The sequence below is a fragment of the Balaenoptera musculus genome, chromosome 19 (assembly GCF_009873245.2).
Source record: "Balaenoptera musculus isolate JJ_BM4_2016_0621 chromosome 19, mBalMus1.pri.v3, whole genome shotgun sequence".
In the NCBI taxonomy this organism is placed as follows: Eukaryota; Metazoa; Chordata; class Mammalia; order Artiodactyla; family Balaenopteridae; genus Balaenoptera; species Balaenoptera musculus.
Genome location: NC_045803.1, coordinates 17399073 through 17539357, shown reverse-complemented (window position 1 = coordinate 17539357; position 140285 = coordinate 17399073). Strand labels below are relative to the sequence as shown.

General features: G+C 49.9%; 5 protein-coding genes and 1 non-coding gene across 26 annotated transcripts; 4 read left to right on the top strand and 2 right to left on the bottom strand.

Annotated features, from left to right (window-relative positions):
• The first annotated feature begins 4233 nt into the window (after positions 1–4233).
• On the top strand, positions 4234–40205 carry LOC118884884 (zinc finger protein 780A-like). Of its 8 annotated transcripts, none has more exons than XR_005017396.1 (7): positions 4234–4359; positions 6373–6460; positions 8054–8186; positions 9181–9276; positions 33387–33469; positions 33564–33598; positions 39805–40205. XR_005017396.1 is itself a non-coding variant. In XM_036833020.1 (6 exons), exons 2-6 carry the CDS (start codon positions 6452–6454, stop codon positions 38585–38587), a joined length of 570 nt encoding a protein of 189 aa, XP_036688915.1. In that variant the 5' UTR covers positions 4234–4359; positions 6373–6451; the 3' UTR covers positions 38588–38674. The 8 variants fall into 8 exon arrangements, 2 of the variants coding, with proteins under 2 accessions (XP_036688915.1, XP_036688916.1); XR_005017394.1 differs by lacking the exon at positions 39805–40205 and adding an exon at positions 38294–38674; XM_036833020.1 differs by lacking the exons at positions 33387–33469; positions 39805–40205 and adding an exon at positions 38294–38674 and having other exon boundaries at positions 9178–9276.
• Positions 24226–36894, bottom strand: ZNF792 (zinc finger protein 792). 6 transcript variants are annotated; one of them, XM_036832845.1, is made up of 5 exons: positions 36476–36894; positions 31839–31904; positions 29093–29219; positions 28072–28194; positions 24226–27434 (listed from the first exon to the last, which is right to left on the bottom strand). In XM_036832845.1, exons 3-5 carry the CDS (start codon positions 29124–29126, stop codon positions 25810–25812), a joined length of 1782 nt encoding a protein of 593 aa, XP_036688740.1. In that variant the 5' UTR covers positions 29127–29219; positions 31839–31904; positions 36476–36894; the 3' UTR covers positions 24226–25809. The 6 variants fall into 6 exon arrangements, with proteins under 6 accessions (XP_036688740.1, XP_036688737.1, XP_036688739.1 ...); XM_036832842.1 differs by lacking the exon at positions 31839–31904; XM_036832844.1 differs by lacking the exon at positions 36476–36894 and having other exon boundaries at positions 31839–33380.
• A 19168-nt stretch (positions 40206–59373) lies between the features above and the next one.
• Positions 59374–83101, top strand: GRAMD1A (GRAM domain containing 1A). 6 transcript variants are annotated; one of them, XM_036832758.1, is made up of 21 exons: positions 59374–59392; positions 60204–60514; positions 68644–68854; positions 68948–68968; positions 69447–69531; positions 69661–69764; positions 69846–69941; positions 70701–70781; positions 74083–74195; positions 74368–74518; positions 75055–75253; positions 76274–76417; positions 77989–78107; positions 78200–78342; positions 78919–79022; positions 79108–79281; positions 79371–79458; positions 80330–80341; positions 80670–80777; positions 80861–80981; positions 82659–83099. In XM_036832758.1, the coding sequence occupies exons 2-21, from the start codon at positions 60243–60245 to the stop codon at positions 82749–82751; spliced, it is 2439 nt and encodes an 812-aa protein (XP_036688653.1). In that variant the 5' UTR covers positions 59374–59392; positions 60204–60242; the 3' UTR covers positions 82752–83099. The 6 variants fall into 6 exon arrangements, with proteins under 6 accessions (XP_036688653.1, XP_036688656.1, XP_036688654.1 ...); XM_036832762.1 differs by lacking the exons at positions 59374–59392; positions 60204–60514 and adding an exon at positions 64301–64466; XM_036832757.1 differs by lacking the exons at positions 59374–59392; positions 80330–80341 and having other exon boundaries at positions 60217–60514; positions 82659–83101.
• A 2326-nt stretch (positions 83102–85427) lies between these two features.
• SCN1B (sodium voltage-gated channel beta subunit 1) lies at positions 85428–96482 on the top strand. 4 transcript variants are annotated; one of them, XM_036833009.1, is made up of 6 exons: positions 85428–85448; positions 88182–88348; positions 89015–89255; positions 94964–95105; positions 95687–95758; positions 95846–96482. In XM_036833009.1, exons 2-5 carry the CDS (start codon positions 88241–88243, stop codon positions 95751–95753), a joined length of 558 nt encoding a protein of 185 aa, XP_036688904.1. In that variant the 5' UTR covers positions 85428–85448; positions 88182–88240; the 3' UTR covers positions 95754–95758; positions 95846–96482. The 4 variants fall into 4 exon arrangements, with proteins under 4 accessions (XP_036688904.1, XP_036688901.1, XP_036688902.1 ...); XM_036833006.1 differs by lacking the exon at positions 85428–85448 and adding an exon at positions 86327–86510; XM_036833007.1 differs by lacking the exon at positions 85428–85448 and adding an exon at positions 86874–86969.
• On the bottom strand, positions 91819–91925 carry LOC118885995. The gene has a single exon (XR_005017627.1). It is a non-coding gene; the product is annotated as a U6 spliceosomal RNA (small nuclear RNA).
• A 1489-nt stretch (positions 96483–97971) lies between the features above and the next one.
• Positions 97972–115577, top strand: HPN (hepsin). The gene is made up of 13 exons (XM_036832945.1): positions 97972–98141; positions 98706–98775; positions 104775–104876; positions 104965–105006; positions 110125–110254; positions 110324–110446; positions 110585–110625; positions 111045–111210; positions 111325–111515; positions 114245–114340; positions 114534–114676; positions 114859–115023; positions 115241–115577. The coding sequence occupies exons 2-13, from the start codon at positions 98760–98762 to the stop codon at positions 115277–115279; spliced, it is 1254 nt and encodes a 417-aa protein (XP_036688840.1). The 5' UTR covers positions 97972–98141; positions 98706–98759; the 3' UTR covers positions 115280–115577.
• Positions 115578–140285: the final 24708 nt, after the last annotated feature.

Genomic DNA, 140285 nt, shown 5'->3' with positions numbered 1-140285 from the left:
CACTTTGGCCTGAGGCCACTAATTCCAGATGTTCTCAAGGGTTGAGTCACGTGGCCTACAAGAATACATCCTTGCATAATTGGTCTATCTTTAATTTATGAAACTTCCTGCATGTGCTGTTTTAAAAAATTAATGTGTGTCAAATGGTACAAAAGTGTGCATTTTGTAAAAATTTTAAACATTACCTATGAAGCTGCTTGCTGAGGCAGGAGTCGTATTTTATGTCTTGACAAATATCACCAGCGACACTGCAAACACTTATTTCTGCCCCACCCTATGACAGGAGGATATTCAACACCCTTGTGGTTATAGTACTGATAATAACAGTTAAATAACAGCACTAAGTGTGGGCCAGACCCTGGGCTTTTCATGTCACCTCCCATGAAATAAGTTTCCCATTTTAGCCACTGGAATCTTAGAGTCAGTTCTAAAACTTGAGTGAACATCAGAAAGCCCTTAAGGGCATAAAGCAGAGTGCTGGGCTCCCCCAGAATTTTGACTCAGTTGGTGTGGGGTGGAGCCCAAGAACTTGCATTTCTTACAAGTTGCCAGGTGATGTTGATTCTGCTCTTTCAGGTACTACATTTAAGAACTCCTGAACTGGAGGAAAATTTGCTGTCATTATACTAATGCCCTGGAGTGAGGTATTATCTTTACAAGTCAGTCCCCAGAGTCTCAGAGAAGTTCATTTTCTTGTCCAGGACCACACAGACTGGAAGGACAGAGGCTTGATGCAGAGACCGTGACCACCCAAAACCCATCAGGACTCGTGTGTCCAAGGTGCAGGTCACTGGTGGAGATTTGGAGGCCAGGTGTGGCCCGCAGTGGCCCTGAAAATCTGGGTATGACCCTTTAAGAGGAAGCAAAGCCTCACTCCGTAGGTGGAATCTAGAGACATTTTCCCCAGGGACCCTCCTGGTGCCTGCTGGCCTTTTCCAGAAACTACAAGTTCTCCCCTAGTGAAACTGTACAGGACCCCAGGGGGGTGGGGTGCCACCGGGGTACAAAAGCCTTTCCACATCCCCATTTCTTGTTTGTAGAAAAGGGCTTTAGTCTCCTAGACCTTCCCTGAATTCCAAAGAACAAAGTCAAACTGTTACTAACCAGGGAAGTGAGAGAAGGCAGAAACAAAGGAAAAGCAAGCCCAACATAGTCTTTCCATGATTGTTAGCTGAAACAAATGCCTTGATTTATGACCCCAAACTGCTAAGATAACATCCTGTGGCTTTAACCAGCTGCCCCCAAGTGGACTTAAAATTGATGACATCAGGAGGGTCAATCAAGAACTGAAAACTCCTGAACCATCAGGAAGGCTCTAAGTGAATAATAAAATGCCTCAACCATTGCTTTTGCTCTCTCCTAGAAAGAAGTTAAGGGATCACAAGACCATGATTTACTAGTTTGCTTTGCAGGAGCGCATAGATCAATCATATTCACCAGTAACACATGGAGTCACAAGACAGTCCTGGGAAGTTTGCAAATGAGGTCTTATCAGGAAGCTGAACTCACAAAGACTCCCTGCCCTTTACCTTTTTGCCTTTAAAAACCTTGCGCCCTGGCCAGCCAGCAAGATGGATTTGAGACGAGTCTCGGTCTCCCATCTTCGGAGTTGGCACCTCCTCCACTAATGAACCATTCTCTGCCCCAAATTCCAGCCTTTTGTTTGGCCTCACTGCGTCTGGCACACGTAGCTTGGTAGGATGCCCCACAAAAACGGTATTACTAAGAATCCTGGGCATCGACCCGGGTGTGGACCAATCACAGCCCAGATGGGGAGTGTTTTTGTAGCCTGTAGGAGTGGGGATGGGACTTCTGGCATTTAGGTCACTTAGCTGGGGACCGGTGGCTCTACACCTGCTGTGGGGACAGGAGAGCTGGGCTGGGTCACCCTCCAGGTGGCTTTTGAAATCAAGCAAGGAAGGACAGTAACGAAGATGAGACCCATCACCACGCCCCTGTACAAGCAACATCTCCCAGTGACGTCTTCAGTTTCATGAGACTCTTGATCCCTGACTGGGTTGAGCTCCCTTCTTCCTCCTCCCCCTCACCCCCGTCCCCCACCCCTGCCCCTGGGTGGCGCCCTGAGCCTTGTGTGAATCTTTTTTTTTTTTTTTAATAAATTTATTTATTTATTTTTGGCTGCATTGGGTCTTCGTTGCTGCGCGCGTGCTTTCTCTAGTTGTGGCGAGCGGGGGCTACTCTTCATTGCGGTGCGCGGGCTTCTCATTGCGGTGGCTTCTCTTGTTGCAGAGCACAGGCTCTAGGCACGTGGGCTTCAGTAGTTGTGGCACACAGGCTCAGTAGTTGTGGCTCGCGGGCTCAGTAGTTGTGGCTCGCGGGCTCTAGAGCGCAGGTTCAGTAGTTGTGGCGCACGGGCTTAGTTGCTCTGCGGCACGTGGGATCTTACCAGACCAGGGCTTGAACCCGTGTCCGCTGCATTGGCAGGTGGATTCTTAACCACTGCGCCACCAGGGAAGCCCCTCTTGTGTGAATCTTAATCTTAGTGGAGCAGGGGCACTGAGACTCCCATCCAGAGCAGGGGTGAAGGGGTCTGTTGAGTTGAAGGACCTGCTCCATTCACCTGCCTCTCACTACCTCATTCTGCCCACAGGGTCCCTCTTGAGCTCCCACTTTCTTGGTCCTGGTGCACAGTATAGGGGTTTATGCTGTCTGAGACTTCCCCTCTCCCTGTTCTTGTTGAATAGAAACAAATCCAGACTTCAATAAGGAGAGACTATTCAAAAAGACTGCCCAGCGATAGAGAGAACTTGATCTCAGAAATCTGCAAGCAGGGACTTCCCTGGTGGTGCAGTGGTTAGGACTCTGTGCTCCCAATGCAGGGGGCCTGGGTTCAATCCCTGGTCAGGGAACTAGATCCCACGTGCATGCCGCAACTAAGGAGCCTGCCTGCCGCAACTAAGACCTGGCACAACCAAATAAAAATAAATAAATATACATATAGAAGTCTGCAAGCATCTCAACAGAAAAACAGCTTTTCTTTTATAGGGAGGGGTAAGCAAAAGCAGAAAGTTTAAAGGGACATTGGGCAAGCAAGGGGGAGCATGGTCAGCAGCAGTTTGATAGGAAAGTTGTCTTGCTCTTCTCAGTTGATTCTCAGGATAAGCTGATGGGGGTGGGGGCAAGTGCAGGGGTACGTATTCTGCCTTCTAGTGCTTGCTAATGGCTGGGGGTTGAACCAGAGTTTAAAGGCCAGTGGGTGGAGAAAAGCCTGATAAAGCTTGGTCCAGACAAAGCAGAAGATAAGAAATGGTCACTCAGAAACATTTGATGAGTCTGGAGACCTGGGAAGGGCATCACTCCCGCCCAGGGTCCTGAATCCAGGGGGTGTATGGAGAGGTCCCTATTGCTGGTTCTAATCTTAAGTCCTCTTGCTGCCTTTAGACTCCATTTTCTTCGGTCTAACAGGGAAAGAGTGACAATTCCTTCTCCTGGGTTGAGGGGACCTGATAAAATTACACGTGTGATTTATGTTCCCAGTGCCCAGTGAATCCCAGGGAGCATCGGTCTTCATGCTTTTCCAAGGGAACAGCTTCTCTGAAGACTTCGATGAACTTTAGGGCTCATTTGGGGAAGAATCCTGTCCTGGGGCCTTCTTGGGCTGGGAGAATTGGCAAAACCCTCAAGGGCAAAGGCACAGCAGGAGGAGCAGCGTCTTTAGAATTGTTGCATCTCTGCTGGAGCAGGAGGGCCCCTGGGCAGTCTGGAAGTCAAGAAATTCACTGGATTTATCTTTGTAGTTGCCATCTGTTTATGGCAAATGGATTGGCTTCCCACTGATGGAGAATCCACATTTATTTTATTATAAGACATTTATTTACATTTGAAAAGTGAGCCTTTTAAAATACTCCATAATGATAGTATGTCGAAGTATTCTGTCCTGTAGGGTATAAACACATAACAGGACCTGGGTTACTCTCTAGCACAAAGCCCTGTTGATATTCGTCGTAGCCATGATCATCATCAAGACCTTTTCTTTTTGTTCATTTATCTTCCATTTGGCTCCCTCCCTCTAAGGTGGGCAGAGTCAGGGCCTGGTGTCAACCTGTGCCTGCGAACTCCCACTACCGATGGTGCGCGGGGTGAGCGGTTGTCATATGCAGCGGGCCGCGCAGGTACTCAGGTTTTACCACTCCGGACTACATTTCCCACAGGCCACTGCGATCAGGCCCGCTTAGCCTGGGACTACATTTCCCAAAGGCCGCCGGGGCAACCTATACCTCAGCCTTTCTCCCTACCGTTTGTGATTGTTGGCGCGGCAGTGAGGTGTGGACTTTTGTAAGGAAAAAGTCAGCGCCCGGCCTCGGGGAGAGCTCTGCAGACTCGGACCAGCACCACCGGGTAACTGGGTTCCGGGAAGGGAAGCAGTGAGTGCGGGGCGTGCGGGCCGGTGCGGACCCCGGACCCTGCCACGCGGGCAGTGGGAGGGTGGACGAGGCGCTCCTGGCTTGGAGGCAGGGCTGCTCCAGTCAGGGGAGAGAGGGTAATTTGTGAGAGAGAGTGCGGGTGTGAGTCCGCGAAGACTGGAGCCAGGACCTCCGTGTGAACTTGGATTCTCAGCTGAGAGGTGTGCCACTGGGACCCGTGTTGCCGGTGCCTGCTGCCGCCTGCCCCATTCCCCTCCCAGCCACGAGGGTCTGCCCCAGACAGCTGGTCCCCAGAAGGAGGTCGGTTATTGAGCCCCTGTATGAGGTTTCCCGGCAGGAAGGCACATAATTGATCTGGAGATTGGAATTTTAGAGCAGGAAAAATGACTTCCAAGGATCTGTTGTTCAAATTACTTTTCCAGTGATAATTTTATATAAAAAAAGAGAATGATATTGGCTGTAAACATTTACATCAGTCTCCGTATTGCTCAGAAAGAACGGGATTCAACCTTTGTGAATTATTGTAGTTTTGCATCTTATTGCAGAATGGTGCCTCTCTCTGTAATTTCTACGGAGAAATTAAAGGGGAAATTTAAATGTCAGAGAATCTTTTCTGCTATTTTTTAAAAGAAGAGTTGCATTCTTAAGGCCAGGTTCTAAATGTTTTAGAATACAAGAAAGCTTGTCATTCTGATTGCTGATTCATGGATTTGTTGGAATGCGCATGCGGATTGCATCCCTGTGAACAGTTATTTTAAATACGTCAGAATTGTCCCTAGAAGATTTCCTAAAGAAAAGCTGATTCCAATCAATTTAAAAAAAAAAAAAAGCATGCCAGAGATAAGCAAAAATTGGAAAGAAAGTTTTACTTTTATAAAAATGAGGGCGGGGCTTCCCTGGTGGCGCAGTGGTTGAGAATCTGCCTGCCAATGCAGGGGACACGGGTTCGAGCCCTGGTCTGGGAAGATCCCACATGCCGCAGAGCAGCTGGGCCCGTGAGCCACAACTACTGAGCCTGCGCGTCTGGAGCATGTGCTCCGCAACAAGAGAGGCTGCGATAGTGAGGGGCCCGCACACTGCAATGAAGAGTGGACCCCGCTTGCCACAACTAGAGAAAGCCCTCGCACAAAAACGAAGACCCAACACAGCCAAAAATAAATAAATAAATTAATTTAAAAAAAAAAAATGAGGGCGTTCCCTGGCACTCCAGTGGTTAGGACTCAGCCCTTTCGCTGGCAAGGCCTAAGTTCAATCCTTGGTCGGGGAACTAGGATCCCGTAGGCTGTGCTGTGCGGCCAAAACAAACAAACAAAAGCAATACTTCCAAGTTAGTTGTCCGATTGAGCAAATAAAAATACAGAATGTTCATTAAAAATAAAAATGAAATAAGAGGCATGTAATGTTCTTAAATAGCTAACCCGTGTTAAGCAATTATTCTATTCTAGTACGTGTTTTAACTGAATTTTCTTATTCTTCTGCAAGATAACCATATGTAGTAGCTGATATTCTTATCCCTATTTTAATGATGAGAAAACTGAGCCACTGAGATGTTTGTAAATGTCAGATCAATATCATCTATATTTTCTTCTCCCATGGTTTGATCTTATCCTGAAGCCACAAAGGAAGTTCTGGTTTGGGTGATATGGTCTCTTTTTCGGTTAGAATGTAGGAATGGAGGGAGGAGAATCTGTTCACAACAGAACTGTGCAGCCCAATCTTAACATCCACATGAGCCTTCCCAAAATGAAGGCTTAGCCAGAAAACCTACTGAAGTTTCTGATTCTGGCTTCACTGAAGAAGTGCTGTTGTTCTGCAACCAGCTGTTTACAGCTTGGTTCACTGGGTTTGGATTTATCCAGAATCCCTCTGTTCTTCCACAAAATGTTATGTGAGGGTGGTTGTGTCATAGTTTGGAAGCTGAAATGGGGGGACAAGTTTTATTGGCTGAAGTTATGGGGAACACTAAAGCCTCCTTTTCGTCTCTCAGCTCTGAATTTTCTAGAGTTTGAACCCTTCAGATAGAAGAAGGCCAAGGAAGACTGATCGGTTCTTACATTTCTGATAACATGGCCCAAGTAAGTTGTTGTTTCTCCTTGAAATATTGGGATTTTTAGATCACATAGATAATTGTCATTCATTAACCTACAGTGTTCTTCCTGAGAGAGCACCATCTAATTACCCGCTTCCTGATTCCTCCTATGTAAAACAGTGCCAAATAACTGCTTCCTCCTTATGAGGTGTCCTTTTCTAATTGGTGTTCATGAATTCACTGAGCAAATTACTGAACAGGTCCTATGTGATATGTCTTTGCTGAAGGGCTGTGATGGAGCAGTGAAAATATGAAGTCCCATGAGAAAATTATTTGAGCTTCTTATGTCAGTCTCTGGTTTGGTGAGTTGGAGATACTGGCGTCATTTTTACCATACATCAGAAAACTAAACATTTTTCACAGACCTGATAAGATGGGATTTTGTATTGATTGGTCTCAGTCTTAATATGATGAGCTCACATGCTCTGTGAGGCTTTCAGGGACACATTAGAGATGTGATTGTGACATGGAAACATTGATAGCATGGTTCTTGCCAGGTGATGCCTGAGAGAGTGGTACTAGGTCAGTTTTGTTGTGGAATGGGACGTGCTGGACTTGGGTGACTTACTTTTGATTCTGAATCATCTGCATCATTATTCACTAACTGAAGAACAGACAAAGTGTTGAGTGAGGAATGCTGCATGACAATATACTAATAAGCATATTATCATAAGTAGTAGGTTAACATAGATTACCAGAACTGGGGAAACCTGGGGCATTTGGTTCAATCTCATATAAATATAACATAATTACAAACTCTGATATTTGTATCCCTGAGATGTACTTTTATGCCATCATGAAAAATGTATTTATCAATACAAGGAAAAATGCTTATGATGTGATCTGGCATAATGATCTTGAAGCTTGAGGAATTAACAAAGTTGTATAATATCTATTTTCTAAAATAGAGATTTTTATGCTTGAAAAAAAACCCAAACCTTTTCTCTTAAAGGGAAAATAATGTAGAGACTAATAGTTCTTGAGAACGTATTGGGGTACCTAGCAGGCAGTGTCTTTGTGTATACTCTTTTATTTAACAAAGAAACTTGGATTATTTTATCCATTTCCCAATAGCTCTGGAGTATTGTGGTATGCCACAGCGTAACAGGAAATTTTGTCCATAACACAGGATTCTTCTAGAACATGAAGATATTCTGCTTCATTTACTTTTTTAAAAAATTTTATTGAAGTATAGTTGATTTACAATGTTGTGTTCATTTCTGCTATACAGCAAAGTGACTCAGTTATACATATATATATATTCTTTTTCATATTCTTTTCCATTATGATTTATCACAGGATATTTATAGTTCCCTGTGCTATACGGTAGGACCTTGTTGTTTATCCATCCTATATATAATAGTTTGCATCTGCTTAGTTTACTTCTTATGTCATGAGCCTCCAGCCTACTTGATTGCTATATTATTGCTTCTTTGTTACATTGGAACTCTTTATTTCCTCTCCTTTCATCTTGAAAACATTTTCTTCCTTTTTTTTTATTTTTTTTATTTTTGCCTGCCTCGGGTCTTAGCTATGGCTACATTTTCTTTAATTTCACCAGAAATATGTGGGTTTGCAGTTTCAGGAATCAGTGACATTCAGGGATGTGGCCATAGCCTTCGCTCAGCAGGAGTGGGAGAGTCTGGATTCTGTTCAGAGGGTCTTGGACAGAGATGTGATGTTGGAGAACTATAGGAACTTGGTCTCCCTGGGTAAGTTTACATCTCTCAAGTAAATTAGAATCTCCTCCCTGAAATACTTTCTTCGTTGTACATTTTAGGGCTGTCTTAAGAAGTGAATGTAATTTCTTCTCCCTGTTCTCAAAGAAGTAGTTTGAGCTTTGTTAGGTTGGAACTGATGAAATGGCAGGATTAGAATTCTGGGGTGTTCTATAAATATTGACAAAGGTCAGATTTCCTGTTGTGTTTATGCCCACAATGGTGAGCCCACCTGCAGGCAAAACAGCTAGACAAAGGTTCTGATTTGTTCCATCTGAAGAGCCTGTGCAATTTATTTAGTGGTGGATTAGAAAAACATAAATTATTTAAAGCTGAAATTACATCATTTTATTTCTTCCAAAACAATTTACCTGATTTTGTAGTTAAAATTTATAATCCATGAGCTTTGCATTTAGGATTAAATGAATTATAAATATAGATGTCTCAGGAAACTTTCTTTTTTCTCTTAGAAAAATAACAATAATAATGTTGATAACTCACATTGTTCTAACTATGTACCAGTCACTATTTTAAGCTCTTTATGAACATAGTACTTCATAAGGTGATTGTGGGGGGAAAAAATCAGTTGATACAAATCAAATACAAATATATGTAATCATTTTAGATGAGAATGCTGAAGCACAGTGAGCTTGAGTTATCCAAGGTCACACAGCTAGTACATGGCAGAACCAGGAATTTGAACCCAGGTGCTCTGGGTCCACAGTCTTTGTTCTCAGTTACAATGTCATGCTTTCTGTCAAGACACAGAAGGTAGGTAGGTAGGTAAGTAGATAGATAGATAGATTTCACTTAAAATAAGACCTTTCCCCTCCTATCTGGATTCTTGAATCCTCTTGCCATTCTCTTCTCTGTAGTACTTAGCAATCATTTTGACCTTTAGTTTATTACAAATTTAACACAAGTTTAAAAAGTATTTTTGAATTCATCTTTTATTTCTCATTATATGGCATTCTTATCTTGTAAGCAGGTCATTCCTGTTCTAAACCACATGTGATTACCTTATTGGAACAATGGAAGGAGCCCTGGATGATAGTGAAGAAAGATCAAGGAAGACAATACACAGGTGAGTAAGAGTATGTTGGGTAGAGAAGCCGTCACTGCTGGAAACAGCCCATGTGGTCAGGGAGTAGGCACATGTCTGAGAGGTTGTTTGGAAGACCCTTCAAAGGCCTGAGACTTGGGGGAAAGATGAATATCTCACCAAATTTTCCAACTCTTTACCAATTTTAACATTCACTCTCATCATATTTCCCAGTCACTTTAATAGGCTTATACTCTTTCCCAGTACAATACTTCAGCTGTGTTTTTTTTAATTTTTGAGTTTTATTTTATGTATTTTTTTTATACAGCAGGTTCTTGTTAGTTATCCATTTTATACATATTAGTGTATATATGTCAATCCCAGCCTCCCAATTCATCCCACCACCACCACCATTTGGCTTATAATGTTAGTGGTAGAAAGTGGTGAGAAGGTACAGTATTCATAATATATTCTGAATGTAGAACTAAACAGCATGCCAGTGAACTGTGAATAAGTGTGGAGGCCAAGAGAGAAACTAAGAAGAATCAACAGGTTTTGACTTGATCAGGTGAATGGTGATACAGCTGCCTGAGATGGGACAAGACAGGTTGGAGGGCAAATCTAAAATACGTCTGTTTTGGGGAATTCCCTGGTGGTCCAGTGGTTAGGGCTCCTGGCTTTCACTGCCGAGGGCCTGGGTTCAATCCCTGGTCGGGGAACTAAGATCCTGCAAGCCACAGGTAGCAAGGCCAAAAAAAGAAAAAAAAATGTTAAGTTTGAGATGACTATTCATCATCCCATTGGAGATGCTGAGTAGGCTGTTGAATGTGCAAGCCCGGAGGTCAGGGACAAGTGTGTATTTCTTAAGAACAAGTTTGTTCTCTTTATAACTATAGCATAATTATCAAAATCAAGCTTTGGTGTAGTACTTTTACCTAATCTAGAGACCTTAAATCAAGTTTCAGCAATTGTCTCAATGGTATCCTTTATAGAAAAAAAAAATTTTTTTTTCCAACCCAGAATCCAAAACAAAATCATGGATTTCATTTAGTTGTCTTCTTACTTTAGTCTCCTTTAATTTGAAGCAACTCCTTGATCTTCCTTTGCCTTTTATGACCTTGGCATTTTTGATGAGTACATCTCTTTTTAGATGGTCCCTCAAATTGGATTTGTCTAATGGTTCCTCATAATTTGACTCAGTTTTGTATTTTTGGCAGAAATATCACTGAAGTGATGCTGTCCTTCATGCATCGTATATCAGGAGGCTTGTGATGTCAGTTTATCCCATTACTGGTGATGTTAACTTCGACCACATAATTATGGTAGAATCTGTCAGGTTTCCCCACTGCATCTTTTTCCGTATGCAATTAAGAAGTGGTTTGTCGTCAGATACTTTGGAACGATAAATGTCATGTTCCTTATCAAACTTTTACCACTAACTTTAGCATCCATTGCTGATTCTTAAGTAAAGCAGCTTTTTCCGGGGTCAGCAAACCTTTCGTGTAAAGGGCCAGATAGTAAATGTTTTAGATTTTACGGGCCATGTGGTTTCTGTTGCAACTACTCAGTCCTGCTGTTGCAGCATGAAAGCAGCACTGACAGTCCTTGAACAACTCAGTATGACTGTTTTCCATTAAAACTTTATGTCAAAAACTTATGGCAGGCCAGGTTTGGTCCATGGATTATAGTTTGCTGATGCATAAACTAGAGGGTAATTTTGGTGATTTTGTAACTTTGTCATTTCTTCAACATTTGTTAGTTTGAATTTTTTAAATTAATTTATTTGTTTTTGGCTGCGTTGGGTCTTCGGGGCTGTACGCGGGCTTTCTCTAGTTGCGGCGAGCAGGGGCTACTCTTCGTTGCTGTGCGCATGCTTCTCATTGCTGCGGCTTCTCTTGTTGCAGAGCATGGGCTGTAGTGTGCGGGCTTCAGTAGTTGCAGCACGCGGGCTCAGTAGTTGTGGCTCGCAGGCTCTAGAGCGCAGGCTCACTAGTTGTGGCTCATGGGCTTAGTTGCTCTGCAGCATGTGGGGTCTTCCCAGACTGGGGCTCGAACCCATGTCCCTTGCATTGGCAGGTGGATTCTTAACTGCTGTGCCACCAGGGAAGTCCCTAGCACTGAATTTTGAGGGAACACAATTCAAATCTGTAACAGTCTACATAGAAAGTCCCAAGGAATTTGCAATACTTCTACACCTAGTAAGTGAGTTCAGCAAAGTCGCAGGACATTGGATCAACACACAAAAATTAATAACATCTCCATATACTAACAACAAACATGAGGACATTGAAATTAAAAACTCAGTCCCATTGGCAGTCACTCCAGAGACTTAAAATATTTGGGTAGAAATCTAACAAAACAAATGCAGGATATGTATGCTGAAATTTACAAAACCTAAGGAAACATATCAAAGAGATCTGAATAAATGGACAAACATACTGCATTTATGGATTGGAAGAATGAACATAGTAAAAATGTCAGTTGTTTCTTAAGTGACCTAGAGCATTAACACAATTCCTATCAAAATCTCACTGAGATTTTTTGTTGATATAAACACACTTATTCTAAACTGGACATGGAAAGTAAAGGACCTAGAAAAGCTCAAAGAGTTTTTGTTTTTTTTTTCTGGCTGCACTGTGTGGCTTGCGGGATCTTAGTTCCCTGACCAGGGATAGAACCCGGGCCCTTGGCAGTGAAAGCGCCAAGTCCTAACCACTGGACCGCCAGGGAATTCCTGTTAAAACAGTTTTTAGAAAGAATAAAGTGGAATTGTTTTAAGATGCAGGTTTTATTATTATTCAGCAATGGTAATATTTCTCTTTTGGCATGGGAATGTAGGTGTGTACAAGTTGACAGGGAGAAAGGAGTATACCAGGAACATAGGCTAAGCAGACGGTGAGCTTTAGAAAACATAGTAGAATCCCTAATATCAAGGGAAGAAAAGCAATAGATCTCCTGTGTCAAATTTCTTCCTTAGGAGAGGCAATCCATGGGTGCTGCTGGAGTGGCAGGTTTAGTGTACAGTGTGAAGTTGTCTTTAGTGCAGGTGACAAAGTCATCTCCACCAGTGAACTGGGCTGGGGCGACATCATCTGGTAGGGGACACTCGGTATCCTCTTTAAGTGGATACCCACTCAAGTTGGTGTGGGTCTTGATTTTATGGCTCTAAGGTGTTACCAGGCTAAGAGGTTGGAGCTCCAGTATAGCCTGTAGACAGGCCCTCTAATTTGGCCAGTTATTATAAGCCCTTTGCCTCAGTTGTTGGTTTGGTTGGTGACAGGCAAGCTGGCAAGGTCTTTGGGTCACAGGGCTTGTATTAGCCAAGGTTGATGGCAAGTAGACCTCACCATTTATCAATGGTGAAACAATGGTTGAAACAATGGCTTATTTAAAGGGTCTCTGTGTTGTAGACCAATGAAAGCACCCAGACCAGTGAGAAGTGAGACCAACAGTCAAAAGTGTATGCAGCTGCAATTGATGTGCTGTTTTTATTTTCTTTTCTGGTGGAAGTTTAGGTTCAAATGGGTCCCCAGAGAATATGCACCCTCAATCTGGCCTCTAGCCCTTATAGAATGGGGACAATACTGACAATTTGTAAAGATAGATTAAGGCCTGGGACAAAAGAGAAACCCATTTAGGGTCAATTTTCTGGACTAGAATTTGAATTGTCTCAAGCAGACCATATGTCTCTCAGTTAAACTGGCTATGTGAGACTTATCAGAAACATGAAAGTCCTATTGAAAAGCTTTACCAGGAACCCAGTATTGTGTATTCTGGGAACTCAAATGTGTACCTTGATTTTTATCAGTAATGTCTATAACTCCAAAGGGAATAAAGGGAATAAGGTGTGTCCTGGCAAGGTTGCACGTGGTCTTATTATATGTAGAGACGTGATTTTGATCTATATTTTGGGTATCTGTGAGGCAAGAGATTCCCCGAGGTTTTTTTACCCTGAAGGGGGCAATGGCCCAACAGTTTGTAATAAATGAAATGATTGGGCCATTTGTTGGCTGGGACATTTAGTGCTAAAATGACTGCCTGAAGTTCAGTCAGTTGTATTGATCCATGGGTCCTAACCTTTATCAAGGTCATCCTGACTAAGGAATGAAAGTAGCAACATTCCACTGATTAAAAAAAACAATTAAAACCATCCATTTTTATGATGGTTCATAGTGTCATTTGTACAGTTTATGAAATCACATTGCTGTTCATTCAGTTAGTCCCATGGGACTCTCCAGGTAGCCAAAGGGTCTGGAGCAAGAGTGACCTCTTCCAGCACTGTGGCATCTGGCAAGGGACTGAGGAAAGGTGAGGCCACCCACTCCTGGAGGTAAAATATACCAGAGAGTCCAGGTTTGGCTCCATCTTGTCTTAAGGAGGTCTCAGTAGCCATGCCAACCTTGTGGGGTACTGTTCCCATGACCTAATGCCTAATTGGCAGCTGGGTATGAAGGGTCACAGGCTCAAGGTCTGTGAGAACCTCTGTTTCCAGGAGAGCTCAGTATGTAGTCAGTCATTTTGTGTCAGTGCTGTATAGCAGAGGCCAAGAGGGGCTTCTTCTTGCTTCAGAAGCTCTTGACCAACTTATGGCCATTATACGTGGTCCAGAAACTCCAGGACACACGAGAAGAGGTTGCCATGGCATCGACAGTGAAATAATCTCTGAGGGCACTAACAGATATGCCTGTTGATTTAAATTTGACATATTTTAGAGCCTTTGTTGGAGGGGGCCCCATTTGAGGGGAATCACCCTACCCAGTGTTAAGGGTTACATGATGATAAGGGTTATATAGCTACAGTAAACAGGATAACATGATATTGATGCAGGGATTAAAAACATAGGTCAACGACTTCCCTGGTGGCACAGTGGTTAAGAATCCGCCTGCCAATGCAAGGGACACAGGTTCGAGCCCTGGTCTGGGAAGATCCCACATGCCGTGGAGCAGCTAAGCCCATTTGTCACACTACTGAGCCTGCACTCTAGAGCCTGTGAGCCACAACTGCTGAGCGTGTGTGCCACAACTACTGAAGCCCACGCACCTAGAGCCCGTGCTCCGCAACAAGAGAAGCCACCACAATGAGAAGCCCACGCACTGCAACGCAGAGTAGCCCCCGCTCGCCACAACTAGAGAAAGCCTGTGCAGAGCAATGAAGACCCAACACAGCCATAAATAAATAAATAAATAAATTAATTAATTAATTTAAAAAAATAAGTCAATAGAACTATTCTGTTCTGAACCATTCTGAGAATCCAGAAATAGACCCAAACTTACCAAGTGATTTTGACAGACCAACTAAATCAAGTAAATGAAGGCAGGGAAGTCTTTTCAACAAATAATGCTGGAGCAATTGAACATCCATAGGCAAAAGAAATTAACATCAATCTAACCTCATGCCTTAAACAAAAATGAACTCAAGGTGGATCACGACTGAAATATAAAATATAAATGTATGAATAATTTAGTAGGAAACATAGAAGAAAATTGTCAGGACTGATGGCTAGGTGAAGGTGGTTTATGTTTTTTTTCAACACATTAAACAAAAGAAAAGGTATCAGAAAAAGGATCTCGGTTTCCATATTTAAAAACTAGGAAAAGAGAAAAGCAAAGAAAGGAGAAGAAATAATATAATAAAGATCTAAATGGAAATCAATGAAGTAAACAGAATAAACTGCAGAGAAAGTCAGTGAAACCCAAAGCCTTAAAGAATAATAAAATAGGGACTTCCCTGGTGGTTCAGTGGGTAAGACTCCATGCTCCCATTGCAGGGGGCCTGGGTTCGATCCCTGGTCAGGGAACTAGATCCTGCATGCATGTTGCAACTAAGAGTTTGCATGCGGCAACTAAAGATCACATATGCTGCAACGAAGATCCCACGTGCTGCAACAAAGACCTGGTGCAGCCAAAAGAAATAAATATATATATTTTAAAGCTATCAACAACAAATCTTTAAGTAATGATAATAATAAAATAAACAAACCTCTAGCCAAGAATTATCAAATTAAAAAGAGTAAATACACAAATTACCAATATCAGGAATGAGAGAAGAGACACCAATACAGATGTTATCACATAAGATAAGATAACCCATATAGCCCTACACCTATTTATGAAATTAAATTTGGAATTAGAAACCTTCACACAAAGCAAACCTCAGGCATAAATGCTTCAGTGGTGAATTCTGCTAAACATTTAGACAAAAAAAACATACCAATTCTACACAGACTATTCCAAAAAATTGGAAAGACATGCTTTCCAACTTACTCTGTGAAGGTAACATACCAAAACCAGACAAAAGCATTACAGGAAAACCATAGACCAATATCCTTCATTAACATAGATGCAGAACCTGAACAAAATTTTAGCAAATCAAATCCAACAATATAAAAAAAGTAACATATCAAGAAAAAGTAGTTTATACAAGAAATGCAGGGTTTGATATATGAAAATTAATGTAAAAAAGATAAAACATACAATTGTAGTTGGGGGATCTAAGATGGTCCCTCAAATTCCTGCTTTCCAGTATTCTCACTCTTGTGTAGCCCTCTTACATTTTACTAGAGTTGACCTATATGAATCATAATATAGTAAAAGTGAGGGTAAATCACCTCCATTTTACATTATAAAAGACACTGGTTTCCTTCTTAGTGCATTCTCTTGCTCCTGGACCACTTGCTTTATTTGAGAGTATCCATCATGATCATTCCTATGGAGACCCATGTGGCAAGGAACTGAAGCTTCCTGTCAACAGAAAAGACCTTGGAATTGAATCTTGCAGCCTCAGGCAAGTCTTCAGAGACTACAACCCCAGTAGACAGCTTGCCTGCAGTTTCATAGCAGATATTGAACTCTAACTGCTCCCAGATTAATGTAATTTTTCTGAAAAAAAATGTAAACAAATATGTAGTGACAGACAGCAGATCAGTGGTTTCCTGCAGATGGATGAGTACAGAAGGAGAGATTACAAAGGGCCCAAGAAAAACCTTTAATTTCATAGGTATAAACATGTATCAAATTGTACATGTTAAATATGTGTAGTTTAGACTTGAGTAAGGCTGGGTTTTTTTAAGCTAAGAGATACTCAAAACTCATCATTCATTATTTTACTACGTTTTACTATTATCTATGCTTTAAGGTTATTTATATTTAATGTATCCATGTATGGTAGAAACAGAATATGATGGTGTGCTACTACACATCTTGCCCTAATTTCACATTCACAGACATCATGTTGTAGCTTGAAATTGACTGTGTGGTAAACACTACAACTCAGAGCTTGATTTATTGTTTCATGTGAAGTTTTCAGAAAGTAGAGAGTATGTTAATAATTCAGATTAAACTTAAGGGTGTATTGTGTCTGTCATTTTCCATTGGGAACAGCACAGAATTGCGAGGAAATATTCTTTCAGTACTCAAAAAATTTTACCCAAAAAAAAAAAAAAAAAAAATTTTACCCCATTAAGCAAATAAATTACTGACGTCATTGATAAATGACTGACATTCCAACAAATTTCTTTGCAGTTTCAACGTATTCCTGTTAATGAAAATAGAAATATCAACCAATGTTCATTTTAACAATAGGCAAAAGATATGAATGGACATTTCACCAAAGAAGATATATGGGTGGCAAATAAACACATAAAAAATGCTCAAAATTATGAGTCATTACAGAAATTCAAGGTAAAACCACAATGAGATTCTACTACAACATGCCTATTAGAATAGCAAACATTAAAAACACTGATTATAGCAGTTGCTGGTGAACATGTGGAAGAACTGGAACTCTTATTCAGTGCTGTGTGAAACACATATGGTATAGCCGCTTTAGAACACAATTTGGCAGTTTGCAAAATTTTTAAATATTCACCTGCCCTGTGACAAAGGCATTGCACTCCTACATATTAACACAAGAGAAATAAAAGCGTAGGCCCATATGAAAACTTGTACATTCATGGTCATAGTAGCTTAATTTGTAATAGCCAAAAGCCTGTATGTCATTTAACAGAAGAAAGTGTTTAAAAATTGCAGTGCATTTGATTAAGGAATCTGGGAGGATGGTAGAGCAGGAAGAACCAGGAACTTGTCTCCCCAACTAGACAACAATTGTATTGACAAAATGTATCTTATATACCTATTTTGGAACTCTGGGGTCTGTTCAAAGGCTTACAACTTCCAGAGGAAAGCTTAAGACAGTAAATTGCAGTTAATTTTGGTCAATTTCAGCCCTTAGCACTGTAACAGCTACCCATCCCCCACACACTTGCCCTGTGGCTGGCAGTTCTGCATGTGTCCCTGGAGCAGCTTGCACGCAGTTGGTGGGAACCTGGGTGAAACCCTGCTCTTTAAATATTGAGGACTTGTGCTGTGATCTATTGCTGCTTCTGACTGCAGAGGTGAAGACACAGAAGTGAGCAACCATTTGTGTAAATGTCATCGCATTGTTGCAAGCCCCTCCCTCTCCAGTTGAAGCGACTTCCAGGGGATTTGCACCAGCACATGTTCCCCCCTTCATTTTTCTCTTTTCTCCTTTTGGAAGCCAGATTTTTAGGGCTAAGACATTTCAAAGCAATCACATATACAGGGGAATTTGGAAAGTCATGACACATGTAAAGGCACAAGCTCAGAAAAGACCTGAGAAGACCTTAAGTTTACACCTCAGGTTGATCACCAGCAGAGACAGTCTACAACAATTAAAAAAATTTTTAAAATAAAAATGGCAAACCTTGCAGGGCAGAAATTGAGACACAGATGTAGAGAACAAACGTATGGACATGAAGGGGGGAAAGCGGCGGGGGGGTGGGTGTGGTGGTGTGATGAATTGGGCGATTGGGATTGACATGTGTACACTGATGTGTATAAAATTGATGACTAATAAGAACCTGCTGTATAAAAAAATAAATTAAAAAAAAGAGGCAAACCTTGGGGAAGGTGAAGAATCTGATTTCCAAAGTTACCACATTATTAGATTCAAATGTCTAGTGTTCAACAAAAAATTACAAGCCATACAAAGAAGCAGGAAAGCACGGCCCATTCAAGGGGGAAAAAAAGAAATCACCAGAAACTGTCTCTTAAAAAGACCTGATGGCAGATCTACTAGACAGAGACTTTAAAACAACTGTCTTATAGATAATCAAAGAACTAAAGACATGGAGAAAGTAAAAAAAATGATGTATGAACAAAATGGAAATATCACAAAAGATATAGACAGCATAAAAAGAAACCAAAAAGAAATTCTGGAGCTAAAATTACCATAACTGGGGGAAAAAAAGAAAAAAAAACTGCCAGAGTGATTCAAAAGAAGATTTGAGAAGACAGAAGAATCAAGACAGGAAAACTGAAAAAGAAAAAAAAAAAAGACTGAAGAAAAGTGAACAGAATGTAAGGTACCTCTGGAACACCTTCAAAAGGAACAACATGCACGTTGTGGGAGTCCCAGAAGAAGAAAGGGGAAGAGAGATAGCTTGAAGAATTGATGACTGAAAACTTCCCAAATTTGATGAAAGATATGAATATAAACATCCCAGAGGCTCAATGAACTCCAAGAATGAACTCAGAGACCCAAATCAAAGCACATCACAATCAAACTGTCAAAACACAGAGACAAAGAATCTTTAAAGAAATGAGAGAGAAGTGACTAGTCACATTCAAAAGATACTCGATAAAATTACCCACAGATTTTTCACCAGAAGCCTTGGAAGCCAGAAGGCAATGGGTATGTTATGTTCAAAGTGCTGAAGGAAAAAATGTTAAACAAGAATCCTATATCTGGCAAAATTGTCTTTCAAATGGGAGGGAAGAATTAAGAAATTCCCAGATAAACAAAAGCTAAGGGAGTTTGTTACCACCAGACCTGCCCAGCAAGAAATGCTGAAAGGAGTCCTTCACGTTGAAATAAAGGACATTAGACTAACTCAAAGCTGTATGAAGGGATAAAGATCTCTGGTAAAGGTACATACACTGGGCATTTTTTAAAACTACTATTATTGTAACTTTGATTTATAACTCCATTTTTAAATTTCTACATTATTTGAGAAACTAATGCATTAAAAAACAATTATTCTGTGTTTCTGGATATACAGTGTATAAAGATGTAATTTTGTGACATCAGTAACTGAAAGGGTTGGAGATGGAACTGTATAGGAGAAGAGTTTTTGTATGTTATTGAAGTTAGGCTGGTATAAATTCAAATTATAGTGTTATAATTTTAGGATGGTAACCACATGATAACTACAAAGAAGATAGCTATAGAATATACACAAAAGGAAATGGGAAGGGAATTAAAATATTTCACGTTAAAAAATCAAAAACAAAAGAAGACAGTAATACAGGAAATGGGGGACAAAAAAAGCTATAAGGAATATAGAAAATAGCAAATGACAGAAGTAAATCCTTCCTTATCAGTAATTACTTTAAAAGTAAATGGATTAAACTCTCCAATCAAAGACAGAGATCGACAGAGTGGATTTTTAAAAAATGACCCAACTAGGGCTTTCCTGGTGGTGCAGTGGTTAAGAATCCGCCTGCCAATGCAGGGGACACGGGTTCAAGCCCTGGTCTGGGAAGATCCCACATGAGGTGGAGCAACTAAGCCCGTACACCACAACTACTGAGCCTTCGCTCTAGAGCCCGTGAGCCACAACTACTGAGCCTGTGAGCCACAACTACTGAAGCACACGTGCCCCTAGAGCCCATGCTTGGCAACAAGAGAAGCCACTGCAATGAGAAGCCCGTGCACCACAACGAAGAGTAGCCCCCGCTCACTGCAACTAGAGAAACCCTGCGCGCAGCAACAAAGACCCAACGCAGCCAAAAATAAATAAATAAATAAATAAAAAGATAAAAATAAAAATGACCCAACTATATGCTGACTGCAGAGACTAACTTTAGATCCAAAGACACAAGTAGGTTGGGAGTGAAAGGATGGAAAAACATATTCCATGCAAATAACTAAAGAGAGTGAGGTTGGCTACACTAATAGCAGACAAAGTAGACTTTATTTAAAAAAAAAAGTTACAAGAGCCAAAGGACATTTCATATAGCAATAAAAGGTTCTACACAGCAAGAAGATATAACAATTATAAACATTTATGCATGTAATAACAGACCAAGAAATTATATAAAGCAAAAACTGACAGAATTGAGAGTAAATAGACAGTTCTACAGTAATATTTGGAGACTAATACTCTCCTCTAAATAATGGATTGAACAACCAGACAAAAAAAATCAATAAGGAAACAGAAGACTTGACAACACAATAAATCAATTAGATCTAACAGAAATGTACATAATACTGTATTCGACAACAGCAGAAAACACATTCTTCTCAAGTGCGCATGGGACGTCTCCATAATAGACCATGTTATGCCACAAATTAAGGCTTAATTGATTTTAAAAGATAGATATTACACAAAGTATCTTCTCCAACCTCAACCAGATGAAGATAGAAATTGATAATAAAAGGCAAACTGAAAAATTCACAAATTTGTGGAAATTAAACAACATACCCTGAACAGTCAATGGAACAAAGAAGAAATCACAGAGAATATTAGAAAATAATTAGAGATGAAAGAAAACAAAACACACAGCACACCTAGAAAAACAATAGAGAAAATTCAACAAGTCCAGAAGATCGTTCTTAAAAAAAGATTAACAAGATTGACAAACCTTTAGCTAGAATGACTAAAGAAGACATAAATTGCTAAAAAAAAAAAAAAATAGAAGTGGAAACATTACAACTGATTCTACAGAAGTAAAAAGGATTACAAGAGTACTATGAACAAGTGTATGCAAGAAAAGTGGATAACCTAGATGAAATAGACAAATTCCTGGAAACACAAAATCTATCAGGACAGAGCCATGAAGAAAGAGAATATCTGAATAAAACTGTAACTACTAAGCAAAATGAATGAGGGAATTCAATGAATTCATTTATTTGAATGAGTGATCAAAAACCTCCCAACAACAAAGCTATGGACCTGAAGGCTTTATTGGTGAATTTTACCAAACATTTAAGGAAGAATTAACATTAATCCTTGTCAAAAATTTTCCAAAAACTTGAAGGATAACACATTAATTCATTTGCCTTGATATCAAAGCCAGAAAAAGATACTATAAGAAAAGTATAGACCTATATCCCTTATGAATAGTGATGCAAATATCCTTAGCAAAATACTAGCAGACAGAATTCAGCAGCATACTAAAAGGACTAAACACTGTGTTCAAGTGGGATTTATTTATTCCTGGAATGCAAGGATCATTCAACATATGAAAATCATCTAACACCACATTAACAGGATAAAGGGAGAAAAACAACTTGATCATCTCAATTGCTGCAGAAAAAGCATTTGACAAAATTCAACACTTTCAAAATAAAAACACTCAACAAATTAGGAATAGAAGGAAACTACCTCAACATAATAAAAGCCATGTATAAAAACCCCACAGCTAATATCATATTCAATGGTGAAGAACTAACAGCTTTTCAATCAGGAATAAGGAAAGAATGCCCACTCTTGCCATTTCTATTCAACATAGTACTGGAAGTTCTAGCCAGAGCAATTAGGCAAGAAAAAGAAATAAAAGGCATCCAAATTGGAGAAGAATAAGTAAAATTATCTTTGTTCACAGATGAAATAATCTTAAATCTAGAAAACCCTCAAGACTCCACAAAATTACTATTAGAACTAATAAATTAACTCAACAAAGTAGGATACAAAACCAACACAGAAAAATCAGTTGCATTTCTATATACGAACAATGAACAATCTGAGTAGAAAATTATGAAAACAGTTCCTTTTACAACAGCATCAATAAGAATAAAACACTTAGGAAGTAACTTAAACAAGGAGGTAAAAACTTTATTTTAAAACCATAAAACATTACTGAAAAAAATTAAATAAGACATAAATAAGTAGAAACATATCCCACATTCATGGATTAGATGACTGAGTGTTAAGATGTCGATTCTACCCAAAGCAATCTAAAGATTTCATGGAATCCCTACCAAAATCCCAGTAATTTTTTTTTTTTTGCAGAAACAAAAATCTATGCTAAAATTCATATGGATTCTCAAAGGACCCTGAATAGCTAAAACAATCTTTTTTTTTTTTTTTTTTTAATTTGATTTGTGGCTATGTTGGGTCTTCGTTTCTGTGCGAGGGCTTTCTCTAGTTGTGGCAAGTGGGGACCACTCTTCATCGCGGTGCGCGGGCCTCTCATTATCGTGGCCTCTCTTGTTGTGGAGCACAGGCTCCAGACGCGCAGGCTCAGTAATTGTGGCTCACGGGCCTAGTTGCTCCGCGGCATGTGGGATCTTCCCAGACCAGGGCTCGAACCTGTGTGCCCTGCATTGGCAGGCAGATTCTGAACCACTGCGCCACCAGGGAAGCCCAGCTAAAACAATCTTGATAAAGAAGATCAATATTGCAGGACTCACATTTTCCAATTTCAAAACTTACTACAAAGCCACATTAATGTAAATAGTGAGGTATTGACATAAAGAAAAAAGCATAGACCAATGGAATAGAATAGAGTCCAGAAATAAACCCTCCCATATATTGTCAAATAATTTTTGACAAAATCAATCAATGGGAAAACTGAATATCCACCTGCAAAAGAATGAAGCTGGACCCTTACCTAACACCTTACACAAAAATTAACTCAAAATAGATCAAAGACCTGAATGTAAGACGCAAAACTATAAAACTCTTAGAAGAAAACATTGGAAAATCTTCATAACATTGGATTTGGCAATGATTTTCTGGATATGATACCAAAGGCACAGGCAACAAAAAAGAAAAAAAAATTGGACCTCATGAAAATTTCAAACTTTTGTGTATCAAAGGACATTATCAACATAGTAAAAAGGCAACCCACAGAATGGGAGAAATTATCTGCAAATCACAAACCTAATAAGAGATTAATATCCAGTATATATAGAGAATTTCTCAAACTCAGCAACATCAAAACACAAACAATCCAATTCAAAAATGGAGAAAGGACCTGAATAGACATTTTCCTAAAGAAGATATACAAATGACCAGTAAGCACATGAAACAATAGTTACCATCATGAATCATTACAGAAATACAAATCAAAACAACGAGATACCACTTCATACTCATCAGGATAGATACTATCCAAAACAAACAAACAAGCAAACCAACAAAAAACAGAAAAACAAGTGTTAGTGAGGATGTGGAAAAATTAGAACCCTTGCTGAAAATGTAAAATGGTATGGCCACTGTGGGAAACACAACACAATTTTTTTTCCTCAAAAAATTAAAAATATAATTACTATATGATCCAGTAATTCCACTTGCAGGTATATACCCAAAAGAATAGAAAGCAGAGTTTCAAAGAGATATTCGTACACCCAAGTTCACAGCAGCATTAGTTACAATAACCAAAAGGAGGAAATAAATCAAGTATCCATTGAGGGATGAATGAATAAGCAAAATATGACATATACATACAATGGCATATTATTTAGCTTAAAAAGTAATGTAATTCTGACACGTGTTATAACATGGATGAAACTTGAGGACATTATGCTAAGTGAAATAAGGCAGTCACAAAAAGACAAATAATATATAGCTCCATTTATATGAGATAACTAGAGTAGTCAAATTCCATTACAGAGAGTAGAATATTGGTTTTCAGGGGCTTGGGGAAGGGGGAAATACGGAGTTATTGTTTAATGGGTATAGCTTCAGTTTTGCAAAATGTAAAGAACTCTGGAGATGAATAATGGTGATAGTTGCACAATATGACTGTACTTAATACCGCTGAACCATACACCTAACAATGGTTAAGACAGTAAAATTTATGTTGTGTATTTTACAAGATATTTTTTAATTTAAAAAAAAGCATAAAAACTGTGGTATTCATTCAACAGAGCACTACTCAGCAGTAAAAGGAATGAACTACTCATACACACAGAATGATTGATTCTCAAGATGATTATGCTATATGAAAGAAAACAGACCAAAAATAGAGTATAAATACTTTATGATTCCAATCGTATAAAATTCTAGGAAAGGCAAACAAATCTATAGTGAAAAAAAGGTAAATCAATGGTTTCCTTGGGATGTAGGTAATGGTTCCCTGGGGAAGGCAAGGAGGGATAGTAAAGGGGCATGAGGTAGCTTTGTGGGTGATGGATAAGTTCGTTATCATAATTGTGTTGTTGGTTCCCTGAGTGTATACATATTTTAAAACTTATCAAAGTGTACACATTAAATACATACAGCCAATTATTGCATGAAAATTGTATCTCAACAAAGCATTAAAAGAAATTGTTGCACATAAAAATCTGATCTCCTACTCATTTTGGAAAACTAGAAGATTTGGCAACCCCACGTTGACTCTACTACCTCTCTCCTCATGTGTTGGCAGCAGAGATGGCTGGCTATGTCACAAATGCCTCATCCCTGGTGTACAGGATCTACCTTCTCTTAGTCCCCATTTTCCTGCCAACACAGCAATGGCTTTGACATGAATAATGCAGAGAGCCTGCAGTATTCCACAAAACCTTGAGATAATTTGCTCTGCCGGTGACCTTAGTCATAAGGACAGAGGTCTAGAGGTCCTGAGAACTTCTGCAAATCCTGAATCCTGCACAGTCACATTTAAGGGAACATTTGTGGATGCACTTTTAGAACAGGTACATTCCCTCTAGTTTGCCAACTGGACCCAGTAAGTCTTACAGTAGGTGACATATACTGGAACATTAAACATCAAGGGCATATAACTCCTTGGCAGGGGCCAGGTAAACAGTGTCTACTCAACAGTGCTAAGGAATAGGAGGCATCCCCAGTAAACAAGGGGCCCAACTCATGCTGCTTCCAGATGCACTGGAGGTTGCACAGCCTCCCCTTCCTCAGAGTAATCTCTGATTCACAAAAATTCATGCCATTCAGACCACAACATTAGGCCCACAAAGCCCTACAAGCTTCCCTAGGATGCCTTGGGTAGCAACACAAATGAGGCCAAATCTGGACTGAAAACTGCACTCTGCCATCCTGCTCTTCCCTGAGGCAATAAATTTGGAGACCCCTTTGGTTTGGTAGACCTTAATTCTGTTCTCAACCCACTCCACAGTTATCAGAACACAGGAGATTAAAGGTGGCTTTATCAATAAGGCTCTTATCACCCAAACCAGAGCAATGTAAAGTAAATAGTTGTTAAGGTGGGTAATGTGGAAGCTGGATGAATCCATCACAAGCATCATACAAGATCAACAAATGTCCTTGGAAAAGGGAAACCTCTGCAAGCTGCCAGTAGGACCCAGCTCAGGTCTTCATGGCCAAAGATGGGTCATGTCCACAGCTAAACCAGTCACAGGGGGAGGGAATGACATCTTCCCATGGCCTCAGGCTACTCATGATTCCCTCTTGGAAAGAGGAAACAGAGGCCTGTCTTCCGTGAGCACAGGAAAGTGGCTGATGCACACTCTGGACACCTGCCAGTGGGTAGAACTGAGATGACTTCTACCACAGACATTAGCAGTGAGAAAAACTCTGGCAAAGTTTGTGGTCAGAAAATGCAACCTTGCTCCAGAAAGCTTCCAATATATCTAGCACCCATTGGGAATCTCTCCAGCATAGATATTTGGATGAACAAGGTTCAACTTCTGGCTGACAGCTCCCTCATAAAGACCACTCTCAGAGTTACTCTCTAGTGGGTGCTGTCGTGCTGAAGAAGGAGGGTGCACATTCTCTGAACTCCTTTCTCTAGTGTGAATTTTCTGATGCCGGATGAGGGTAGACCTTTGGCTGAAGGCTTTTTCACATTCATTGCACTTATATGGCTTATCTGGTTTGTGAACTTTCTGGTGCTGCCTCAGATTAGAACTTTGCCTGAAGGTTTTCCCACATTCAAGGCACTCATAAGGCCGCTCACCAGTGTGAAGTCTCCGATGGTTATTGAAGCTGGAGCGTTGGCTAAAGAATTTCCCGCATTCAGGGCACTGATAAGGCCGTTCACCAGTGTGAAGTCTCCGATGGCTATTGAGGCTGGAGCTTTGGCTAAACAGTTTCCCACATTCACTGCACTCATAAGGTCGTTCACCAGTGTGAACTCGCTGATGTTTCATGAGGTCAGAGCTTCGGCTAAAGGCTTTCCCGCAAACGCTGCACCCATAGGGTCGTTCACCAGTGTGAACTATCTGATGTTGAACAAGTCCATCAAAGTGGCTAAAGAATTTTCCACATTCATTGCACTTGTAAGGTTTTTCTCCAGTGTGAACTCTCCAATGTTTAATTAGGCTGGAGTTGCAGTTGAAGGATTTCCCACACTCGCTGCACTCATGAGCACTTTTACCTGTATGAACCCTCTTATGATGAATGAGGTTGGAACGTTGGCTAAAGAATTTCCCACATTCACTGCACTCATAAGGCTTTTCTCCAGTGTGCACCCTCTTATGTTGAATAAGATTGGAGCTTCGGCTAAAGAATTTCCCACATTCGCTGCACACATGAGGGCTTTCACCAGTGTGAACTCTCTGATGTTTGATGAGACTGGACTGCTGGCTAAAGAATGTCCCACATTCACCACACTCATAAGGCTTTCCTCGATTGTGATCTCTCTGGTGTTGAAAGAGGCCAGCGGCGTAGCTGAAGAATATCCCACATTTGCTGCACTCATAAGGCCTTTCTCCAGTGTGGGTTCTCTGCTGAACAAGTGAGGATTTGTCACTGAGAGCGTTCTGAAATTCACTGCACTTCTTACCGCATTGCATAGTGGGAAAATCCACCACGCCTTCGGAGCTCTGGTGTGGCTCCACTACACGGGGAGTGACCTGGTGCTGGAGAAAACCACATCTGGACACAAAGGCCTTCCCACCCTCCCTAAGTGTGAAAGGTTTCTTTGATGTGTCATCTCTGCAGCTCTTCACAAGCGAGGCGCTGCCTTCGTTCCTTGCAATAGGCTTGTCCACGTTCTGCTGCATCTGTGGTTGGTGAAGGTTGGCATTGAACTTGAACTCTCTCCTGTATGCCTCACACACATGTGGTTTCTGCCTGGGATGTGTTGCCTGGTGTTCAGCCGGGTGCACAATGTCTTTCAGGTGTAGGCCACACAGGTCACAGGGGTAGCCCTTCTGGGTGGATGGAACCACCTTGGGATTCATGTCCTGTGACACTTCTACAGAAACACTAAGCTCAGCAGGTGACTCCTCACCCTCTGTTCCATGGCAAAAATCTGAAAGTAGAAAAATGCTGATGACATTCATATTAATTTTCATAGAAGAAAACAACCCAATCACAAATGCAAGTCTGATCCAGGAATGAGTCCATGGGACTATTGGCAAGATGAGAGGCCTGAGGTCAGGATAAGGAATGGTCTTCTCTGCTGTGCTGTGCCTGGTAAGGTCACGAAATAGGGGAGGGCTTACCAGGAGCAAGGACACAAAGATGTGCACAGTATCAGGTGGAAAGGCAAGTCTCCTCCTCACTTCTCTACAAAGGCTTTTCAGGGGAGCCCTGGCTGCTGGTAACCCATGAGGACTGTGCAGAAGGATGTGTCCAGGGCCAGGAAAATCTGATTGCAACTGGCTAGCTGGTGTTCAAGGACTATAAGAGGAAATGTGTACATCTCATGACATATTAAGTGCAGGTCCACATTGGAGAGTGCTGCAGAGGGAGCTGTGGAAACAGTGACACAGCCAGGGGCCCCAAGTCAAAGCAGAAATGACAAGTAGGCAATGTGTCAAGAACAGGAAAGGAAAGGTAGAAGAGATATAAGGCTTTGGCACGAAAACAACGATGAACACGAGAAAAGTGGCAGGTATGATTTGAAGACAGTAGTGATGTCACATGCTCCCCCATCTCTCACTTACCTGAGCCAGGCCCTCTATATGCCCCTCTTGCCATGGCTGACGTCATGTCAACTTGGTCAGGCACCCAGGGCTCTGCCCCCATCTCCAGCTGGGCAACTACATGAGACCTGAAGGATGTAAGTCCTAAGGGGAAGACAGGACAGGTAAGGGGCCAGCACTTGCCCTGGTGAACTACCCCACAACAGACCACAGGAAAGAAAACAAAATATTACAAAAGGAACACACAAGGGAGATCTAGCAGGAACATCTCAGTGGTCATGGCAATTAGTAACCACCAGTGCCTAGAATTCCTGGCAGTCAGGCCTTAGGAAATGTTAGTTAAAGGAAAAGAGCAGAACAGAACTGTCATAGATCTGGACGATCACCCAGGCGGGCAGTGGCCAAGTCAGATGGGATCCACTGGGCTGACTGCAAGACTCTTCCTTCTGGGACCCTTCCCCACAAGGCTTCAGGGCAGCAGGTGTTGGGGCTGCTTGGGGAGAGCGTGGGACCCTGCACACAACTCAGCTCTGGAACCCACGGCCCATATACCAGAAAGGGGGGAAGGGGGACTTCCCTGGTGGCACAGTGGTTAAGGATCCGCCTGCCAGTGCAGGGGACACGGGTTCGAGCCCTGGTCCGGGAAGATCCCACGGAGCAACTAAGCCCGTGCGCCACAACTACTGAGCCTGCGCTCTAGAGCCCGTGAGCCACAACGACTGAGCCCATGTGCCACAACTACGGAAGCCTGCATGCCTAGAGCCCGTGCTCCTCAACAAGAGAAGCCACTGCAAGAAGCCCGCACACCTCAATGAAGAGTAGCCTCCGCTCTCCGCAACTAGAGAAAGCCTGCACGCAGCAACGAAGACCCAACGCAGCCAAAAATAAATAAATAAAATAAATAAATTTATTTTTTAAAAAAAGGTGCGGGGGAAGGAAGCAGTGCCCACAGTCCGGCTGTGGGAAGGAAAGAGCCCCTTCTTGGGAAAAGAGGATGGGCAGAGATGAGCTGAGGACACCTGGGTGGGTGTAAAAGCCTTACCCAGTGAGGCTATCAGTGCAAAGTTCTCCAGCATCACATCACAGTACAGAAGTCTCTGAGCCTCATCAAGGAGTCCCCATTCCTCCTGGGAGAAGTAAATGGTCACGTCCTCAAAGGTCACACAGTCCTGCCATGATGGGGACAGTTCATTCCATGATCAGCTTCTCTCCTCAGGACTCCCTGTCTATCCCCTGTTCACCCTCCTCCCCAGCTTCCCAACTCAGAGGAGATCCCAGGCCCTGGTTCCATGCCTTCTATGACTGCTTTTTCAGCCCACAGCAATGCCAGCAATGCTCTGGGCCTGAAGTGCAGGGCCCCTAGTGTCGCCGATGTCATGCCTTCCAGATACAAACAAACATGGGCTCAATCTTCTCCGTAATCCCCAGTACCAGGGCCCTGGGGGCAACAGCTCACATGCCCTCCCCACATGCATATCACTCTTTGGACTGTACATTTCCTCAAACCCTGGACCTCACCACTGCATCCCCATTGTTGCTGTACCCCCTCCCCATCCCAGCCCACATCATAGCCATCTCCATGCGCTGTCACTCTTTACATGGTATTGCTGGGGCTCAGGGTAGGCCACCCCAAAATGTGCCTCAATGTCATATTGATTATTTTGAATTAAATTTACTTAGGAAACGGCCAGCACAAGGGGGACACTCCTTTCTGTCTCCCTAAAAGCAAGAAATGAATGTCTCATGTAAAAGTGAATGTCTCATGTAAAAGGGTGTCTTTCTACCTCAAGGAGGTAGAAAGACACCCTTATCAACAAAGATAGGGATTTCGGGGCCAAGAAGCCTATATAAACAAACTTTGTTACTTCTTTAATTTACTACGGGAAGCCCAAACTCTGTTTAGATTTTTCACTAATTGGGTACCCAAAACCTAAGTTTCTTTGTCTAGTCAATTCCTTACAAATTTATTGTTTTTTTTGTCCAAAAAGTAGAAAAGCTGCCTGCTTTGGCCACTTCTTAGGTCCCATTTCTATGAGACCTCCATGCACAGGAATTAAAATTTGTTTCCTTTTCACCTATTAATCTGTCTTGTGTCAATCTGATTATTAGTCCAGCCACAAAAATCTCAAAAGAGGGGTAGAGGGGGAAATTTCCCCCTTCGCAGCAGTTGGTGAGCCAGGCAGGAGGCCGGCTGGAGACTGCTTCCCGCCCGGAGGATGCTGTAGATCCGGGGGCATCTGACAAAGACTGCAGAAGGTAAGATTTCTTACCAAGTCGGCCTCCCGGGTCTCTGCCTGCAAGTTCTGGTGGGAGGGAAAATGGTGAGACTCCCTTTTCTCTGTCTCTAAATTTAGATTAGCAGGAGAAAATATTTGTGGAGCTGGTTAGTTCCTTGGATTTTTTAGTGATTTGGGAATCCTTATCCTTCACCTCCCAGAGATGGTCACTGTTTTTCTCTGTCTCTGTCGTGTTGCTTGTCACGAGGAAGAACCAGAGGGCAGAACACAGGCATAGGCCCTATGAACCTGCTGTTCAAGCCAGCCTCACCCACTGGTGAATTAGCAGTTCTCACCAGACCGGCATCTGTTTCGACAAACTTTGCTGGGTTCTTTTTATTTATTTATTTATTTTTGCTACGTTGTGTCTTTGTTGCTGTGTGTGGTGGCTTCTCTTGGCATGGGCTCTAGGCGCGCAGGCTTCAGTAGTTGTGGCGCACGGGCTTAGTTGCTCCGTGGCATGTGGGATCTTCCTGGACCAGGAATCAAACCCTTGTCCCCTACATTGGCAGGCGGATTCTTAACCACTGCGCCACCAGGGAAGTCCTGCTCTGGGTTCTTTATTAAAAAAAAAAAAAAAAAAAAAGATGAGGTTTTTCCTTCCATCTTGTTTTATGTCCTCAGAGCTTGGCTTTGTGTCCAGTGAGAATACTGTCTCTGGTCTCTGCCATCCAGAAGGTGCATTTACTGGGGTGAATCTGGGGGCCAAGCTCTTTGTCCGGCCATACCAGCTCTCAGGGGACTTTGTCATAAGGCGTCCCAGTCCATAAGGGGCCTCTGTCATCGCAACCTTTATTGGTTTTTAGTGCTGGAAAAGTCCCATTCCAGTAGTGCCTGCCGGATACCATAAATTATCGGTTTTATGGCTGGAGGCGCCCCACATTTTTGTGGGACACTGGAGACACCATTTTCCCTACACCATTCTTACCACCTGTAGCAACAAAGGGGTTCTACCTTCTTAGACTGATTCTGGGAGTGGGCTTTTTGGATCTTGTGAGGGCTATATACTCTTCTTGTGAGATGCCTCTTGCATCTTTGGTTAAGCCATAATAAAACATTGATCTCAGTCACTATGTGAAAATATAAGATCCTACTCGTCAATGGCCAGATGATAGATCCTTTAAATTGGCTATATTTAAAAGGAAAAAACAATTGAGAGCTCTCATAATAAACAGCTGTCATATTGGTCCTTATGGGAGGATCAAATGCTCTATAAAAAGAAAAAAAAGAAGTATAACGACTACTCTTAGAGAATCTCTTATTAAGATAAAAAAAAAAAACAAATTAGACTTAAAACAAAAATCCAACATAAATTCTCCTTAAAAATCACCCCATCTTCTCAGCAATTTCCCAGGCTCTCCTACAAATAATCAGAAAATAAATGGGCTGGAGGCCAATATTTAAGCGTTAATAGAAACAACTGTCTTTGTCTTACAAAACTCTATAAAACCAGAAGTACAACTCTAGAAACAGGTCAAAGCCCACCGAACTTTACTCGTCCCAAGGTCTCACCTAGTCCTCTCAAAATGCTTGCCGATATTATAGTAGATCAGGATATTGGCGCAAACTTGTCCTGTACTTAAGAAAAACATTTAATAATAATTACCCTAAGACCTATGATAATAGACAAGTATACTCCAAAACATATTTTCTTTCTCTGTCCCTTCAAGTTATAAGTCATGTATTTGAATATAAACACAGCCCACAGAGCCTGAGCCTGAGCCCGGACTAATTCAATCAGTAAAACCTGAAATTAAAGGAAAAAAGAGAGAGAGGCTTTTTCAAACACCCACTGTTAAAAGGACTTTCTTGCTCAAACTCTAATAAGTCACAGCCTCCCTAGAATTGCTTGTCAAGGGCAAATACAGATCTTAAAAGTCTTCTACACAAATAATAAAAGACTAGCTAGCTGAGCAAATAATCTAATTCATTCCAACTGTTACTGATAAACTAGTGAGTTTTCTATTGTACCTGATTCATGGCTAAAGTTTTAAAATGAGAACTATGAGATCTCTGGTTGAGTTTATCTATATGTCCATATGTGTATGTTACCTCTGGATGGCATTGCCAAAGTTAATCTGTAAAAGAGCTCTATTTAATTGGCTTAAATAAACAAGACTTTTTAATATAAAAAGTCTCAAATATGTAATAAAAAATAACCCAAACGTTTTTCATAATCTTTAGGAAATAAAAGCTACTTGTTGGTTAAATTAATACAGGTATATCTTCAGAGTTAGCATTAAATGTAATGTAGATAAACAACCTTTGTTCTACCTGAGTGTACTAGTCAAACGGGCTAATGTTGTCTCTGTTGCAGTTTGTCAGCAAACAAACAAACAAGATAATGACTAACTGCTTTAATGTCTCATGAAAAGTTCCAGCAAAGCAGATTCAGAAGAGCCTATATGGCTAAGCCCTATTCTTGCTGGACTTGTATAAATAATCAGGCCGAGTTTATGGAATCTAGACTTACTCTGCAAACAAATTCGTCTTAATTTGGCTATCTTTGGTAGAAATTAGAGTGATTTTAGAGAATAAAATTATGTTTCAATAGAAACTATAATGCACACTTGTATATATGATTCTAGTGCTATTAGTTTTCATTGAGGTTTTGTTATTTACCTGAAAACTGGACTGGATCCTGAATTTTTCTAGTTTCCTCCAATATCTGGCTACAACTCTTTAATGTTTCCAATTTTCTCTCACCCTTCTGAGTTGGAATCACTGAGAACTAAAACTGAGTTTGGAATCATTGCGTTGGAATCATTGAGAACTAAAATTGCCCTTTTCCTGAAGCCCTGCAAATTGAAGCTAAACGACTTGATAAACTTCAGAGAAATTGCCACCACGGCTCATATTTAAACCATCCTCGTGCCTTTTACTGTATGAGCCACTCAGAAAGTTTTCCTGAACACCTGGTGACATCAGAGGCATTTCAAACTGCAAAAGATGCTTCAACCCTGACATCTCGAAATCTTCTTGACTGACTGCATCCTGGTCTATAAACTGGTTTATAATCTGCTCCGATCATTAACCTTTGTTTTTCTTTTGATTCCCTAGAAATGTCTCTTACTAAATACCTGATTGCTTGCGCCTAGGCCTAGCTTTGGGAGCCCCCCTGCATCACTGCCTCCTAAGATAAGGTATAACTGTTTAACTGAACTAACCTGTTCTCAGAACTAAGAAACTGGTTCAATGAACTGTAGGACTCCACTAACCCAGTCTCTCTCTCCACAGAGGACGATTCAGAGGAGGGAACTGTCAGACCCGAGGTAGGCCTCCCCTAAATGTTTCTCAATGGCATATTGATTATTTCGAATTAAAGTTACTGAAGAAACAGCCAACACAAGGGACACTCTGACCCTCCTTTCTGTCTCCCTGAAAACAGGAAATAAATTTCTCACGTAAAAAGTGCACTCCCTGCATCTGGACATAAAGAACATCCTTATTTAGGACTCCGCGCTCCCAATGCAGGGGGCCGGGGTTCCATCCCTGGTCAGGGAACTAGATCCTGCATGCTGCAACTAAGACCCGGCGCAGCCAAATAAATAAATAAATAAACATTAAAAAAAAAAAAAAAAGAACACCCTTATTGCCAAAGATAGGGAATTTGGGCCAAGAAACCTATGTAAATAAAACCCTGTTACTTCTTTAATTTACTACCTGAAGCCTGAACTTTGTTTAGCTTCTTCACTAATTGGGCACCCAAAACCTAAGTTTCTTTGTCCAGTCAGTTCCTCACAAATGTATTGTTTCCTTGTCTAATAAGTATAAAAGCTGCCTGCTTTGGCCACTTTTTAGGTCGCATTTCTGTGAGACCTTCATGTGCATTAAAATTTGTTTTTCTCCTGTTAATATTACTTTTATTATTAGTCCAGCCACAAGAACTCAAAGGAGGGGTAGAGGAGGAAGCTGCCCCCTCCCTGACAGTCCGGAGAATTCTTGGCAAATACAGCCATGATCCCATCCTGCCCCCAGACCTTCTGTGGCTCCCACTGCCAAGGGCAACATCCACCCTTGATGTGAAGGCCTCTCCACCTGGCCCCGTTCCTGCCTTCAATCCAAGCCACGCAGGACTACATCAGACGCCCTTGGCCCTTTTCTTCTGTCCCTTCATCAATCACTCATTCAAAAGCCAACCTCTCCGGTCCTCCTACCCCCCACCCACCAGGGTCTAATGGCTCTCTCATCTTGCCCCATTTGCCCCTGAATTGATTCCCCAGCCTGACTGAAAATCCCCGGGCCCCCTCAAGGGTCCACAGAGCCCTGGTGAGAACGAAGATGGCTGAATGAGCACCAGCCCAGGCCTCACTGAAAAACGACCTCCAATACTACGAAGCCTCAGCCCCCCTTCTCGTATCTATGCCCCCAGGAAAATTTGGCCACCTGCCAGACCCACTTTTCCCTACACACAGCCCCCTGCCCAGCTACCACCATAAACATAACTCTCCCTCATCTGTCTTTATGATGCCAAACAAGCCAGCAAGATACCCCGTTCTCAGTTCTCAGGCCCCCCCTCCCCCTTCCCCCTAACATCACTGCCACCATGACCTGAAGTTTCACCCTCCTAAATCCGACACACCCTTGCCCACACACCAGACGCCATATCTTGGTTGTTTCTTTTTTTGTTTTCTTTCTCTTTTTTTTTCTGGCCACGCCGCATGGCTTGTGGGATCTTAGTTCTCTGACCAAGGATCGAACCCGGCCCCCCCTGCAGTGGAAGCGTGGAGTCTTAACCACTGGACTTCCAGGGAAGTCCCTCGATGTTTCTAACTGTGAAAATAAAGACCAACCAAATGAGAACAGCAAAGGCTAATTACCCTGAGTTTGCTATAGAAACAGAGTCAACCGCTTATGTTCTGGCACAGACTCAGAGGCAGGCAGAGGAGTGGGAAAGTTTTGTAAGTGGAAAAAAAAGGAAGCCTTCAGGTGTGCCCTGTTGGCATGGGGACGCTGTAGGCAGGCTAACTAGGAGCAGGGCATCCTATGTGATTGGTTAGGGGTGCATATTTGGCTTTCTCTGGTTGGTCCTATGTTGGAAGTAGGAACAAAAATTAGAGGAGTTGTCAGCTATTAAGTCCTGGTCTTTTGGGGCCAATTGTTACAGAAGTTATTGTTTAACTTCCTGGATTGTCACTAGAGATAGCAATCTGGCTTCCTGCAAGTCTAACTTTCAGCAGGATGGCTTCCTGGGTTGTTTATTGTAGATAAGAGAGTTGGTTGCCTGGGCAGATTGCTGCAGGTTGTGGGTCAGAGTTCTATTTTATATATAGTCCGTCAATTGTCCCTTTGTATATTTGGTGTCTCATAACCTAAACTAAGCCTCCCCAGAACACCATAACTGTGTGTCTAGCTGCTCAACCTTCAACTTCACTCAGGGGTCCCTGGAACATCAGAGTTCAACATGGCCAAAACCTAACTTCTTCTGTTTCCACTGAAAATTCCTCCTACAACCAACTTCCCCTTTTCAGTTGATGGTTCATCCATCCTTCCAGCTGCTAAAACCAAAAACCATCACGTCACCTCTTTTCTTTGTCAGCCTCCACATCAGAAAATCTGGTCAGACTAGCTTAAAAGACACACCTAGAAGAATCCAGTCGCTCCTTCGGCCTCCAGCCACCTGCCCTAGTCACATGGGCTGCAGTATTGCACCAGCCTTGCTCTCCCCGCCTTCACCCTCAGCCCGCAGTCAGTTTTCCACTCAGCATCCATAGGCCCCTGCTAAGACCTAAATCAGATCATCTTCCTCCTCTGCTCTAAACCTTCTGTGGCTCCCAGCACTCTCAGTAGAGAGCCCCAGCTCCCCAACACGCCATTCCAGGGCTGACTTCAGCCCACCTGCTCTCTGAACACCCCCAGTTCAATCAGGCATTTGCACGTGCTGGTTCCCGTGCCTAGGAAACCCTTTCCCACCTCATCCCATTAGAGTTTAGAAATAGGAACTGCCCTCTAGAATCTCTGGCCTGGATTCAGGACCCTAGGCTGGGAGGGACTGCTCCCCTTCTCAAACCCTCGAAGACCCGGGACTGAAAAGCAGAAAGATGAAAAAGACGTGAAGTTGTAGGGCATCGCCCATCTTTGATACCCCGGCGCCGGGCACGTGAGGGTGGGGGGCTGAGCGGCTGAGGGCCTGAAGCCCATCCACTCACCTTCGCCTGGTCCATCAGCGCCGCCGCCGCCATCGCAGCCCGTGGACGCAGGGGCCCTAAGAGGCGGGCGACCGAGGCGGGTGTCGCGGGCTCAGCCTAGCACCGCCTCGCCTTGCCCGGGGCGAGGTGGCACTTCAGTCTCCCCGGGGTCAAGGGCACCCAGAGCCCGATGCCGCCTCTGGGGCCGCGGAGAGCGCGCGGCCCGGCGGGACCCTGGCGGACACCGCGTCCCAGGGGCTCACGACTAGTTCAAAGGCGCGGAGGAGGGTCCTGGCCTCCCTATCCTTCCCCTCCCGCTCCCGAAAACCAGCTGGGAAGAGCGGTACTGGCCCAGCCCCGGGCCCACGGCTCGGGGCGCACCGGCCCGGGGAAATGACTTGCTGCCCTGAAACGCAGGAAGTTCCGGCCCCCACCTCCTCGGCCCTAAGAAACGACACTCTCCGGGGCTGTCATTGGCCCAGCGCCAGCCGGTGACGCACCGGCACAGCCTCCTGGATCGTGTTTTCTGTCCTGCATCCGGCCAGGCTGGTCGGGGGCGGCGGGGGAGAGGCGGGAGGGAGGCAGGCGGGGCAGGAGAGCGGACCTTGCTGGTTGACGTTGGCCGGGCTGCACCGCGAGCTGCACCTCCTTAAGGGGCTGTCCCCAGGCCTCTGGGGCCAAGTCCCGCCCGCCCTCAGAGGTCTGTAATATGAGACCCACTGGTACCTGTGTGGGCGTAGCTGGCCCCTTTACCTCTCAGGCTCCCGGGGACCCTGATTCACATGGAAAAATGAAGCTAGTATCTAATTTACGGGTTCTTTGTGTACTAACATTAAATGTTGCTCTAATTCAGTGCGTCTCAAACCCGTAACGTCAGCATCACCTGGGAATTTGTTTAAAGTGCAAGTTCTCGGGCACTAACCTAAACCTAGACACTTAGAAATCATCCTGGGGGTGGGACCCAGCCTTCTGTGTGTCAACAAACCTTCCGGGGGACTCCAATTTAAGGAAAACGGACTCTCATTAACATTCAGTAAATAAAATGGAAATAACACTACATATCTCAAGGTAGGTAACAGGGCCTGGCACATAGTTTCTGCATAGCTAAGGAGTAATTTCAGTGGGCCCACACTTGCATCTTCCCATGCATAGAAAGACACTGAAATCATTAACTTAAGATGTCTGGAGACTTCCCTGGTAGTCCAGTGGCTAAGGTTCTGTGCTCCCAATGCAGGGGCCCCGGATTCCATCCCTGGTCAGAGAACTAGATCCCACATACTGTCTCTAAAAGATCCTGCATGCCGCAACTAAGGCCTGGCGCAGCCAAATAAATAAATAAATATTTTTTTTAAAAAAGATGTCTTTTTTTTGTGATTAGCAGTAATCTTTTGATGTTTGACTACTATTTTTTTTTTTTCAGTAAAAATTTGTGTATATCTTGGCTCCTCTATTACCTCTATCTGAGAGGCCGCCTTCCCGGGCTATAGTCCTCGGGAATGCCCCAAATATAACATAATTCTTAAATTTAAGTGGTGCATTTTTTTTCAGTCGACACCCCAAGCTCATTTACATGGTCCAAATTGAATGTAAGGGAAGCTTGGTGAACAGAAAGAGAAAAAAGGATTGGTGAGAATATAACCACTTTCAAGAACAATTTGTTAACCCATTTACTACTCCTACCCAGTCAATACTCTCAGCCTCTCTTTTATATGGCAACCAAAAACCCCATCTAGTCATTGGCTCAATCTCAGTCTTAGCATTTATGCTCCCAACCTAACCTAAGACCAGGAGATTATAAACAAAATAAGTTATCTGTCATCTCTCATTCCCATTACATAGCTGTGGTTCCGGGACACAGTGAAAGGACCTATTCAGACCACTGAAGGAATTACTACTGTGGTGCTCCAAGGACAATGGTGCTTCAAGGACAAAGGACAACCCTGCCTGAAAAAGTGTCAGCATTACACCCCCTACCGGATTCTTACTCACCCTCCCCACTATGTTTCGATGGTTACGAAATTCCTGAGCCCACCTGGGCAACGCCCACCTGGGCAGCAGGACCTGTCCCAAATAAGGAACGGCATCTGCCCTGTCCCACTCCCACCCTATAGAAGGAAGGTATATGTGCCTTGACCAATCAGTAAATGAAATTTTCACCTCAGACCATTCCTTTGTTTCCCGGCTATAAAAACTGATCAATAGCACATGTTCGGGCTCCACTCTCCCAGACTATTAGGAAGTTGGCCTGCTGTTCTGGCAGCGACCCTTCCCTCTAATAAATTCTGTCTTCCTTACGTTCTGCCTTATGTCTGGAAATTCTTTTCCAACCTGCGTTCAGACCACAACAACTACCAACCTATATTTCTATACAGAGTAAAAGCATCTTTCAAGAATTTTCCACTTTTATGAAATAAGATTATTTCAAGCCAAAAAGAAAAAAAAGGAAAATTAATCTGCAGAAAATGCAGTTCTAAAGATTATATTTAAGAACAATGAAAAGTGATTCCAGGTGAAAGCTCTGTATTTCTAGGAATGAGGATCTGAGAGAGGAGTGTATCTGATTAATACAACTATTCATTATCTGTATGAAACATGAATAATATTTCCTTGTGGAGATAGAATGATGGGATTACCATGTGTCAGGGAGGAAGAAATTTATCTTTACTCTTTTAGGTTCTTCTGACTCATCTAAGAATTAAATTGACATGAGACAGATTAACAGGAGAAAATCAAACAAGGCTTAATATCATGTATACGTGGGAGAGACCCAGAAAAATTGAGTAACACACCAAAATGGCTGAAACCCTCACCTTAAATAACATCTTCAGCTAAAGACAGAAGAGGAGGGCTTCCCTGGTGGCGCAGTGGTTAAGAATCTGCCTGCCAATGCAGGGGACACGGGTTTGAGCCCTGGTCTAGAAAGATCCCACATGCCATGGAGCAACTAAGCCCGTGTGCCACAACTAATGAGCCTGAGCTCTAGAGCCCACGAGCCACAACTACTGAGCCCGCGTGACACAACTACTGAAGCCCACGTGCCTAAAGCCTGAGCTCCACAACAAGAGAAGCCACTGCAATGAGAAGCCCGCGCACCACAACTAAGACTAGCCCCCACTTTCTGCAGCTAGAGGAAGCCTGTGCACAGCAACGAAGACCCAATGCAGCCAAAAATAAATTTTTTTTAAAAATCCCATTAAAAAAAAAAAAAGACCAAAGAGGATGTCGAGAGTAGGAAGAGTCAGTTGTGGGAGGTTACCAGGAATAGCAAAGTAAACAAGGGTGATTGTGATGCACATTTAAATCTCCACCCAATAAGAGTTTCTAAAGATTTGCTCATCCTTCTCTTCCAGGGAGACATGAATGGAGATTTCCCTTACAAATGGAAATGTTTGTTACGCGAAGGCAACTCCTACTTTGTCTTCAGAGCCCTTCTCCTGTCTGTTTCTCAGAAAATAACCAGCTTAAAACAATATGCTGAGACTTCCCTGGCGGTCCAGTGGCTAAGACTCCGTGCTTCCACAGGTTTGATCCCTGGCAGGGGAACTAGAATCCTGCGTGAACTAGAATCGAACTAGCATGCTGGCACGGCCTGGCTAAAAAAAAAAAAAGTGCCAAAGAGACATAATTTAGGGTGGCAAATCCTGCTCCCCTACACATGCATACCAGAAAAGTCATAGAAATTGAAATGAGACAAAGTGATTAATATTCCAAGTCCCTTATATTGTCCAGGAGGAAGGTAAAGGTATTTATAACGAACAGGGAAGAGCCAAATCTGACTACGTGTTGGATCTGTTTCTTTTACTTTAACCTTTACTTTCCACTGCTTTTGTTCACTAAAAGGATACTGTGTATACATAATGGCCTGCCTCCGGGAGCCCTGACCCTCTGCCTGAATGTTAAACCAAAGTGCCTTTGTTCAGGGAAACATCCGGACCTTGTCCACCTGTGGATGGCTACAAGAAAGAAGAAATTAACACAGCCCCTCCCCGAGGCTGGCCATTCCAGGTGATATTTGCAAAACTTATGGCCTTTTTACTTTACTTCCTCATCTCCTCCCCCTCTCTGTGCTATAAAAGAAACTGGCATCCAAACTCTGATAAGATGGTTATTTTGAAACTTTAGTCTGCCATCTTCTCAGTCTGCTGGCTTTCCGAATAAAGTCACACTCCTTGCCTCAACACCTCGTCTCCGGTTTATTGGCCTGTCATGCGGCGAGCTTAGCAAGCTTGGACTCGGTAACATAACTCTAATTTTAATAAAGTTCAATTTATCAATTTTTTTCTTTCGCTGATTGTGCCTTTGGTATTGTATATAAAAAGTCATAGCCAAACATAAGGTCATTTAAATTTCCTATGCTATCTTCTAGGAATTTTTTAGTTTTGCATTTTAAATTTAGATCTGGATCCATTTTGAGTAACTTTTGTGGACGGTGTAAAGACCTTACTTCCTTTTTTTTGTATGTGGATGCCCAGTTGTTCCAGCACCCATTTGTTGAAAAGATTATCCTTGCTCTATTGAATTGTCTTTGCTCATTTGTCAAAGACAAGTTGACTAAATTTGTATGAGTCCATTTCTGAGCTCTCTATTCTGTTCCATGACCTATTTGTCTATTCTTTTGCCACACTGCCTGATTACTGTAGCTTTATAGTAAGTCTTAAAATCAAATAGTGTTAGTCTTCCAATTTATTTTTCTCCTTCAATATTAGGTTGGTTATTCTGGGTCTTTTGCCTCTCCATATAAATGTTAGAATCAGTTTGTTTATATTTACAAAATAACTTCCTGGGATTTTTTTTTTTTTTTAATTGGAATTGCCTTGAATCTGAAACAGGAGGGAAGGGGGCATGGTACAAACTCTAAAAGTATGACATAGCCCTTGAGGGTATGACATAAACTGGTTAGAACCCACCAGGTCCAAGATGGATGAAGATTCAACTTCTAGTGGACGTTGAGCCTAATTATATGCTCATTATAACACATTAACATGATAAATGACACACCCACCAGCACCTTGACTATTTCCAGGCTGACCATAAAAGGTCAAAAAGTGGGCGGTGGCCCAATTCCTGGAAATCCCTGCCCCTTCTCCCAGAGAGTTGGAATAGTCCTCCCACTCATTAGCGTATGAAATTACCCAGCCCATAGAAACTAACCACCCCCACATTTCAGGGCCTCTCACCTAAGATGGCCCACACTCTGTCTGTGGAGTATGTTCCTCCCAAAGCCATTCTCACCTTTTGAGATGGACCATATTCTGTCTTTGGAATATGTATCTCTCTAAATAAATCCACTCCTTACCTATCACTTTGTCTCTCACTGAATTCTTTCTGTGATGAGACATAAAGAACCTGAGCTTCATTAAGTCCTGAGACCAGGTGTGATCTCAATTAAAAGACAGTGGGTTCAAGTCCCAGTCTGAGTTGTGCGGTTTCAAATCTATATATCAAGTTGGGAAGAACTGAAATCGTGACAAAATTGAGACTTCCCATCCATGAACATGGAATATCTCTGCATTTGTTTATTTCTTCTTTGATTTCTTTCATCAGAGTTTCATAGTTTTCCTCATATAGATTTTGTACATATTTTGTTAGATTTATATTTTAATCTATTTCATTTTCTTGGTGCTAATGTAAATGGTATTGTATTTTAATTTCAAATTCTAATTGTTCATTTCTAGTATATAGGAAAGCAACTGATTTTTGTATATTTTCTGTATTAACCATGTGCCTTGCTATATTGCTTATTAGATCCAGGAGGTTTTTTGTTTGTTTGTTTTGAGAGGGTTTAGGGGTCAGTTCTTTAGGATTTCTACATAAACAAACATGTAATCTGTGAACAAAGTGTTATTTCTTCCTTCTTTATCTGTATACCTTTTATTTCCTTTTCATGTCTTACTGCATTATCTAGGACATCCAGTATGATGTTAAATAGAAATGATGTGAGGGGACATCCTTGTCTTAGTGGGAAAGAATCTAGTTTCTCACTATTAGTAAGATGATAGCTATAGGTTTTTAAAATGTTATTTATCAAATTGAGGAAGTTCCCCTCTATTCCTAGATTGCTGAGATTTTTTTATCATGAATGGGTGTTAGATTTTTATCAAATGTGGGTTTTTTTGTATCTATTGATATGATCATGTGATTTTTCTTCTTTAACCTGTTGATGAGATTGATTACATTCATTAATTTTCCAGTGGTGAACCAGCAGTGTATGACCCACTTGACCATGGTGTATAATTCTTTTTATACATTGTTACATTCCATTTAATAATGTTTTGTTGAGAAATTTTATATCTGTGTTCATAATAAGTATTGGTCTATAACTGGTCTTGTAATGTCTTTGTCTGGTTTTGACATTAAGGTAATGCTAGCCTCTTAGAATGGGTTAGGAGATATTCCCTCTACCTCTGTCTAATGGAATAAATTTTAGAGAATTGGTATAATTTCTTCCTTAAATGTTTGGTAGAATTCACCAGTGAACCCATCTGGACCTGGTTTTTATTGTTGTTGTTTTTTCTGTTTTGAAAAGTTATTAATTATTGATTCAATTTCTTTAATAGATATAGATCTAATTGAGTTATCTAATTTACATGTATGAGTTTTGGAAGATTATGTCTTTCAAGAAATTGGCCCATTTCATCTAGGTTATCAAATTTGTGATAGAGTTGTTCATCACATTCCTTTATTATTCTTTTAGTGACCATGGGATCAGTAGTGAATAGTCTCTCCTTTATTTCTGATATTAGTAATTTGTGTCTTTCTCTTTTTTAGTCTGTTAATTTTGATGGGCTGAATTGTGTCCCCTTGCACACAAAATTCATATGTTGAAGCTCTAGACCCCAAAGCGGCTGTATTGAAAGATAGGGCCTTTAGGAAGGTAATTAAGGTTAAATGAGGTCATAAGGGTGGAGCCCTAACCTGATAGGATCAGTGTTCTTATTAGAAGAGAAAGAGACACCAGATAACTTTCTTTCCACATGCACATGGAAGAAATACCATATGAGAAAACAGCAAGAAGGAAGCCATCTACAAGCCAGGAAGAGAGGTCTCACCAGAAACCAACTCTGATAGCACCTTGATCTTGGAGTTCTAGCCTCCAGAGCTGTGAGAAAATAAATTTCTGTTGTTTAGGCCACCCACTCTGTTCTTTTGGTATGGCAACATGAGCAGACTAATACAATTTGCCTGGCTAGAATTTTATCAGTTTTATTAATCTTTTCAAAGCGTCAGCTTTTAGTTTTGTTGATTTTGTCTACTAATTTTCTGTTTTCAGTTTTACTGATTTCTGCTCTAATTTTTTTTTTCTTCTGCTTACTTTGGATTTGATTTGTTCTTTTTTCCCCCTAAGGTGGAAGCTATACTGACTTTTAAATATTTCTTTTTGTCTAATGTATAAATTCAATGCTATAAATTTTTAACAACTGCTTTTAAGCACTGCTTTCAATGCATCACACAAATTTTGATAAGCTGTATTTTTGTTTTCATTTAGTTCAAAATATATTTTAGTTTCTCTTGAGATACACTTGCTATCTACATGTTATTTAAAACTGCATTGTTTAATCTCTAATTATTTGAGAATTTTCCAACTATGTTTCTGTTGTTGGCTTCTAGTTTAATTCTATTGTGGTCTGAGGGCATACATTGTATGATTTCTATTCTTTTAAATTTTTAAGCTCTGTTTTATGGCCCAGGATGTGGTCTATCTTGGTTGTATGTGAGCTTGAAAAGAATGTGTATTCTACTCATGATTTTTTTTTTTTAGGATTATCAGGATTTATTTCATTATCATTCTTATAAGTTGCTGAGGTTGGGCAAAGCCAGGATAGTTGATAGTGTGTACCTCCAATTCCAATGTGTGTTTTCCAACACCACCAAGCAATTCTCCAGTTCTCAGCAGACTCTGATTTGATGCCCTACAAATTTAACTCAATTCTGACACTATCTACCTGGAGATAGCATCAGATCCCACAGGTTAAGGGTTCAGACCCACAAGACTGCCCCCACTTCAGGCACCAATTTGCGTGTCCAAATTGTCCCCTGTGCTTCTGACCAACTGACTATAAATCAGAAGTTACTACAACCCCCTACTTGGATTTGATCCTCTGTTAGACTGGCTCACAGAGCTCAAGGAGACATTTACTTATGTGTACCAGTTTATTACAAAGGCTATTAGGATACGGATGAACAGCCAGTTGAAGAGATACATAGGGTGAGGTTTGGAAGGGTCCCAAGTGCAGGAGCTTCTGTCCCCATGCTATTCTGTCCCCATGCATGAGTTCACCAGATTCAACCTGGAATTTCATTATATCTTGTTGTTCAAGAGTTTTTATAGAATTTAATCTGTACCCCCCAACCACTACCACTTTCCCTTCCCAGAGGCTGATGGAGCTGAAAGTTCCAACCTTAAATCACTTGGTCTTTTTGGGTGATGGTCCCATCCTAAGCCTATCCAGAGACCTTACCCTAAGTCACCTCATTAATATAAACTCAGGTGTGCTCAAAAGGGTCTCTATGAATAACAAAGACATTTCTATCACTCAGGAAATACCAAGGGCTTTGGGAGATTTTTTCAGGAACCAGAGACAAAGACCAAATATATTTCTTGTTATACCATAGCATATTTGATTTGATGTGGGGAAAATTACACTTCACCTCAATTCTCTTTTTCCCCAAATCCCATTAACCCAGTCTAATCATGAGAAAATCATGAGATAAATTCTCATAGAGGCATATCCTACAATATACCTGACCAGTACTATCAAAACTGTCAAGGTCATCAAAAACAAGGAAAGTGAGACACTGTCATGGCTAAGAAGAGCTTAGGGAGACATGAAAACTAAATGTAATATGGCATCCTGGATGGGAGTCTGATACATAAGAAGTGCATTAGATTAAAAACTCAGGAAATCTGAGTAAACTATGGGCTTCAGTTAACAATAATGTATCAATATTGGCTCATTCATTGTAACAAACGTACCAAATAATGTAAGATGTTATGTGTGTAGGGAAGAAGTATAGAGGGAACTTCTGTACTATCTGCTCATTTTTTTTTCTATAAATCTAAAATTATTCTAGGGACGTCCCTGGTGGCACAGTGGTTGAGACTCCATGCTCCCAATGCAGGGGGCCTGGGTTCGATTCCTGGTCAGGGAACTAGATCCCACATCATGCTGCAACTAAGAGTTCACATGCCACAACTAAGGAGCCAGTGAGCCATAACTAAGGAGCCTGCCTGCTGCAACTAAGACCCAGCGCAACCAAATAAATAAATAAACGTTAAATAAAATAAAATAATTCTAAAAAACATAAAGTCTATTATTAGTAAAAAATAAATCAGGGCTCTCTTGGAGTTTACAAGAATGCTGTGGACAGAGGATATTCCAAGAAAAGTGTAGGGGTGGAGGACCTGATCTACAGTACTGTTGTTTGCAGGTGGAGGAGTTAGGACTTGCAGATATGAACCCTTTCAATTAGGTTCAAGGTTAATCTTTGATGATGCCATTTCCAGAGAACCAAATCTCTAATTTCTATATGTGGAGTAGTTTTGATGGGAGGACAGGAGGAAAAACAACATTAATCTGGTGATAAGTATGGGTAAATTGATAAGTTAATGAGTTCATTTTAATAGTACAGAATGTCTGAACTGACCAAATTGGAATCTTCTATAGCCCATGCCATGTATGGAATTCTCATGGGTCTTCCAGTAATTATCTAATAAAGGAAGAGTTGATGTGGCCTTGTTGGTGAAGATAGAGTTATCAAAGCCAGGTGAAACCTTGGACCATGGAAGGCAGGTTCCTCTGAGAGTTTTGAAGTTTTAGATGTCTTTTTTCCAGTTAAAAAATTTTTTTTCCTTAAAATATGCAATTTTAGATTTAATAGTCCACTTGCACGCTCAACAGACAGGGCAAGAGGAATTCCCAGGTGGAGAAAAATCATTCTAACAGAAATTCATCAACAGTAGTAATGGTGGTCCTCTTACATGGGAAAGCTTTGATCCAGTGAGAGACGTGAGTAATGATAAGGACATATTTATAACCATAAGATATAGGGAGTTAATAAATCTAATTGCCAATGGAGAAAGAGTCCTGCCCAAGGTGGCTCTCTTCCTTGCCCACTTTTACCATCTGTTTTTGGCAGATGAAGCAAAAGGATACCATTTGTTCCAGGGAAGGAGTAAAAATTGCTCACTGATGCCAAATGAGGAGCTGATCTAGTTTTTTTTCTCATTTTGTGAAAGCTATAGACTAAATTTCAGGCAAGGAATTGAGGAGAGACCAAACGGCCATCTGGGTGACTCGAAAGTTTATCTGGGTGAATAAAACGTCCAGGTGTTTCCAATTAGCCTTTTAATCTTAGGAGCTTTGAACTGGGAGACTTTCTTGTTTTTCTTTTTTTTTAAATTTATTTTATTGAAGTATCCTTGATTTACATTGTTGTGTTAATTTCTACTGTACTGGAAAGTGGTTCAGATATATATACATATACATATATATGTATTCTTTTTCATATTCTTTTCCATTATGGTTTATCACAGGATATTGAATATAGTTCCCTGTGCTATACAGTAGGACCCTGTTGTTTATCCATTCTCTATATAATAGTTTGCATCTGCTAATCCCAAACTTCCAACTCTCCCCTGCCCCACCCCCTGTCCCCCTTGGCAACCACAAGTCTGTTCTCCGTGTCTGAGAATCTGTTTCTGTTTCATAAATAAGTTTATTTGTGTTGTATTTTAGATTTCACATGTAAGTGACATCATGCTATTTGTCTTTCTCTGTCTGATTTACTTCACTTAATATGATAATCTCTAGGTCCATCCATGTTGCTGCAAATGGCATTATTTCATTCTTTTAAAAAATGTGAACATTTAAAATTTTTATGGCATCATACATAGAAAGACCACTCCAAATCTGAGATTAACTTTAAAAAATACTCTTCCATACTTACAGTATTTCATGGCTTCTGTGCCTTATGGTTAGGTCTTTGCATCATTTGGAATGGATCCTGATTTGCAGTGATGGCTCTATATGTCTTATCTTCTTCCGTAGCATCACTTCCTAAGACAGTGCCTGAAACATAGTAGATACCCAATAAATTTTTGTTGAAATGGATGAAAAAATTAGCACTCAGGTGCACCAACACATCCTCCCCTGAAACCATTATTTTCTATTGCCTGTGGTGTTTTATTGCATCTCAGGGACCTACGTACTGCATGCCTCCCTTATTTCTCACGGGGAAACTCACTCAGCGTATTTCCTTGTAGGGCAACAAGCACTGACACTTCTCAGAGGATGAGGAAACTGCCAGCATTCTCTCTCTTCTGGCAAGAGCCTCTAGCAGAGAAGACCACCCTGGCTCTGATTGTAGCTATCTGCAATACGGGTATCTGTGTGGTGGTTACCTAACCAGTCTTGCTGAATCCTTTTTCATAATGTGGAACGGTAACTAGGTAGTAACTAGAGTATTCCTAGCTCCAGAATATAGAAAACATCCTCTTCTGTGTCTGGTCCTGAAAACCATTGCAGATGTAAACCCAAAAGTCCTGGGAAAATGCTCTTTCCTCTAATATTTGAGAACCAAAGCAGATCGGCTTTTCTTGGTCTGCAGTGCTTGGTTCTGATTTACAGAATGTAAATTGAAAATGTAATGTGTGAAGACAAAAGGAAAGATCGGGGGTATGAAGGTAGGGAAAATAATTTATGTTGTCACATGATATAAGTAGGTAGATGTGGGACCAGAGACCACGGAGAAATACCCAGGTGGCCCCAGCTTTCCCTGTTTTGCTTCAATTGTTCTTCTTCCAATAAAGCTCAGCCCAGAAATCCACCTCTGCTCCTCCTGCCCTCTGGCCCGCTCCAATCAAGAATTCCTCAATCAGGGATTTCCCTGGTGGTCCAGTGGTTAAGACTCCGTGCTCTTCCACTGCAGGGGGCACGGGTTCTATCCCTGGTCAGGGAACTAAGATCTCGCATGCCGCATGGCCAAAAAAAAAAAAAAAAATCCTCAATCTGGGGGAGGGGTAAATTAGAAGGTTGTGATTAACATATACACACTACTATATATAAGATGGATAATCAACAAGGACCTACTATATAGCACAGAGAACTCTACTCAATATTCTGTAATAACCCATATGGGAAAAGAATCTGAAAAAGAATGGTTATATATACGTATATGTATAACTGAATCACTTTGCTGTACACCTGAAACTAACACAACATTGTAAATCAACTATACTCCAATATAAAATAAAAATTAAATTAAAAAAAAAAGAATTCCTCAATCAGTTGTACTGGGTAAGGGCTTCCCTGATGGTGCAGTGGTTGAGTCTGCCTGCCAATGCAGGGGACACCGGTTCGAGCCCTGGTCCGGGAAGATCCCACATGCCACGGAGCAACTAAGCCTGCACGCCACAACCACTAAGCCTGCGCTCTAGAGCCCATGTGCCGCAACTACTGAAGCCCGCGTGCCACAACTACTGAAGCCTGCGTGCCACAACTACTGAGCCCGTGTGCCACAACTACTGAAGTCCGCGCGCCTAGAGCCCGTGCTCCACAAGAGAAGCCACCACAATGAGAAACCCACATACCACAACAAAGAGTAGCCCCTGCTCACTGCAACTAGAGAAAGCCCGCGCGCAGCAACGAAGACCCAATGCAGCGAAAAATTTAAAAATAAAAATAATAAAAATAATAATTGTACTGGGTAAGACCTCTCCTCAGATTCCAACATTGGGAAGCAAAAAACGGCTTCTGGCCTGGGGATCCCAGTTCAGAACGGCCAGAGAACAAGAGGCAGGAACTCAAATGAGAGAAAGTTCATGACTTGGAGGAAATGGTTCTTCCTGCTACAGGAAGAGCCAGTATATCCTGAGGAAACCACAGGTTTTGCAGAGCCTGAGCTCAGCCTGGCCCAAAGGGAGAAGATGCGAATTTGCAGTATTCAGGGGTGGAGCGTGTATCTGAGGCTTTACCTGATTCATACAGAATCTGACCCAGGCTCCGGGGAGGAGATTTGTAGGGATGATGCATGGAGTCAAGAGTTCCAAGTTGGGCCCAGCAAACACAGGTACAGACACCAGGAAAGAAGCCAGGGGCCAGTGTGGAACTAAAATACTGCCTTCACGTGGACACAGGCTGGCACCCCGGAGTGAGAACCCTGGTGTGTGGAGGGGGGCGGGAGGGGGGAGTATGGGCGCACGTTCAGCCTGTGCGTGACTGGGGATCCTGATAAAGAAATGACACACGAGCAGCTATTCATTATCTGTTGCTGCATAACAAGTTATCCTTAAACTTAGCGGCTTAGAGCAACACACATTTATGATGTCCCAATTTCTGTGGATCAGGCATCCAGGCACAGCTTAGCTGGGTCCCCTGCTCAGGGTCTCTCCCCAGGCTGCAATCAAGGTGTCAGCCAGGACTGGTGTCTCATCTCATGGCTCAACTGGGAAGGAGACACTTCCAAGTTCATGTCTTCCCTCACAGGCTGTTGGACTGACGGCCTCAGTTCCTTACTGGCTGTTGGCCAGAGGCTGCCTTTGGGTCCTCCTCTTCCTCTCTCCGGCCTCCCTTCCCCCGGCACTTGTGTCATCAATGTGTGCAAGTCAAGGGGGCCGTTGGGAAAGTCTGCTAGCAAGACAGAAGTCACAATCTTTTGTAATCCAACCATTCCATCACCTTTGCCATACTCTATTGGTATGCAAGTCATGAAATCTGGCCCAAACTCAAAGAAGGAGATTACACAAGGTCACAAATAACAGGAGGTGAGGGTCATTGGAGGCCCTTGTAGAAGTCTGCTTCCCACAGGTGAGGAAGTACCTGCAGAAAAATACCTAAAACTATACTTCCCTCTGGGTCTAGACTGTTCTTGAGAAGTACTCAAGGAGACAGCCTTTTAAATGAATTAAATGGCAAAGAAGAAAAGTCATAAAAATGCCAACATTTCTAAAAAAATGTAAGGGCTGATTTCCTAATAGTTTATAAGCACTGAACTTAATTTCTAATGAGACTGCCTTTTAAATATAGTAACTAGGGGGACTTCCCTGGTAGCACAGTGGTTAAAAATCCGCCTGCCAATGCAGGGGACACATGTTTGAGCCCTGGTCCGGGAAGATCCCACATGCCGCGGAGCAACTAAGCCTGTGCACCACAACTACTGAGCCTGCGCTCTAGAGCCCGCGAGCCACAACTACTGAGCCCTCATGTCACAACTACTGAAGCCCGCGCGGCTAGAGCCTGTGCTCCGCAATGAGAGAAGCCGCCGCAATGAGAAGCCCACACACCGCAATGAAGAGTAGCCCCTGCTCACCACAACTAGAGAAAGCCCGCGCACAGCAGCGAAGACGCAATGCAGCCAAATAAATAAATTTATAAATAGTAACTAATGGAAAATAGGTAACTCACCTGTAATTAATCAAAACCAGAGGTTCCTCATCCCCAACCTGACCCCCAGTCAAATTCAATGTATTGTCCTCAGGAGAGAGTCTGAGGGTGTTTCAGTCACCTATTGCCGAATAACAATAAGCTAAAGTTTAGTGGTTTAAAACAACATTTATTTTGCTCCCAGACCTGCAATTTGGACAGGGCTCAGTGGGAGCAGCTCATGTCTGGAGCGACTTGAAGACGGGGAGCTGGAATCTTCTGAAGGCAATCTTACATGTCTGCAATAGATGCTGGCTCTCAGCTGGGGTGGTGGCCAGGACACCTACAGGGGGCCCTTCTAGGTGGCTGCTTGGGCTTCCTCACAGCATGATGCCTGGGTTCCAAGGATGAGCATCCTGAGAGAACAAGCCAGGCAGGTGTATCTCCTTTTATGACTTAGCCTCGAAAGCCACCTAGTGTCACTCCCACCATAGTCTCAGGTCTGCTAGATTCAAGCGGAGGGAACTTAGATCCCATATCTTGATGGAGGAACCTCAAGATCTTATCATAAGAAGGGCACATGGGATGCGATTCATCTTTGGAAAAATGCAATCTGCCACAGAGAGCAAACTAGCCCCCTATCCCGTCCTTGAGCTTTCATGAGTGTCAGTGACAACACACATCATAAGGTGAAAAGAAGTGTGCAGTCAGGAGGAAATAAGACAGCAGATATAATCTTGATAGATGAGAAGTACAATCCTTTCTGCCTCTTCTGCCATTGAATTGGAGGTTAGGAACGGATCCGTCTGTCTGCACTAGAAAAGAAACATTGTGCAGAACTGCTGGGCCAACCCTGTGGGCTTGGATTTTCATTTGGCCTGTTATTGTAAAGCCTATAAAACTCTCTGTATTAGTTTTGTATTGCTGCTAACATACCACAGATTCAGCAGCTTAAACAATACCCATTTATTACTTCACAGTTTTGTAAGTCAGGAGTCCAGGGTGAGTAGTCTAGGCAGGTTTGTATTCAAGTTAATAAAAGGCTGAAATGAAGATGTCAGTGGTCGGGCTCTGGGGAAGAATCTGAAAAACTCCAGAAATTGTATCTATTAGGCAGGTTTCCACCATCAGTTCTTCTCGGCAGGGTGCTGCTAGGGAGTTTCTGACCACCAGAGGGCGCTAGAACCACAATCCCTGTGGCAGGGGAGAGACGCCCGAGTCCCAGCTCCTTTCTGCCACCTTGATACAGTTACCAGTAGCATCTGCATCACCTGGGAACTTAGAAAAGCAGACTCTCAGACCCCAAACTCAGACCCGCTGAATCAAAATCTTCATTCTGTCAGACGCCCAGGCAATTTGTGTTCACATTGACATTTGAGGGGCACTCCAGCACAGTGCTTCTCGAACTTGGCTGCATGTTAGAATACCCAGGAGCTTTAAAAATCGCTTGATGCAAGGGGGCCACTCCCCAGGAATTCTGATTATAACGGTCCTGAGGTCCGGCCTGTTAAAAGCTCCCCTGAGGATTTTAATGTGCAGCCAAAGTTGAGAATTACTGAGAGTGTAGCTCATTCCACACTGTAAGAACCCTGTGCATAAGCTATAGTTCGTCCACCTGGGTGTAGACACCGAGAAGGACATAAAGCCCCAACCCTGGACACAAAGCCCCAGACCTCAGGGGCCTCCAAGTTCTAGTGAAGTCAGGGCAACGTGAAAATGTGAAACACTGAGGCAGTGTTATCTTGTTTTCAAAGTGCTTCAAAGACCTAGGTCAAACACCGGCTGAAAATTCTACCCCACCCCGCAACATGCTTGGCGATGATACTCCCCGATAGGTGCTCCCTGACCCATGATGGTGCCTCCTGATCTCCACGGGGGACTCCTGGAGAGCAAGAAATGTGTTGATTCGTTCCTGCAGAGTGTTTGCTCAATGAAGCACCCTCCACAATTACTACAGTAACCTGGGCAGACTCCCCGGCTGGTGGTGGAACCCGTGAGCTGAACTTCAAGGAAGAAGGTACCTGGAGGATAGAGGAACTTGGCAGTGTTAGGACAGACTTATAAAAATCTTTGTTCTTCCCTATCTATATAGCGCTTTACAGTCCAATGCACTTTTATGTACATTCTTTCGTTTTCACAATACCCATCTGTGTTAAGCTACAGTAGGTTAACCCTTCAGTAGTGGAAAACTGAGTGACAGAGAGGTGACCAGACATGATGAAATTTGCAGGATGAGTCAGGAAGAATTAGAACAAGAAATTGCTTTCCTAAATTTTCTGATTTTCTAAGTGCTATTTCTAGGATGTGGCAATATCCAACTTCTGACCTCTCTTTCCTCACTGTTTGGGAGCATTTCTGGAAACTTTGTTTTTCCTTCTTCATTCTCCTCCCCCAAGTGGAGGGTTTGTTTTGTCATTCTGGAATTTTTGGTTTATCTCCCACCTAATCTCCACGAAGTTATGTGACTTCTCTTTTTTGATAGAAGATTCAGCAGGTGTGGAGTAAATTCTCAGGATGTGCTAACAGTAATGATGATGATTTCATTGTATGATTCTTCAATGCAAAGAACTTATTCCTCATTGTGTCTCTAGCACTTTAACAAAATATTTGTGGAATGAATGAATCACAAATGAAGTGAGAAGATCTGCGAAGTTAAATCTGAGAAACGGAAGAAGCAGATGCAGGAGATTAATCCAGCCGTGAGTCTGAGGTGGGGTGGTGGGGTGCGGTTCTAACCTCTGAACCAAGAGCCGTGAAGGATGATGTCGGTAGAAGTACTGCCGGCACCATGAAAGGGAGCTGGTTTTATCTTCTCAAATAATGACCAACTCTCTTATCAGTGCTCTCTATGGTACAGGAAAAAGATGTTAAAGTCTGGACGTATTTCCCGCTCAAATGAAATGCTGTAAATTTCTTTGAAGAATTCAGTAAGCCTCCAGATACTGACCCTTTCAATAAAGGCCTTCCTGCTCCCCTTCCTTCTGTCAAGTGTCCTTTCTCCTCTGCAGTAGAAACACTTCTCCTTCCTGAGTCTCCAAACAACCCTCCTCCTGCAAACATTTGAAGTGTAGGAAGGATGTGAAAGGTTGTGCTCTGGCTTCATCCCGTGTTTCTGCCCCATCAGGATGCTCTGAGGCCCCACAGCCCAGGCCCACCCCTCCCTGATAAGCTACCCTTGACTTTCTCCCCTTGCTCTCCTTCCACCATCTCCCACTTTCTTCCTGGAGACCTGGCCATCCAAGGGCTGCAGTGCCTGTCCGGGGTGGTGCTGTGGCCAAGACATGGGTCCTGCTCAGCCCCACTCTGCCCTTGGCACCAAGAATCAGTGTTGGTGCTGTAGGCCTTCTGTTCACTTCTGGTCCCGTACTTAGGGGCTCATGAGGGCCAGGTGATGGCGGGAGAGCGGCCACTGCTGGTGGACACTCAGGATTGGCAGGTTTGCTGCTGCACGCAGGCTTTCTCTAGCTATGGCGAGCGGGGGCTACTCTTCATTGCGGTGCGTGGGCTTCTCATTGCAGAGCACAGGCTCTAGGCGTGCGGGCTTCAGTAGTTGTGGCACACGGGCTCAGTAGTTGTGGCTCGCGGGCTCTTAGAGCGCGGGCTCAGTAGTTGTGGCGCACGGGCTTAGTTGCTCCATGGTATGTGGGATCTTCTCGGACCAGGGCTCGAACCTGTGTCCCCTGCATTGGCAGGCGGATTCTGAACCACTGCGCTACCAGGGAAGTCCCCAACCAGGGATCGAACCCGTGTCCCCTGCATTGGAAGGCAGATTTTTAACCACTGGACCACCAGGGAAGTCCCAGTAGGTCCTTGTCGTTTATCTATTTTATATATAGTAGTGTGTATATGTTAATCCCAAATTCCTAATATATCCCTCCTTTCCCCTTTGGTAACCATTAGTTTGCTTTCTATGTCCAAAACAGTTATTTTCTACAGAAAATCTTGTGTTTGGTCCTGAGAAATCCTTGTAGAAATGAACCCAAATGGAGAAAAAATGCGGTTAGGTTTTAGAACAGGCCATCCTTTCTTAGACTATGTCTCGGGTCCCTCCTTCTAGTTTTTAGGGTGAGAATAAAGTTTATAAAATTAGAAGACAGAACAGAAAAATAGGTGCTAGGAAGGAAGCCGGGGAGATGAAAGAAACCCTTGGGAGGCCCAGTCCTTAACACTCTAGTTGACAAAATGTAAAAAATCCATCTTCATCCCTCCTACCTTGTCCTTGTCAAGGTGCTGATTCCTTGGGAACTCAAGGTACACTACGCCTCCTCCCCAGATAGTCCCAAGTTTAAGGGCAGGAAATGGTCTTGGACTGGGTGCCTTTGCTCTGAGAGCAGCAGCGCCAACAATTCGACCCGAGATGTTGAAGAGACGAAGCAGAAGTTCAAGAGAAACAGATGCCCCAATGATATGGTGTGGGAGGTCAAGGCAGAGGGTGGCTGGGAGGCACTATCCAGCTTGCCCCACAGACAGCCAGTTAGCACCTGTTTTGTAGAAATGGAGCTCAGTCTAGCCCAAAGGCAGAACTCTCAATATGCAAGCAAAGAATTGAAGGGGAGGACACCAGGCAATTTGGGACTTTCCAGGGTGGAGGGTGTGGGAAGGGATTTGTTAAAATCAGACACACTTGGGGGAAGAAACCTTGCATCTACAGAGAGTGTGGGTGAGATTAGGTAAGAAGTCAAAACTTACCAGACCACGTGAATACACTCAGAGAAGAAACCAGAAGGCACAGTTCATTGGAAACAGATAGATAACAGTTGGGAAATCTTGAAGTATCTGGGGAGGGCAAATATCTCATTATTGCTTATTATTTGTCAGAAATATACAAGCCCACGCTCTCTTGAGCACCCACACAAGAGTGGAGGATGGAAGTAGCACTGACTCTCTCTGTGCATCAACTCTCCATGTGGAAAAATGCTTCAGAAATGGCACACAATCAGGACCTCCTCAACTCACCACCCTACCCCAGCTGGGAGGAGACTCCAGTGGGAGTTTCATGACCCTGCTACTCTCCTGAATGAGGGAAAGGCAGAAATAATGGAATAAGAGGCAGGTGGTTTTCAACCCACAGAGCTTTTCCGATGGGGGAACATGGGAACCTTCACGTGGGAGCCTCACGTGCGGTGTTCTTAGGTAGCCCTGCTCTGTTTGAGATTTCATTTCCACACACCAGCCCTTCCTGTGTTTCCAAGGACATTAAGTGCTAAAGAGTTTCCTTCTCTCCACAGTCCTGAGGCCAGCCATGAACTTCCCTCAGAGATCTGTCTGCAAAAGCCGAGATCAGAAAAGGTAAAGACAACACTGGCTGTAAGCCCAGGTTCCCCACATCACTCAGCCCCTAAGAGAGAATCTGAGTCAAGCTCGATGTTTCCTGAAGATGGTAATCTTGTGCAGGAAGAGAAGGGTGGATTCTGGGAAAAGATATGCCAGGGGAGGGGAGGGACATCTTGATTCCAGGCATCTTGGGGGTGGGGTGATCACATCAACATGCTGGGGACTCCCGGGGCCAGCCCTGACCTCTGTTTGCCAGCTGCCCACTGGACCTCTCCATCGGGAGCATGCACAGGCATCACCAACAAGTTGTCCTAAATAGAACTCTTAAGGTTTTTCTGCAAAATATTTTCTTATTTCTGTCTTCCTCTGCCGCCTCAGTTGTTAAACCACAGGCTGGGTCCCACTTCTAAATATGGACCAAGGATCATGAACATTTGAGGAAAGCCTCTAACATGAAAAGCCAAGAGAATCCTGAAGAAGAGCAAAGTGGGGGCTTCCCTGGTGGCACAGTGGTTGAGAATCTGCCTGCCAATGCAGGGGACATGGGTTCGAGCCCTGGTCTGGGAAGATCCCACATGCCACGGAGCAACTAGGCCCATGAGCCACAGCTACTGAGCCTGCACGTCTGGAGCCTGTGCTCCGCAACAAGAGAGGCCGCGATAGTGAGAGGCCCGCGCACCGCGATGAAGAGTGGCCCCCGCTTGCCGCAACTAGAGAAAGCCCTCGCACAGAAACGAAGACCCAACATAGCAATCAATCAATCAATCAATAAATCTTTGAAAACAAACAAACAAACAAAAAGAGCAAAGTGGGAAGACTTTCCATCCCAGATATCAAGACTAGTTACGAAACGACACACATATATATTATACATATGTGTATATATGTATAAAATATATACCTGTTTATATCTGTGTTTATACATATGGTAATTAGGTATGTATAACTAGGATAGTGTGGTTTTGCACAGGGATAGACAAATGAAGCTCTGAAACACCCATGGGTGGATGGATAGATGGGTGGATGGATGGGTAGATGGATGGATAGATAGATACTTGATGTGTGACAGAAGGAACACAAAGACACATGTAAAAGAATGTTCACGGTAGCACTATTTTCAACAGTCCAAACTGGGAAGCCCTCAAATATCCATCGACATGGTCAATAAGTACATAGTGGTATTTATCTACAATTTATTTCAGCAGTGGACTCCTATACGACATTAAAAATGAAGAAGTTTCAGCCACACACAATAAAGTGGATGATTCACAAACAGAATGTTAAAGGGAAAAAGCCAAATACAAAAGACTTCAAAGTGTGTTACTCTATTTCTATGAAGTTCAGAAGCAGGCAAAACTAAACTGGGGTGTTGGGAAACATATGCTCAGGTAGTAAAACACTAAAGAAACGCAAAGGAAGGGATTAACATAGAAGTCGGAGTGTACCTGTCTTTGGAGGGGAGGAGGGTTTGGCTGGGAAGCGTCACTTGGTGGCATCTGGCGGAGGGTCTATGGGAGTTCCTTTTATGTTTATATATTAAGCTATTTACATTTTATGCCTTTTCTTGTGTGTATTATCTGTCACAAAAAGCTTTTTGAAAACATAAAATACCAAAGGGAAAACAAATCTAAGAAAAGATATGAAAGAACTTGGTAAGAAACATTATTTTTCCAAAGTAATTTAGCACATGGTGGTGGCGGCTGAGGAACAATGAATGAACTTAACGCTCCTGAACTGTACACTTAAAAAGGTTGAGACAGTAACTTTTATGTTATGTGCGTTTTGCCACGACTTAAAAAAAAAACAAACCTAAACACTCAGAGAGGACGTTAACACATACCTAAATACATGGAGTGTGACCCCATGGGGACGTTTTGGAAAACTCAGTATTGTAAAGATATCAATTGTTGGTTAGAGCGTAACAGTGAAACTCCCATTGTTGATTTTTCCCCCTTGGAACTCGACACGCTGACGCTGGTAGAACAGGAACAACACAGAAGGACTTGCTTCACCAGATATCAAGACTTACTTTAAAGATAAAGTAATTGAGGAGATAGCGTACAGACTCAGAGTTAGGCAGATCCACAGAACCAGCCTGGGCACTTAGAGACAGAGCAGCACAGGTGAGGCACAGACGGCCGGTCAATCAGGGGGACGCCGGCTAACCCAGGAGTTACACAAGAAGCACATCCAGGAACATTCCGGGCAGCTCCGCTGCCCATCAGAGCAGAGAGCAGGAAACAACCCAGTGTCTATGGGCAAGAAAAATGGATAAATAAATTGTGGTGTTAATTTCACAAAGAAATATTGTGCAGCAGCAAAAATAGATGAAGTGTAACTACCTGCTCCCCTAGGGATGAATCTTAGAAATAATGTTGAGTGAGAAAAGCCAGTCACAGAAAATGACACATGTAATGACTCCATTTTTTAAAGCTCAAAAGCAAGTAAAGCTAAAAATTGTAATGGTTAGGAATGCATACCCATCTGATTTCAAAAAAGCAATTAAAAGACGTGAAGGAATGATAACTGACAAATGAGGGGTGATGGAGGCCTTTGGAATGGAGGCAGGGGTGGGATAAGGCAATCACAGGGGCACTCACGGTGACATGCTGGCCGTCACATCGGGTGTGGGGGATTATGGGGTTCACTTTACTGTTAAACTTGGTAACTCACAAGTAGGATGCAGACGTCCTTTAGCATGTGTCTATTATTACATAATAAAATTGGAAAAGAACTAAGCCATGGGGAATGCCAGCTTTTACAGATCAGGTGGAGAAGACAGAGCTGTACACAGAATTGAGGTGGAGCTGTCCGTGGGATGCCCTTGAGGCCAAGAGAACCCACCAGAAAGAAGAGGGGTCTCCCAGGTTCCCGCCTCTAGGAGCAGGACGGGAAGACGACTGGACAGAGTCTCAGATTTGGCCACCTGGGGGCGGTGTCTGGGCTCGGAGGAGCAGTCCTGGGGGAGAAGTGGGGGCAGCAGGGACATCGTGCTGGCTGTCGCCAACAGGAGACATGGAGCAGTAGAGGCCTAGGGTGAGGCCAGCCCCTGGCTCCACGGGCAGTCAAGAGGGAAGGGCCTCTTCTGAGATACGAATGCCCCCACCGGCACCCCGCCCTTCTCCCGGGAACAGCTGGCCAGAGGGGAACATGACTCCAGCTGGACACGCTATTCCGCCTGACACGGTCATGTCTCTCTGGCCCAGCCAGGACTCCTTGGGGGGAGAAAAGGGCCTGGTCACCTGCCCTCACCCTGGAAGTCGGAGCAAACCCTGTGAGGACGGAAGGAGGAGGAAGCCATAAGGTAGGGGCATTGGGGTGTCTGGGAAGGACTCTGGGGTCCAGGCCTGGCCTGTGAAGGTCAGGGTCTTCCCAAACCAGGGGAAACCCTCTCTGGGTCCCACGGGTCCTCCTTCCCTCTATCCCCAGCAGCTGGGTGCCAAGAAGCCCTTGCCACGTACTGCTGTGAGGACAGACAGACACTAATCTCATCTCCCCAGACCCACGAGGCCTCCAGGATCATAATCACAACCGCAGGAACTGGCCTGGTTCCCTCGCTTTGTGTGTCTTGGGAGGGGCAATTGCTGAGCAAACAGGGAAGGGAAATCCTGGATTCTGCCTCTCTTTTCCGCTTGATCAGCCGTTACTCAGGCCCAAGGGCCTCTAGGGCCCACTCAGGCCTGGCTCCTTCCTGGCTCTGTGTGTGGGGAAGGGTGCTGGGGTGGTGGGTATATATTCACCCAGGGCTTGGCCTTGGTGAATTCTCAGAAAAAATAAACCCCAGTCTAGGGGCATGAACAGAGTTCACTGACCGCTTGTTGTGGTCCGGGCCCTGGGCTGGGCCCTACACTTGTCAGAGCGCCCTGACACTGCCCGGCCACCCTAGGATGTCGCTATCAGGATCTCCAATTTCCAGAGAGGAACCTGAGGTTCAGGGTCGACAAGGAGGATGTTGGCAGAGGTGGGAATCCCACCCAGACCTCTCTGACCCCCACACTGTGCTCTGAAGCTCAAGCTCACCCCTCCTCTCGGAGGAGCAGCAGGGGGAGGGGGGAGGGGCAGGGTTTGCATGGGAACTCTCCCCTTCACCTCTTCACCTCTTCTTTCTCCCCCAGAGACCAAGACCCCCCAACCGGGCAGGCAGAGCTCTCCCCATGGCTGAGTTCCTGCCCCTGCTGCCTTGCGCACCCCTGCTGACCCAGGACGGCGGTGCCCAGGACTCACCTGTCCCCCCAGCCGAGTGGCAGAGCCAGCAGCCACACGGTGGCAGGGCCCAGGACCTGGCCCCTAAGCCCTGGAGGCTCCCAGAGGTGCCCTCCATTCAGATAACGCCAGCCAGCGATGGGGAGTCACCCCCCTGCACCCCACCTCCCCAGCGCCTGCAGCTGCCGACGACCCCAGACCTGGAGAGTTCGCCCCAGGACAGGTCAGACTTGGGTGGTGGGATGGGAAAGGGGTTCTCTCTCTCGGGACCCACAGGGTGGGTTCCCTGTGGCTGGCACTCCAGGTGGGGAGCTGAAGGTCAGTTAGAATGTGGCCTTAGCCCCACAGGGGCCTGACTGGAAGCTGTGAAATAGATGCAGATAAAAATTGCAGCTGGGAATATGTGTTGGGATAACCAACTGAGCTCAGCTGAGCACTGCTTACTAAGACCAGAGGCGAACATTCTCTTTTGACCGCCTGGTGTTTTTCAAACTCTGGGTCATGACCCATTTACGGGCTGCTGCAATTGCTACACAGCAATCAACACTTTTTCCCAAATAGAATCAGGAGAGAATCGAAAATAACAGTGTTAAAAAAAAAAAAGAAAAGAACACACTGTATGAGGCAGTGAACAAGTGTGGCTTCCTACAAATTTTGTGACATTACATATACAGCTGTCCCCGGTATCCATGGGGGTATTCCAAGACCCCTGCAGATACCAAACTTTGCAGATGCTCAAATCTCTTATATAAAATGGTGTAGTATTTGCATATTACCTACTCACATTCTCCTGTATACTTTAAATTACCTCTTGATTACTTATAAAACCTAATGCAGTGTAAATGCTATGTAAATGGTTGTAAATACTATGTAAATAGTTGCCAGCCAGCAAATTCAAGTTTTGCTTCCTGGAATTTTTTTTTTTATTGAAGTATAGTTGATTTACAATGTTGTGTTAGTTTCAGGTGTACAGCAAAGTGATTCAGTTATACATACACATATATATCTATTCTCTTTCAGATTCTTTTCCATTACAGGTTATTACAAGATATTGAATATTGTTCCCTGTGGTATACAGTAGGTCCTTGCTGTTTATCTATTTTATATATAGTATTAATCCCAACTCCTAATTTATCCCTCCCCAGCCCCCCAATTTTTTTATACAAATATTAAATTATTATTTTGTACACCTGAAACTAATATATTATGTACCAATTTAAAAAAATTGAAGTGTAGTTAATTCACAATGTTGTGTTAGTTTCAAGTGTACCCCTCCCAGAATTTAAAAAAAAAAATTTTTTTTTGACCCTTGATTGGTTGAATCCACAGATGTGGAATTTGCAGATACAGAGGGCTGACCATATTTTTAAGTGTGTACTTGGAGACCAATGTAAAAGGTATTTCCTGCTGCAACTCTTGGGGAAAAAAAAAAAAGCTTAAACAAAACTTCTGCAAAGAAACACTACCTCTGGCACAAGGAGACAGGAACAGGGAGGTTCAAGGCTATAGGAGGAAAGAGGAAAGAACTACATTGGCCTTGAATAGAAATGTACATTGTGGTTTCTTCCAACAATGAACATTCGATAAGAGTTAAAGTTTATGAGGTAGGGCTCTGTGTATCAACGTGGAGAAGTCTCAGAAACAATGATGGTTGCAAAATGATACAGTAGGAGCCTAATTGTGTATCTTTTTGGAAGACATTGAATAATAGGATATATTGTTAGAGGATGCATCTTGATGTAGAAAAAGGATAGAAAGATGTACAGAAAGAACACACACCAACTTCAGGGCAGTGGGTACCTTGGGGGGCAGGAACAGAAAAAGGAGGGATGGGGAGTTGGTAACTGTTAAGTGTAATCATTTATTTCTTTAAAAAAAAGAAAAAGGATCTGAAGCAAAAATGGCAAAATGTCCACATCTATTGATGTCATATATGCTTGGTAGGGACCAAGATGACTCTTGTATTTTTCCTGTTTGAAATAAATATTCCCTAATTAAAAATTTTAAAGTATTTCAAAAGAAGAAACAGGCAAAGAGAAATACAAAGAAAGAGAACAGTGAGACAGAGGGAGGTGGTGGAGGGAAGGCCTGGCTGAGATCTGACCCTGAGATCTGACCGTGAGAGGCAGTCACGGGAAGAAGGGGGGAAGAGCTTCCCTGCAGAGGCAAAGCAAGTGCAAAGGCCTGGGGGCAGGAATGTGTCTGGGGAGTTAGAGGAACAGCAGGGAGGTTGGGTAGCTAAGGCTGTGAGCAAGGGGGAGCCAGAGAAGAAGTAAGAGTGGAGTCTTAGGCAACAACGGGAGGACTTCGCTTTCAGCAGGACTGAGAGGTGGGGCTCCGGGAGGGCTCCAAGCCCCGAGGGCCCTGACCCGACACCAGTTCACAGGCTCCCTCTGGCTGTGTGTGGGGAGCAGACTGTAAGGGCGGATGGGAGCAGGGAGACCAGGGAGGAGGCTGTGTGATGGTCCAGGAGGGAGAGCATGGAGGCTGGGCCAGGGTGGGGGCAGTGGAGGAGCCGAGTTTAGATTCTGGATAGATTTTGTGGGTGGAGCCCACAGGGTCTGCTGAGAGACTGGATGTGAGTGTGAGGGAAAGAGAGGGGTCAAGAAAAGCTGAAGTTTGGGGCCTGCCATCCACCAAAATGGAGAAGACAGTGGGTCTTTTTGGAGGGAGGGGGTGTAGGGTGGGAGAGGCATGGGAATGGAGTTTTTTTCAACAGCTAGGAACAGCCTGTCCTAGAGAGGAGCGGGGAGCAAGTCTCTGTGCTGGGGCGCCCGTGGCCAGGAGCTGCGAGGTGGGACTCCCATATCTGTGTTCTCGGACAAGGGGTCCAGGACACCGATAGACTCAGGCAGCTGATAGCTCAGGCAGCCGCTGCAGAGACAGGCACAGGTTATGGCGTCACGGGAGGGTTGCGTCCAACAACAGTGACCTCGGCGAGTCACTTCCCATCTTTTGAGGCCGGGCTTCCCCTTCTGTAAAAGGGAAGTCCCCCCTCCCCCACCCCCCACTGTCCTGTGGGAAAGTCCTGACCACAGATTAGTGGGATCCCCAGGACTAGGTGACTTGCTTGAAGTCAGATAAGCGCCAGGGAGGCTGGATTCTAACTCGGGCTGGCTGACGCGGGCTGGGACCAAGAGGGGGGTCCCCAGAGCCCAAGGCCCTGGGCCCTCCGGGGGCCGACAGCGGGGGCTCAGAGACGCGGAGAGGGAGGCGGCCTCGGGCCCCACCCGCTTCCCGCCAGCTGCGTACCCACAGCCGCAACTCCTCCGTTTCCCCGAATCTCCATCCCACCCCCAGCTCCGCCCCACCTCTCAGGTTCCGCCCCGGGTGTGTGTGTGTGGGGGGGTGCGGAGAGCCCCCAGCCTGGGGCCTCACTGGAGCCGAGGACCCCTTTCCCGGTACCAGGGGAGCGGGTTGGGCCTGTGCCCAAGCCTCTAGCTGCCATGGCGGTGTCGTGTTTTAATCAAGTCTGTGTTTTTCTCTTTCTGTCTTTCCCCCTCCCCGGTCCATTTCTCTGCCTCTCTCCTTAGAGCCTCTGTCTGTTTCTCTTCCTCTCTCTTGCTCCCTCCGTGCTCTGGCGTCCCAGCCGCCCCTCTCCATCTCTGTCTCGCTCTTCCTGCCCCAGCGCCCCGTCCCTCCCTCTCTAATTCTCCCTCTCGCGTCTCTCTCCCTGTGGCCTCGCTCTGTCCCCGCCGTCCCTCCCTCGCCTTGGCCAGCACCCCGTGGGTCTCCCTCTCGCTCTCATCTCCTGCTCTCCCGCCTCCCTGCGGCCCCTTTCTCCCTCCAAGTATCTGACTCTCTCCATCTAGGCCCCGCCGCCCCTCCCCGTCTCCCCTCCCCGTCTGTCTCCCCTCCCCGCCTCGGCTGGTCCCTCCCCGCCTCGGCTGGTCCCTCCCCGCCTCGGCTGGTCCCTCCCCTCCCCCCTCCCTCCCGCGGGCGGGGGGCGGTGCTGTGACGCGACGGGGCGGGGCCAGGAAGGGGGGGAGCTGACGCTGCGGCTGCCTCCCGCGGCCCCGGCCTTTTGTGCGGGCGGCGGGCGGCGGGCTGCGGGCGGTGGGGTCGGGTGCTGGCGGCGGCCGAAGAAGGCGAGGCGGCTGCCCAGCGGGGACGCTCAGCCGGGCCCGGCCCTGCCCTGCGGCTGGGCGCGCCCGCCGCTCCGCATCCATGTTCGAGTGAGGACCGCGGCGGGGGCGGGGGAAGTTCGGGAGGAGGTCGGGGGTGGGGGGAGGGGGCTCCGCGGGCTCGGCTGGGGGTGGCGCGGCCGCAGCCGAGGTCCGGGAGCTTGTGCACCGGGGGCCGGCCAGGGGGAGGGGAGGGAGGCGTTGGGGGCCCAGGGGTGCGCTCGGGGATGGGCCCTGACGGCGGGGAGGCCCCCGGGGCCGGTTCGTTGGCTTGGCGGGGCTTTGGCTGGGGGACCCGGCCTCATCCCGGGGGGAGGGGGGGGACCGCGGCCTGCCGGGAGCGCCCCGGGCCTCCTTCGCCGCTGCCTGGGAGGCGACGGGTGGGCGCGAGGCTGACCCGGGTCTTCGGGCCTGCGGTCTAGGCAGGACGCAGACGAGCCCCCTCCGGCCGGGCCCCCAGGCCCCGGAGACCGGGGCAAGCCCGGGAGCAGCCTCTCCCGGTCTGGGCCCCCTCCCGCCGTTCTGATCTGTTGCTGGTCCCGGGGCTGCTCGGATGGGGGCTGCTGCGTGGCCGGCCGGCAGACCGCGTGCGTGAGATCCTCTGGGGTCGTGGGCACGGAATTGACCTACTCTCTGTCTGGGCCCAGAGTATTTTAGATTATGCATTGTAGGTGTCTTGGAAGTGTGTATGCGTGTTTGTGTTCCTAGTGTGCAGACAGCTGTGATCATCCTTGGCTGTGTGCGTGTGTGTGAATTTATCTGGGATACCATCTGTGGTTCCAAGTGTCACTGTAAGTTGCCTGTGTGTTCAGTTGTGACTTTGTAGTGTGTGTGTGCATGTGTCAGGGGCTCTTTGTTTGCTGCTATGACCCTCTGCCTCTGTGTGTGCTTATAATTTGCCTCTGAACCTGTTAGCTCTGTGTGCAAATGTAAGTCACTTGCGTGTGTCCATGTGTGACATTATTGTGTGTCTGGGGCTCGGTGAGGATGACTGAAACCCTCTGGGGTTGTACCTTTTATCTATTTCTGGTTCCATCTTTGTGTGAAAGTTCCTGTGTGTGTCCCTTTATGACACTGTTGTACGTGCCTGGGCTTCCATGTGAGCAGCTGGGACCCTCTGGGGCTTTGTGTGAGTGAGAGAGAGACCCCTTGTGGCTTATAGTGAGCCTGGGACCCTCCCTCCTGAGACCTTGGGTGTACCCTTGACTCTCCGGAGCAATCATAGTAACTGATGTTGTTCCCCTGTTACAGTTTATAAAGCATGTCCCACGCATGATTTCAGTACCTGGCCACTGTGTTGTCGAGATGTGTCCACGACCTCCCGGGGCTGCATTTTTCCCAAGTCCTTCATGGCTGTGAGAGTGTCAGGGCTCTCTGTCAGTCAGCGACAGCAGCTGACATGTCCATCCCTTGCCACGTAAGAGCAGGTCTTTGCTCTGGCTTCCCCTCCAGATGGGGAACGCCGTGAGAGCTGAGCTGACCCTAGACTTCATTTACCTGGGTTGTGCACGTGTTAGCTGGGGTCCTCTGTGACTGTTCTTTCACTGTGTGGCTCTCTCTGTAACTGTGGGAATGTTACTTGCTTTCAAGTCTCCTCTGAGACTTTCTTGTGCCCGTATATGTGAATGTACCTGGGACTTTGCATGGTTTTCTGTTTCTGTGACCCTCTGCAGCTGCGTGTGTGTTGTGCATGCATGCACGCGCATGCGTGTGTAACTTCTGGGACTTTGTGTGTGGCTGTAGCATCCTTGTGTGTGATTGTGCTGGGACTCTGTGGCTTTGTGTGTGACTGTAATATACTTGTGATGCTACTGCAGGGTGTATGGGAGGTGAGGGGTAGGGGAGACTTCTTAACAACTGTGGGGAACTGCAGTTTGCCTGTGACAGTGGCTGTGTGTGAGCCACGTCGAGGTTCCCTTTTGTGCACACCTGTGTAGGCCTCTGCCCCTCTCTGACCAGAGGGAGTTGTTGGCGTCTTTAGGCCTGGGAAACCGGAGGTGAGGTGTTTGCAGTGACAAAACCCCATTCTCTTCCAAGTCCCTGAGCCATGTCACCGTGTCGGGCTCCTCCCTTCCCTCTGCTGCACCCTGCCTGGTTGGGCAGCCTCCGGGCTGTCAGGCTTGAGCACTTCCTCTTTACCCTGCCAAGGAGCAAGATCTGGGGGCGCAGGCTGTGCCCTGTCTGTGTGTGTTGGACTTGTCTGCAGGTGCCCTCCCTTAGACCTGAGGCTGCAGGAGAGTAGGAGAGGTGGAGGAGGGGTCTGCATTTCGGGCTCGAGAGGCAGGAAGATGACGAGAGGCAGGAAGATGACGCAGGGGAGGAACGTGGTCACCCCTCCCTTAAACCCTTCCCGAGCTCACCAGGGCCGTCAGGGTGAAGCCCGAACACCTGCTCAGGGCCCAGAGGGCCTGCAGGTGGACCTGTGGCCTCCTGTCCTCCTTCCCCAGCCCCACTGGCCACCTCGCTCCTCCTCAGACCTGCCAGACTCAGTCCTGTGCCGGAACTCACTGTTCCTGCCCCCTAAAACAGTCTTCCCCGGCCCTTTGCCAGGTCTGCTCCTTGTCCTTTGGGCTCAGCTCAAGTGTGCCCTGCACACCAACCCACTTAGTCCTCCTTACCTCCGTGGTCCTCAAACTTGAACATGCATTAGCGTCTCCTGGGCCCCACCCACACTTCTTGATTCAGGAGGTCTGCGGTAGGTTCCAGACTCTGCATTTCTGACAGCTTCCAGGCACTGCTGGCGCCTGCCCCTATGAGCAGCGCTGCCTCACAGCACTGACCAGTGTCTGAGATCATCATCCTTATTTACGCGTTCTCTCACTGATCGTCTCTGTTCCCCCATCAGAATGTCAGGTCCCTGCGGGCAGGTGTTGCATCTGTCTTGCCCACTTTTGTGTCCCCAGTGCCTGGTGCAGGGCGGGTGCTCCGTGTCCACTTAGAGGGTGACTGACTGGAGTTGGCGTCAGTTTGGGCTCCAAATACCAGGCTGAGGTGTTTGTGCAGGGGTCAGCGTGGCACCTCGGCAGCACGTGCTCTGGGGTAGCGGCAGGGCTGCGTGCTCCATTTTAGTCTGACGGTCCCTAATAAACCAGAGCACGTTCCAGGTGGTGGGCTTTATGTACGTATGTCCTCCAGACAACCCTGGGAGGTAGATACTGCTCTTATTCCCATTATACTCAAGAAGAAACTGAGGCACAGAAAGGTTCAGACACTTGCCCAAGGTCACAGGGAAGTGGTCCAGCTGAGATCTGCAGCAGCCTCAGCCTGCGGAGGGTTGGGCAAGTGGTACACTTGGTGGAATCCAAGTTTGGAGGGTGGGGGGCATGGGGGGGGTCAATCACTCATTCAGTCCACAGGGGCAGAAGCTTGTGGAGCACCTGCTGTGCGCCAGGCCTCGTTCTAGGCAGTGGGGTGCAGCTGGGAACAAAACCCCCTTCCCCTGTGAAGTGCACCTCCTGGTGTGGGAGGATTTGAAACTCGGGAGAAGTGCTGAGGAGAGAGATGAAGAGGGAGGGGGCTCGGGAGAGGGGAATGTGGTTTCCATGGAGGGGCGAGGGACGGTATCTTGGAGGATTGGCCCCTGAGCAGAGGCGGTGAGGACCTTGCCTTCACCTGGAGTCAAATGCAGACGGGGGGAGGACTCAGCCAGGAGGTCCCTGACCTGACCAGGGAGGAGACTACTGAGATGTCCAGGAGGGGAGAGCATGGAGGCTGGGCCAGGGCACTGGAGCAGGGGTAAGTGGGCAAAATAGAAATAATGGAAATAGATTTTAGAGCTGGAGCATGTGGGACTTGCTAATAGAGTAAAAATGAGGAGTGAGTAGGAAAGAAGGAGACGCTTAGGTTTTTAGCTCAAGCCACTGAGTGGAAAGTGGTTGTTCAATGAATATTTATTGTATGAATGAATTAATAAGTTAATTTTAAGACCAGCAGGCATTACTGAGAGCTCACTATGTGCCAGGCTCTGTTAGAAGCCCTTTACATGTACTGATTTGTTTAACCCTGCAGACAACTAGAAGAGGACATGCATTTCTCACCCTTGGATTACAGATGAACTGACCGAGGCCCGGGGAGCTAGGGGGCCTGCTCTGGGTCACATGGCTAGGAAGTGGAGCAGGGTGGGTGGGAGGAGATCAATGGGCTGATGGGTGGGGCCCCCCCCCAAGCTGGCCTGTCCCCCTACCCCAGCCTGTTTTTCCCCACAATGCCCCTCTTCCTATCCCCCCAGCACCACCCCGCACTCTGGCCGGAGCACGCCAAGCAGCTCCCCATCTCTCCGTAAGCGGCTTCAGCTCTTGCCGCCAAGCCGACCCCCACCTGAGCCGGAACCGGGCACCATGGTGGAGAAGGGGTCAGATAGCTCCTCAGAGAAGGGTGGGGTGCCTGGGACACCCAGCACCCAGAGCCTGGGCAGCCGGAACTTCATCCGCAACAGCAAGGTCGGTTGGTGCAAGCCCAGGTGGGGTGGGGGGAGGGGTGGGAGGGCAGCGGCATCCAGAGGCTCATTCTGACTCCATTCCTTTCTCTTACAGAAGATGCAGAGCTGGTACAGTGTAAGTATCAGGGCAGGGGGCCTTGCTGGAGGGATGAGAGGGAGGGGGACAGGTGCTGGGCCAGGGGCCCCTGGCTGCAGTAGTCACGGAGTGGGTGCTGGGGTCAGCCGACCTGGGGGTCACATCCTATGCTGCTACTTACATGCTCTGTGACCTTGAGTGAGTTGCTTAACCTCTCTGGGTTTCTCTCTCTTTGAGAAACAGTTCTGACCTTACTAGACTGAGGGGAACATTCACTGAGAGTCAGTGATACTGGTGGGTACGTGGTACAGGACCTGGCTTAAGGAGCAATCAGTAAATGGCTCTCGTTATGGTTACTCGTGTGTTACAGGCAGTAGGAGCCAGAAGTGAGCTAGACATTGAAGCCTCAGAGAGGCTCCTCCCAGGTTGAGGAGACTGAGGGGTGCTGGGCGCTTTGGGGGACAGAATTAGGGGTGTGGCCCCCTGTCCTGGTTCTCACCTCCCAAACTTCCCCCAGATGCTGAGCCCCACGTACAAGCAGCGGAATGAGGACTTCCGGAAACTGTTCAGCAAGCTCCCTGAAGCCGAACGCCTCATTGTGGGTGAGTCCCTGCCAGCCAGACCCGGGGCTCCCAGCTCTGCCCTCCCGACCCTCCCGCATGCGCCGGCCCAGCGGCCAGGACAGCCGTGTGACTCGGGTGTCTGCCCGTCTCTCCCCTTGGCCGCCTCAGATTACTCCTGTGCCTTGCAGCGCGAGATCCTCCTCCAGGGCCGCCTCTATCTCTCCGAGAACTGGATCTGCTTCTACAGCAACATCTTCCGCTGGGAGACAACAGTGAGCTGACCGACCTGGGACGAGGAGGGGCCCCAGGGCGGGCAGGGCCCTGGCCCCTTCTGACCTGTCTTTTGTCCTCAGATTTCCATCCAGTTGAAGGAAGTGACGTGTCTGAAGAAGGAAAAGACGGCCAAGCTGATCCCCAACGCCATCCAGATCTGCACGGAGAATGAGAAGGTGAGCGAGAGGACCAGCAGACAGGGGCCCCGGGGTCCCCGATCTTCACCGGCTCCTCTCTCCTCCCCACCACCCAGAGCCCTGTTGACTCAGCACCCAGCTTCTCTCATCTTCCCTTTCTCTTTATTCTCCCGGCCCCAGCCTGGGCTCCTGTAGTCTCGGACTACCCAGACTCCTGCACCTGCTCCTGTCTCAGGCCCTGCAGTCTGTCCCCTGACACAGCTGCTCAGGGATAGTATTAACAGAAAAATTCTATCAGCTCAGAGGCCTCCTCCACCGGGAAGCCTTCCCTGATGCTCCATGTATCATGACTGTTGCCTCAGGGTCCAAGAGGGCTGCCTCACACCAGTGGCCCAGACGGGACTGGAGAAGGAAGTGGGGCGGGAAGACTTCAAGCAGACTTCCCTTTGTGTTTTCTTGGCCAAAAGGGGATCCGTTGGCCACCCACTGCGGCCATAGGAGACTGGGAATGTGCCTTGGGCTTCCCCCAAGCAGCCCAGCCAGTCTGGGCCGACCCTGTCTCCCGCCCTGGGCTGTGAGCCCTGGGGCCAGGACCAGGGGCCATCTCCTCATCGCAGTGACTCCAGGGTCATCCAGTGCTGGGCTGGGCACAGGACAGATATTCTGTGGAATGAGTGAAGGGATGAATGAATACATACATCAGCATGGAGAGCCGGGAACAGGGTGCAGCGGGTGGAGCTTCCTCCTCCCTCCAGCCTTGTCTCTCCTCCAGGGCTCACACCCCTCTCTCTTCTGCAGCATTTCTTCACCTCCTTTGGGGCCCGAGATCGCTGCTTCCTCCTCATCTTCCGCCTCTGGCAGAACGCACTGCTTGAAAAGGTGGGCCTGGGTGATTCCTGGGCAGGGGGGCTAGGGGGATGGCTGGGGGGGGGGACCATGAAGCCAGGGAAGCCAGGACTCGGGGAACTGGAGGACCCCTCCAGCTCTTCTCCATGGGCACCAGACCCAATGTGCCTGCAGCTCTTCCATAGGCCCCCCGCAGGGGGCCGCCACGGGCTCCGGTGCCACACCCTGCCCATGAGAAATGTGTACTCACAACCCCTTAGTCACCACCTGCAAATCAAAAATGCTCCGAAGATGGGGAGGTTATGGGTAAAGCAAAACCTGACTTGAGCTGACGTGGTTTACAGTCGCTATCAGCACTGTCTAACAGAGTTTTGTGCTGTGCTGTTGGTATGGTAGCCACTGGCCACACGTGCCTGTTGAACTCTTGAAACGTGGCTAGTGTGACTGAGGATCTGCATTTTTAATTTAATTTCAGTTTTAATTAATTTAAACTTAAAACACCACGTGTGCTTCTTGTATAACACAGGTCTGTATTTATCTCAATTAATGGAACTTTTCATATGTTTCAGGACCAAAAAATAATAACGTGAATGACTGGGGTAAATCTTAAATATAGTTGTGATTCAGTGTAATATTATAGTATCCAGTACAGAATATACCAGTGATTCTCAAACTGTATAGTTTCAGGAATCCTTTACACTCTTTAAAATAATTATAGACTCCAAAGAGCTTCTGTTTAAGTAGAGTATATCTATCAATATATGCTGTATTAGACATTGAAACTGGGAAAATTTTTTTTAAAGTGTTCAAAGTTTGAGAAAGGAACAGAAGAACGGCAGGCTTGGGAGAGGTAGTGGTGCAGTGGGTCAGTGGGAAGGCCTCCCACAGAGAGTAAGTTTTCAATGCGTCTTTTTTTTTTTCTTTAATTTTTTGGCCTCGCTGCATGGCATGTGGCTTCTTAGTTCCCCAACCAGGGATCGAACCCGCGCCCCCCTGCAGTGGAAGCACGGAGTCTTAACCACTGGACCACCAGGGAAGTCCCGAAACTGGGAAATTTTTAAACACAAGATACACAAACACGCATTACATTAGCCACCAGAACAATGATAACATCACATAGTCTCTGGAAAACTCCACTGTACACTCATGAGAGAATAAAAGTGAAAAAGGCAAGTGATATACTACTAGTAACACTTATCATACTTATGAAAATAATTTTGCCCTCATGGGCAAAAGCCTAAAAGCGTCTAGGGGGTGCCCAGAAATCCTTGGACCACGCTTTGAGAACCTCTGGTATACACTACTTACTGGATCCTAAGTATAATATAGATATTTTTAGTGCTGTATTATAGTATAGGCAGTGTATTATCTTTCTTAAATCCCCAAATTTCTTAATTTTGAATCAAGTCTTACCCCAAAGATTTTGAGTAAGGGATTTCAGACTTTCACTTTTCACATTCTGATAGTCTATTATGGGCCAGCCCTGAGTGGGCTCTCCTGGAATGCCCACTGTGGTTGCATGAGTTTATGTAGCATGCATTCAGCTGCAAGTAGCTGAAAACCCAACCAGACAATGGTTTAAACAAACAGATACTGAATTACTTCAGATGATAATAATAATAGCAAACACTTAACAGAGCTATTGGGTGCGAGGAACTGTTCTGAGCTCTCCATGAATTAACTTATTTAATCATCACAGCCACCCTTCAAGGCAGTGTGGTTAGTATCTTTATTTCACCACTGAAGCACAGAGGGAAAGCCGTGCCCATGGACACATATGCTTTTCTGTGGCAGAGCTGGGATTCTGACCCATTACAGTCAGGCTCTGGAGTCCACTTAATCACACTGATGCCCATGTAACAAGAGGTGTGGAGGCAGGCAATCCAGGGTAGATTTGAGGGCTCCCTATGTCATCAAGGACCCAAGCTCTTGTCCATTATTCCACACCATCGTCCTTCTGCATATTGAAGTTTTGTCCACATGCTTGTTGCCTCATGGTTGCAGGTGGCTGCTGCAGCTCCAGATGTCATGCCCTCAGTTAAGTGTCCCAAACATGAAAGAAGAAAGGGATGGATGGAAAGTGGGCATTCCTTTATCCGGAAGGGAAAGCCTCCTTTAGCAGACTTTTCCTTGTATTTCTTTGGCTAAAACTTGGTCACATAATCACCCTTGGTTGCACAGGAAGCTGGGTATGTGGCAAAGGAAAAATGAGTTGATATAAGCCAGTTATAATTCCCTGGGGCTGGGGAAGATTTTCACCCCAAACAAATCAGGGTTCTGCTGGCAGGAAGGGAGGGTGGATAGATGTCAGGTAGGCATCACACAGTGTCTGCTACTGCTGGCTTGTAGCACCTCAGAAGGCCCAAACCCACTCCTCCAGCAGGGCTGCACTCACTTCCTGTCTTCAGGGGCAGCTCCAGCTATGGCCATCCTCAGGGGCGAGAGCACTGGAGCAGGAGCCTGAGGGAGGGACAGTGCAGTGTCAAAGTCTCCAAGGAGGGCAAGGGCAGCCAGACTGCTGGGGATGGAGTTCAGCCCCATCACCGAGTGCGAGTCACTGAACCCCATTGGTCAGATGGGGACCATCCCTCCTTCACAGCAACTGAGCTGGGCCTAGAATAAGAACTTGGAAATGTCAGCTTGTGGGAGGCAGTGCAGTCCAGTGGTTAGCTCCAGGGCTAGACCAGCCCCCTGGGATCACATCTCAACACTGCCACTTCCTAATTAGATGACATTACCCCCCTCTGTGCCTCAGCGTCATTATCTTAAAATGATGACAATATTAGCACCTACTTTACAGAATGGTTTTGAAGACTTGTTGAGTTAGCATGCATAAACGGTTAGAAGAATGCCTGGCACATGGTAACAACTCAGTGGATGTCAGCTGCTGCTACTGCTACTATTATTACTAGTAGTATCTCATCAGCGTCATCCAGCCACTCCAGCCATGGGTAGCTTCTGAGGACACCTGGGAAAGTAGTTGGGGGCAGGACAGCATGGCAGGTGGGAGCATTGGCTCTGGAGTCTGGCTGGGTTTGAACCCCAGAGTTGACCTCAAGCATGAGTTCTCCACCCTGGGCCTCATATTCTCTGTAAAACTGGGAAATTTAACCTGTAGCTGTGGAAGTATTGTGAGGACCTAAGGGAGAATTCCTGAGCACACTGGCTCCTATGCGATGGGGTGTGGAGTGAGATTGGGAGAGGTCTGGGATGGGAGGTCATGCTCCCCCTTGTGGACACCAGGGGAACTGCTGAGGCTGAGGGCTGGTGGGCGCGGGTGGAAGGGCTCTGGCCCTGATAAGGTGGAGGCCAACGTAACGTCCTGCCTGCGCAGACGCTGAGTCCCCGAGAGCTCTGGCACCTGGTGCATCAGTGCTACGGCTCAGAGCTGGGCCTCACCAGTGAGGATGAAGACTATGTCTGCCCCTTGCAGCTGAATGGTCTAGGGTGAGTCGGTGGCTGGAGGCTGGCTCTGGGGGTCGGGAGGAGACAGCAGGGGCTGCGTGCAGAGCTCCTGGAGTCCTGGGTGGACTGAGGCGGGGGTACAAAGTCTGGGAGGCCAGGAGGGTGTGTGGGGTCTCAAAGATTCAGCGGTCTCACTCCCTCTCTTTCTGTGTAGGAGCCCCAAGGAAGTGGGAGACGTAATCGCCCTGAGCGACATCACCTCGTCAGGGGCAGCTGAACACAGCCAGGAGCCAAGCCCGGCAGGTTCGCGCCGTGGCCGCATCACCCCCAGCCTTTCCCGGGCCAGCAGTGACGCAGACCACGGGGTGAGCAGGCGCGTGGAGGAGCGAGGAGGGTGCTGGGTGGTGTCGGGGAGAGAGAGGGACAGACTGACAGATTGAGGGGGACAGGGAGGGAATGGACAGAGAAGAGGTGGATGGAGGGGTAAGTGAGGGGATGGATGGAGGGATGGGATGGAGCTGGGAAGATGGGCAAGGAAACTAGGCACAGGTAGGGAAAGAGAGAGACAGGCAAAGATGGGACAGGTAGATAGATGGGAAGCGGGAGAGACAGAAGAGCCAAGAGAGGGCTGGCTGGATGGATGAGGTCGGATACAGACAGAGAAGGCATGGACAGGACAGGCATAAGAAAGCTCATGGCCCAGGCATCCAAGACAGGCCTGGCTGAGAGGCCGAGAGGAGTCCTCGTCTGGGTGGCCCCAGGGCCCCCTCGTAGCTCAGCTGTGAGCTGCACATGACCTCCCCAGCATTGGTTTTCCTACAGTCTGGAAGCCTTCTGATGGATGTGGGTACACAAGGGGCCCTTAGGCTGGGACAAGGCTGGATTAAGCTGTTCTCTGCAGGCAGAGGAGGACAAGGAGGAGCAGACAGACAGCCAGCCAGACGCCTCCTCCGGCCAGACAGTGACCCCGGTGGCTGAACCCCCGAGCTCAGAGCCCACCCCACCGGACGGGCCCGCCTCCCTGGGCCCCTTGGATCTGCTGCCCAGTGAGGAGCTATTGACGGACACGAGTAACTCCTCGTCATCCACGGGGGAGGAAGGTGAGGCAGGTGGCCGATGCGTTTGCCTTGGTTACACGTGACAAACCTCACTCCCACGGGCTGCACCAGGGGATTCACTGGCTCATGGGACTGAAAGGTCCACGGGGTAGGCAGATAAGATAAGGCGTTTAAACGGTGTTGTTAGAAATCTGTCCGTATTTAGCTCTGCTTTGCAGGCAGCTTAGCAGGCTGGATAGGAGTATAGACTCTGAAGCCAGATTGCTGGGGCTCAAATCCTGGCCACACTGCTTCGTAGCTGTGTGACTTGGGCAAATTATTCAACCTCTCTGAGCCTCATTTTCCTCATCTAAAATTTTTCCTCACCAGGGGTTAGCGATAATACTACCCACTTCATAGTGTTGTCACTGAGAGAATTAAATGTCTTAATGCAGGTAAAGTGTTTGGGCCAGTTAGTGTTGGCTGTTATTATGTCATCATCATCATCGTTACCATCATCATCATCATTTCCATTTTCTCTATGCCAACTTTATTCTCAGATAGCTTCTACTCTTGTGGCAGAAAGAGCCCCAGCCCTGCCCCAGACAAGCCTAGCAGAGAGAAAGCATGCTTTTCCCAGTGGCTGCACCAAAAGCTCTAGGGTTGGCTCTGACTGGAGAGCAAGCCCACCCCTGAGACCATCTCTGTGGCTGATGGCCTGGCTTGGGACACACACACACCCCCATCCACCCACCCCTGAACCAATCACTGGGGCCGAAAGCTCAAGCTAATGAGCAGGCCCACCCCTGTCGTCACTGGGACTGCAGGTGCGTGAGCCTAGGTGTGTGCTCCGCCTTGAACCCATGGAGGTAGCTCTGATTGTCTGGGTTTGGGGCGCACGCCCACCCTAAAGCCATCCTGTGGTGGAGGGGGCTGAGTAGCTCCGTGTCTGTGTCCGCTCTGGTCCAGGAGGACGGGGCTGCCCAGGCACCCCACAGGGCCCGGGAAGGGGGAGGAGCGGTCACTCAGAGGGAAACCGAGGGACGCAGCCAGCCTCATCCCCTGTCCTTCTCTGTCGCCCAGCCGACCTGGCGGCCCTCCTTCCCGACCTCTCCGGTCGTCTCCTCATCAACTCCGTCTTCCACGTGGGTGCCGAGCGGCTCCAGCAGATGCTCTTCTCAGACTCGCCCTTCCTGCAGGGCTTCCTGCAGCAGTGCAAGTTCACAGGTCAGGGGCCGAGGTGACCAGGGTACACGGGAGGGGGTGAGGAGGAGCAGGCCAGGAGACGGGCAGGCACCGCTGTGCAGGTCAGGTGTGGCGGGCTGGGGAGTGACAAGCAGCGTCTGTGAGACCAGAGGGACTCCGCCTCTTACTAGCTGAGTGGCCATGGGCCAGGTGCGGACCCTCTCTGTGCCTCGGTTTCTTCTGTGTGACGCGGGTGTGATACTAGTTACCTGCCTTGTCAGGGTCTCATGAGAACTAAATGAGTTAATACTAGAAAAGTGCCTAGAACAGTAGCAGATAGTAAGCATTTAATACATACGAGTTAATGAGCACTCTGTCAGGCCCGTGCAGAGACCAGGACAGATGAATTCCAGAATCTAGTGAGAACAGCAGTAAACAGATGCTCACGCAGATAAGTGTGTCTGTCAGAGAGGTGGCTGTGATCTGGGGGGTATTAGGAAAGGCTGCTGGAAGGATGTGAAATGGAAACTAAGGCCTGAAGGAGGAACTTTCTTAGGGAAAGTGGAGGAGGTGGGAGAGAGGAATCCAGGAGGCCAGCAGGGTACCTGCAAAGATCCTGAGGCTGGAGGCTGGCACTGGGAGAAGCCCCCTGCGGCTGGGTGTCTGTGGCCAGGTGTGGAGAGGGGAAGCCACAGCACCAGGGGAGGTAGAAGGGCTGACCAGGGGACTAGCTAGCAGGGAGCTCAGGAGGCTGCAAAAGAGATTCAAGTTGGGGAGGGCCTACTCAGATGGTAGTTTGCTCTGTTTCTTTTTTCCGTATCGATGAAAATGAACCACGTAGAATCCCCTGCAGAATGAGTAAGATTATGCCTTGTGTTGGGGGCACTCGAGTCCCCCCAGACTATGCTTAGATCCTGGAGAGACTGGCACATCAGACTGAGGAGCTCAAACTCTGTCTGGCAGTACTGGGGAGCCATGGAGTGCTGTAGACAGATAAGGGACAGGGTCAGGCTTGGCTTTAAGAAGCTAGCACTGGACCAGAGGTGGAGACTGAGGCCAGGAGCTCAGGGGGAGGCTTAAGAGGGGCCCTGGACAGACAAGGACGGGCTGAACTAGGACAGTGCTTGGGCGGCCAGTGAACAGACGGGGAGGGAGTGTCCAGGACGAGGGTCAGGGCTCTGCGGGAAGCCTGGAGGGCAGTGGGGCGAGGAGGGATGTGTTTGAGGAGATGCGGAGGCCAGTGGGTGTGAGGGGCCCTGGGGACTTCCAGGGGAAGGTGTTCAAGAGGTCGCAGGACCCTAGGTCTGAGGCTCAGGGGAGAAGCCAGGACTGGTAAGGAGAGGAGACTGGGGCTGCAGGAGCGGAGGAGGTGGCCCAGGAGGGCTGAGAAGTGTAGGCAGGAGAGAGGCCCCAGCTCTGAGGATCATCAGCATCTGAAGTTTTAGGCGTCCAGAGGGAAGATGGGGCAGACGCCGCGGTGGGGGCAGGGAGGAGGCGCAGGTTTGGGGGCAAGTCCCCAGGGAACTGGAACCTTCCAGAAAGGCTGAGTCTCCTACAGCCTGTGGGCAAAGGACTGGAGAATGGTGTCTTCATTCTGCCCCTCCATCCTCCAGACGTGACCTTGAGCCCCTGGAGCGGGGACAGCAAGTGCCACCAACGCCGAGTGCTGACCTACACCGTTCCCATCAGCAACCCGCTGGGGCCCAAGAGCGCCTCTGTGGTGGAGACACAGGTGTGCCAGGCAGGGGGGCCAGCGGGTGGGGTGGCCGGGGGCCAGGGTGGGGGGCATGGCGCTGACTCCCTGATCCTCCCTTGGCCCCGCAGACGCTGTTCCGGCGCGGCCCGCAGGCGGGCGGGTGTGTGGTGGACTCGGAGGTGCTGACGCAGGGCATCCCTTACCAAGACTACTTCTACACTGCCCACCGCTACTGCATCCTGGGCCTTGCCCGGAACAAGGCCCGCCTCCGGTGAGCAGTGGCCCGGCCCCTCCACCTGACCCCCTGATGGTCCCAGGCCCCCTGCCCCCGTCTCCGCACCCCGAGTCAGCTGCAGAATGTTGGTTGCCACCGCGGCAGGCGAGCAGAAGTCAGGAACACCCCGAGGTGTTTGGCCTGAGCCACCAGAAGGATGGAGCCGCCATTGACTGGGAGGGGAAGGTGGGGAGGGGCAGGTTTGGGGGAAGATCGGAGCTCAGCTTGGGACTTGCCGAGATGTCTCTCAGAAGCCCGTGTGGAGTTGGACGCAGCAGCAAGATGGAAGGGGTTCGAGGGTGGCGTGTAGGCTAGGATGGCAGTCTGGGTGGGCAGTGCTGGGGCAGCACCGAAGGCGGGAGACCTGCCAAGGTAGTGGGTGTGGACAGAGAAGGGGCTCCGGGCTGAGTGGGGTGGCGAGTGGGGATCACAGGGAACCCTTGGGGGGTGTCTGTTTTGTCTGTGGGTGACAAGAGGCCCTCTCTGAGTCGGGGGGAGGGAAGGCTGCCCCCGGGAATGGGACAGCAAGGCTGGAGTCAGACCCTGACCCCCTCACCCCTTCCCCGACCCCAGAGTGTCCTCCGAGATCCGCTATCGGAAGCAGCCCTGGAGCCTTGTGAAGTCTCTCATTGAGAAGAACTCGTGGAGCGGCATCGAAGATTACTTCCACCACCTGGGTAGGGGACAGGGGTCCGGCCAGGGCCAGACCGGGTCGGGGCCTGGCCGGGTGCAGACATGCAGGGCCCTCTCTCGTGTCTGCAGAGCGAGAGCTCGCCAAGGCCGAGAAGCTGTCTCTGGAGGAAGGCGGGAAGGATGCACGCGGGCTGCTGTCCGGCCTGCGCAGGCGGAAACGGCCCCTGAGCTGGAGGGGCCACGGTGACGGGCCGCAGCACCCGGACCCTGACCCCTGCGCCCGGGCTGGCATGCACCCCTCAGGTGAGTTCCGTCAGGCCTGGGGGGTGCGGGGGAGGAGCTGGGGGTCCGGGTGGGGTGAGTCTGTCTGACTCCGAGTTGCTCCCCCGCAGGCTCCCTCAGCTCCCGCTTCTCGGAACCGTCCGTGGACCAGGGCCCCGGGGCAGGCATCCCCAGCGCCCTGGTTCTCATCAGCATTGTGTGAGTAGGGGCCGGGCTTGGGGGTCAGACAGGCCTGGATCTGCACCCTGGCTGTGTGAGCTTGGGCAAGTGCTTGGCCTCTCTGGGTCTCTGTTTACGTGAGAGCACGGGCTCCCCACCCCATAGCAAGGATTAAAGGAGGCGATGTTTGAGATGCGCCCAGCAGGGCTCCTCACATGGTGTGCTGCTCAGTCTGCCACGGCGAGGTCGTCCCTGCAGGGAGAGGGAAGCCTCGGGGCTCTGGGGGGGTCAGAGGGGCCTGACCTCGCCCCCGGGGCTGGAGGAGCAGGCCCCCAAGGGAGCCGGAGTTAGGTGAACCAGGAGAGGTGTGCAAAAGGAGCAATGTCACTTACACTTCGTTCAGGTTTTCTGTGCCCAGCCCTGAGCTGTGTGATGCGAGGGACACAGTAGCAACCAGCAGCCCTGGGGGAAGACAGACCTGGCACCAGACCAGAGGGATGGGGTGGTGATGGAGGAAACATGGGCGGAGGGGACAGGGAAGCCTTCGGAGGCCACTGAAGGCTTCCTCCAGGCTGGACAGGTTCCAGGCCGTCAGGGAAGCCTTCCCAGGAAAGCAGAGGACTCTGAGCTGAGACCCCACGGGGATTAGGCGGGGAGACCCACATGCACAGAGGCCGGGGCTAGGGGCAGGGTGCTCTGAGGAAATGGAAATGAGATCCGTGCTCCCCGCAGACCCTGGGCAGCGAGAGATTGGCCACACGTTCAGCCTCTCTGGGCCTCAGTTTGCCAATAACAGCAGTCCAGTGAGGGGCTGTGCGGTGCGCTCAGCTCCGGGCTGCCGGGGTCGGGGGCTGGCCAGGACTGGCTGGGCGGCTCTCATCTCTTTGTCTCCCCCTCTCTGCCTCCTCAGGATCTGTGTGAGGTAGGGTCCTGCGTCCTGCCCTCCCCTCACCTGTGTCTCACCCTCAGCTTCAGCCCCTCGTCCTCACTCCGTGCCCCCAGCTCCCCCAGCAAGGTGGCCTGGAGTAGCAGTTGAGGGCTCGGGCATCAGACAGGCCTGGGTTTGAACCCTGACTGCTGCTTATGGACTGTGTGACTCTAGGCATGTCACTCACCCTGTCTGAGTCTTAGTTTCCTCCTCTGAAAAGAGGGCTAATCATGGCACCCCTTCAAGGTGTGGTCACGTGGGTGACCCCCCACTTGTGGGAATGTTGGTATCCTGACTCCTGACCTCTGACCCCTCCCCCCAGCCTCATCGTCCTCATTGCCCTCAACGTCCTCCTCTTTTACCGCCTCTGGTCCCTGGAGAGGACAGCCCACACTTTCGAGTCCTGGCACAGTCTGGCCCTGGCCAAGGGGTGAGTGGGTAGCCCCAGGGAGCTGGGAGCTTGGGCAGGTCGGGGGAGGCCCAGACCCCACTCAGGCCCTGTATCCCCCACAGCAAGTTCCCCCAGACGGCCACGGAGTGGGCAGAGATCCTGGCCCTGCAGAAGCAGTTCCACAGCGTCGAGGTGCACAAGTGGAGGCAGATCCTGCGGGCTTCTGTGGAGCTCCTGGATGAGGTGCGGCTCTGGGCTGTGGGATCCTGCATTCAAATCCCAAGATGCGGCATATGCATCTGGGCCTCACTTTCCTTCTCTGTTAAATGAGGAAGCCATTCATAGTCCCTACCTCCCAGGGTTGCTGGAAAAATCAGTGGGATGGAAGAAAGAACTTACTGGTTCTCATCCTGGGAAAAAAGTCCAGGGATGTCTGACTTCAGGCATGGCTGGATCCAGCCACTCAATAGTAGTAAGAATCAGTCTCTCTTACCATCTCTTGACTCTGCCCACCCCCAGGGTTGCCTTTGTTTGGGGCATCCTAGGATGACCAATATGGTACCTACAGTTCCAGGGTAACATCCAAAGGAAAGAGCTCATTCTTACTGGATACTGGGGTCACATTCCCATCCCTGAACCAGTCATAGTGGCCAGGGATAGGTGAGGCTTGGTCCCTGAACCCCTCCCCGCCTGTGAGGTGACTAAGGGGTCACGTGAGGGTGGGAAAGAGGTTCTCCAAAGGTTATTGGGATCTCATCTCCAGAAGGGGTTGCCCAGACAACCACTGTAAATCGCTGGCAGCATCTATTGAGACGGCCACGTTCAAATTCTGACCTGTGACCTCGGGCAAGTGACTTCACCACTGGGGCCTTGGCTTCCTCCTCTGTAAATGGGATGATAATCGATGTTACCTCAAAGGCTGCTGTGAGGATTAAAGGAGTTAGCATCTGAGCAGTGCCCAGCTCATGCAAACACCTCACCTGCATTCACTGTTGTTAAATGCGATCCCGCAAAGCGGGTGCTCAGTAAATGTGGGGGTGGGGGGAGGCGTCAGCACAGACGCCAGGCGCTGGGGAGCATCTGGCATTGGCTGGGTGCCCAAGGGCATCAGAGCCCACGTTGCTGGGTGATGGTGAAAATCATTCCTGGTCACTATGGACCGTAATGCTGAGGCCCACCTTTAGGGGCCTCATTGCACCCTGAAATCATGCTCAGAGGGAGATGCTCATGCAGGAAAGGGCTGTGCAGGACAGGGGAGAGGGATCACTGAGGCTAGGGTCCCGTCGCTCAGAGAGAGGGAGGTCAGGGCCTTCCCATCCTCAGTTCACTTCTGATTATTTTCCTCTCTCAAACTGCCGAGGGCATGGGATCGACTGCACAAATTAATACTAACAGCAGACACCAATTGAGCCGGGCTGTTCTAAGAACTGAAATGACCAACTGATTTGTTGCTCATGGCCAGCCTCCAAGAGGGGTGCTCTTGTTACCCCCCATCTAATAGACAGGAACGTTGAGGTAGAGGCATTCCCAAGGTCGCATGGCAGGAAATAAGAATAGCTAGCGTGTATCCAGCACCTCCTGTGTGCCAGGTCCTAGGCGTTCACGTGTCAGATCCCTGAATTAATCCTGTGAAGCAGGTATGTTACTGACCCACGTTTCAGCTGAGGGACCTGGGACAGTTAAGGGACTTGCCCAAGGTTACCCAGTAAGTAGCAGAGCCAGGACTTGAACCCAGGCCACCTGGGCCCCTTCCACCTGCTGCCTATGAGAAGTAAAACTGGGTGCAGAATGGCTGGGGTGCAGAGGCGCAGGCTGACCTTGGCCTCTCTGGACCTTCCCCAGCTCCTCAGCTGCAGCATGTTGGGGGATGCATCACCCCTCCCAGCACTCATCCCCCACCCTGCCCCCCTCTTCCCCCAGATGAAGTTCTCGCTGGAGAAGCTGCATCAAGGCATCACCATCTCAGACCCTCCCTTCGACTCCCAGCCACGGTCCGACGACAGCTTCTCCTGAGGATACCTGGCCACTCGGCCATCCCCCCAAATGGACAGGTGGACACTGCTGGCTCGGTGTGAGCGCCGGGGACCTCCCGCCCACCCCTCCCAGTGGCCCAGCCAGGGGCCGCGCAGACACGGGGACCACAGAACCGAGATGCACTTTAGACCAGCGTGTGTGAGTCCAGCTGCCACCGCCTGCCCCGCCAGGGCACTGGCCCGGCCTTCGGCAGGCCCCCCCACTAACTTATTGTGCTCGGCTGGGGTTATGGGGGGCACCTCCCGGGGTGCACGATTCCCTCAGCTCTGGGTTTAATGTATTATATTTATTTGGGGCTGACAGAGCCCCAATAAAGGGTTGGAAATGGCTGTGGCTGTGCCTGCGGGGCCCTGGGAGTGGGTGGGAGCCTCCCGTTGCACTCAGATCCCGCTGTGGTAGGAGGGGCGTACCGTCCATTTTCTGGGGCCACAGTCACTGACGCGACCTGGAATTCCTGAGCATCTTTCACAAGCTTTGCGTCATCAGGGTCCAGTGTGGGGGCTGTGAGGACAGACTGGTGGCTGGTGGCTTGGTTCAGTCCTACCTCTGATACTTAGTGGGCATGTCACCTGGAGCAGGTCAACCTCTCTGAGCTTCGGTTTCTTCTTCTGTACAGTGAGCATAAGAATAGCACCTGTTGGGGACTTCCCTGGCGGCCCAGTGGTTAGGACTCTGCGCTTCCACTGCAGGGGGTGTGGGTTTGATCCCTGGTCAGGGAACTGAGATCCTGCATGCCGTGCTGCAAAAAAAAAAAGAATAGCACCTGTCTCCCAGGGTTGTTAGAAGTGAGTCGTTCTCGAACTTTAGCTGCATCAGAATCTCCTGGAGGGCTCTTTAAAAAGCAGAATGCCAGACCCCACCCTCAGTTTCCGACTCGGCACGTCTGGGGTGAGTCTGCTGAGATCCTGCGCTTCCAGCAAGTTCCCAGGTGATGCTGACTGTCCAGGGACCCCACTTTGAGAACCGCTTTATAAGGTTTCAAGGAGTTAATAAAGGTGGCTGCTTATAACAGGGTCTGCGCAGAGTAAGTATTCAATAAATGTTACTATTATGGCAGAAAAATTGAGGGGAGAAAAAAGTAAGTCATGTAGTGGGGACCAAGTATGTACCAGGCTCTGTGCCACGGTCTGATGTTCATTTAATTCTCACAGTTATTCCATGAGATGAAGACAAACAAATGGTTACATGCCTGGGGCCATTCAGCAGGGAGGCAAGGCCTAGCCCCTGGTGTCTCCACATTTAGATACAAGGGCCCCCTTCAGGACCCCATACCAGCCCGTCCAGGTTGTGGCCATCTGGACCCCATCTTACCCATGTGGAAATGGGCCTAGAGGCAAGGTCTCGGTCCAGGTAGAACCTAGGTTTGTCTCACTCAAACCCTGTTCTGGTTCCAGAGTGAGTGAGGAGGGGTAAAGAGAGACCTTTGACAAGTCACAGTCAGGCTGTAAGAATCTTAATTGATGGCTTGGGGCAGAGGACTGGAGGAGGGGCTGCATGGGGCAGGATGGACCACAGGTGACAAAGGGCAGAGCCAGCCTCCTCTAACCTCTAGCTATGTGACCATGGCAAGTTACCCATCCTGGCAAGTTACCCATCCTGAGCCTCAGTTTCCCACACCTGTAAAATGGGCATAATGGTAACACCCATCTTGTAGGAAGAATTAAATGAGTTAATATTAGTAAAGTGCTTAGAACAGCACCAAGCCCATACATAGTAGGTGCTCAGCCAACATCAGTTTGTAGAGCTGTCACTAGGTGCCCCTGCCTGGTGCCTACGACCTGTCCTCACTGTGCTTCTGCCTGCCACCCCCGATCAGAGGGGAGGGATCAGAACAGCAAGAGAGTTATTTTTTGCAGGGGAATTTCACAGCCTAGGAGGTGCTGGCACAAAGGCCCAGATCACCAAGGTATCTGGTGTTCCTGGCTTGGTGTCCCTGGCTTGCTCTCCCTCTGCCCTGGGCCAGCCCCACCCTTGGTTCTTCTCGCCTGGCAAGGCTGCAGTGGGGAGGTTCTGGAACTTTACCCCACCCAGAACTGGAGGTCAGGACCTGAGGAGCAACCCTCAGCCAAGTCTCCCAGCCTGGTCTTGATGGCAGCCTCCCCCTCCCCCTCTCCATTTAGCAGACAAGCCCCCTGCCATTGCCTGGCAGGATTCCAGACCCACCTGAAACCAGCTGCATGACGCTAGGCAAGGGAGTGGCCCTCTCAGCCTCAGTTTCCCTGTCTGTAAAATGCGGATTAATAATAGAAGTGCAATAAATGTTTAGGGAGGTAGAAGTGAATCCAGCATACCAGAAGGGCTCTGTGCTTGGTGGTTATTTATTCATTTGACGAATATTTATTGAGCACCTACAATGTGACAGGCACAGTGGAAGGTGCTGGAGACGCAGTGGTGCACAGAACAGACAGTGTCCTCACCCTGGGGGAGCTCGTTTTCCAGGGTTGGAGGGACAAGCAGTGAATGGAGAAAAACTATATAAAGAAGAGTATAATGTCAGGTAGTGACAACTGCTGTAGAAAAAAACAAAACTAGTAAAGGAGGTCAAGTAAGGGACTGCGGAGGCAGTTTGTCCTGAGTGGACAGAGGGCCTGATGAAGGTGACATTAGAGCCGACAGTTGCCGGAGGAGAGGAAGTGAGCCCTTTGGTTACCTAAGGGAAGAGTGGCCCAAGCAGAGGTGAGCAAGGGTGAAGGCTCTGAGGTGGGAATGATACTGGTGTATTGGGAACAGCAGGGGCCTGGACAGCAGCGGGGAGTGGCCGGGAGAGGGGAGTAGAAGATGACCTCAGAGACAAAGAGGGTAGCGGGGTCTTGAAGGGCCTTCCTCTTGAAACATGGCACCTCAAATCCCCAGAGCCGACTTTCTGGTTTGGATCCAGGGTGCCCATCCTGCTTGAGAGGGGTCTGGAGTATTATGGGTAGCCCTAGCCTGACACCCCCCCATGCCCACTTGGGTTCCCACACAGTGACCTCCAGGCCGGAGTGCCAGGGGTCTGAGGGGGCGGTCACTTGGAGGTCCCAGCCAAGTTCCCCTCGAGATCCCATGGGGATGACCTCCATAATTTGAAGTCCGAAGCCCTGCCCTCAAACCGCTCTCCAAACCCTCTTGTAACTCTGAGGGTGACCTCTCCCAGACTCCAACACGGGCTCCCCGGAGTCTGGAGGGGTCGGACAACCGGACCACGCGCCCCACGCCCGAAGCCGCGGTCCCTGCGCCACCGGGAGAGGCCGGTGCAGCGGGTGACTCCCGGGCCGCTGCGGCAAAGGCTGGGCAGCCGCGCCCTCCCCCCGCGGTGATTCATCCCGCCCCCTCCCTCTCCCTCCTCCCTCCCGTGGCCGCCGCCGCCGCCGCTGCAGTGCGCAGGAGACCGCGGCCCGCGCCCAGGCGCGCCCGAGCTGGAGCGGGGCCGGGGTCCGCGCACCTGGCGAATGTGTTCGGCTGCGCGCGCCAGCGCAACAGCCCGAGCAGCGGCCGCCGCCCGCGCGGCGGCGGGGATGCCCGGACACCGGGCTCCGGGGCTGGGCCCCCGGCGGTAACCGGAGCGGGGGGGGCCGCGCCCCCCCTCCTCCCCCCCTCGCCGGTCCCAGAGCCGCAGCTGCTGCGCCCGCGCATTCTGACCGCCGCCGGGTCCCGCCGCCTCTCGCCCCGCTGTTAATACCGGCGGCCCGGGAGGGGGGCGCAGCGTGCGCAGCGCAGCCATGGGGAAGCTGCTGGCCTTCGTGGTCGGCGCGGCACTGGGTGAGTGCACTGGGGCGCGCGTGGCGGGGGGCACAGCCGGAGCACTGGCCGGGCGGCGGGATTCGCGCGCTGGACTCCCGGCCGCGGGCGAGGGCCGCCCTCACCCCATCCCCCGGCCCGGCTAAGTCCTCTTCAGAAGTTGTGCGCGCGGGCAGCGGGGTTCCGGAGGGCGCGGAGGTGCGGGTGGGCGCGAGCGGGCGGGGGCCGGGCTGGCATAGGTTGGTGGCTGCGGGCGCCCAGCCGGGGGCGAGGAAACGCGGAGTCAGCTGCTCCCGGAGCCCCGCAGGCTGCAATGTGACACCCACAGCCGCGGGAGGTGGGGGTTGGGGCAGGGGTGGAGGCGGCGCCCGGAGATTGGGACGGAGAGACGGAGAGACTGGGAGAGGTGGAGACGGAAGGAAGGGGCGAGAGACACAGAAGAACTCCTGAGCGCTCCGCTGGGAGACTGGGGAGATGGAAGTAAGGGGGGAGCCAAGAGAGAGGGATGCAGAGTGTGCCTGAGAGAGAGAGATTGAGGAGAGAGAGTTAAGAATCTGAGCGGTGGAGAGAGGAAAAACTTGAGCGAGGCAGAAAGAGATGGAGACACAGGTAGACACAGAAAGAGATGGAGTTTAAAAAGGACAGGGAGAGGTGGAGTGAGAGAGCGAGAGGCCGGGAGAGCGTGTCTGAGCCTGGGAAAAGGACACAAAGTGGTGGGACCTTTAGAGAGACCCCTAAGAGAGAGAAAGAGGGGGAGACAAAGACAGAGGCGCTCAGGGAGATGGAAAGAGACAGCAGAGGAGGAGGGCAGAAAACCCCAAGATTAACAGCGGAAAGAATCAGGGACACAGGAAAAGCCCCGGAGCTGGAGAGACATAGCATTAGCTAGTGAGCAGGAAGGAGGTGGCAGGTAAGAATGTGGAGGAGGGACTCAAAGGGACTGAAATCCGGTGAGGGTGAAAAGGCCCTGGGGCAGGAAAGCGCTCAGAGAGTTTTGAGAAGCTAGTAGGAGGTGGGATTGGCTTCAGGAAGTGAGGAGCCTGGGAGCAGAGGGGGCTGAGGCAGAAGTTGGGGGCGGGGGTGGACGACAGGAACTTATGGGACTGGGGAGCAGGGCTGGAGTGTGGGTTTGCCCTGGTTCCCGTGCCCACCTCCTTCTCAAGCCTTGCCTTCTCCCAACCCATTTCTCTGGGGCTGGCTGGTCTTAACAGAGCAATAATGGTAGAACTGACACTGCCACCTTGAACTTCTAACACAGCTGGAAATCTGGTCCCACCACCTACACGCTGCAGTATTTTGGGCAAGTGGCCTTCTGAAGAAGGGGTACTTGGGTAGCAAAGACTCTGAGCTACTGACCACAGTAACAGCCCTGTTGATTGGGGGTGTCCTGTGTGCCAGGCCCCTTGCGACTTTACCTGCCCTAAAGAACCTGCCCAGCAACCTCCAGAAGCAAAGACGATCGATTCCCTCACCATTCACAGAGGGAAACCGAGGCTCAGAGAGGATGAGGGACTTGCCAAGGGCACGTAGCAGGTGGCAGGGCCAGGCTCAGCATCTGGTTCTGGCCATTGCTGATCATTACTGAGGGAAAACAGATGGTTTCCGAGGGGCCCGAGAACTAACAGCCAGCGAGCCTGGCATTGCCAAGGGTGATGGGTGCCCTGGCTCGACCTGAGCCTGCTGTCCCCGCAGTGTCCTCAGCCTGGGGAGGCTGTGTGGAGGTGGACTCAGAGACCGAGGCCGTGTACGGGATGACCTTCAAAATTCTGTGCATCTCCTGCAAGCGCCGCAGCGAGACCACTGCCGAGACCTTCACGGAGTGGACCTTCCGCCAGAAGGGCACAGAGGAGTTTGTCAAGGTGTGTGGGAGCCTGGCAGGGTTGTGGAGGGTGGGCGTCTGTGTGGGAGTTGGCGGGGGCAGGGTTCCGGTAGGGGTTGGTTGGTTGTTTGCAATAATGTGCTATTACTGATGACCTGGATCCAAATTCCAGCTCCACCATGACCGACTGGTGACCTTGGGCAAGTCATTGAGCCTCTCTGAACCTCCGTTTCCGCCTCTGTAAAGATGGGGGGCAGGTGGTCTCTAGCTCTGAGGTTTGCATGAGGATTGATTGAGTTCCTGCACCTGGCACATGGTTGGCACAAAATCAATGTCATTGCCATTATTTAGTACGAGCAAAAATGTCTCAGATGGTCGTCATAGAAGGAAACAGAACTTTTTTGACCTCCTCTTCGCTATGTGTATTTTGAATTACATATGAGGGGGCGCCGTAAACTTTGAGGGCCTGCTGGAGAATTGGGGTCTACAGCAGCTGGCATCAGGCTGCCTCTCTCCCTGCCTGCGGAGCGTGTCTGGGGGCCGGGGAAGAATGGTAGAGAATGCAGGCCAGGAAAGCCGCATGGGGGCTCGGGAGGATAGCTGAGGAACGCGTGTGTCAGCACGTGTGTGTGTCAGGGCCCGGGACAGAATAGAGGTCTTGGTGGGGGACGTGGCCCAGCGGTGACCCCGCCCCCCCTGCCCCCAGATCCTGCGCTATGAGAACGAGGTGCTGCAGCTGGAGGAGGATGAGCGCTTTGAGGGCCGCGTGGTGTGGAATGGCAGCCGGGGCACCAAGGACCTGCAGGACCTGTCCATCTTCATCACCAACGTCACCTACAACCACTCGGGCGACTACGAGTGCCACGTGTACCGCCTGCTCTTCTTTGACAACTACGAGCACAACACCAGCGTCGTCAAAAAGATCCACCTTGAGGTGGTGAACAAAGGTGAGTCAGGCCCACGGGCAGCCAGATGGAGGGACAGATGGCGAGTAGGGGACGGGTTGGCTCCGCGCCTGGGCAGCGGGGGCAGGGAGCAGCACCTCCTTCCTGGAGTCCAGCTCCGGCCTCCATTTCCCTTCAGCCACGGGGAGGTCACAGCGGGCCTGTCCCGTGGAAGTGCTGGGTGCATAACTCAGCTCTGCCACCTGCGCTGTGTGACCTCCAGGCGGGTGCCTCCCTGTCTCTGAGCCGAAGGATCGTCCTGTAGCAAACAGGATGATAATAGTATCTGCCTCTCCTGGTGTTGTTGGAACCATTCTTATGTCACAGGGAGGTGGTGAGGATTGAGCGAGATGCTGGGTGTCCGTTGCTGGCGTGTCTGTCACAGCAGGGCCTCAGCACACGGGGGCAATGGTGGTGGTGCGTCTGATTGTCAAGTAGCCTCAGCCCTGCCTCCCTCTGTCACGTGGGGCAGGAGATAGGAGAGTGTCACCTAGAGTGATGCTCCTCGTATTTTACTGTGTGCACGAACCACTTGGCAGTCTTGCTGATGTGTCAATCCTGACTTAGCAGATCTGGGTTGGGCCCAGGATTTCATCTCCAATAAGCTCTCAGGCGAGGCCAAGGCTGCAGGTCTGGGCCCACACCGAGCAGCAAAGATCTAAGGTGTTGTTGAACCATTTCATCATTTTGGCTTCAGCCGCCTTGAACCCCTTTCCTGAGCTATCTTCTGATTGGGTGTAAATTGGAATTTTCCAGGGCCCTGTGGCCCATTGGCTTAGAGAGTCAGGGAGGTATCCCAGACCTTGGGCCACCAAAGAGCAGGGCAAGTTAGTCCCGAGGGGCCTGCAGTGCACACACATCATCAGGGGCAACGTGCATTGGCCCACCCTTCCCTGAGAGGGGTGCTGGTTTCAGCGCCTTACATGGAGTCCATCATTGAATCCTCCCACCCACCCTGTGGGTAGAGGCTCTTCCTATCCCCATTTTACAGATGGGGAAATCGAGGCTCAGGGAGGTAAGATTACATGGCCAAGGTTGCAGAGCTGGGACCTGGATTTGAACCCAGCCAAGCCCGTGTGACTGTTGTTTCTGTTCTTGGCATGATTCACTATACTCCGTCAGCCAGAGCCTGTGGGTTTCTTTTGATAATTAACATTTTTAAGTGTATTATCAAAGTGATCCAGCAGAATTCAATTCAGGAGACATGTCTGAGCGACTCTTTGGCATAGGTCACTATGCTGGGTGGGCAGTCGCCCATGGATGTAGATGATGGAGCCCTGCCCGCGTGAGTTGGGACAGCTGTAACACAGACACCCCAAATACTGTGGCTTAACAAAATCTCTGTCAGTCCTGTCTCTCAAATCTGTGTTGAGGTGAAGGGTCAGGCGGTGGGGAGGCTCCACAATGCCCTTCAGGCACCCAGGTTCTTTCCACCTTGCGGCTCAGCCCTTGCTCACAATGCCGTCCTCACCTGCACGGTGGAGGCTGGGCTCACGCACACCCGTGACCTAGTAGAGTCTCTGTTTTTTAACGTTATCTACCACATTATACTGCCTCCCAGAGCCTGTGTTCTTTTTTTTTTAAAAAAAATATTTATTTATTTATTTGGCTGTGCTGGGTCTTAGTTGTGGCATGTGGGATCTTCGTTGCGGCATGCAGGATCTTCGTTGCGGCATGTGGGTTCTTTTTTTTTAGTTGCGGCATGCGGGCTCTTAGTTGTGGCATGAGGGATCTAGTTCCCTGACCAGGGATGGAACCCGGGCCCCCTGCATTGGGAGCACAGAGTCTTAACCACTGGACCACCAGGGAAGTCCCCCAGAGCCTGTGTTCTTATATTTACGTCATGTAGAACTCTTTCTGTTATCTTCCCAGAGCCTGTATTTTCTGCATCCTCCACCATACCCCAGTGTTTTTTATCCACCACATTATGGTACTGCTTTTTTAACATTACTCACTGTAGTGTAGTATTTTATATCATATTATATGCTATACTGTTTCATATTACCAAATGTATAACTTTTTATCATAATCCATCATACCAGAGTTTTTTAAATTTTATTTATTTATTTATTTGTTTGTTTATTTATGGCTGTGTTTTGGTCTTCGTTTCTGTGCGAGGGCTTTCTCTAGTTGTGGCAAGCGGGGGCCACTCTTCATCGCGGTGCGCGGGCCTCTCACTATCGCGGCCTCTCTTGTTGCGGGGCACAGGCTCCAGACGCGCAGGCTCAGTAATTGTGGCTCACGGGCCTAGCCGCTCTGCGGCATGTGGGATCTTCCCAGACCAGGGCTCGAACCCGTGTCCCCTGCATTAGCAGGCAGATTCTCAACCCCTGCGCCACCAGGGAAACCCCAGAGTATTTTTAATGTTATCAACCATATTATCACATTTTTATCGTTAGCCACCATGCTATAGTATTCTAAAATATGATCAATCCTATTGTAGTATTTAAAATTTTTACTTGGTATATATTCATCATCACTAATCATACTGTAGTATTTTTTTTAAAGAAAATTTTATTTTATATATCACTAGCCATGAATTTGTCATTAGTTATTACGGCCGCCAAAAAATATGGAACACTTCATGAATTTGCGTGTCATCCTTGCACAGGGGCCATGCTAATCTTCTCTGTGTCATTCCAGTTTTAGTACATGTACTGCCAAAGTGACAACATACTGTAGCATTGATACATTTTTTTTAAGTGTATTTTATTTTATAAATTTATTTATTTATTTATTTATTTATTTTTGGCTGCGTTGGGTCTTCATTGCCGTGCACGGGCTTCCTCTAGTTGTGGCGGGCAGGGGCTACTCTTCGTTGTGGTGCATGGGCTTCTCATTGCAGTGGCTTCTCTTGCTGCGGAGCACGGGCTCTAGGCGCACGGGTTTCAGTAGTTGTGGCACGTGGGCTCAGTAGTTGTGGCTCGCGGGCTCTAGAGCGCAGGCTCAGTAGTTGTGGCGCACGGGCTTAGTTGCTCTGCGGCATGTGGGATCTTCTTGGACCAGGGATCGAACCCGTGTCCCCTGCATTGGCAGGTGGATTCTTAAGCACTGTGCCACCAGGGAAGCCCCGGCCTTGCTATTTTGAACATTACATATCACTCTACAGTATTTCTTTCATTCCCCATGATACTATTGCATTGTTAGCATCACTGGCCTTGCTATATTCTTTTTTATTGTAATCCACCGTCTTACTGCAGTTTCAACATTACCCATCAGTCTGTATTGCCTTCTGGTAATGCTCCCTCAGCAATGAACTGAGTCATTTCCAAATGAGGGGCAGTGGGTGCTGGTGGTGAGACCTTCACTGACCTGGCAGGGGTGCAGAAGATGGTAGGAAGCACCTGGGGGTCCCCCACCAGGGATGGGGCTGGCAGCTGGGGACAAGCGGGCTAATTCTATTTGGACACACCCCGTATGAAGGGAGCAGGTGTTGAGGTGAAGCAGTCGCTGAGGCTGGCGAGACATCCGGCCTGCAAAGGTGCAGGCTGGGCTTCAGATCTGGGGGCTGCCTGTGTGGGCAGGCAGGTGAAGCTCTCAGAAGATTGGGGGGGTTTGAAGAAATCAGAGGTCTCCCTAGAGAAGGTGGCTCTGCCCCTCAGTGTGACCCCTCTGCCTCAGTTCCTCATCTGTAAAGTGGAGGAGTCCCACCTCCTGAGATGTCTGTGTGGGTCCATGGAGACTGCACTGGACATATCCCAGCCATTTCCAAGTCTCTCTTTGGCTGGGGAAGCTTTCCAGAGCAGATAAGAGCTCGGACCCTACAGTCGGTTACACTTAGGGTTGAATCCTGGCTCTGAGTGCAGTCCTGCCTGTGCATCCTTGCCCAGCACTTTGCCCTCTCTGGGCCTCAGTGACCTTGTCCTGCAAATGGGCTACAGAGCCATACCTGTCACTGTCCTAATCTGATTGGGAGAGCAGGAGATACCAGATTACCTAAATCCGTTTGGGCATTGAGTTCCAGGGGCAGGGGTGAGAATTCCGATGATTGAGCTTTATCCAACATATATTCAACTCAGTGTGCTTCCGGAGGTCAGCTGACGTGGGAATCCTGGACTGTCTCTATCCTTGGGGTTGTTTCAAAGAGTCAGAGAGATGCTCAGATAAAGAATTTAGCACAGAGCCTGGCTGAGAGCATGCGTTCACTGCATGGGACGCATTCGTGGTATCTTTGGAGTGAAAGAACGACCAAACAAACAGTTGAGGTGTGGAACCCTGTCCCCAGCTCCTCCTGCAGGGAAGCAGGGGAGAAGCATCCAGCCCTGCACCCCGCTTCCCTGTGGTCCAGAAAGCATTGGTGCCATCTGCACCGGGTGTAGCAGCAGAAAGTGCCCACTCCCAGGGGAGGAAGACCATGTGGGAACAGTGGGGAAAACGAGATCCTGACCATCCAGAAGGAGGGGGCCAGGGATGCGGAGTGGACACCTGTGAAATCCGGCCGAGGACGCCACAGTGGCCTTCCGCTCTGGTCCCCTGGCTGAACGCGCTCCCTTTACAGTTTAAATTTAGGCTCAATGAAGGGAAGCTGGTGTTGGCAAGAGCCAGGGCTGCGGAAAGGATAGAGGGTTTCCAGAAAACGTCAGCGAATAGCCAACACTTACACAGTGCTGACTGTGGGCACATCCACGCATGTTGCAGATGTTAACTTGTTTTCTCTTCCCAGCAACCCTGTGAGAAGGCATGAGTATTATCATCCTTATTTTACAGAAGGAGAATAGAGGCCCAGAGAGGTGGAGTCTTTTGCCTGAGGTCACACAGCTAGTAAGAGGCAGAGATAATTGAACCCTGACAGTCTGGCCGCAGAGCCCCTGCTCTTAACTACTGGGCTGTACTGCCCCAATAATAACAGTAATAGTATTAATAATAGTAAACATGTACCAAATGCTTTGTATATGTCAAGTACTATTCTAAGGATTTTTAGAGCTTGTTTAATTCTCACAACACTCCCATGAAAGAGATATTGTGATTATCAACTATTTTTTAAATCATTTTTTGTTGTTGTTATTTTTATTTGGGGATTTTATTTTATTTACTTATTTTTGGTTGCGTGGGGTCTTCGTTGCTGCGCTCAGGCTTTCTCTAGTTGTGGCGAGCGGGGGCTACTCTTCGTTGCGGTGCGCGGGCTTCTCGTTGCAGTGGCTTCTCTCATTGTGGAGCACAGGCTCTAGGCGCATGGGCTTCAGTAGTTGTGGCTCGCGGGCTCTAGATTGCAGACTCAGTAGTTGTGGCACGTGGGCTTAGTTGCTCCGCGTCATGTGGGATCTTCCTGCACCAGGGATCGAACCCGTGTCCCCTGTATTGGCAGGTGGATTCTTAACGACTGCACCACCAGGGAAGCCCTCCACTCTTTATAGATGGGGAAACTGAGACCCAGAGAGGTTGAGTCACTTGCCCAAGGTCACACAGCTGGCAAGTGGTAGAGCCAGGATTTGAACCTGAGTCTTCTCCTTGTAGAGCTACAGCTCTTGGGCACCTACAACCACCTGAATGACACAGAGGCACCCTCGAGTTACACAGGGAGACAGGTTGAGGGCGATCCCAAAGCCCGTCCAAGGCTGGTTATTGAGAATCACAGTAACAACGATGACTCTAGGGAAGCAGCCTGGCCTCACTTGCAGACCAGGACCAGGGAGGTCAAGCCACTTGCCCAAGCTGCACAGCAAGCTCAAGGCACACTCAGGCTGCCACCTGACCCTGCCTGGCCCCTGCAGCCAACAGAGACATGGCGTCCATCGTGTCTGAGATCATGATGTACTTGCTCATCGTGGTGTTGACCATATGGCTCGTGGCAGAGATGGTTTACTGCTACAAGAAGATCGCCGCTGCCACGGAGGCTGCTGCACAAGAGAACGCGTGAGTGGGGTCGCTGAGGAGGGGGAGAGGCGGCCCAGGACAGCCAGCGCTTCCCGGAGGGGAGCATGAGCTGAGCGGGCAGGTGGGCAGGGGAGCAGCCCAGGGCGCCATCTGCCAGTCCTCCCCAGAGGGGACCATTTGGTGTCAGAGATGGGATGAGGTCGCAGCCCCTCCCCGCTCAGACTCTCAGCCCCCACTTCTGTCAGGACCCAGGGTTCAGGCCCAGCATCCTCTGCCCTAAAGATACAGGACTCCAGGCCCTAGCCCTTTTTCCCCCCAGGACCCAGGAATCTGAACCCCCCCCCAGTCCCTGCTCCCTCAGACTCAGACTCCAGGCCCTCAACCCCTTTCCCCGCTAGAACCCAGGAGTCTAACCCCCCAGATACCTCCTCGCTCACATTCAGGACTCCAAGCCCCAGCCTGGGCTTCTTTTGGATCCCTGGGATCCAGCCAGCCAGCCCCCTCTTCTCTCCAACTGGAGCCCTATGCACCTGGGACAGAGACCTCAACCCTCCTTGGCCTGCGGGGGATGGGCCAGACTGACGGCGGGGTTGCTGTACCCCTGACCTTTGCCCCCACAGCTCGGAATACCTGGCCATCACCTCAGAAAGCAAAGAGAACTGTACGGGCGTCCAGGTGGCCGAATAGCCCCGGTAAGGTGGCTGGGCGGGCAGGGGCTGGAGGGCCTGGGAGGTGTCAGCCATTAGGTGCCTGATGCCCTGTCTCTCCCTCACCTTTAGGCCCTGGGCTCCGCCTCAAGGAAGAGCCAGCCCTACCGGGGAACATCCGGGCACAGCCTGCCCCCAATGGGGGTTGGCCATTCCTGGGCCTCCACAAGCCTCAAAGTCCTGCCAACGGAGCCTCCAGGGTGGGAGGGGGCAGGGGGCTTGGCTCACACCCCTAATCCAGCCTTCTTCCTCCTGCCCCATCACCCGCCCGTGCCGTGCATGATGGGTAAAGCAATACTGCCGCTGCCCCCATCCCTGCTTCTGCTGCCTGTTTGGGAGGGGGGCGGTGAGGTGGGGGCAGCGGCTCCGCACCCCTCTTTCTTGCTGATTTGCACACATTGGCCGCTTTGGACACGCACTACTGGGGCCCAGCCCCTGTCTGCCCCCTCCCCGCCTGGTGAGGGTTATGATGGGCTGGAACAGCTTGGGGCAGGGGGTTCTGGAACCCACTCTGACCCCCAGTGACATTTCCCCTCCTGCTTCCTCTGGCTGGACCTGGGGTCTCCTCTCCCTGTGATGCACTCTGCCCCAGCCCAACCCGCCCTCTCTCACCAGCCTTGGATTGTGGCCACTTCGAAAGGGGCCCATTCAGCCTCGTCTCTCTTTACACAAGTAGTTTTGTTCATGAAATAAAGATTCTTGGACTTGATTCATAGTCTCTCTCGTGAGCCCAGTCACCTTCTACACCCCCTCCAGATCCAGGAGCCTCAGTGTTCCTGGGGACCCGCCCTCCAGGGCAGGCAGCAGGGCCTCTCCACACACATTCGGGGATAAGCTGGTGGCAGTGTCTCAGGCTCAGCGCCTGCCTGAAGGCTCAGCGGGTGCAGCCACTTGATACTTGATTAACGTGTTGGGGTCTGGGGAGTCATTAGCTCAGCGGGGACCAAGAGTTTCGAGGGAGCCAGCAGGAGCCAAGGAAGCAGACTGGTAGCCGGTGTCAGGGGGGTGTGATGAGGGAAGGAGAGAGAGGGCCGTGAATGGAGAGAGAGGAGGAGAGGCTAGGGGCCGGGCAGTGCCAAGGCTGCACCAGTGTGGCCCCCTGTGGGAGGCTGTGGCTCTGAGTGCAGGGGGTGCGAGGGGTGAGCGGGTGGGTCCGATTGTACGGGGACGGCGCATCTAGGGTGAGCAGCTGTGGTCTGACTGTGTCTGAGGGCATATGGCTGTCCACAGGCAGGTGTCTGCTGGTGATCCTTGTGTGTCTGGGTGTTTATCTGGCCCTGGGGTCTGACGTGGATGACTCTTGGCTGCTGGCCAAGAGTGTCTGATGCGGGACAGTGTGTATCTGCCTCTGGACACTTCCGGCCACTTGGCCTGGGCCTCAGCACTTAGTGCTGCCTTTTCCGGGCCAGGTCCCCATCCCCCCCCCCCCCCCACCGCGCTCCCGTCTAGGACTTCCCAGCTCCAGAGGTCATTGCTGCTGGCGGCAGAGAGGCTGCCAAAGCAAACCAGCCCCCGTGACTTGTAGGAAAGCAGCTGGGTGGAGGGGGCGGGGTGGGGAGAGCAAGGGCGGGGGTGGGGTGGGGAGGGAGAGCAAGGTGCGGGGCAGGCGTTGGGACTGGGGCTGGGTGGGGACACTGGAAGGGGCAGAGGCTGGAGCAGGAGTTGGGGTGCGGGAGGAGTCTGGGGCACGGGCTGGGCTGAGGCCGGCCTGGAACTGGGACCGCCTTGTTCAGGAGTTGGGCAACAGGTGCAGGAAATGGCAGGGGCAGGGGTGGGCCTGGGGCTGGGCAGAGGGTGCTGGAAGGGGCAGGGGTAGACAGGGGCGGGGTTCGGCCTGAGCTGGGGCAGGGCGGGGGCTGGGCAGGAGGCAGGCGAAGAGGCCGGGGCAGGGTGGGCTTGGGGCAGCGGGTGCCCTCCCTCTGTGTCCCTCCAATTCGTAGCTCCTTCCTTTGGTCCTCGTAAGCACCCCCCAGCCTGCCCTGTCTCCCCAGAACCCCGGCCCTCAGGCCAAGCCAGTCCCAGCTCCTCGTCCCCTCAGACTGGCACACCTGAGCCCCCTCCAGGCCGGAGGCAGGTTGCTGGGCCGGCCTGGTCCAGCCCCTGCAAACCCCGTCCCACCAGCCAGGTGGCCTCCAGCGCTGCCAATCCCTTTGCCCGGCCCCTCCCCGCCCCTTCCCCCGCCTCTTGCCCAGCCCCCTCCTCCTCAGGTGAGGCAGCCAGGCCTAGCAGGCCCCGCGCCACCCGCCACCGCCGCCGCTGCCTCTGGGGCCGCCGCTGCTGAGGGCCCACCATGCTCCTGCCCAGGCCTGGAGACTGACCCTAAACCGGCACCATCTCTCAGCTCCGCCCCCACCTGCCGGACCCCAGGGTAAGGACCAGGGTCCTCAGTTCCAGTCCCCAGGACGTGGGCCCCCTCACCCACACCCGCCCTAATGCTCCGCTCCCAGTAGAAGGGCTCCCAGGGACCCGGAGAGTGGGCTGTCAGGCTTCTCCCCGAGGACCTCAGAGTTCCAGCCCCCTCTTCTTCAGACTCCAAGATCGGCCCCAGTCTCCTCCTCCCTCAGACCCAGGAGTCCAGGCCCCTGTGCCCCTCCTCCGAAGGAGAGCTGGCCCCCAAACCTCTCTTTCCTCAGGACCCAGGAGTTGAGGCCCCAGCTCTCCTCCCTCAGACCCAGGAGTTCAGACCCCTAGTCTCCTCCTCACCCAGGCCCAGGCATGGGGTCCCCCAGGCCTACAAATCCAGGCATCCCCCTGGCTGCTGGTCACACACTGACCCCATCCTTGAACCCAGCCCAGTCTGTGTCCGTGATCACGGCGTGCTCTGGCCGGGGCCCAGACCCTCAGCCTCCCTGGATGGGCGCCTGGGACTGGGGACACAGGGGCTGGCCTGGGCTCCCCCAGGCCCTGCCTCCCCCCGTTCATCTCCCCACAGGTCCCGCCCCGGCCCAGGAGGTCAGCCGGGGAATCATTAACTAGAGGCCGTGACATGGCGGAGAAGGAGGGTGAGTCCCCCTTTCCCTGAGCCCCAACTTTGGCTCTGCCTGGCGCCCTTCCTTCTGTGCTTTCTTCCCAACCCTCCACCCACTTGGAGCCCCCTCTCTCTGGCACCCCTCCTGGGGCCCATCCCCACCCGCTTCTGAAGCCTCTTCCACCTGATTAACTATTAACCAAATTTTCTGTGGGGCTGTGCCACCACCTGCCTCCCTGCCACCCCATATGACCTTCCTGGCCCCTTGCCTCAGTTTCCCCTCATCCCCCAGTGGTCTCTCAGCTACCCCTGGACCTGTCCTCTACTTGGGGCCAAGGCGGGGAGACTAGCTATCACAGTTAAGGACACAGACTCTGGAGTCAAATACACAGGCTTGCATTCGAATTGGCTTCTGCCACTTTTTTGCTGTGCCATCTTGTGAAAGTGTCGTCGTTTCTCTGGGCTTCATTTCCCCCCTGGGTCAAGCATGGATTCTAATGCTACCTACCTACCTACCTACCTACCTACGTGAGGTTGTTGGGAGCACGGAACAAACACAAAGCACCAGCATGGGGCTCAGCTTGTAAGACAAATGCGGTGCACCAGAGCTGTCGTGGAAGAGGTCTGCCGACTTGGAGTCCTGGGACCCAAGACCCCCACCGATTCCAGACATTCCTCCCACCTCCTCACACTGTGGGCAAAACAGCAGAGGGAGGACTTTGGACTCGGTCCGGATGGATGGAAAGGGGAGAGACAACAGAGAAAGTGCTCCAGGGATGGTGGGGAGAAACCACATCCTCGGAGTGGCGGGCACTCGAGGGCTCATGGAAGCCCCTGGCAGGGGCTCCAGACACCCTGGCTCCTTCTTACCCTCGTCCACACTCGGGAGCCAGCTGGAAGGGCCCAGTTAGGGGTGGCCTTTCCTTTCCACGTTCCCCAGCTGGGGCTGACTCCCTCTCTTCTTCCTGGAACCAGGCTAGCTGGGTTTGGTCCCAGGCAGTATCACTTTCTAGCTGTGAGGCCCTGGGCAGGCGACTTACCCTCTCTGGGCCTCGTTTCTTCCTCTGTAAAATGGAGACAGTACTAGTGCCCACCTCAGAGGATGGTGTGAGGATTTACATGCCGTGATAGGCAGGAAGCACTGAATGTGTTGGCTGAAATGATGGGTGTAGATCACTGGCCTCTTTGGGTCTCAGCACAGCTAGCAAATCAGAGCCCAAATCATTCAGCTGTGGCCCAGAGTAAATCCAGGCTCCCAGTGGCTCGGGAGAAGGTGCTGTGCCCTTGCTGAGCAGGTGGGCAGCAGAGCCCTGCACCTTTGGAACCATTCCTTCCTGGAGCCCACTGAAGGGATCTCACCAGGCCTGGGGCCTATGGGTGAATGAACCAGGGACGAAAAGCAGGGCATGTGCTGAAGGATGGCCAGAGACTGGCCTGGGGACAGAGAGAACCGTGGCACAGTGGGCTTAAGTGCATCCCCAGGCAGCTCGGGCCTGGCCTTTGAGGGGAGTCCGGCTGTCATTTCAAACCTAGACACGAATGCTGAAAAGTTCTGGTGTTGTGGTTACTTGCTGGGTGACCCCGGGTAGGTGGCTGCACCTCTCTGGGCCTCCTTTCCTCATCTGTAAATTGGGGATGGTGATAATGACACCTTCCTCATTAACAGTTGCAAGGATTTTAGGAAACTGCAGGATGGGGTTAGGACAGGGCTAAGGTCGGTGTAGCTTCTGAGAACCATTGTGGCTGCAGTTGTGCTAATGTTTGTGTTACCATTCTGCTGGGTTTTTAAAAAATAAATAAATCTATCTATCTATTTATTTATTATTTTTGGCTGCGTTGGGTCTTTGTTGCTGTGTGCGAGCTTTCTCTAGTTGCAGCGAGTGGGGGCTACTCTTTGTTGCGGTGCACGGGCTTCTCATTGCAGTGGCTTCTCTTGTTGTGGAGCATGGTCTGTAAGCGTGCGGGCTTCAGTAGTTGTGGCACATGGGCTCAGTAGTTGTGGCTCGCGGGCTCTTGAGCTCAGGCTCAGTAGTTGTGGTGCACGGGCTTAGTTACTCCGCGGCACGTGGGATCTTCCCGGACCAGGGATGGAACCTGTGTCCCCTGCATTGGCAGGCGGATTCTTAACCACTGCACCACCAGGGAAGCCCCATTCTGCTGTTGAAGTGCACCCAAGGCGAGGTTCTCGGTGCTCCCTGGAGACTTAGAATCAGAGGAGGTGATATCTGAGTTGACACTCAGGATGAGGAGGGAGTAGGTAGGTGTGCCAGGCAGAGGGAAAAGCAAGGCTAACAGCTGACAGCTGGGGTGACAATCTGCCGGGTGTGCAGTGGCACGTAGCTAATTTGGTATTTCTGTCGGTAAAGTTGGAAATGGAGCTGGGAGGGTGATTGAGACCCATTAGGACTCTTTTTGGTGAGAAGCTGGCCCATGACTGGGCAGTGCCGGGTCTCTCCACAAGATGGCGCTGGTGGGTATTCTTTGTTTTATAAGTCCTGTCGTTTTGGTTGCTTTTTGGAACCTCTTATCAGTTGTCTGATAAGGACCCATATGGCTGTGTGGGAATTTAGGAAAGCATGTTCAACCCCCAAATCTCTAATAGCCATGCTTACATCCTAGAGGGGCTGGCACCACGGGCTGAGGGCTTTAGACTCTGTCCTGGGGAGCACTGGGGTGTCATGGAGGGTAGGGACAGGTTGGATTTGGTGTTTAGGAAGATCCCCTGGGGTTCCATGTGGAGGCTGGGCCAGAAGGAGAGACTGAGCCCAGGGGTTGGATGGGGTGGGAGCAGGGAAGGAGAGAGTGGGCAGGAGACACTCAGGAGGCCTGTAGCTGTGGTGGGAGGGAGGCGTCCTGCAGATGAGGGACAGTCCTGAGGATGAGGGCCTCTGAGATGGGACCTGGGGATCTGGGGAGACATTGAGGCCAGTATGGGACCTGGGAGGTGTGAAGGACCTTGGGGATTCAAGTGGGAGGCATCTAAGAGACTGCAGGACCCCCGATCTAGGACAAAGGAGAGTCCAGGGCTGGGGACAGAAAAGGGACACAGGCTGTGGAGGTGGGTAAGACAGATGGGAGTGGGGAGGCATGAGGGGGAGGAGGCCATGGCCGCCCTGGGGACCCCAGATTTCAGGGAGTGTGTGGAGGAGATGGAGAAGTAGGGAGAGAATCAGAATCAGGCACGGGCGGTGTCCCAGAAATGAGACGGAGGGAGACTTCCATTCAGGAAGTTGGAGTTGTGTACAATGAAAACAGATACGGAGCTGTAGATTGAACGGAGTTTTAGAGACAAGGAGCCAAAGATGTCACTTGGGAGGGTTTTGCAGCCAAATGGTGGGGACAGAAGAACTGTCCTGTGAGAAGACAAGGGCAGCCTAGCGCCCTTGGAGGAACAGAGAGCAGAGCCTCAGGGGGAAGCTCGGGGGTCCTGGCTTACCCAGCCCTTTCGCCCCTGAGGGATCACGCAAGGCTGCTGCGGCCTCTCACACAGTGAGGACGCTTTCCTGCCTCAGCAAAGATTCGCAGTGAGAATGCCTCTCACGCCAGGGACCCAGAGTGAGGATGCTTCCTGTCCCACCAGAGGCACCTGTTTGGGGGTTGCCCGAAGTCCCCTGAACCAGAAGGCATGAAAGCAGGTTTTGCCTCTCACCTTAAGAGACACAGGGTGGCAATGCTTCCTGCCCCAGCAGACGTGCCAAAACCTCTGGGCTGGGCTCTGAGTGGCCCGAAGCTCTGCAGGCACATCTGAACACAAAGGAACCAGGACGAGCCTGACGGCTAGGGGAGCCAAGACCTCCCACTGGAACCAGGAAGATGGTTGGGGGTCGAGGTGGGGACCTCTCTCCTCAGGGAGACAGGAAGGGGTCAGCCAGCCGGGGCTGGGCTGGCCTGGTCCACTGGGGCCTCTTTGGAGGGAGGAGCACCTTGACGGGAATGGCTGGGCTCTCAAATTCTTAAGACACTCAGACAATAGCCATCCCAGGAAGGTGCTGGATCGCTCCCTGCTCCATTCCGGGTGCTGGCCTGGCCCTGTGCCCATCAGCTGTACTGCCACGACACAGATGGCAAAGCTGGGAGGTCCTGCAGCCCTGGGAAGGCCTTGCAGATGCCAAGGGCAGTCGGGTGCATGCCAGGCCCAGCAAAAGCTTTCAGCGGCCTTTTCCCTTTGGTCCTCCCGATCCCTAGCAAAAGGGTTGGCTTTTCAGCCCCAGGGCCCCTGTTGCACAGGGAATAAAAACCCTCTTCTCCGGGGGCTGCCAGCCCCCCCCAGCTGGCCCAAGCCTTGGCCCTACTGCCTTCCCGAAGCTCATGCCATTCTGGCCACATCAGTGGCCTCTCTTGCCCTCTAACCCACCGTGCTTATTCTTGCCTCAAGGACTTTGCCTGTGCTGTGCCCTCTGCCCACTGTGCCCTTCCATGAGAGGTCTTTGCTTGGCTGGTCTCACCCCTCAGGTCTCCACTCAAAAGTCACTTCTTGGGGAGGCCCTTCCTGGACACCCCACGGAACACTGCCACCCCCAACCCACATCATTTTCTTCATAGACTTTGCCACGATCTGGAAATTATCAAGTTCATTTACTTGTTTACTTGTTTTGGTTTTCCCCTCACTTTACACACTCATTGAGAATATGAGCTCCATGAGAACCAGCATCTCATATGTCTTGTTTTGGGATGTGTCTCCAGAGCCTAGAATGGTTCCAGGTACACAGTGGATGCTCAATAGGACAATGAATGAATAAAGTCCCATTTTACTGATGAGAAAACTGAGGCCCAGAGAGGTGAAGGGAGTTGCCCAGGACCACACAGCTCTAATGATTTAAAGGCATTTATTGAACAATAAAAAACGAAAAATAAATAAATAAATAAAAGCATTTATTGAGAACTTGCTATATGCCAGCCACTATAGCACAGGGAGGGGTGGCATGGCTTAGTGGTTATACGCTTGGACCCCAGTGCCAAATCTGCCCAGGGTTCAGGACTCGGCACTGCCTCTTCCTGGCTGAGTCACCTTGGGCAGGTGACTCCACTTCTCTGAGCCTCAGTTTTCCCTGTCTGAAAAATTGGAATCATAACTTAGATAAGGACTGAATAAGTTAATGCGTTCAGAGCAGTGTTTGGCACATAAAACATGTGATAAGAGTATGGTTTTTATTATTATATTATTATTATTTAAAAGAACTTTAAAACATTATACTTAGAGGTGTGTGCTAGGTGGATGCCCATTAAATAGATGAGGAAGCTGAGGCTCAAAGAGGTGACACCACCTGCCCAAGGTCCCACATAGGAATGGGTAAGGTCAATATATATATATTTTTTGGCCGCGCCACGCGGCATGCAGGATCTTAGTTCCCAGACCAGGGATCGAACCTGTACCCCCTGCAGTGGAAGTGCGGAGTCTTAACCACTGGACCGCCAGGGAAGTCCAAGGCCAGTATTTTTAAGTGAGGCTGGCAAATTTCCAAATGTAGGTTCTCAACCTCCAGGGGCAAATTTGACCTTGGAGCTGGGTCCTTTGGGAGAGGTCTGGTTTTGGGGGGTTCCCAGGGGTAGAGGTTCTGGTATAGCAGAGAGAAGTGAGGCAGTGAGGAAATGCCAAACAGCAGGGAAGAGAGTTGCCAAGAGGGCAAAGGTCAGGGGTCACAGCCCCCAAGAGGCTCCAAGAACCTCTGGGAAAGTTAGCAGAAGTGAGACGTTCAAGAAAAGATGGCACAACGTGATGAAGGAAATACAGAAGCGCAGCGTCATTGGGCAGGAGAAATCCCTTAAGTGCCAGGAATATAGGCAGGGAGGGTGGCAGCTGTCTCAGCCACGGCTCTTCCCAGCTGGAACCCTTGGGGGGCTGGACACCTGGTTGTCCTCGCTGCAGGGGAGAGACGGCCCTGCCAACTGTTCACCCCAGGAAACTGGGCCCAGGGCAGGGCAGGCTCAGGCGTGCTAAGTTGGCCTGGGGGCAGGGCAGAGCTGGCCCCGTGCTCAGATCCTGCCACCATGAGGGCAGACCTGGCAGTGGCCCCAGCATGGTGTCTATTGCAGGTGGCCGGACTGTGCCATGCTGCTCTGGACCCAAGGTGGCAGCTCTCACTGTGGGGACCGTGCTGCTTCTGACAGGCATCGGGGCAGCGTCCTGGGCCATTGGTGAGAGTGGACGGACCCCTGCGCCTCTACCCTCCCCTGCCCCCTGCAGTTCCCAGCCTACCTGCCCTCACCTCTGCCTTCTCTGCAGTGACCGTTCTACTCAGGAGTGATCAGGAGCCGCTGTATCCAGGTGAGTAGAGCGAGCTGAGACCCTCTGGGGAGCCCTGGAGGAAACCCGTATCTGGTGGGAACTGAATGAAAGCATTTTTTTGAATGAATGCGTGAATGCCTGCAGGAATGCTGGTAGTGCTCATGCACTCGTATTGTTGCTCTAAACACTGACCTTGTCTAACCCAGTGTTTTTCAGACTCTATATGTGTTATCCGTTAGTGCATCATGAAATTAGTGAGCTGAAAACCACACTTTAAAAAGTATGAAATAGATTTAAAAAATCAGAGTGCATCTCTCTCAGTAAGAAGAAGTTCTGTTAATGTTTTCTTTTGGTTTTATGAGGGTGGGACCGTTATTCTCTCCATATTACAGGTGGGGAAACTGAGGCTTAGAGCAATGCCATAGTTCACCCCAGAAAACAGACGTTCAAGGCTACATCATAATGTAAAAATGTGTTTCTTATTGCGGAACGTGGTCAAAACATGTTTGAGAGGTACTGTATGAATTCAGCCAACCTTTTTCTAGCTCTCCTTGGAGGTAGCTGCTGTTATTATCCCCATTTACAGATGTGCAAAGTGAGGACCAGAGAGGACATGCAGCTGGTAAATGATGGGGCCACGAATAGCTCTTTGACTTGACTGGTAGAGATGTATCTGCATGCAGGTGGGAAGGAGTGGCCACACAAATAGATGCAGAAACTCACTGTGGAATGAATGAATCTTCCCAAATGCCAACTCCAAGCTGCCGTTCTGTGGCTCAGGGCAGCAGGAAGAATGGGGAAGTTGGGTGATGGGATGCATTTTTCACTCCCACAAGCCTCATCTAGTTCCATAAAGGACTCAGCTCACATTAAGAGCAGAAATGAACATCTAGACAAGGAAAGCCACCATCAAGGTCAACCACCACAGTTGCCGCTTAGAGAGCATTTACATGTGTCAGGCACAGGCCTCAGGGCTTTGCAGGTATTGACTCATTAAATCCTCCCCACAGCCCATTTTAATATGGGGAAATGAGGCTTGGAAAGGCCAAGTGACTTGCCTCAGGTCACTGGGATCGGAACCAGGCAGCCTGGATCCAGCTCTTGTGTAGAACTACTGTACTCTATTGTTTCTCAAGAAACAGCCAAGTGGGTTGCCATAGTGACGGCTAACACATGCCAGGCCCTGGCTGCAGCCTTTGCACAAGAGCCCTGTGAAGTCGGGGCCATTATCATCATCCCCATTTTGCAGATGGGGAAACTGAGGCCCAGTGACGTGAACTGACTTGTCCAAGTCCGCACATTGAATAAATGGCAGGGCAGAGGGGTCATGTGCTTGCTGGAAGTTCACTACTGCCGCTGGGCTGGAAGGAGCCAGGCTCTGAGCCTCCTAGGGTGTGGGCCCCTCTCCATCCGCACCTCATGCTTGCTTCCGGTGCCCTTCAGGCTCCAGCGCATGGGCAGCTCTCACGCCCTTGAAGGACCCTCCCTGCACCACCTTCTTTCCCGCTCACACCCCGAGGCAGGTTTCAGGGTCCTGCACCATCACTGCTGAGCTGAGGCTCACACCTGTCCTGCCCTCTCTGGTTCTCAGAGTCCTCATCTGGAAACTGGGAGTGAGAATTAGAGGAGGTAATGATCCGTGCAACACTTGACTCTCAGCCAACTTGGTTAACATGGGCTTTTATGTCTCGTGCTTCAGGCTGTAACTTTCCTGAGCAGGGCCTTTCTGTCCCCAGGCTCCACACCGCCTCCCCCCACCACCACCCCCGCCCCCCGCCGCTCCCCACAGCCATCCTGCTGCCCCTGGTAAAACCCTCCTCACACTCGCGGTTCATGATTTACTCCTGGTGAATTTCAGGAGGGCAGGGGCATTTTGTTTACTGCCCCAGACAGTGTCTGGCACATAGTAGGTGCTCAGGAAACCTTTGCTTAATGAATAAGCATGAGGACAGATCGCCTACATGAACCAAGTTGTCCTGGGCCTCCAGCTGGAAAGTAATTAGGCCACGATTCAGACCTGGCTCTGGCCAACACCAGCACCGTGCCCTTCCATTATACTCGAGTTTTCCAGAAACGTTGGGAAATTACAAAATGAACAAACAAAAACAACCCGGAAATGATATCCCCACCTCACTTTTCTGGGATTTTCACACCTGTAAATATATCAGACAATTTGGGGAGCAAACCAGGTGACCTAGAACATACTTTTTGCATTGCTTAAAATAATACAAATAAGAATAAAGAGTTTAAAAGTGAGAAACAGTGGCACAGAATATAGTTTTAAAAATACTTGGAGGGGGCATTTGATATTCCCTCCTCCCTCCCTCCCCCCTCCCTCCAAATCCATCCATAAAGTGATAATTTTTTCCTAAAACCTCACACTTTCTGGAAATCACATTCCTGGAGCACTGAGAAGTCATTTAAAAATAAGAATTCACTGCCACCCGCAGTTGGTGTTTCAGACCCCAAGTGTTGGTCTGGGAACTCAGCGGGTGGCGGGCACCACCAAGCAGAGGTACCAGGCATCCCTGGGCCCCCACCTGGAGGCCATGACTAAGGCAAGCCAGCCAGGAAGCTCTTAGGCCAGGCTGTGGGTGAGTATATTTAGGGTGGGGTCAGGTAAGGGTCCATGTGAGAGCCACAGAAGGAGCAGGGAGTATGCAGGTAGGCAGGCCTGGGTTCAAATCCTGGCTTTGCAGGTTCTTAGCTATATTCCCCCGGGCAAGTATAGCCTCTCCAAGGTTCAGTTTCCCCATCTGCAAGATGGGCATAGAAATGGTCTCTACCTTCCGAGATGGTGGTGGGATTCAAAGAACCCCCCAGATATGACACATAGCATGGGGTCAGCCACTGACAGCCCCAGGAAACATAGCCAGTGTTACTATTACTGTGCCGTTATTGTTTAACCCTCAGGAGGGAAGTCACTTGAGAGGCTGTCTAGGGCAACGTTAAAAGCTTGGGGTTTGGAGTCACTCAGGCCTGAGTGCACATCCTCTGTCTGCCTTTCTCTGTCCTCAGCAGGACAGGGTTCTCCCTGGAAGTCCTGCCTCCCCTCATCCAGATGTGTGGGGCTGTGGGAAAACTGCTCAGCTTGGGTGTGGCCTCACCAAGTTCTTCCTACGAGGATGCAAAATTGAGTTTGCACCAGATTCACGTTCCCAGAATGTGCTCTCAGAACACCAGCCACGCAGGAGGCTCAGGAGAAAAGGGGTTCACAGCCGATCTTTCCCCAAGCTTACTCCTCCCCACCTTCCCCATCTCAGTCAGTGGCAGCTCCATCCTTCTGGCAGCTCAGGCCAAACACCCTGGAATTGCCATCAGACCCTCTTTTCCTCACGCCCACATCCAATCTCAGCAGACCCTGTGGGCTCCACCCACAGAATCAATCCTAAATCTAAACTCTGTTCCCCCACCGCCCCGCTGCCCTGACCCTGGCCCAGCCTCCATCCTCTCCCTCCTGGACCATCACACAGCCTCCTCCCTGGTCTCCCTGCTCCCATCCTGCCCCCTACAGTCTGCTCCCCACACACAGCCAGAGGGAGCCTGTGAACCCCTGAGTCAGATCAGGGCCCTCCTGGCTCAGAGCCCTCCTCCGGCTGCATCTCACTCCTGGTAAAAGCCAAAGCCCTAGTGTCAATCTAGTCTTGTCTCCCATCTCCCCTCCCCTAGCTCACTCTGCTCCAGCCTCCTTGCTGTTCCTTAAACATCCCCCGTGTCTCCCACCCACCTGCCACCACCTTGGGATCTTTGCACTTGGCAGTTCCTTTGGCCTGGTTCTCTGTTCCCTCACCTGTCTTCTTACCTCCTTCAGATCTTTGTTTGCATACCACCTTCTCAGTGCAGCTTTCCCTGCCCACCTGTTGGAAAGTGCAACCTCCCCTCCCCCCAATGCCAGCACTCCCCTGCCTCTGTCAAGCTTGATTTATCTCCCTGGCGCCTTCTTTTGTGACACACCATCTATTTGACCTCTCTGTCCTGTTTGTTATGCATCTCACCTATTGGCCTTTGAGCTCCTCAGAGCTGGGGGTTTTGTCTGATTTGTTCATTGCCCAAAATAGAGCCTGGCACATACTGAGTGTTTGCTAAATGTAAATAAATACGGCTAAGGGCTGTGACCTGGCTTAGGTGTGGACAAGGGTCCTCTGACCATGTGAGGAGCGCCTGTGAGGGGCTGAGGGGACACAGTAAGCCCCAGGCAGGGGGAATCCCCCGTAAGCTCTCTCCAGCCTTTCTGTGTATCTCCGCCCTACCTCTTCTCAAAGTTTGTGATGCTGTGTTTGGTTGGGTGATTTTTTTACTGCTGTCTGTCTCCCCCATTGGTGGACTTTGGTTGGTGAGGTCACAACCCAGGGCTGTCTTGGTCATTTTTACGTCCCCCGGCATCACCCCACACAGGACTGGGCATGGAGTATGTGTCTAGTTAACACTTGTTGAATGAATGAATGAATACTGCATCCTCTGCTTGGAGAATTATCATGCAATTTAGTGTGTATTCAATGCTCCGACAAGTCCTGCAGAAAAAGATAGCTATTCTCTCTTTTTTTTTTTTAAGATTATAGGAAATCTATTTAAATATTTTGACACTGTGATGTATTAGTCAAGGGTCTTCAGGCTGCAAAAGACAAAAGGAAAATCTCAGAAACTGGCTAAACAAAAAGGGAAATTATTGACTCACTTAAGCAACAGTTCTGGGGGTTCTTCAAGCCTGACTCCATCAAGGGGCTTTAAAAATGTTATCAGAAATCTGTTGACTTTCCTCCGCATTGGCTCATTTTTCCCCTTCTGGGGACAAAGATGGGCCCAAGCAGACCCAGCCTCACATGCCATTCTCCTGGGAGCTTGGTTAAAACAGTTTCCCTCTTCCCAAATCTCCTGGCAGAGTTCCAGATTTCCAGCTCATGGGCAACCAGCTTAGGAATCCCAGTGGTAGGAGGAAGCCGCCTGGTTCCCCCTGGCGGGGCAGCCAGAGTCCCAGAGACCCCGATCTTTGGTTCAGCTTGAGTCATGGGCCCTTCCAGACGCAGTCACAAATGTGGGGGGCCCGGGGTGCTGCCATCGGGCCCGCCAGGATTCAGGACTAGACCCACGGGGTCGGAGGAGAGGCCGGGAGGGCTCGGGCAGGAAGGCGACCCAGGCGGCGGTCCTGTCGCCCTGCAGTGCAGGTCGGCCCGGCCGACGCTCGGCTCACGGTGTTTGACCAGACGGAGGGCACGTGGCGCCTGCTGTGCTCCTCGCGCTCCAACGCCAGGGTGGCGGGGCTCAGCTGCGAGGAGATGGGCTTCCTCAGGTACCGGGGTGCCCCTGGGGGTGGGGGGCTGGGGGGCGGGGCCGCAGGCCTGACCCCTGCCCCGCCCAGGGCGCTGGCCCACTCGGAGCTGGATGTGCGGACGGCGGGCGCCAACGGCACGTCGGGCTTCTTCTGCGTGGACGAGGGGAGGCTGCCGCACGCCCGGAGGCTGCTCGAGGTCCTCTCCGTGTGGTGAGTAGGGCGGCGGGCAGGCAGGGCGCACCCCGCCCCCGGGCACGCACACCCGTGCTCCCCGCTGTGCCTTTCTTGCGTCTTAATTGGCCTCTCTTTTTGTCTCCCTCTGTGTCCCCATCCCTGTCTCTCCCACAGCGACTGTCCCAGGGGTCGTTTCCTGGCTACCATCTGCCAAGGTGAGACCCTGAAACTCAGAGTCCTCTTCTGAGACCCCCCCCCCCGAGGGCAGGGCCACGTCCCGTCAGATACCCCCAGGCAGGCCTTATCCTCTTAGATCCCGCAAGGATGGGGCTGTGTCTTCTCAGATCTCCCTCCCTTCCTGGTGGAGCCATGTCCCTCTAGGTCCCCAAGGACGGGTCTGTGTCTCCTCATATCTCCCTCCCCGCCGGGTGGAGCCATGTCCCCCTGGGTCCCCAAGGATGGGGCTGTGTCTCCTCAGAATGCACCCCCCGCCCAGGGCGGAGCCATGTCCTTCAGACCCCTCAGGTTAGGATCGTGTCCACTCACTCTTCCCAGAGTGGGGCATGACCTCTCAGACCCCCTAAGGCAGGGGGTCCAGGCCTCCCACTGCCCCTGACTGCCTCCTCTCCCACAGACTGTGGCCATAGGAAGCTGCCCGTCGATCGCATCGTGGGCGGCCAGGACACCAGCTTGGGCAGGTGGCCATGGCAAGTCAGTCTTCGCTACGATGGAGCACACCTCTGTGGGGGGTCCCTGCTCTCCAGAGACTGGGTGCTGACAGCCGCCCACTGCTTCCCTGAGTGAGTGTCTCCCACGGTGCTGAGGGGGGCAGCTGGGGGGGGCAGCTGGGGAGCGGCAGGGTCGGGGAGGCTGTGCCCAAGCAGGCTGCCACCCTCCCCTCCTATCCCTGGTAGGCGGAACCGGGTCCTGTCCCGATGGCGAGTGTTTGCCGGTGCCGTGGCCCAGACCTCACCCCATGGCGTGCAGCTGGGGGTGCAGGCAGTAATCTACCACGGGGGCTATCTCCCCTTTCGAGACCCCAACAGCGAGGAGAACAGTAATGACATTGCCCTGGTCCACCTCTCCAGCTCCCTGCCCCTCACAGGTAAGTCTGGGGCTGCTCCTTGGCCTGGGAATGCCAGGGGCCAGGAGGACAGAGGAGGGGGCTGGGGCATAGGAATCCATGGTGATGAGGGAGATGATCTTGAGGGGCACACACTGGGCATTCATTAGACGGGGACAATTGGTACAGCCACTTTGGAAAACCATGTGGCGATTCCTCAGGCAGTTCAACACCATTTGGCCCAGCAATTCCACTCTTAGGTACGTACCCAAAAGAAATGAAAACACATAGCTACACCGAAACTGGTGCACGAGTGTTCAGACCAGCATTATTCCAAAAGATGGAAACAACCCAGACGTCTACCATCTGACACATGGATAAACCAAACGCGCTAGATCCACACAATGGAATGATACTAGGCCATAAAAAGGAATAAAGTCCTGATTCATGGTACACAATGGATGACCCTGGACAACATTGTGCTAAGAAAGAAGTCAGGCCTAAAGAGCCACATACTGTATGATCCCATTCATATGAAATATCCAGAACAGGCAAACCTGTAGAGATAGAAAGTAGATTAGTGGTTCCCAAGGGGCGGGTGGGGGCATGGGGATGTCGGGCGGTCATAGGTAAAAGGGGTGATGAAAATGTCCTAAAATCAACTGTGATGGTGGTTGCACCTTCCTATTGCCAGGAAGGCTAGTACCTATATCTAAAACCTCTCTAAAAAACATTGACTTGTGCACTTTAAGTGGGTGAATTGTGTGGTATGTGAATTATATCTCAGAAAAGCCGTTACTCTCCACCCCCAAAAAAAATGAAATGAAAAAATTTTAAGTATATGAATAAATCAGAAAGTCAGGCGTTATCCGTGTTATAGTTCTCTGGAGCATTGCCTTGCTCTCAATGAGAAAGATTCACTTGGGTGCCAATGTGTCTTTAATGCCTCATCTACACCCGCCTTTTGGATTAAGAGCAGGCCGTGGGCTTACAGCTTTCAGAAGGCCACTCTGTAGTAGGAATAGTAATAATAGTATATAATAGTAATAATAGTAATAATAATGATAAAAATAAAAAAAATCGTAATGGTGATGATAACGAAGTGAAAATAGCGATGATGATGAGCCTTCAGCAGGCAGCAGTATGATGATAATAATAATAACGAAAGAATACAACAATAATGATGATAGGATGAACTTCCACACCTGCACGCTCCTCCTGTGTGCAGCCGCTGCTCTCAGCATGTCCCAAGCATGCGCTCATTTCATTGTCCCAACAGCCCGGGGAGAGTGGGTTCTCTTATGATCCTGTTTTTTTACAAGGGGAAAGGTCCCAACACAGAGAAGGTACATAATGCCCCCCAATTCCCACAACTGGCAAATGGCAAAGGTTTGAGCCCAGGCTGCCTGGCGCTGGAATCAGTGCCTGTAAGCCCCTGGCTGTGCTGCCAGGGAAGTCAGTACTATTTGGTTTGCATTTTTCTTATTTTTATGGTTATTTTTCTTTTGAATGATCCATGATGCTGGTTTTCCATTTAAGGGAGCGATACATGTTTTTCTTTTCTTTTTTCTAAATTAATTTTTTTTATTGGAGTATAGTTGCTTTACAATGTCGTGTTAGTTTCTGCTGTACAGCAAAGTGAGTCAGTTATACCCACACATATATCCACTCTTTTTTAGATTCTATTCCCATATAGGTCATTACAGAGTATCGAATGATACATGTTTCTCTTTAAAACAAAATAAACCCTTCTCTTTAGTGAATGGAGTGAGAGGGTTAAAAAGATTGAAGTGGGGAGGTATCCATGGGGCACAGGTGGATGGGGTGGGAGGGGCCTGGGTTTGAGACACATGGCTGAGGGGTAACAGCTTGGGCTTTGGGGTCGGGTACTTGCCAGCTCTGTGATCTTGGGCGCGTGGCTTCACCTCACCATGCCTCAGTTTCCCTCATCTGTTAAATGACTTCCGAGGGCTATTGAAATGATGAAGAGGGTTAATCTGAGTCAAGAGCCTATAGCAATGCCAGCACTCAGTTAATATTAACAATCATTGCTCTTGTCGTTGTTTTTTACTATTACTAGTTACGTGAGCATCTCCTATTAGCCAGGCATGCTATTCCGATTTCTCACTATACACCTCTGGGGGGAAATGATTATTCTTTCCATTTTGCACCTGAGAGCTCTGAGCTCAGGGAGGTGAAGTCACCAGCAGGCAGCAGGTAGGGCTGCCAGGACCACTGGTGTGGGTTGTGCACTGCACAAGGGAGTCACGTGTCCGGGATGCCATTCTTACTGTGGGCAGGGTGGACTGGTGTGTTTATTATGATGATTTTTTTGACAGGTGGAAGTCCAGCATCTCAAGATAGTACCTTGTAAAATTTCTCACAGAGGTACCCTCTAGGCAGGGGCAGCCCCATGGGCCATGGTTAAGAACACAGGCTTGGAAATTGGGCCAAGCTGGGTTCAAATTCTGGCTCTGCCATCGACTCATTGACTCATTCTGAGGCTTTGGACAAATGACATGGCCTTATTTCCCCCTCTTTAAATGGGGTACTAATAGCTCCTACCTCCCTGGGCTGATGGGATATTAAAGGAACTCACCCAGAAAGGTGCCTAGTACATAGTGAGCTCTCAGTAGAAGGCAACTTCTGCTGTTGTTGTTGTAAAAGAACAGAGGGAAGGGTGGGCCGGGGGCACCGGGGGCAGCTGGACTGAGGTCTGTACCAGGCGGGGCAGGCCGGCAGGGGTGGGACCAGCGTGGTCTGTCTCACAGAGTACATCCAGCCCGTGTGCCTCCCGGCTGCTGGGCAGGCCCTAGTGGACGGCAAGATCTGCACCGTGACTGGCTGGGGCAACACACAGTACTACGGTGAGTTCCGTCCTCTGCCTGTGAAGTCACTGTTAAGGGAGACTCTGATCCGGGCTGGGGAGGGGCCGTTGGCCTGCTTGAAGGCCTCACGGCCCAGGGGTGTAGGGACACTAAGGAGCCCGGGTGGGCACCTGGAAGGAAGCGGGGTGTGCACACTCCCCAGCTTCGGCCAGCCTTGCCTGCACACCCCCAGGCCAACAGGCGGGGGTACTCCAGGAGGCCCGAGTCCCCATAATCAGCAGTGATGTCTGCAACGGCCCCGACTTCTACGGGAACCAGATCAAACCCAAGATGTTCTGTGCCGGCTATCCTGAGGGTGGCATTGATGCCTGCCAGGTGAGGGACGATGAGGGGCAGCCCAGGCCCCCGCCTCTCCGGGGGTGGAGACACGTGGCAGTGGGTGGTCAGGCTCGCTACCTCAGGGCCAGAGCGCTCTGTGACCACAGCCCACGATCATCCGAGGAGGGCCCCTCGGCCAGCCATCTTGGCTTCCAGCCAGGCCTTCCGTCCCCTACCAGGGCGACAGCGGTGGCCCCTTCGTGTGTGAGGACAGCATCTCTCGGACGCCACGTTGGCGGCTGTGTGGCATCGTGAGCTGGGGCACCGGCTGCGCCCTGGCCCAGAAGCCAGGCGTCTACACCAAAGTCAGTGACTTCCGGGAGTGGATCTTCCAGGCCATAAAGGTGAAATTTGGGCCCAGATGGGAGCCAGAGGGTGGGAGGGTTTGGGACTCTGAGGGGGAAAGGGAGCCAGGGTTTTCCAGAAACCAACGCTCAGGCTTAGAAGAGGGTGCCCTAGGGAGCGGATAGCTTTCAAAGGCCTCCTGGGGAGGGGAGTTCAGCTGTGGGACTTTGGGGGAAGCCTCTCAGACCTTGGAAGCCCCTAGTTGTCTTTCCCCAGACTCACTCCGAAGCCAGCGGCATGGTGACCCAGCTCTGACCTGTGGCTTCTCGCTGTGCACGCCTGCAGGGCCCAAGCTGATCTAGGTGGCTCCAGCCCCACATGATGGGGTTCACCCTGGGATGGAACATTTTTCTTCTTGGGCCCAGCCCACAGGTCCAAGGATACCCTCCCTCCAAGGTCCTCCACAGTGGCGGGCCCACTCAGCCCTGGGACCACCCGAGCCTCACCCTTCTGACCCCCATGTAAATATTGTTCTGTCGTCTGGGGAGTCCCATCTAGTGCCCCTGATGACAGGATGCTCTTTAAATAATAAAGATGGTTTTGATTAATGTGGTCTCTGAGTTTGCAAATGTAAGCAGCAAATGAGGACATTTTGGGGGGATGGAAGAGAGCAATTGGGCCTGGCAGACATCAGGCAGGGAGTATGATCCTCCAGTTCCCGCTGGCTTAAGAGAAAATATCTTAATTGGTTCACCTAACTGGAAATGCTCTGGAGCGTCTGGCTTCAGGTACTGCTGGATCCAGCTGCTCGAATATTTTTCATCAGGACTGTGCCTCATTTCCTCTCTCACATCTGCTTTTCTGTGTCAGCTTCATTTCCAAGCAGGCTCCCCTACAATCAGAGACAGAGATGTCCCCACAACCCACCAAAACTCTTATATGCCATGGATGACTTAACAGCCACAGTGGAAAAAGAATGCTTCTTTCTCATCAGCTACAGCAAAAAAGTCCCAGGCCTGGCTCTCCCTAGACGGATTTGGATCACATGCTCATCCCTTATCAAATCTGTGCACCTGTGCATGGGGTGGGGAGGAGGTTTGACCCTCAGGAGCTACATGACTTGAGTGTGAGGGGTTCTCCAAAGGAAAATGGGTTGCTCTTTCCAGAAAAAATGGTTGTAGATGCCCAGTGAACAAAAGACATCCACTGTGGATCAACATGGGAAGCAGGGCTTCCCTGGTGGCGCAGTGGTTAAGAATCCGCCTGCCAATGCAGGGGACATGGGTTCGATCCCTGGTCCGGGAAGATCCCACATGCCGCGGAGCAACTAAGCCCGTGTGCCACAACTACTGAGCCTGTGCTCTAGAGCCTGCAAGCCGCAACTACTGAAGCCCGTACACCTAGAGCCTGTGCTCCGCAACAAGAGAAGCCACTGCAATGGGAAGCCCACGCACCGCAAGGAAGAGTAGCCCCCGCTCGCCGCAACTAGAGAAAGCCCGCATGCAGCAACAAAGACCCAACACAGCCAAAAATAAAAATAAAATAAATAAATTTATTAAAAAAAAACAAAAACAAAAAACATGGGAAGCAGAGCCCTGTAGGGAGGAGGCAGGAGCACCAGGCCCTATGAGCACAACCTGAGACCCCCATCTTTTCATCTGGGCTGGAGGTTGTTCTCAGTTTCCCCTGGGACCCACTCTGTTCCCTAGAGAATCTGCAGATCTTGCTGCGACACCAATGGCCACCAGGGGGCACTACTGCCCCCTAAACTACGGGAAGTTAAGGAGTTTCTTTGGTAGTCTTGTCCAGGTGTTGCTGGACACCAGATGCTCTGCAGGAAAACGCCCACCAGCTGCCTGTTTCCCATGACTTTCTTTTCTCTTTCTTTTCTTTCTTTCTTTCTTTTTTTTTTTTTTTTGGCCGCGCTGTGTGTGTCATGTGGGACCTTAGTTCCCTGACCAGGGATTGAACCCACGCCCCCTGCATTGGAAGCACAGAGTCTTGACCACTGGGCTGCCAGGGGGTCTCTCCCATGACTTTCGATGATAAAAATTAAATGTGTTGCTCATCAGCTACAAGCCCCCAAGCAGTTTCCTAAAACATAAATAGACACAGGAAAGCCCCTTTGAATACATACAGACTATTCCTTTAGAAAATGCTCCAAGCATCCCTCCCTGGACCAAACTTTTAGGATTTGGTGATACCCACCATTACTTTGTCCATCAGGACCGCCCCAGCCCCACATCTCCATGCAGTTTTCCAAACGTCTGCATGCCGCTGCACTGTTCTACCCATCATACTGGAGATATAATTCGAGACTTGACCCACACATTGCTTTGTTAGAAACGTATTGAGTTACGGGGATGGGACTGTAAATTTTCCTTTGTTGTTGTTAGCTGAAAAATGTACTGTATGTGTGTTTTATGAAGTTTGGGGACTCTGAAAGAACATGGTCCACCTTGGGGATTCTGAGCAGATATGACCATGTCCTGGGGGGTCCGAGGGGACACAGCTCACCCTGGCAGGGAGGGGGCCAGTCTGAGTAGACATGACCCTGCTCTGGGTGGGACTGAAGAGGGCATGGCCCCGCCCTGGGAGACCTGAGGGGCTGCAGCCTGATTCTAGGAGACATGGTGGAAGTTTGGACATTAAAAACCAATGGGTCGTCCACTGGGAAGATGTCGACCAGGGGACCACTCTGGGTTCTGCCCACATTATTGCTCTTGGAGGGGGGAGGGGGTTGGGAGATTGTGATCCACTCAACAGCCGCTCACCAGTCTCCTTTGTTGGCCAGGGGTCAGTGAGCCTGTTTCTCCTCCTGCTCCCACTAACCTTGTCACCCACCCCAAGGAGCCACGCAGATATTAGAAAAATAATAATAACAATCACAGGATTGCTTTGAAGGTCTGCTAGGATCTTGATCTTCAGAAAGATCAAATATCAAGACTCTTTCTTCCATGTCATTGCTGTGTATCTCTGACCCAGAAGTATTTGGCCCATCTGATCTAATTTATGTAACCATCTCAGGAATACAAGCAAGGCTTTGCATTCATGGTGAGTGTTTATATCTGAATATTCACTTTCAAATATAGAAAGCCTTCTGGATGTAACTTGGAATAGAAAGCTCCATATGTGGTTTATAAGTTGGCATTCTCCCAGTCAAGTTGAAGGAGAAATGTACAGTTTTTTTCCACCATGGTTATTCTGCAAGTAAATTGCCACCATAATTAACAATGATTGTGATGGCCATGAAATCTGTATTCAGAAATAATTATTCTGAATGTTCAAATAGTGCTGTAAGTAGAGAATGGATTTTAGTTTCTGCAGAAAAAGTAATACTATTTAAATCCTGCAGTTATTTTGTAAGCAGCTGTCCCAGTTCTACTGGTGCATAGCAAACTGTCCCAAACTTTGTGGTGTGAAATAGCAACAAGCCAGGAGGGCTGTGAATCTGCTCAAGGTGGCACATGTGAGGGGGCAAAGGTAGGACCGGGACCATGACCAGGACATCTCAGGAGATGGTACTGAGCTGCCCACTCCCCCTCGAGTGACCACCCTCTCAGGTGACCAGGCTTGGACACTGCCCCCCAGGATTGCCCTGGGCCCCCAGGGAAACCTGTGTTTCCAGATGCTGGGGGTCTTCTGGGGATGAAGGTGGGAGGCCTTAACCAAAGATTGCTCAGAGTGGGGGGAAGGTGACGGGGCCACTCACCCATGCTGGGTGGGAGGGAGCCTGCCAATCAGGGCCTCTGTCCCACCGGGTTTGACCATGTGAAGGACTAGCTTGGGTTTGGGGAGCCAGAGCAGGGGCTTGGGGATCCCCACTTTGAAGATGGAGTCCCCACTTTCTAATTCTGGACCTCCTCTGCCAGGGCAGCCCCCAGCGATCTCCACACGTGCACGGTCTGAGCCCCCGTCGCCTGCCCTTTATTCATCTTTCCAGGTGGATCTCTCCTTCTGACGGTCCATCCCCCAGTAATGTCCCCAAATGCCCAACTATGAGTTTCTACCACAGACTCTCCCATCATTCTCTGCAGATGTCCCCCTGGGCCCCTTCATCTCCCCAGGTGCACATCTCAACCACGCCCCCTGCACATGCTCCCTTAGGATCGGGGAGGCTGTGTGTTCATCTTTAACCTGCTGGGGAGAGAACCGGCAGGGCCCCGGAAGGAGCGGCGCTCTGCACCGTCAGCCCTCCAGCCTCAGCAGAGCTCCAGGGTCTTCACCTACGGATTGCTTGACCCGGGCTCTGGCCTGCTGATGGGGTGGGGAGCTCCTCCTGGGCCTGGGTGCCTGTGACACAACCCTGACCCCTGGGAAAGCCCTGGGGCCACCTCCTCTCTCCTTTCTTGCCCCACCCCAATCTGCAGGCCTGGCCCAGCCTCAGCCAGACCGGATGAGAACCAGCATCCCTGGGTGCTTCCCAGGCCCCCTGGATCCATGAACAATGGGTTGGTGGAGCTGAGTTACAGGTCCCTACTTGGCCCCCACCTCCGCTCCAGGCATAAGCCAGAGCGACCAGCCAATCCATGGGGCTACCTTGGGGCTGCTCTGGCTGCTGCTGGTGGGTCAGTGGGATTGGGGGCTCTGGAAAAGGGTCAGCTGTGTTGGGTGGACCCCAGCCCTTAGCAGACACCCCCTCCCCTTAGTCCTGCAGATCCAAGTGACCTGGAGCGAGGAGCTCAGAGGTGAGGCTGGACATGCTTCCCAACTTGGTGAGGGGACAGGACTGGGGGGCAGGTAGGGAGAGTCCTAGGGGTCTGAGAGGACATGGCCTCCCCTGGAGACCTGTGGGGACCTGACCCTGACCTTGGAGACTGAAGGGACATGGCCCAATCCGGGGGGGTGCGCGGTGCTGGAGGGACACGGCCCCGCCCTGGCGGGCCTGGGGGAGCCTCAGTGGTCTCGTTGTCCCCAGCCTCTCTCCTGTGCCCCTACGGGCTGGAGCACGGGGACGAAGCCCTTCCTGCTGAGGGTGACGGCTTCTTGGAGGAGCTGCAGCGGCAGGAGCCCTTTACACTCTTTGAGTTCCCACTCAGGACGGCCTGTGTGAGTGCCCTGACCCCTGACCAGAGGTCCCTGGGCCCCATCTTCACCCTGACCCCACCCCTGCCTCATCCTGTCTGTATCTGCTCCTTGTTCCTTCTGGGTCCTGGGTCCCGTCCCCCGTCTGATCCCTGACCTGATGACACCCTTCTGCCTGTCTCTTCCTTCCCCACTTCCCCCAGGTCTGCACCAATGGGCTGGTGTCCTTCGGGGAGCCTGTGGCCCTGTTCACGCCTGAGGCATTTCCCCTGGAGATGGGCCAGGCCTTTGCAGCCCCGTTCTGGGTGGGTGGGTCCACATCGAGCAGGGGCCACGTGTAGTACCGGCAGAGCCGCCGTTCTGAACTGCTGCAGCGGGCGGCCCAAGACCTGGCCTATGCCTCCCTCGTGGCCCTCCCACCCCGCACGCCCTGCTCGTGGCCACCTGGGACCAAGTTCTCTTTTGGGGGACACTTGGCCCCCAGGTGAGGAAGGGGGTGGGGGAGGACACAGGCTGGGGTTCTCTGGCCCAGGCCCCGGGAGGAAGGGTCTGCTTCCTGGGCAAGTGGGAGACACCATGAGGGAGAGAGTCAGAGACAGAGGGAAAGAGCGAGAGATAAAAACAGGAGGGAGATGGGAGAGATGGAGAGACAGAGGGGAAACTGCAGGGAGGGAGAGAAAATGGGTGACATAGAGGGAAAGACGCAGACTGGGAGAGAGATGGAGAAGGAAAGACAGATAGCAAGAGGAGTGAGACCATCAGTCGGAGAGAGACAGAGCAAAAGAGGAAGAAAAGGATAGATGGGGGACGGGGCGGGGATTGGGAGGGTGGAGGCAGAAAAGGAGAAATAGAAAATAGAGACGGAGGGGAAGCGGGAGGGAGGCTGACACCCCTCCAACCCCTTTCTTCGTTACACAGCCCAGACTCTGGCTCCCACTCCCTGGTTCCCGGACTCCAGCCACTGGTTCACCTCACTGGCCATCCAACCTACTAACCCCCTGACCCTGCTGCTTCCTCCTCATCCCTTTCCTTCTCAGATGTCAGGTTCCCTCCTGTGCCCTCCCTCCCACGCACCAAGCAAACCCCGCGTCAGAAGGCTCCCCTCTCCTCTTGCAGTCACCCCTAGGCAGCTTAACACCTCTGGGCCACCTTCTTACCTGGAATCATGAACTTGAAGGGCCATCTCACCAGCCCCCCACTGCCTTTACTGGCCCCCTCTCCCCTCAGACCACATCACCTCACTCTCAGCTGTGATGATCTCGCTTCCTATTTCACTGGGAAACGTGGGCAGAAACCCTCTGTGAGCCCCTCTGCCCGAGCCCCTCTGCCTTCCAGGCTGTGGTGATGGGAGATGGTCTGTGCTCCTGGCTAAGCCCCACTCCGTGACTGTTCCTGGATCTCAGCCGGAGATTGCTCCTGATCTCGCTCTCCTGCATCCGTGGTTCTCAAAGGGGGCCTAGACCAGCAGCATCATCTGGAAACTTGTTTGAAGTGGAAATTCTTGGGTCCCACCCCAGACCACCACTCTGGGTGGGCCCAGCAGTCTGTTTTAACCAGCCCCTCGGGGACTCTGACGCTTGGGCCCCACTGATTTAATCCCACGATATCAGTTTGCCTCTTTTTACTGGCTCCTTCTCACCACATTCCAACAGGCTCCGATTTGTCCCATCTTAAGAAACCTCCCTCGGTCCCTCCTCCCCGCCAGCTCTTGCCCCCTTTCTTAGACACCCTATATAGCAAAGGCCCACCAGAGTTGTCTGTGCTCGCTGCCTCCAGGCGCTGTCTTTCCATTCTCTTGAACCTTCTCTGGTCAGGCTTTTGTCCCCCTTCAACTTCATGCCTCCCAAACCATTCTTTTTTTTTTTTTTTTAATTAATTAATTAATTTAAATTTATTTTATTTTTGGCTGCATTGGGTTTTCGTTGCTGCTCGCGGGCTTTTCTCTGGTTGAGGCGAGCGGGGACCACTCTTCGTTGCGGTGCGCAGGCTTCTCATTGCCATGGCTTCTCTTGTTGCGGAGCACAGGCTCTAGGCGCGTGGGTTTCAGTAGTTGTGGCGCATGGGCTTAGTTGCTCCGTGGCATGTGGGATCTTCCCGGACCTGGGCTCGAACCGGTGTCCCCTGCATTGGCAGGCGGATTCTTAACCACTGCGCCACCAGGGAAGCCCCCAAACCACTCTTTCTAAAAAATCTGTCTATCTACCAATCTATCTATCTATCTCTCCACCTATCTATTTTCTGGCCTCGTAGTGAGGGTTGCAGGATCCTAGTTCCCTGACCAGGGATCGAACCCAGGCCCCTGCAGTGAAAGCACTGAGTCCGAACCACTGGACCACCAGGGAACGCCCTCTCCCAAACCACCCTTGATGAGCACGGCCCCCCGCATCCTGTCGAGTAGTCAATCCTCCATCCATGTCCTGCTTGACCATCAGCGGCTTTAGGCACCGCCCAATACCTCTCTCCTCCCTGAAGCACTTTTTTCCCTGCTTGTAAGACCCCAGGCTTCTAGTTTTCCTCCCATCTCTCCAGCTGGGCCACCTCATCAGCTGTCACCCTAAACGCTGAGTGCCCACGGGCTCCGCCCACCCTGTTCTCACCCCCATCTTCACCCACTCCCTTGGGCATCTCTTCCACATTTTCTGCTGTAAATACCCCCATCTACATCCCCTTCCCCCTTCAAGAGTGTCACCATAACCTGAGCCTCGCCTGACACATGCATTTCTATCTCAAGTGTCTCCCACCGAGAGCCTCCCCCATAGTGTAACCGTGCCAAGACCCCTGAACCCAGCGCTGTATCCTGTCCCACAGGTGAATGAGCGTCTGCTTCCTCTGCCCCTCTACATCCCCGAGGCTGGGCTTGTGGTCCATGCACGGGACTCAGCCACCCGCCTGGCCATGGACACCGGCCTCGAACTGTGGATCCAGCGTGGGCATCTGGAGCTTGTGGAACCAGAAGCTGAGGTCACTGTCACCAAGGGCCTGTGTGGGCCCGAGGCCCTGACCCCTCTGGGAACGCCCCAGTTGGAGCCTGGGTCATTCCAGGCCAGCTGGCAGGAGGCAGGGTCCTGCAGCTCAGAATGGCCCAGCTGCCCAGTCCACCTGAGGGCCAGGTATGCAGGTCCCAAGGCCTGTGGGCAGCTCTCAGAGCTGACGGGCCCCTGGCAGCCTGTGTCTGGACCCTCCCTGTGGGCCCATTCGTGGACAGCTGTGTGGAGGAGCTACGTTCAGACAACGGGAGCCTGGCTGTCTCCTGTCAGGCACTGGCTGCCGTCACCCGGGCCTGTCAAACTATTGACATCCCCGTGGGCACCTGGCGTGGTCCTGACTTCTGTGGTGAGCTGGAGACAGATGGTAAAGAGAAGGGTGGGAGCTGGGCCCAAGAACATTGTGTACAGTTGCACAGGCTGTGAACTGCACAAAAATATCTGGCCCTGTTCTGGGGTCTGAGAGGATACAGCCCTACCGTGTGTGTGTGTGTGTGTGTGTGTGTGTGTGTGTGTCTGAGATTGTCTTGAACTCAAAGCTTGATACTGATCTCTTTTGTTCTCTCTCTCTGCTTGCTCCAGAACAATTCTGCCCTGAAAACAGCCACTGGGAGACATGTGCCGATATCTACGGGGCCAGCTGCCCACACGAGGAGGTGCCTCTGACCTGCCACAGGCCGTGCCGTGAGGGCTGCGTGTGCAACGCTGGCTACGTGTTCACTGGTGGGGCTTGCGTGCACCCGGCCCCCTGTGGCTGTCCCGGCAGGGCCATATCCTGTCCCTGGGGGCTCAAGAGCTGAGCCCCCACTGCCGTGAGCCGCGTGAGGGTGAGAGCCTGGGAGGCCCCCTCGCTGTAGCCCCCTGGCTCGCGGAGATGGGGCCGCATGTCTCCTGCGTGCTGGGGCCTGGCGCTGCGGAGTCCCGAGAGGCAGCACCTGGGTGTCAGGTGACCCCCATTACCGCACCTTTGATGGGGCCACCTTCACAACCCAGGGGGTCTGGCACTATGTGCTAAGCTGCGCCTGCCCAGTTGGCCGGGGGCACCGGCGTTCACGGCGTGGGTGGAGAATGACCACCTAAGCCCCACAGCCAGCGTGACAGGGGCACGGCGGATCGAGGTGCGTGCCCACAGGGTGAAGGTGATGACGGAGGCTCAGACGCCCGGGAGGGTCCAGGTAAGCTGGGGCAGGGGCTAGGGCCAGACGTCCAAGGGGGGCAGCAACCCCCCTGGGGAGCCCATCCCAAGGGTCCTGAGGGAGTCAGGGCCCACCCGGGGGTGTCTGACATGGACATGGCCCCATCTGTGTTTCCAGGTTAATGGGACCCAGGCCCACCTGCCCTTGCCCCTGGCCGGAGGCCCTGTGCGTGTGTACTTCAGTGGTTCCGGGGCGGTGCTGCAGACCGAGACTGGCCTCCTAGTCGCCTATGACTGGTTCAACCACCTATGTGTCATCGTGCCCGAGACCTATGCTGGTGCCCTCTGGGTGGGGACTTCAGTGGGGACCCCCGGGATGGCTTCTGTGGCCCCGATGACTCCCTGCTGCCCGACACAGAGGTCTTTTTGCACTCAGCTGCAAGGACCGGGGCTCCCCAGCTGGCTGCTCCATCACGTGCCACGCCCCTCTGTGCCCGCACGACAGGGAGGGCCAGTACAGTCCCTGGCCTTCTGGGGGCTGCTGAGGGCCACAGAGGGCCCTTCCAGGCCTGCGACGAGCCAGCCAAGGCCCAAGTCCCCATGCAGACCCATGTCCACGACCTCTGTGCCACCGGGGGTTCGAGGGAGATCTTGTGTACCGTGCTGGGGAGTTATGCCCAGTGGTGCCAGCAGCGTGGCATCCCCATGCAGCCCCGGAGACACCTGGTAGTCTGTGGTGAGTGACCACTGTACTGGTTTTCAGGGCATGGGCACTGCCTTCCTCTCCATGCCAGCCGGGAGTCTTCTGCTTGCTAGCTACAGAAAACCAATCAGCTCCTTTTGTTGGCTTATTGTAATTGATGATGTAAGAGTAGCTACTTCAGGCCTGGCTCAATCTGGAGTTCAAACAGTGTCATCAGCCCTGGTTTCCTGCTTCCTGCCATGTTGGCCCTTGTCCGGACAGGCTCACCCAGAGAAGAGTAGCTCCAGACCTGCAGGCACTCAGGTTTCAGCCCAGCAGGAAAGAGAAACCCTCAGGCGGGAAGCCCCAGCATAATTTCACTGTGTCTCAGTGGCTGTGACTGGCTCCTTCTTGAACCAATCACTGGCCAGGCTCAGGGATGTGGGGTGGGATGATTCCCCAGTTGGCTTCTGCCTGACTCCAGGCTCTGCCCCGGCGGAGGTTGCCTGGGCAGAAGCTGGGGTGATGTTAGCAGTGGACAGTGGGTGCTGGCTGGTACCCCAAGGACAAACATACACTCTTCTCCCCATCCTTGCCCTGCTGCCGAGCCACCTTTGTCAGGATCATTAAGCAGTCTTTCAAATATTTTTGATGAAGACTCACAGTACAAAATACAATTAGTTTGGGGACCCAATTGTATTCATTTTCTATTGCTGCTGTAGCAAATTTCCACAAACTCTGTAGCTTAAAACAACAAAAAGTTATGACATTACAATTCCATAGGTCAGAGATCTGACACAGTTCTCATCAGGCTAAAATCAAGGTGTCTGCAGGGCTGTGGGCCTTTCTGGAGGCTCTAGGGGAGTCATTTTCTCACTCATTCAGATTATTGCTGAATTCAATTCCTGGTGGTTGTAGGACTGAGGTTTCCATTTCTGTGCTGGCTGTAAGCTGAGGTCTGTTCTCAGCTTCTAGAGGCCTCCCACATCCCTTGGCTTGTGGCCCCTTCCTCTGTCTTCAAAGCCACTAACAGCAGGCCCAGTCCCTCTCATGCTTCAAATCTCTCCTGCCTCTTTCTAACACTTCTGCCTCCATCATCCACTGTCAAGAGCTCATGTGATTACATTGGGCCCATCTGGATAATCCAGGATAACCTCCCTCATCTCAAGGTTCATAACTTAATCATATCTGCAAAGTTCCTTTTGCCATGTGATGTAACAGGTTCACAGGATCCAAGGATTAGACCAATATTTGGCCACACCAATATGTACATACACATAATAGAAAGTGTCACCAAATAGTTGACACTCAAATACTTTTTCTTTTTTTTTAAATGAATTTATTTATTCATTTATTTATTTTTGGCTGCGTTGGGTCTTCATTGCTACATGTGGGCTTTCTCTAGTTGTGGCAAGTGGGGGCTACTCTTCATTGCGGTGCACGGGCTTCTCATTGCAGTGGCTTCTCTTGTTGCGGAGCATGGGCTCTAGGTGCGTGGGCTCAGTAGCTGTGGCTCTCAGGCTCTAGAGCGCTGGCTCAGTAGTTGTGGCACACGGGCTTTCTTGCTCCATGGCATGTGGGATCTTCCTGGACCAGGGATCGCACCCGTGTCCCTGCACTGGCAGGCGGATTCTTAACCACTGCGCCGCCAGGGAAGTCCTCAAATACTTTCCATTCTCTTTTTTTCTATTTTATTTTTTAAAAGCAGGGATTGCCCAATATACCTGTACAGCCTTTAGGTTTGAGAACACAGATCCCAAAGTCAGCCGGCCCTGGTTAGAATTTGATCAGCACCGCTTCCTAGCTGGGTGCTCTTGGGAAAGTCACTTAACCTCTCTCTGTGCTTCAGTTTCCCCTTTAACAAAAACAAATGATGCCAATAGTACCTTGCTTGTGGGGTTGTTGTGAGAATCCAATAGATTAATAGTTCCTGGCAATACAGTGAATGCTGTCAAGTATTAGCTGTCATTATTCGATTGATTTATACTCTTCACCTTAGGGAAAGACACTGAACTGATGTCACTCTGCCCTCAGATCAGAGCTACAGGGCTCTGCACCCCGGGGCCCTGTTGGTGACAGATGTTGTTCCAGAGCCCTGAGTCACCCCGTCCTGGGGGGAAGTAAGAGTCAGCCTTGCCCAGACCCTCCCCAGTTCAGCAGGCAGCTGAGGGGTGGCCTGAGCCACCTTCTTACCCCTTTCACAGATGAGACACTGAGGCACAGATGTGAGGGGTCTGGCTCAAGGCCACACAGCTAGAGAGTGGGTTGGAGGCACTCTGGACCAGGCCTTGCCCTGGGCGATGCTGGGGACACAGCAATGACTGACAATGTCCCTGGCTCTGTCCAGTGGAGCCCACACTCCACTGGCGTAGACAGCTGTGCTCAGACAGCAACAACCCAGGGCGGTCGGGGCTGTGATGGGGGAAGCGCAGGGAGAGTCACTGGGGCTCAATGAGGGACACTTCGGGTTCTGTGGGAGCCCTTGGGAGGGGTCCAGGCCAGCCTGGGGGGTAAGGGGAAGTTTCCAGAGGAGGGGACATCTGAACTGAGGCCTGAATGACCTCAGTCATCCCTGGAGAGGGATGAGGCTGCACATGGGCCAGGGCTGGGCCCACAGGGCATTGAATGACAGACATGGAGTGAGGGCTTTATCCTGATGGCCTGGGACCCGCTAACTCATGGGACCCAGGGACTCCCCTCCCCCACCCCAGTCCCATGCACCTCTCAGGAGTGAGTTCAGTGTCCCTCAAACAAAACCCCTTTTTGTCTAAAGGAATTAGCCCATTGCATGTTCCAAAGGCCAGCAGAAGGGACTGGCGGGGGGGCGGGGGGAAGGTGGGGGTTCTGCCCTCCCTGTCCTGCCCCTCTGTACCAGGGTTCTTGGCCTTCCCCAATCAAGAGAAATTGACTAGAGGCCATACAAGAAATTCAGGCAAGGCTTTATTGGGGCCCCTGCTGCAGCAGGGGGGAGCGAGAACAGACAACAGGCTCCCTTGCTTGCTCGCTCCCTGAGCAGGGGGGCAAGCTTGTTCCTTATATGGGGTGAGGGTAGGGGTGTGTCCAGGGGTCGGGCGGGAGGGGTGGCTTAGGTGTTTTGCCCGCCCCTTAGGTGGTGTTGTGTGCAGGGGGCATGTGCAGTACCTGCTTTTGCTCCCGACACCCTGTTTTTGCTCCAGGCTCTTCAAAAGTGGCAGTTGGGTTTTTTGGTCTCTTTGTATCTTTTGGATCCAGAATTTGCCCCAACTGTGCATGCACGCAGTTATTTCAGTCCCATACTATTTCTTTGTATTTTATTGCTCGAGGAGAGGTGTGTCCAGGTGCAGGCATTGCAGCACTGCAGCAAAGGATCCCAGGTCCCAGTCTGTCTCACCTCCTCCCAAAGCCAGGGACAAGTCCTGAAGTCATTACTCACTTCACAGTAACCAAACCTAATGTTAATTGAACAACTACTACGTGCCAAGCAGTGTTTTTGGCTAGGGACTCAGTAGTGAGCAAAACAGGCATAACCCTGCCCTAAAGGGGCTGACATTCCAGTGGAGAAGACAGGAGAGGGCAGATAGGTACACAGATGAAAGAGGGTGCCAGCAAAATGAGGCAGGGTGGGGCTGGGGAATGCTGGGGAAGAGGCATGCAGTATGAAATATTGGGGTCAAGGGTGGCCAGCGTGTGGGGAAGTGCCATGGGAGTGAAGGGAGGGGGCCACATTGATTGAGGGAGGACATTTCAAGTATTGGGAACCCAGGGAAAAGGCCCAGGGAGGGTGCAGGCACTTCCCCTGCCCCAGGGCTCTGGGCACCCAAATCAAGATGAACTTTTAGCTGAAAAACTCCCCTGTCCCACTCCAGAGCATTTCTCTTTTCTTGACTTCCTTTATTAAATTCTGAGACTGGGAGACACTCCTCCTAACACACACACACACACACACACACACCCCTTCTCAGCAATCTCTGTCTTTCCCCTGATTCTTGAAACCCCCAAAGACAGGGTTGGGGTCTGTCTTTAGGGATGGGGTGTGTCTTGGTCACCCCTGTGTCACCAGCAACCTGGCATGATGCCTTTAAAATATAAATCTGATCTCATCAGACTTCTGATAAAACCATCCATGGTTCTGGGGCTTCCCTGGTGGCACAGTGGTTAAGAATCTGCCTGCCAATGCAGGGAACATGGGTTCGATTCCTGGTCTGGGAAGATCCCGCATGCTGCGGAGCAACTAAGCCCGCGAGCCACAACTACTGAGGCCCGCGCGCCTAGAGCCCGTGCTCTGCAACAAGAGAGGCCACCGCAGTGAGAAGCCCGCGCACCCCAACGAAGAGTAACCCCCGCTTGCCGCATCTAGAGAAAGCCCGCGTGCAGCAATGAAGACCCAATTCAGCCAAAAATAAAAAATGAATAAATTAAAAAAAAACACCGGGGGCTTCCCTGGTGGCGCAGTGGTTGAGAATCTGCCTGCCAATGCAGGGGACACGGGTTCGAGCCCTGGTCTGGAAAGATCCCACATGCCACGGAGCAACTAGGCCCATGAGCCACAATTACTGAGCCTGCGCGTCTGAAGCCTGTGCTCTGCAACAACAGTGGCCGCCATAGTGAGAGGCCCGCGCACCGCAAGTGGCCCCCGCTTGCCACAACTAGAGAAAGCCCTCGCACAGAAACGAAGACCCAACACAGCCAAAAATAAATTAAAAAAAAAAAAAAAAGGATGAATTATAAAAAAAAAAAACAAACCCATCCATGGTTCTGCATTGCTCTTGGAATGAAATTTAACCTTCACACATCCTCCTAAGAGACCCCCACGTGCTGCCTGTCCTTGCTCACCCCCACCCCCAACACTTCACCTCCTACACTCCCTCTCCCTCTAGCTCACTCGGCTCCAGCCCCACTGGCTTCTCTGCTGTTCCTGCAACATGTCCGTCTCCTCCCCACCTCAGGGCCTTTGCATCAGCCAGGAGGCAGTGCTGGCTCCTGCAGGACCCCCAGGGGCCCTTTGCCTCTTGTCCCAGCGAAACCAACCCAGATGCATACATACTCAGTGGTATCTGTGATCTGTGTCTTGCTGGGGCAGTGACCGCATCCTCTGCTTGGCCCTGCAGAAGTACACCGCAGTCTGCCAGGGTGCAAATGTCACCATTGGACCCTGGAGGAATTCTTCCTTCTGTGGTGAGTCATGGTTGAGTAGGGCAGGAACTCATCGCAAGCTCTAGATGGCCACGCCCACTGTTAACAGACCGAAACACTTCTGTACTCCTGAGGGCCCCCAACTTCTTCTCACGTTCCAAAACCTGGTATAGCAAGGGCTTCCAGACTCTTCCCAGGTTCCAGCTGGACGCGTGCTAATTGGTTTGGAGCAATTCTATTTGACTGCTGTATATTTTAATTCCACCCCTGGGCTGACTCTGTGAGTCCTTGTGCTATTCCCTGCCTCCCTGTCAAGGGGACTAGAGGGTCCTTTTCTACCCTCAGAGAGCCTGACCTGAGGTGTCCACCTTTCTAATTCCCGGAGATGCCAGCAATCCCCAAAACTGCTCATACTTCCTGAGCATCTATACTGTCCCAGGCACGGGGCTGAGGGCTTCATGTACTTCTTGCTGTCCCCTCCTCAGAAACACCCCATGAGTGACAGACAATGACTTTTTAAACCCACATTTTACAGCTGGAAAAACTGAGGCTCATAGAGTTAAAGTCACTTGTCCACAGCTAATAAAGGACATCGTTAGACTGGAGCCCAAGACTTTCTTTCTCCAGGGATGGAAGAAGTTTTATTATAGCAACATCCTGCAATTCTTTCTTTCTTATTTAATTCGTTAGCATAGAAAATTTCAAACACAAACAAAAGTAGAGAGAATAGTATCGTGGAGGTTCTTGTACCCAACAGGCCGCTTAACAATGGCCAAGTTGTGGCCAACTTTGTTTGACCCACCACACTCCTCACCTTATTATTCACTTTTTGTAAAGCAAGTCCCAGACCTCATGGAAGCCTATAAATCAGCATGATTCTCTAACAGATAGGGCTTAAAAAAAAGGCATGATTTGCTCACACCTAACAAAATGAACAAGAATTCCCTGATATGAAAAACTGAGTCCATATTCATATCTTTCTGATTGTCCCCCAAATATCCTGCCCTCCTCCCCTGCACCACAATTTTTCCTGACTCCCTAATGCTTGGATATCAGAGGTTCGAACATTAGGGATGCAATAGGGACAAGGCATGTTCTCTGTGGGGCACCACTCCCTCGCCCAACCCAAAGGCACCAAAAGTCTTCATGGGACCATCAGGGGATCAGGACGTCCCTAAAACCATGCCCTGTCCCCATGATGTTAGATCCAGATGTGACTCTCTGGTACCATGCACTAGGGAGCCCTTCAAAGCTTTGGAGTCGGGGAGAGAGGGCTGGGATAGTGCCACCTGGAGAGGGAAGGATAGGCTAGGGGCTGTTTCTAGAATAACAATAGGTCACGTTTATCATGGGCTCATGATGTGCCAGGTGCTGTCCCAAACCCATAGTTTATTTTAACTTGCTTAGTCCTCAAAACAAGTCTGAGGCCAGTACTAAAGAGTCCATTTTATTTATTTATTATTATTATTATTTTTAAAGAGTATAGTTGATTTTTAAAAATATTTATTTATTTATTTGGTTGTTCCAGGTCTTAGTTATAGCAGGCGGGCTCCTTAGCTGCAGCTCGCTGGCTCCTTAGTTGTGGCACGTGGGCTCCTTAGTTGCAGCATGCAAACTCTTAGTTGTGGCACGCAAGTGGGATCTAGTTCCCTGCCCAGGGATGGAACCCGGGCCCCTGGCATTGGGAGCGCAGTTTTATCCACAGCGCAACCAGGGGAGTCCTAGGAGTCCATTTTAGAGATGGGGAGGCTGAGCGCTAGTAGAGAGGAGAGCAACAGGATCCTGGTCGGGGACAGAGCCGGGATTTGAAGCACAGAGGCAGGGAGCCGGGGCACCGGGGTGCAGATTCTAGTCGCTGCGTTTGTTTTCTCCGCCCTGTCAGCTGCGACGGGCCCCAAGCACAGCCGCTACCAGCTCTGCCTGGACCCCTGCCGCGCACGGCACCTCGGCGTCCCTGTCCGGCTGCACCCGCCCAGCGGCGGCCTTGCCTGTGCTGAGGGCTGCGCCTGCCATGACATGCGCACCTGTGGGCCCCGGGCCAGGTGTGTGCGCCCCGAGCAGTGTGGCCACTCCTATCAGGTGAGTGGGGGGCTGGGCTTTGCTCTAGTGATGGGGGCGGGCCCATCTTGAGGGTCAAGAACCCCCCAAACCTGCTAAGATTGCGCTCCCAATCCAGGACAGCATGTTCTACTGGTGTGGATGGCAGATTGGGGATTTACAATGTGTGACAATTTACATCTTTATTGTTGATGATTCCAATATTACTACTAATTTTTACTATGCTCAGTCCCTGTGCTCAGCACTGTGTGATAAGTGCTTATTATTATTACTATTGTTACTAGTATTGTTTGTATTTAGCCATCATTTATTTATTTGTTTGTTTATTTATTTGTGGCCATGCCGCATGGCTTGTAGAATCTTAGTTCCCTGACCAGGGATTGAACCTGGGCCTCGGCAGTGAAAGCGCCGAGTCTTAACCGCTGGACCACCAGGGAATTCCCAAGCCATCATTTATTGAGTGCCTACTAAATTCGAGACCCCAACCAAACACTTTCATAATAATGATGGGAATTCCCTGGCAGTACAGTGGTTAGGGCTCTGTGCCTTCACTGCCAGTGCAGTGCGGCCGAAAGTAAAAAAAAAACCAATAATAGTAACGATGATGATAACAATAATAAAGAGCAATAATCACAACAAATAAAACTATTTAGCATTAATAAGTACAAAACTTTGTGTGCTTTATTATTGTTGGTGGTGGTATTATTTTAGTGGCTAATATTTGAGACCTGACCATATGTCAGGTCCCTTACTATTAATGCTACTAGTAATGAAAATATATTGGGTATTTACTTTGTGTTAATGTCTAGTCTAAGCATTTTAATAACAACAACAACAATGGCTAGTATATTTTGGGCATTTCCTATGTGTCTATCTGTTTGTAAGCATATTAAAATAATGAGGATGGTGATAACAATAATAATGGCCAATATGTACTGGGCATTTGCTATGTTCCTGTGCTAAGTGCTTAATGACATATAACAACAATGGTGAATATGTTTTGGTCATTTACTACGTATGTAATCCTGTCATCATAATAACAGGTAATATTTTCTGAGACCTCATTCTGTACCGAGCACTGAGCCAGCATGTTATTGACAGTAATATTAGCCAATGTGTGTCGACAGCTTACTGTGGGCCAGCTGGGTGCCAAGTGCCGCATGTACACGATCACACTGACCCTCAAACAGTGTGAGTTTTTTTATTTTTTTATTTTTTTATTTTTTTGAACTTTTTTTTTTTTTTATTCACACACACACACACTGTATTTTATTTTTACAAGACATAAATAGACTGACACCAAGCATTGTACATGGATGACCACAACAAAAGCAACAATGATTGCAATTACCAAACATGAAACACACTCATACTATGTCATAATATTGACATTCAGTCCAGTAATCCTCCACTGTAACAGCTCCTTTACTTTGCAGTGAAAATTGATTTGTATATTCTTTGCCTCTGAGTCCTTGTGGGATTTTTTTTTTTTTTAAATTCAGACAGAAAGTCACAAAAATTATACTCATCCTCATCAGTTCACTCAGTTCCATGTAATTAATTTTTTTTTTCATCTTGATCTTTTGTTAGCACTTTTATGAGTTCATCAGTTTTTCGTTAGAGTTCTGAAAATGCTTATTCATTCAGTTCAGCAGTACAGTCAGTTACCAGAAACCTGTACTTGTCAGAGTCTTTTCCATGAATTTCTTGAAGATGAAACCCTTTTATAGGAACATATTTGCAAAATCATCAGAGTACACCCAGAACTGTCTGTAAATGACAAAAGACTTAAAAATGACCACGAGTGTGAGTTTAATACCCATATTGTGCAGAGGAGGAAGCCGAGACTACCAGAGGCACAGAGCGATCAAGGGGCAGATCCAGGTCTGGAATCCTGGTGTCTCTGACCCCAAGCTGTGCTCTTAACCACTGGCCGGCGCTTCTTGCCGTGGGACACGTGTTTCACAGTTTGCTGCTCTCTGGGCCCGTCATGAGCGTCAGGCATGCCTGTTGCTGACTCTCAGCATCGCTTCATGCCCATCCTCGCTGAACAAGCCCCTCGGCCTTTGCTCTTTCGGGTCCTGCGGCCAGACCCAAACTTCTGCCTGCCTCAAGCCTCCACCATGCCCTGTTTGGGTCAGCTGGGCTGGGCAAGGGATGCTTATCTGGCCTCCCTCCCTGATGAACTGATGCACCTGCTGCTGCAGCTGCGACAGACCAGGACATTTCCGCGGCAGCTCCGTGCCCTATTGGGGAGGTCTGTGGTCTGCGGGGTGGCCATCTGGACTGCCCAAGCCCCCTAGGCACCTGTGTGGCCACCGGAGACCCTCATTACTTCACCTTCACTTCCAAGGCACCTGCACCTACCACCTGGCCCATTCCTGCGAGCCAGATCCCATCCCTGGGGGCTTCTCCTTCAGCATAGCGGCTTCCAACAGGAACTTTTGCAGCCTGCATGTGTCCTTCCTGTACTGCAAGGAGGAGGAGCTCAGCAGCTGGGGACTGAAGACCCGTGTGATCCTGGAATGGGGGCAGCAAGTTCAGGTGACAGGGCAGAAGGGTAAGGCCCACTCTGTCCTGTCCAGCCCAATCCCTCATCCCACCTTCATGCCTTTAAGTCCGTGCTGTCATCCATCCATCAATCCTTATAACCATTCTTCCATACAGTCATCCTCAGTCCATCCATCCACACTTCCTTCCATTCATTGATCCATCCATCCCCTACCCTTCCATCCTTCCACTCCTCAATTGATCTGCCCCTCTATCAACTCCTCCCTTCATTGAAATTCCCCTGCGTCAAACCATCTCTAACAGTATAGCACACCATCGATCCCTCCATCCCTCCATACTTCGGTTCATTCCTCCCTCTATCCATCCATCCTTCCATCCATCCATTCAACAAAACTTTACATTGACTTTGTGTCAGACCCTGTTCTAGGCTCTGGGAGCACAGCACAGAACAAAACAGACAGGTCCCTCCTCTCCCTGACTTCACATTGTAACAGTGGGAGACAGACAGTAAAACATAAATATATATCAGATGGTAATAAGTCCTAGAAAAATAAAACACCAAAGGAAGATTGGGAGTGCGTGTGTGTATGGGGTGGGGGTTATAATTTTAAATGGGGTGAGGTTCCCTCTGGCTTCATGTGGGGAACAGACTATTGAGGGCATCTGGGGAGCGGGTGGACCATAGAGGAGGCTAATGGGCTAGGCCAGGCGGAAAGTGACAGGGGTTGGAATCAGGGAGAGGGTAGTAGGGGATGGAGAGAAGTGGGTTTCTGAAATATTTCGAAAGGATCGGATGTGGGGTGAGAGAGAGGGCGAGTTCCAGGATGTCTTGGGTTTTGGCCCCTGCATCCTGAAGGATGGAGCGGTCCCTGCCTGAGACGCAGAAGGTGAGGGGCAGGGCTTGGGGTATGATGGGAGCTCAGGTTTGGACACGTGGAGTTGGAGATGCCCCTTAGCGCTCCCTCCCTTCCCCCATACCTGCGGCATTGGGCAGGGGCAGGAGGTGGCATGAGGAGTCAGACCCTGAGCGCCCCCCATGCCCAGGTGGATGGCGAGGTGGTGGGCCTCCCGGTGCAGCTGGGCCCCGAGGCCCACCTGTGGTGGGCACCCAGCTCCAGCTATGGTTCAACGGCTGCAACACGCTCTTCCTGCAGGTGGGGCCTGAGTACCAGGGCCGCCTCTGCAGCCTCTGTGGCAACTTCAGCGGTGACCCTGGTGATGACAAGGTGCTCCCCAGCAGGGTGCCCGGCTCCAGCGATGCTGATTTTGGCAACACTTGGCAGAGCTGGGACAGCTGGCCTGGGTGAGTGGCCATACTGGACCAGGGAGGCCTGGGCTGGGGGAAGTGCGGGGCTGGGGGCAAACAGCGGGTGGTGCCTCAAGGACAGACAGGCTGAAACAGAGGCCGCTAATAGCAAACATGGGGTCCCCCTTATTACCAGGAACTATGATACCCATTGACAGATGGGGAAACTGAGTCACCGAAGATAAGTATTTGCCCAAGTTCTCACAGTAGCAAATGATGGAACAGGGATTAGAACCCAGGCAGCCTGGCTCCAGAGTCCTTGATCTTAAATACTCCACTTAAATACTCCACTTAAATACTCCACTTAAATACTCCACTCCTTTGCCAAAAGGAGACAGCCAATCCTCCCCGTCACCAGACCTTTAGTCCTGAGATGTCCCATGCAGCAGCCACTAACCTCATGTGCCGCTTAAAATCAAATGTGAATTAACTTAAATTAAATTAAACCTCTCGTTCCAGTCACACTGGTCGTATCGCAAGTGCTCAATAGCCACAGGCGGCTGGGGACTGCTGTATTGGACGGCACAGATTTAGAGAGTCGTCCAAAGGCAGAGCTGGGATTTGAAGCCAACAAAGCTGATTCCAGAACCCATGCTCTACTGGCTACTCTGGGCTGAGCGACAGTATGAAAATCATTTTACTATGGGTTGGGGTTTTATAAACTTTATAAAACTGTGCCAGGGGCTGTCAGGGCCTGAATGGAGAGGCTGGCAGGGGCTGGAGGAGGAGGGCTGGCAGAGCTGGTCCGGCAGGGGGCAGGATGTGAGGCTTGGAGGTGTTCATGCTGAGTCCCCATGACCCCCAGCTGTCAGCAGGACATGGGGGGGCTCCAAGCCCTGCCGGGACAGGCCCCGTGGGGGAGCAGCTCTACAGAGTTCCGGCGAACAGCTCCGGGCCCTTGGCCGAGTGCCACTGGTACGAGGACCCCGTGTCCTCCATGCAGGCCCGCGTCTTTAACCTCTGCCAGTACGGCCCCGGCAACCGCGTGCTGTGTGCTGCCAGAGGCCTACGCCGAGCTCTGCACCCTGCGTGGCGTCCGCCTGCCTGAGTGGCGAGCCAGCCTGGGATGCAGTAGGTGTCTCTTCACTTCTGACGAGAACCTCACCCCTTGGGCAGCTAGGATGTCCCCCTCCTCGGCTGATTGGAAACCCCTCACCCCCAGGGAGACCCAGAATCAGGGGTCCTCTCAGCCCCTGTCTAATCTCCCCTCCTACCTCTCCGTACTTGATCCCGAGTAGCCCTCATTGTTCATCATGTGCCATGATTTTTAAGTGGCCCGTGGATGTGATATTAATAAACCACATGGAGGGAAAACATTAAACGGGATCAACGGCGATTTCCGATTTCCGAAGTATCCCGAGGCCCATCCCCGCCCCCTCCCCCTCCGCCCCGCCCTGCAACCATCCTAGGTTTTTCTCCCTCTGATTGAGGGATCCAGGGTTTCAGGGTGGTGCCCCTCCCCCAGGTATGGTGTGTCCTGCCAACAGCTACTATGACTTCTGTGGGCCACCCTGCCCAGCCACCTGTGCCAGCCTTAACCCCTCCGCTCCCTGGGCTTGCCAGTGCACGGCGGGCTGCTTCTGCTGCCAGGGCTTCGCCCTGAAAGCGGACATCTGCGTGCCTCACACTCGCTGCGGCTGCTGCCCGCAGGGCTGCTACATCCTTCTGGGCGCTGGGGTGATACCCACGGCCACCTGCGACCAGAGGTGCGTGGGCCACAGGCCTGGACACCCACTCGAGTGCCACCCTCATGCCTGCGGGCCCCACGAACTGTGCTACCAGCGCAGGGGTGTTTGGGGCTCTGCCCCATGTGCTACAGGACATTCTGGCTCTGTGGAGACCCTCACCGGCACACATTCAGTGGGACTCGCCACCAGTGTTGAGGGCTTGGCTGGGAGACACTGACCAGAACATGCTGCCACACCACACCTCCCCTCGCCCTCTGAGTGGAGCGCTGGGGTGCCACGTGGGCCCAGCAGGTGGATGGGGACATGGCAGGATGGCGGCTGTCACTGCTGGTGGGACAATTTGGGGGGGTCCAGGTAGGCATCGGCCAACTCATAATGAACATGAATGACAACAGGCTGACAAAATGGTAGGCCAAGGGCATTCCCTTTGGAGACAGAGATACTGGGGTTCTGACGCCCTTAGAACTGGGGAGAGGGTCCCTGCCCCAGCCCTGCAATTCAGAGGTCCCGCTCCGGACACCTCTGACTGCATCCCTCCCCACGGGTGGCGGAGTCCAAGGCCCTTTGAGAAGTGCCCCCAGGAGCCTGCTGTCCCCCCCAACCCCTTCTAGACCTTGCTCCAGAGAATGGACCAGACAGCGGCAATGGGCACACGCCAAGGCCCCCCTGCAGGGGAGGGTGGAACCAAACTGGGCTGAGGAGGGCAGGCTGGGTCGTATGAATATGCAGGACCTCTGCCAGGGCTGGAAGGTAGGAGGCAGGCCTGGGGCAGCCTGTCCTTGGGCACCATTTCCTGTCCAGGAACACTGAGGAGTCACACCTGGCCTCTGGGCATTAGGAAGGTCCTGGTGTCAAGGCAGGAGGATAGAACGTATTTCCTTTAGCTGTTTGGCAGCTTGAAGACATATGAGATGTGGGCCTCCATTTATACTCTTTTTCTGGGCCCACAATTCAGGGACAAATGGACACCAGGCCCACCCGGTATTAGTCTATGCTCTAGCCGGCCATGGGGTGAAGTGGTGAAGCGCGTGGTGCTGGACCTGGAGGCCTGGGTTTGAATCCCACTGTGCCATTTGCTAGTGACCTTGGCTTAGTGGCTTTACATTTCTGTGGTTTGGTTGCCTCATCTGTAAAATGGGGGATAATGGTACTGTGAACACTTCTGTGGCCAGACGTGTGGGTTTTCCACTCAGGCAATTCTCCGTGGATACCAGCTGGGTGTCTACAATTTAGTTCCATTCTGACCCTCTGTACCTGGGTCAGCATCAGACCCCACAGGCTGAAAGGTTCAATCTCCCAAGACTGTCCCCACTTCAGATGCCAAGCCCAAGTAGTGGGTCCCCATGTTACCCACACTTCTGTCTGATTTGGCTACAAATCAGGGGTTCCCACAACCCTCTCCTCTGTTTCAACAATTTGCTATAATGACCCACAGAACTCAGGGAAACACTTACATTTACTGGTTTATTATGAAGGTTCTTACAAAGGATACAGATGAACAGCCAGATGGAGAGGTGGAGAGGTACATAGGGCGGGGTCTGTGGAGGGGTCCCGAACATGGGCGCTTCCGTTCCCGTGGAATTGGGGTGTGTCATCCTGCCAGCATGTGGATGTGTTCACCAACCTGAAGCTTCCCAAACCCCATAGTTGAAGTATTTTTATGGAGACTTCATCACATAGGTGTGATCAGTGACTCAATCCCTAGCCCCCTCTCCTCTCCCCAGAGGAAGGGGGGTGGGACAGAAAGTTCCAGGCTTCTAATCATAGCAAGAAGCTTCTAATCTTGGCTTGATTTTTCGAGGGACCGGCCCCCATCCAGAAGCCCACCAAGCATTGTCCCATTAGAACAAAAGACACTCCTATCACCCAGGAAATTCCAAGGGATTTAGGAGCTCTGTGTACCAGGAACAAGGGTCAAGGACCAAATATCAAAACAAAAGATGCTCCCTGCACCCTTATCACTGAGGAAATACAAGGGTTTTAGGAGCTGCTGGGGGCAGAGACAACATGTATATTTCTTAATATGTCACAGGGGCCTACCTGTATGTGAAGATGAAAAGGTATAAATTGCCTAGGACAAGGCATTTAGTAAGGGCATAAAGTGTTTGATAAATAAATCAAACATATAACTGCAAAGGCAAACCAGCTTTCTAGCGGTGCTCCGTCTCTCACCGCAGAGTAAAGATACAATCTTGAAAAATCTAAAGTCAGGTCACAAGGGTCCTATCTTGAAGCCTTCCCATGGCTCTGTCTTACTCGGAGTAGATCTGTGGCCCATGTGACCCCCCAAAACTGGCCTCTGTGACCTCTCTGCCCTCATCTCCTCCGACTCGCCCCCTTAATCACTCTGCTCCAGCCATACCAACCTCTCTGCTTCTCCTCCAGCAGCCAGGCAGGCTCCCGCCTCAGGGCCTCTGCACTGGCTCTTCCCTCAGCCTGAAACACTCTTCCTGGAGAGGCTCATATAGAGCTGATGAACTCTCATTTTCTCAAATGTCACCTCCTCTGAGAAGCCCTCCCTGACCACCCCCATGAAAGGAGCCATCCCTCCCAGTCTCTCTCTATTATAATCCCCCATTTTCTTTCCTTCAAAGTAATGTATCAGTATCTTAAATCATCTTTTCTTTTTTAAAAAAACATACTTATTTATTTTATTTTTGGCTGCGTCGGGTTTTAGTTGCGGCATGCGGGATCTTTCACTGCGGTGCGTGGGCTCTTTGTGGCGGTGTGTGGGCTTCTCTCTAGCTGTGGTGCCTGGGCTCCAGAGTGCATGAGTTCAGTAGTTGCATCACGTGGGCTTTGTTGCCCCGAGGCATGTGG

Bases quoted from the DNA above. Each gene is read 5' to 3' on its own strand.
- ZNF792 (XM_036832842.1), bottom strand. From the start codon at position 36,508: ATGGCGGCGGCGGCGCTGATGGACCAGGCGAAG. The intron at 29,220-36,475 runs GTGAGTGGATGG...CCATCATGGCAG, and splicing joins CGCTGATGGACCAGGCGAAG to GACTGTGTGACCTTTGAGGA. The intron at 28,195-29,092 runs GTAAGGCTTTTA...TCTTCCCCTTAG, and splicing joins TGCACTGATAGCCTCACTGG to GACTTACATCCTTCAGGTCT.
- LOC118884884 (XM_036833020.1), top strand. The intron at 8,187-9,177 runs GTAAGTTTACAT...TTATCTTGTAAG, and splicing joins TAGGAACTTGGTCTCCCTGG to CAGGTCATTCCTGTTCTAAA. The intron at 9,277-33,563 runs GTGAGTAAGAGT...CTCTCTCCACAG, and splicing joins TCAAGGAAGACAATACACAG to AGGACGATTCAGAGGAGGGA.
- HPN (XM_036832945.1), top strand. The intron at 110,626-111,044 runs GTGAGACCCTGA...CCTCTCCCACAG, and splicing joins CCTGGCTACCATCTGCCAAG to ACTGTGGCCATAGGAAGCTG. The intron at 115,024-115,240 runs GTGAAATTTGGG...GTCTTTCCCCAG, and splicing joins GGATCTTCCAGGCCATAAAG to ACTCACTCCGAAGCCAGCGG.
- SCN1B (XM_036833006.1), top strand. From the start codon at position 86,471: ATGGGGAAGCTGCTGGCCTTCGTGGTCGGCGCGGCACTGG. The intron at 89,256-94,963 runs GTGAGTCAGGCC...TGGCCCCTGCAG, and splicing joins CCTTGAGGTGGTGAACAAAG to CCAACAGAGACATGGCGTCC. The intron at 95,106-95,686 runs GTGAGTGGGGTC...TTGCCCCCACAG, and splicing joins GCTGCTGCACAAGAGAACGC to CTCGGAATACCTGGCCATCA.
- GRAMD1A (XM_036832758.1), top strand. From the start codon at position 60,243: ATGGCTGAGTTCCTGCCCCTGCTGCCTTGCGCACCCCTGCTGACCCAG. The intron at 68,969-69,446 runs GTAAGTATCAGG...AACTTCCCCCAG, and splicing joins AGATGCAGAGCTGGTACAGT to ATGCTGAGCCCCACGTACAA. The intron at 69,532-69,660 runs GTGAGTCCCTGC...TGGCCGCCTCAG, and splicing joins AGCCGAACGCCTCATTGTGG to ATTACTCCTGTGCCTTGCAG.